This window comes from Oncorhynchus gorbuscha, linkage group LG09 (assembly GCF_021184085.1).
Source record: "Oncorhynchus gorbuscha isolate QuinsamMale2020 ecotype Even-year linkage group LG09, OgorEven_v1.0, whole genome shotgun sequence".
In the NCBI taxonomy this organism is placed as follows: Eukaryota; Metazoa; Chordata; class Actinopteri; order Salmoniformes; family Salmonidae; genus Oncorhynchus; species Oncorhynchus gorbuscha.
Window position 1 is genome coordinate 59,302,518 of NC_060181.1, and position 144,179 is coordinate 59,446,696.

Here is a 144,179-nt window from a genome sequence, read left to right on the forward strand (position 1 = left end):
AGCACATGACCTCACATGTGAATCATTAATGAGATGGGTGGGGCTAAGGCTTAATTAAGAGGGTGTGAATGTTGCTGAATGGGTGTAGGCAAAGAAGAGCTCTCCAGTAGGTGTACCAAAACATTCATTTTCTCAAACGTGGCGTTACAAGTTTTTCAACCTTCGAAGCTGAATTACTTTCCCATTGTTCCTCAACTGTAGTGTATGATATACAATTTTCTATCTCTGAGTCTCTACTTTTATCCCATGTAAAAAAAGAAAAGCACAATTTAAAATGTTTCTACATAAGACTGAATCGAGCCAGTTGGTCACATTTAGGCAAATATAATATGGCTCTGCTTAAGCCTATTGTACACAGTATGTAGGGAACAGACCAAAAAATCCATGACATTTTACAGGTAGGGCTAGTAGGCCGTTCCATGGGATCGAAAGGGTCCCGAAGGAGATGGAGGAAGAGGTTGAGCTCGGCCAGCACCTCCATCCTGACCAACCCACTGGCCTAGATCAAGGTCATGGACGGGAACGATTTCGCATCAGGTAAGAAATATTTAATTTCATCCTTGAAAGTCATGAATATTTTCAGGAAAATGCTGTCTTTTTGGACACTGTCGGACTAACACACTATGACACAAGCAAACTAGTAGTTTCAACCCACAACTGTTAGGCTATGAGCCTAACTTACCAAGGCTGCATTTAGACAGGCAGGTATTTTGACCAATCAAATCAGCTCTGGAAAAAATTGATGTGAAAAGATCTGATGTGATTGGTATTGATATTTAGTTACAAAATGTAAATGTACAGGCTTTACATACTGTATGCATTCACAAACAACCTGAGAAGGTAGGTCACTATGAGGTCAAAAACAAACAATGGCACATTTCAGACAGAGCACACAGACACTCTGCATGTAAAAATAAGGTTGTCTCTTTGAGTATATGTCAATGATTCCATTTCTGATTTGCCAATTGCTCTCATCCACAGAGGTCGAATCTGTGTGGTCACACGATTGTCGTGTGTGTGTATGGGCCATCTGTTTTTCAGATGTGCACACTTCCAGCAGCAAAGCGTTGCTCGGGGTTTTCCAGTCAAATATGCAGACACATGGAAATAAAACCAGAACATATGGAAAAGAGCAGCGCTATGAGGTTTCTGGCTTGGGAATTGCAGGTCAGACACCAAATATAGGCATAAAGTAGTATAGATTTAAGGTTGAATGGCGGGAACCCGGTTACTGAGATTTACTGCCCAAAACCACTCCCTTTTCTACGATAAATAACTGTGAGAAACCGGTAAATTATAAACAATTATTTATATGAACAACATGGTGTTAAACGGAACTCTTAAAATATGTGCTTCCTCTAAATCAGACTTCTCTACAGCCTCTGCATGATGAATAATCAATGCTCAGGATGGGGACAGACAGCCCATCTCAGTATGGAGCGCAGTTTACAATGCATGTAGACCTATCATTTCATCATGGTAACTTTTTTTTCTTGTGACGGGTAGACCTACATTTGCTGCAGCATAGCCCATGCTCCAGTAATATAAAGAGAATGCACATCTAATTTCTCCATCTCCATCTGGCTTTCAGTGCAATTAATTAACAAGGTGACCATCAGTCTTTTTTTATTGCAGCTACAAATCAAATCAAATGTATTTATATAGCCCTTCGTACATCAGCTGATATCTCAAAGTGCTGTACAGAAACCCAGCCTAAAACCCCAAACAGCAAGCAATGCAGGTGTAGAAGCACGGTGGCTAGGAAAAACTCCCTAGAAAGGCCAAAACCTAGGAAGAAACCTAGAGAGGAACCAGGCTATGTGGGGTGGCCAGTCCTCTTCTGGCTGTGCCGGGTGGAGATTATAACAGAACATGGCCAAGATGTTCAAATGTTCATAAATGAACCTTTAAATCAGCCCTTGCCTTGACAGGAAGCCAGTGTAGCTAGCACTGGAGTAATATGATCAAATGTTTTGGTTCTAGTCAGGATTCTAGCAGCCGTATTTAGCACTAACTGAAGTTTATTTAGTGCTTTATCCGGGTAGCCGAAAAGTAGAGCATTGCAGTAGTCTAACCTAGAAGTGACAAAAGCATGGATTGATTTTTCTGCATCATTTTTTGGACAGCAAGTTTCTGATTTTTGAAATGTTACGTAGATGAAAAAAAGCTTTCCTTGAAAAAGTCTTGATATGTTCTTCAAAAGAGAGATCAGGGTCCAGAGTAACGCCGAGGTCCTTTACAGTTTTATTTGAGACGACTGTACAACCATTAAAGATTAATTGTGAGATTCAACAAAAGATCTCTTTGTTTCTTGGGACCTAGAACAAGCATCTCTGTTTTTTCCGAGTTTAAAAGTAGAAAGTTTGCAGAGTACAGAGTTTTAAAACATCCTTTTACTCAAATATCTTAGCTTTAAATCCATGCAGGTGCGAGCACTCAGTCTTTCTCTCTCTCTCCATCAACGCCATTCAAATTGCATCCAAAATCGCTAATCCTGTTCTATATATAGATGTCTTAGCCTACCTCATTTCAGGTAATACATTCAATGCAGTATTGGCCTTATCTCTTGATAGAACTTATAGCCTCTGGCTCTTTCACAATACACAAGCACCTGTCCTCCACTAGCCTCTCCTGAAGAATCTTACATGTAGTTTGAAAGAAGAGCGACCGCGATGGCAGTAGGCCATAGCAGTTATTTATTCAGACGCATAACATCAAGGATGTTATTTATTCAGAGGTATAATCAAGGATGTTATTTATTCAGAGGTATAACATCAAGGATGTCATTATAATTGTAAAGATAAGGACAAGAAACGTATTTCATTTATTAACTGTTGAAAGCGAGGAAGGAATGAAGGAACAATAGAGAAAGAAAGTGGAGGTAGTCTAATAATAATTAGGGGAAAAATTATGAAAGATACACAACATGACCAAAAGTCGAACATCTTATTCCAAAATCATGGGCATTAATATGAAGTTAGTTCCCCCTTTGCTGTAATAACAGCCTCCACTCTTCTGGGAAGGCTTTCCACTAAATGTTGGAACTTTGCTGAACCTTCTTCCATTCAGCCATAAGAGTATTAGTGAGGTCGGGTGCTGATGTTGGGCGATTAGGCCTGGCTCGCAGTCAGCATTTCAATTCATCCCAAAGGTGTTCGATGGTGTTGAGGTCAGGGCTCTGTGCAGGCCAGTCAAGTTCTTCCACACCGATCTCAAGAAACCATTTCTGTATGGACCTAGTTTTGTGAATGGGGGCATTGTCATGCTGAAACAGAAAATAATCGTTACGAACGTCATTGTATGCTGTAGTGATACGATTTATCTTCACTGGAACTAAGCGGCCTAGCCCAAACCATGGAAAACAGCCCTAGACCATTATTCCTCCTCCACCAAACTTTACAGTTGGCACTATGCATTTGGGCAGGTAGAGTTTTCTTGGCAGCCACCAAACCCAGATTCGTCCATCAGACTGACAGATGGCAAGCTTTACACCACTCCAGCCGACGCTTGGCATTGCGCATGGTGACCTTAGCCTTGTGCACGGCTTCTCAGCCATGGAAACCCATTTTATGGGTTGACATTGCTTTCAGAGGCAGTTTAGAACTCGGTAGTGAGTGTTGCAACCGAGGGCAGACAATTTTTTATGGGCTACGCGATTCAGCACTCGGCGGTCCCGTTATGTGAGCTTGTGTGGCCTACCACTGCGCGGCTGAGCCGTTGCTGCTCCTATAATTGTACACTTCATACTACCAGCACTTACAGATGCCCGGGGCAGCTCTAGCAGGGCAGAAATTTGACAAACTGACTTGTTGGAAAGGTGGCATCCTATGACATTGCCACGTTGAATGTCACTGAACTCTTAATAATATAATAATAATAATAATATATGCCATTTAGCAGACGCTTTTATCCAAAGCGACTTACAGTCATGTGTGCATACATTCTACGTATGGGTGGTCCCGGGGATCGAACCCACTACCCTGGCGTTACAAGCACCATGCTCTACCAACTGAGCTACACAGGACCTCTTCAGCAAGGCAATTTTACTGACAATGTTTGTCTATGGAGATTGCATGGCTGTGTGCACGATTTTACGACTTTTGTATATATAGTGTATGTACAGTGCATTCAGAAAGTATTCAGGCCCTTTTTCCCATATTTTGTTATGTTACAGCCCCATTTTAAAATGTATTAAATAGTTTTTTTCCCCTCATCAATCTACACAAAATACCCCAGAATGACAAAGCAAAAACAGGTTTTATACATTTATACATTTTCGCAAATAAAAAACTAAATAATTACATAAGTATTCAAACCCTTTCCTCAGTTTTTAAAAACTTTTATGTAACTAGGCAAGTCAGTTAATTAAGTAAAAATACTTTCAAGTACTACTTATTTTTGACCACTTTTACTTTTACTTCACTACATTCCTAAAAACAATTATTATTTTACTCCATACATTTTCTCTGACACCCAAAAGTACTTCCTCCATTTTTAATGCTTGGCAGGACAGAAAATGGTCCAATTCAATCACTTATCAAGAGATCATCCCTGGTCTACCCTACCACCATCTGTCAGAGTCACGACACAAATGCTATGTTTGTAAATTATGTCTGAGTGTTGGAGTGTGCCCCTGGCTATCCGTCAATAAATAAAAACAAGACAAGTGTGAGCCTGGTTTGCTTAATTTAAGCAATTGCAAGTTATGTATACTTTTACTTTTGATACTTAAGTATATTTTAAACCAAATAGATTTAGACTTTTACTTAAGTAGTATTTTACTGGGTGACTTACGTTATTTTTTATTAAGGTATCTTTACTTTTACTCAAATATGACAATTAGGTACTTTTTCCACCACTAGCAATATGTTTGGAACATCAAATCAGAATAAAATCACAGTTTGAATCGCAATACATATAGAATCGTGAGAGTGGCAAAACATATCATATTGCCACCTAAGTATCGAGATAATATCAAATATTGAGGTCCATGGCAATTCCCAGACCTAACAGACACACTGGGTGCCTGGGTTTTGGCCATACATTTCTGGTAGAGAAACATCACAAATAAATGTTTTTATTATTTCATTGTTAGTATTTACAATAATGTAATTTTAGCTCACGAGACAAAGACTCAGTGACTTTGAGTGACTAAAGAATGTTTTCAAAGAAACTATGATACTTGGAAACATGTTAAAGGGAGTTCTGTTCACCACTGATACAAAGTAGCCACAAGTGTCCTCTTCTCACAGCCACCGTGCTAAACCACCACAAGCACAAGCATGCGGGTGGTTCAGTATTTTACATTTAGCTTGCTTGGTGCGCCACCTTGTGAAACATTGGTGTTAAATCTCATTTTCAACTTCCTTTACCATTTGAAAATGGCGGCGGTGGTTGTCAAGTAAACGAAAAGACGCTAACTAGTTTTTGTAAAATGGCGAAAATGTAGCTAGAATTGGTTTTATCTAGCTTTTTGATTGTTAAGGTGGCTGCGGTATTCACTGAAGACTTTTACCATCTACGTCATTACTGCTGTTTTAAGTGAAACATGGTCATGGCAGAAACAGAGGATGAAGAGTCAACTCTGGTAAATTGACGTGTTGCACCGTAGCTAATTCTCTATTCACTGATTGAGATATGTCACAAAAGTAACCGAGGTAAAACCCAGTTTCAAGTTGGATATTCGACGGATATTCGCGCTTTCAAACCACTTGAACCACAGACTTCAAATAAGATGTTGAAAAATTGCGCACACATTGCGCAGGTATTACTTTCAAGATTTGGAAATTAATTTGCTTTCCAAAACTACTAGACGTGGAAATGTGAGCAACATTTTGTATTCCGAGTTGAATTACTTAGGGAGTGTAAACAAAGTACAAACTTTTGTTTACATTCCAATGTCAATAGCTCCTTGGTCACGTGACCCACTTGACTCAAACAAGGTTCAGAATGTCCACGGACTACCCTTCTATATTGCACACACTTTGGTTTGTTCATTTTCATCTCACACGTTTTTACATGAATTTTCAAACTTTCTAATTTCAAAAGCTCCTTGGTCATGTGATCTACTGACTTCAAACAAGGTTCAGAATGTACACTCAGTGGGCTTACACATTGCGCACCCTTTAGTTTGTCCATTTTCATCTCACTCAATTTTACATACATTTTTCAAACTTGAAAATATCAATAGCTCCTTGGTCATGTCAGTTACACACCTAAGAAGCATGCAGTGGTTATACACCCATATTGCATAACCTCTAGTCATGTATCTTCTATATTGTTGTATATTCATATTAGTTTGAAAATTAGGGGGTTCAGTCCAGTGTTGTGTTAACCCTTTTCTTGAATATTTATCTATAATAATTGGTTGTTCTAAGTACTTACTTTCCCTTTTATTTTTATTTTGCCACTGTATTTAACAGCAGTACACAATAGGAGAGAGACATATAATATCTCCTTTCATCGTTAATATCAATCATAAAGGAAAAGGGCAAAGTTCGAGTGTCATGCTATTAATTGTCCAAAGCAGGGTTGGAGAGTGAGCTAGTGAGTGGGGCTGCAGTGGGTTAGCTGGTCAATACATATACTGAACATGTAACCACAGTAATGCTGGCCAGAAAATCAATGAATAAAAATTGAAATTTGACAAATTAAAAATAAATTGTAGACCTGTAATCTTTTCCAACATGTCAACAGACACTTACCTTCAAATAAGTACAAAACATTTCAGTGTTAACTTTCTCTTTATCCCTGGTTGATGTACATTTCAGAGTCTCTTCAGTGTGGATGGGGTGTAGCATACACTTTCAACAACAAAGACAGCACTTTCAGTTTGTGGTCTTCACTCTGAACTCTTGTCTTCATTCCTAGGCACAGCACTTGGGAACCCCCCCTCCCCGTTGGTATGCAAAACATTCAATCTAAAACAAAACAAAGCATAACACGTTATAAATATTATCAAATATCAATGCAGTATGACGAATTAGCCATCCATTGTGTTGTATCATAAATTGTCATACATGCCGTCACTGTTGTCAAGAGATTATAAACATAAAGTTACTAACCAAGTCAGTCTTTGGCCCACATCCAGGTTCTTTATCAGTGGTACACATGAAGCAGTTGTTGGCTTTGTTGAACTCTGAAATCAACTGAATTTATGGCTGTCCCACACAACTACATAAAAATAAAGAATTTACATTTACTTTGAATTAAATGTCATTACATACCAGCCATTTTTAGTATATTCTTCAGCCATTTATTTTCGCAGTTGCTCCATGTGTTTTTGTGAAGGTTCTATGTCAATTTGGGAGGGGATGTTGGGGAAGTTCTGTGCAACTTCCTTGGCCAAAAAAATGGACCTAATTGTCACATAACAGCTAACCATTCATTATTGAAAATATAAATATAACTATCAACCCTGCATTACAAAGACCCCACAGCTGAAGGTGTCCTATTGCATGGTTATTTCCCCTCCTTTCCACTTCATGTCCACCCAGTCATCTTTTCCATGGCAGGATCTTCTCATTTTGAAGTATCCTATTTTTTTATGTAAACAATGGAATTCTGATTAGTTATAGGCAAATTAATTCACAGGCCAAAACTGTATGCTGATTTCCTTATCACTATAATCTAGTAGAGGTCATTTCCTTTATGCCCCATTCTACACACAGCCTAAATTATAGGCACTGAACCATTTACAGGAGAATAATAAAAGTAGCATATAGGATCCAACCCTGTCAGAGTGAATAAATGTAGAGCGTTTGTTGACTTTAAGAACAAAATATTAAGTGACAGTTTCATCAGTACGTGCTTAAAGAAAGTCATATCACATAGATCACAGATGACAGTGCCCATCAAGTCTATGACAATAGAGAATGAATTGTAAGCACCAATGTGTGTTTGACAAAATAATATCTGAAAATGTCAGTTGTTGAACATAATAATTCTATTTGCAATAGCAATTTATGATATATGCAGTTGAGGAATATTCCATGTATCAACACTTACATGTAGGACGGACATAAGAAATTCCCACATACAGTATACACACAGAGGCATTTTTCAGCTATGATTTTACCACTCAGAATCCAGAATGGATATGACAATGTGGCAGCACAGGACTCAATACACCCTTACACCAATTTACTTTTTGATCTTCTTGACTTCTTATCTGGTAAACTGTTACTGTGTGTCAAGAAAATAGCCCCAATTATGGCTTAGTGTACTCCAGTAAAAAAGGTCTGGTTTAGATTCAAAACTATTGCCCTGTGTCCCCATTCATAGGGGCATGAGAGACTAGTCACTGGTAGAATTGAGTTGGCACTTTATTAGCCCAAACACCCACAGACCCACAAGGTTGAGGTTACTCATGGACAGTAATTAGTATTTTTTTTTTTTTTTTGCATTAACGCATTGTGTCTTATAACTGTCCAAGAATAGGATCTGAAGTGTCTGATCTGAATATTTGTTCCCATAAATACAAAGGAGGATGTCTCTCCTCATACCTCTGGTATTTTAGTCAGACTGCCAGACTGTGTAAAAACTTTACGATGGGGCTGGCAATGGAGTTCCCATTAACTAAGCACCACAGAGACCAATAAGGAGAGAATACATACAGGTCAAGGGTGCCAGTTGAATGTCAAGGGGTGTGTCTGTGCCTTTTGGATTACTCTCTCTTTGCAGAGAACCCCTGTGGTTCAAGTCAAGAGCTACCCTTCCCCTTTCAGTCTGCTCTGTGCATGTCTGAAAGTGGGTGTAGGCCTGCAGCCAAGAGATTTTTTCACAATATGTCATAAAACATTTTTACACTTATGAATGTATGTAAAATGCTAATATGTATTAGATCCAGTACAATGGAATAACTATAGTAGCTACCCTTATATAGTCAGTGGCCCTTTGGAACCTTGTTTGAAGTCAGTAGGTCACATGACCAAGGAGCTATTGAAATGTTAAAGTTAGAAAAATTGATGTAAACATGTGTGAGATGACAATGGACAAACTAAAGGGTGTGCAATACATAAGGGTCGTCAATGGAAATTCGGAACCTTCTTTGAGTCCAGTAGGTGACATGACCAAGAAGCTATTGAAATTTTAAAGTTGACCAATTTAATGTAAAAACATGTGAGACGAAAATGGACAAACTAAAAGGTGTGCAATATGTAGGCCCACTGAGTGTACATTCCCAACCAGATCTAACCACTGGTAAGGATGCATAAGAGAAGAAGGCTGGGAAATACTTTGACGAAGGCTTGAAAGAGAAAGCAGACATTTTTGCTCTGATGGGAAGGTACGAAGGGCACCTGCGTTGAGAATAAATGTTTCACCGCAAAATGCATGATAAAGAGGATTTTGAAACCAACAATCTCAGATTGTTCTGAAATCGTTTCTGTGTATAGTTACAGATACGATTAGCTTTCCTGAAACATTATTTTGTTGAAATACAATTTGATCTCTGAGAAATGAAGCTAATTGATCGGCCCCAAATTGTCCATTTACATTTTCAGGTTTCAGATAATATTCAATAGATATTGTATCCAACATCCATTTTGAAGCAAACTTCTTCCTGCCAATAGGTAATAACATTTTTTATTAAAAGCCACCGGAACCCCCCACACATCATGCGGCTTGGAGTATTGTTTCTCCGTACTATGTAATGTATTCCCTGTGTATCTGGTGATATTTTTTTCCCTGTTCAGAGAAATTAATCATTGAAGTTGTGTAGCCATAATGACCATCGTTGTGTTTGGAGTAAAAAGAGGGAGGCTTGCAAGCCGAAGAACACCATCCCAACCGTGAAGCATGGGGGTGGCAGCATCATTTTGTGGGGGTGCTTTGCTGCAGGAGGGTCTGGTGCACTTTACAAAATAGATGGCATCATGAGGAGAGGAAAATTATGTGGATATATTGAAGCAACATCTCAAGACATCTGTCAGGAAGTTAAAGCTTGTTTGCAAATGTTTCTTCCAAATGGACAATGACCCCAAGCATACTTCCAAAGTTGTGGTAAAATACCTTAATGATAACGAAGTCAAGTTATTGGAGTGGCCATCACAAAGCCCTGACCTCAACCCCATAGAAAATGAGTGGGTTGAACTGAAAATGCGTGTGCGAACAAGGAGGCCTACACCAGCTCTTTCAGGAGGAATGGGCCAAAATTCACCCAACTTATTGTGGGAAACTTGTGGAAGGCTTCCCGAAATGTTTGACCCAAGTTTTACAATTTTAAGGCAATGCTACATAATACTAATTGAGTGTGTAAACTTCTGACCCACTGGGAATGTGATGAAAGAAATAAAAGCTGAAATAAATTATTCTCTCTGCTATTATTCTGACATTTCACATTCTTAAAATAAAGTGGTGATCCTAACTGACCTAAGACAGGGAATCTTTACTTGGATTAAATGTCAGGAATTGTGAAAACTGAGATTAAATGTATTTGTCTAAGGTGTATGTTAACTTCAACCGTATATATCACAACATTTCCTTTGCAACTTTGGGTAGAAAACCAATATTATGAAATAAAATTGTGTGGTCGTCCTCCATGCAAGCAATTCATTTTGTCCTTCTCATAGCTACCAAATGCTTCAACCCAACTCTCCTTGTATAGTCCAACAAGTAGCTGCTCTCTGAGAGGGCATTCCCTATGCAAATGTCATTTGAAACTTTCCCCATGCCCTAAACTTTGATGGAGAAACAGTCTAGCTACTAAAATAATGAATTGCATGGCAGTCATATGTTTTTGAAAATATGTATTGTGATTAGTGACATTCAACATTAAACCCAACACAAACCAATACCATTACAATTGCAAAATATGGCACAGTGTGTGTTTGGACCTTTTACCATTGAAGACCATTAGAGACCTTAACATTTAAACCATTAGAACTGCTGTAGCCTAATGGTTTGCTTGTTCACCAGGAATGGTCTAACAGTAACTAATCCCTTTTTTGAAGCGAATAAACCATACGCAAAGGGGCCATTTCCTGGAGACAGATTAAGCATATTAGAATGACAACCTAATTTGCTTTTATGGAGGACTGGCTTGACTTGTGAGGATGACCACACAAATGATTGTCATCATGAGCAAATCTATTGTTTTTTTTACCCAAAGTTGCAAAGGAAATGTTGTGATCTGTTTAATAATTAGGGATAGCCCCTTTTTTTAAATGTTTGCCTAAAATGACATACCCAAATCTAACTGCCTGTAGATCAGGCCCTGAAGCAAGTATCTGTATGTTCTTGGTATCATTTGAAAGGAAACACTTTGAAGTTTGTGGAATGTAGGAGAATATATAACACAACAGATCTGGTAGAAGAAAATACAAAGAATAAACTAACCATTTTGTTTTTTTTCTACCACCATCTTTGAGATGCAACAGAAAGGTCCCAAATCTAGCCATCACTCTGGTTGTTTCACACTACTTCACTCAATCCGATGGTGTCCACAAGATGACAGCAGTGTATGTGCAATGTTTCAGACGGATAACTCGAAGTATGAGCAAACTACATGACTTTTAGTGTGAAGTCCCCAGGTACATTTGGGGAAATCATGAAGGAGACATTCGCATTCATATTCAATTTTTCTGCAAGAATATTATCAAATCTGTATACTTGGACTTTGATTTAGCTTTCCAAGTATTAGTAGCCATATTAAAAGTTCAACATTTGCAAAAAAATTGTACAAAAGGAAAAGGCTTGCTGTCGCACAAGGTTAGCAGCTACATTTTGTGACAGCCTATGAGCTGGGCTTTACGTATCTATCTAGCTAGCGTTGTTTGACCCCGATTGGTGCCTATTTGACAAAGTTAGTCAATCAAGTGAAGATCGCCCGCATCATCAGCGTGCCATGAAAGCGGCGCTCTCAAATATGGTGCCCTATAGGATATACTACACCCCTAATGATATGGTGAAGTCTGATTACGTTGTAGGGTCTCTGAGGAATAAGTATGAATGTGATTTGACTGGTTGAAACAACGTTTAGGGTTAGATTTTCACAGATTCCTTTCTTTGCAAATTGAACGAGTGGAAATACAAAATCAATCGTGCATGCTATATGGACCTTTTTGGGATATGAAAGGATTTTATCTAACAAAATGCCACTTCCTGTTATCTCTGAGACCCTTTGGATGATAAATCAGAATGAAAGTACACATTTCACCTTTAGAGGTGAATTTATCAAATCTATTGTGGTGAAAAAAGTGTTTTGTTGTTAGGAGCTCTCAAACAATAGCATGGAATTTTGTTTCGCAGTAATAGCTACTGTAAATTGGACAGTGGGGTTATATTAGCAAGAATTAAAGCTTTCAGCCGATATAAGACACTTATATTTAGCAACATTTGTTATTTCTCTACAATCCCGTTGATGACGCCTATCCCTAAGAGTAAACACAAGAGACCAGCAAAATGGATAGTGTGGCGTTATGGCAGAAACAGTGACATTTAGTGGTCAAACTATGGTACTCTTACACTACTTTATGGTAAATAATGCAAGCAAATTTAATTACTAATTTCTCTGAACAGGGGGGAAAAACATCACCAAATTCACAGGGAATTACATGACATAGTATGGAGATGCAATACTCCAAGTCACCGCTTCATACTACTTGTCAAACATATAGAAATTATACTGTACAGTATACTGGTTGTTGGGGTGGGATGGGTGTGGGGGATCTGTGGGTGGCTTCTTACAGTTTTGGGGGATTCCTTATGTGTTACTCATTGGTAGGAAAAAGTTTGGTCCAAATCGGATGTTGGGTACTATATTTATTCAATGTTATCTGAATCTTATAAATTTAAATTGCCAATTTGGGTTTAATCAATGAATTTCTCTGAGATAAAATGACATTTCAACAAAATAATGTTTCAGGAATGCCAATCTTACCTGTTTCTAACTACAGAAACCATTTCTCAACAATCTAGGATGGTGGGTGTCATGGCTTGCTGAAATGATATGGGACAACTCATTGGAGACATTGTTGAGTTCTCTGTCACTTCTCATAATTTCATGTGGCGCTTAGTTACTATACTTCAATGTGCTAGATTTTCTGTGTCCCACATTCTTACTAGGATGACTGAGTTTATTATTCACTAACACAATCTGTGTCTCAATTTGTACCATATCTAACCATATATTGAATGGATCATTTTGCCTTACCTGTGGTAATACAGTGAGACCTAATGCTAGCTTGCTTCCTTTTGCTCTTTTTGTAGAGTAATTGTCTGTTGAAACAGATGTACAACAATGCGTTTGACTTTCCCTCGACATGTCCATAAATGATGTGATATTTTGTCTGTTTCAGGCACATTACTATGAGTATCAACAGAATTATTCCGGAGCTTTGGAGGCAGTCAACCAAGTGACTGTTAGTTTCCCTGGGTTTCTCCCTGCCTTTATTAAGAATATGAAGCTTCTATTGACCCTGCAGGACTGTGAGAAAACTGTAGGCGCAGCACAGAGGTGAAGTACCCCATCTCATAGGTGTTTTTGCTCTAGAAATGGGGTTTTCTTGTTAACTTTAAATAATGATACGGGAAATATTAGCTGGCTTAATTTGTCGTTTATAAAGATTTGTTTGGATCAAATAAACACTTTCATTGCTGGATTTGGCCAATCAATAGCAGCCATGTAAAGAACGAGCCAGTCAGCCTTTGCAAGTGGGTCCGTATTCAAGTGCAAATGAAAATGGAGCGTGATGCCTGGAACCAGTGCATAATGACTGAACCATTGTTCCTGACTGCTCGCCCGCTGGACCCTGGCCAGAGCCAGAGAATATAAAAAGGCCTTTGAGTTGAAGCGCTAGAGCTACACGTTTCCCAGGATGCACTCCTCCAGATTCTATGAACTGCAGGAAGGAGGATCACTCAGGTGGAGCCTGTTTCTAAGGGAATTAAGCCCAAGACCAGAGCCACTGGTTTAGCCCTGCTGAGCCGTAGCTTTGTGAACAGGGATGGACACATGCAGTGCACAGTCCTGCTCTTTTTTTTCTCATTGTCTAACTCGGTGTTCTTCCTTTAGATTGTGTTCTCTACTTTTGCTCCAGCCTTGTCTGTCACATAAGCCATCATGGGAAAAACTCATATAAAACCCTGACAGCACCAAGTTTTCATTAGGATCAAACAAACAGTGTTGGTCATTAATGTGATGTTTCCTACCCCATTCCAGACTCTCGCAGAAGGATAAAATCAACCTGGAAGCCCTGAAAATGCTCACTTTTCCCTCCTTATGCAGAGAGGGAGACATCACAGAGGTAAAGTTCAAACAGTACGAGCTAACATGGGAAAGAGATTACACTATAACCCATTGCCACACAACTAATTGTGAAGGGTGACTGTTTTCATGATGTGTACGTGGTCAAACGGGATACCCTTTTTCCTTTTTGGCAGTCAGTGAACCAGCTCTCAAATCTCATCAGCAGCTTGGACACCCAAGAGCCTCACAGCCCAGAGCTTTTCTACAGGATGCCCTTCGCTTTCACATGGGTGGTAAGACGTGTTTGATGGTTTGCAATAAACATATTTTACATAAAAGACACTGGTTACACCACTGAAGAGATGTCGAACCCCTTCCCTTCACACTTGTAACATTGCAACAGTCTCTTAACCAGTACATGCCATGTGTGACATGAGGTATACACAAAGAAATACTCTAAAATTATCATTTACTAGTGTGGAAGAAATCAAATACAAATCCAATTTATTTATATAGCCCTTCGTACATCAGCTGATATCTCAAAGTGCTGTACAGAAACCCAGCCTAAAACCCCAAACAGCAAGCAATGCAGGTGTAGAAGTACGGTAGAAATAGAAATTAGACAGTGATTCAGCAGAACCACATCATGGTGGACAAAAGCCTTCTCCCAAGCCCAAGGGGATGCTTATCTGGCCACAGAGCTGCGCTACCAGTTGGTTCTGCAGGGAAGAATCAATTGGGCTATGAAGTGATACAAGACTGCCATGACTCTGGATGAAACATGTGTCTCAGCTTTGACAGGTTACGCTGATTGTTCTAGCATATGCTTTTGAGCTTTAATGCAGCAATGTATATGATCACACAGGGTAGCCTAGTGTTTAGAGCGTTGGACTAGTAACCGAAAGGTTGCGAGTTCAAATCCCCCAGCTGACAAGGTACAAATCTGTCGTTCTGCCCCTGAACAGGCAGTTAACCCACTGTTCCTAGGCCATCATTGAAAATAAGAATTTGTTCTTAACTGAGTCGCCTAGTAAAATAAATACATATATACCTATACAAAATTGGATAATATTTACTGCTTAGTTGAGAAATGAAATAAATCTATTAACTAATATTAAACCGTTTTTAAATGACTTACACATTATCTGTATTTCCAGGTATTATCAGGTGCCAGCTGATCGAGGGACACTTAGAGGATGCAGAGCAACAGCTGGAGTTTCTCATAGAGATCCAGCAGTCTATCGGGAAATCAGGGTTAAGGCTGATAGAGGAAAGATATTACTCTGTTTAATCCAGTTCAAAGGCCAAGCCAAAGTAACCCTATTACACTTTTGACATTCTTATCCACTATGTGGAAATAAAGTAAAGCCCAGTAGCCTTTTGCACAACTTTTTGTTGAGTAATTCTTGGTATTTTCTGTGTTTGTTAAGCCATTTACAGTGACATCAGCCTGAATGAGTAACCTCTGAGTAACAGCTGGTTCTGTGAGTCTTTAGTTTTATGGCCTTTATGGCTGGTCCAGAGGATACTCTCTGGTTATGTCCCAAATGCATTGCTTTTGTAGTACACTATGAAGGGAATAGGGTGCCATTTGGGATGCACATTCTGCTGTATGATTGTGGTATAAACAATACAGTTTATACCAGTAGAGCTACCCTAGTCCTACTGAGCTGAATACTGTGGAGACCCTGTGACACACTTGGCTTGCTCTTTCCTCTCTGTCAGGAGCTGCTGTACCTGCGCTGTGCTGGCTGTGAAGAAACACAGGCCACAGGATGATGTCACCAACCCGCTGAACGATGCAGTGGACACACACACTGCAGGGCCTGCCGCTGGTGGTGGAACTATTTTGAGAAGCTCGACCCTGACTTCCTGCTGGAGATTGTCACGGAGTACATAGAACTCTGTCCTGCTAAGGTCAGTCTGGAGGGGGATGTGTGTGGATACATTTGTTCAATACATAATTTCACGCTTTATTCAGACAGTGTAGAAATTGTAAGGGGATATACAGTAGATGAGGGGAGAAAGTTGGCAAAGGGGCTCTGCACATCTATGGATCCATTTATAGAGATTACTGTCCAGCCTCCTGCCACCCAGCTCCAGCATTAAAACTCTGTTTTGGACACTGTGGTCAAGATAGTACCTGGACTCCTTCAGGGTGGCTTGCCATTGGCCAAAGTCAGGTTTCAGTCAGGCGAGTTTCAACTGTATTGCATGTGACAGAATTCTGCTCTGTTTTCATGCCGAGGGGTTCTCAACATGGATGACAACAATCGGTTTGATGGCAATGCTGATGTCCTTTAGGTGACATTGACACTGCACAGAGCAGCCTCCAATATTGCCTGGACCAGTGTCCCTCCCATGCTGAGGCCTACCTGCTCATGGAACAGATCCACCTCTAACAAGGCAATTACAAGCCCTCCTCCTAGTCTCTAGTCTCTAGTCTCTAAACTCTCCTCAGCCACAACTTTGAGGTAAGAACAGTATTCCAGATGAATGTGATATTAGATCAAACGGAACTGTTATGGGAACACCCCTCCTCGAATAACTCTGTGTGCCTCTCCCTGCCAGGTCCATGATCATCCTGTGTATCACCTAATAAAGGACCAGGCACAGAATGAGAGAAACTGAAATGACTGAAATATATTATTATGCTCATACGTCTAGGTCTCCCCCAAGATATGTGCATAATTCACAACATTGCTATTGCTTAGATATACGTGAACCCAGCCTTGTGCTGACCTTTAGGCCTGGGATGTGCAGGCCAAGGTGTTGGAGCAGCCAGACGCCGTCCCCATGCAGAAGCAGCTCGCTGCACAGATCTGTGCCGAGATCGCTAAACACTACACGAGTCTTAGAGGCTATGAGAGCGCAGTGAAATTCTACAAGGAAGCTCTTGTCTATTGTGAGAGGGATAGCAAGTTCGGTGCAGCTGAATCAAGCCTTCAAGTGTGTGCTCTCTGCAGCTGTAATTGTGAATCCCTAGCATCTCTTTCTGTCTGTTATGTGCTGTTTTTTATAGTTTGCTCATTTGCTTATTACTATAGTTTATCTTATCCGCTAAACTATAATATAAATAAGTGACATTTTTGGGGGTGAATGTATGTTTCACACCCGGCCAGATATATTACTACATGTGCTCATAGGAAAGGATATTATTATTACGATGTTAGAAGATAATCGGTTTAGAAAGCTTAATTTTGAATGTTTTCATTGCTAGTAGGTGATGTTGGAGCTGGCTCGGTTGTACCTTACTCTAGAATGAATGGCTGCCAACAGCAATGCAGTGTCATTCTGAAGAGTGACCAGGTCAATGAAGTTGCAACACTGGTTAGTTCTATTTATATGCCATCTCTGTCGAGTCCCATTTGAAAATCGTGTTGTAAAACTTGATTAATCAAATCAAATTATATTTGTCACATGCGCCAAATATCACAGATGTAGACCTTACCGTAAAATGCTTACTTACAAGCCCTTAACCAACAGTGCAGTTCAAGAAATCGAGTTGAGAAAATATTTTCTAAAAGAACTAAAGTTAAGGATTCTCATCCCGCTCCACTATAGCCATGTCGATGTTAATGGGGGCCTGTTCGGCCCTCCTTTTCCACGAGTAGCTCCTTTTTCTTGCTCACATTGAGGGAGAGGTTGTTGTCCTATCTCTGACCTCCCCATAGGCTGTCTCATCATTGTCGGTCATCAGGCCTACCACTTTTGTGTCATCAGCAAACTTAATGTTGGTGTGGGAGTCATACTTGGCCACGCAGTTGTGGGTGAACAGGGATTACAGGAGGGGACTAAGCACGCACCCCTGAGGGGCCCCAGCGTTAAGGATCAGTGTGGCATATGTGTTGTTGCCTACCCGTACCACCTGGGGGCTGCCCGTCAGGAAGTCCAGGATCCAGTTGCAGAGGGAGGTGTTTAGTCCCAGGGTCCTTAACTTAGTGATGAGCTTTGTGGGCACTATGGTGTTAAATGCTGAGCTGTAGTCAATGAATAGCATTCTCACATAATGTCGGTCTTCCTTTTGTCCAGGTGGGAAAGGGCAGTGTGGAGTGCGATTGAGATTGCGTTCTCAGTGGATCTGTCGGGGTTGTTTGCGAATTGGAGTGTGTCTAGTGTTTCCGGCATTATGGTGTTGATGTGAGCCATGACCAGCCTTTCAAAGCACTTCATGGCTACCAACGTGAGTGCTACGGGGCGGTAATCATTTAGGCAGGTTACCTTCGCTTTCTTGGTCATGGGTTCTATGGTGATCTGTTTGAAAAATGTAGGTATTACAGAGTCAGTCAGGGAGAGGTTGAAAATGTCAGTGAAGACACTTGTCAGTTGGTCTCCACATCCCCTGAGTACACGTCCTGGTAATCCATCTGGCCCTGTGGCTTTGTGAATGTTGACCTGTTTAAATGTCTTGCTCACATCGGCTATGGAGAGCGTGATCATACAGTTGTCCGGAACTTCTGGTGCTCTCATGCTTGCTTCAGTGTTGCTTGCCTCGAAGCGAGCATAAAAGGCATTTAGCTCGTCTGGTAGGCTCGCGTCACTGGGAAGCTCGCGGCTGGTTTTCCCTTTGTAGTCCATAATATTTTTCAAGGCCTGCCACATCCGACAAGCATCAGAGCCGGTGTAGTAGGATTCAATCTTAGTCCTGTATTGACACTTTGCCTGTTTGATGGTTTCATCTGAGGGGATAGCAGGATTTCTTATAAGCGTCCGGATTAGTGTTCCGCTTCTTGAAAGCGGCAGTTCTAGCCTTTAGCTCAGTGCCAATGTTGCAGGTTATCCATGGCTTCAGGTTGGGAAATGTTTATACTGTCACTGTGGGGACGACATCGTAAATGCCGGTGACTGATGTGGTATACTCCTCAATGCCATTGGATGAATCCCGGAACATATTCCAGTCTGTGCTAGCAAAACAGTCCTGTAGTGTAGCATCCGAGTCATCTGACCACTTCCGTATTTAGCGAGTCACTGGTACTTCCTGCTTTAGTTTTTGCTTGTAAGCAGGAATCAGGAGGATATGGAGGGTGAGGGAGAGCTTTGTATACGTCTCTGTGTGTGGAGTAAAGGTGGTCAAGAGTTTTTTTATCCTCTGGTTGCACATGTGACATGCTGGTAGAAATTAGGTAAAACGGATTTAAATTTGCCTGCATTAAAGTCCCCGGCCACTAGGAGCGCTGCTTCTGGATGAGCATTTTCTTGTTTGCTTATGGCCTAATACAGCCCTTTGAGTGTGGTCTTAGTCCCTGCATTGGTTTGTGGTGGTAAATAGAATTGCTACGAGTAATATTGAAGAGAACTCTGCATAGATAGTGTGGTTTACAGCTTATCATGAAGTATTCTACCTCAGGGGAGCAATACCTCGAGACTTACCTCGAGAGTTATTGACAAATAGAAACACACCCCCGCCCCTCGTGTTACCAGATGTAGCTGCCCTGTCCTGCCGATGCACAGAGAAGCCAGCAAGCTCTATGTTATCCGTGTCATCCTTCAGCCACGTCTCAGTAAAACATAAGATATTACTGTTTTTAATGTCCCGTTTGTAGGATAGTCTTAATCGGAGATTGTCCAGTTTGTTTTCCAATGATTGCATATTGGCCAATAATACGGAGGGAAGTGGTGGTTTACCTACTCGTCGGCAAATTCTTACAAGGCATCCCGCCCTCCTCCCCCTTTTCCTCTGTCTTTTCTATTCGCTGATGATGGGGGATTTGGGCCTTGTCTTGACAAAGCAGTATATCCTTCGCATCGGACTCATTAAAGAAAAAGTATTTGTCCAGTTCGAGGTGAGTCATCGCAGTTCTGATGTCTATAAGCTCTTTTCGGTCATAAGAGGCGGTAGCAGCAACATTATGTACAATGAGTTACAAACAATGCGAAAAAACTGCAAAACGGCAGCCATCCCCTCCGACGCCATAGAATCCCCTCCGGCGCCATAGAACCTCTCATTCCTCGTATATGATGTCTGACCTGACTTTCAGGAAGCAGCACCATGAGCAAGTTTTTTTCTCAATTTTCAGCAGCTACAGGAGCGCAAACCAGGTGTGACAGGGCTCTGTTACTCCTGGATCTGAATACACAACTTCCCCACTGAAATAGAACTTAAATGGAGATTTGCAAATCTTTAAAATTAAACTTAAGAACCTCAATGTAAATATACACTGCTGAGTTGACCTCCCCTGGACGCAAAGTAATGTCTTTCCCATATGTTCCTGCTAGACAACTACCCAACACTGGCACATCTAATCGACCTGCTGAGGAGATCTGGGAAGTTAGAGGAAGTTCCCAGGTTTCTGGAGATGGCTGAAAAACAATCATCCAGGGCCAAGTTTGACCCTGGGTTTAACTATTGCAAAGGACTTTATCTGTGGTAAGTATATGAATAACATTTATTGAATTCATGTACATTTATTTAGAATGGTATGTTTTTAATAATGAGGTTGTATTTGGTGCCCAGGTACACAGGTGAACCCCGTGATGGGTTGCGACACTTCAACAAGGCCTGGAAAGACAACGAATGGGGTCTGTCTTAACCCAGACGACGATACTATGGGAGGAGAAGTCTTTGAGAACTGACATGGTGAGTGTCATTTTGGAGTCCCTTTTGTTGTAAATAAGAATAGAATATGTTTCTAAACACTTCTACATTAATGTGGATGCTATCATGATTATGGATAATCCTGAATGAATTGGTAATAATGATGAGTGAGAAAGTTACAGAGGAATAAATATCATAGACCCCCCCCCAAAAATGCTAACCTCACCTGTTACTGTAATGGTGAGAGGTTAGCATGTCTTGGGTGTATGATATTTATGCGTCTAACTTTCTCCAAATAATTTTTCATGATTCATTCAGGATTATCCGTAATCATGGTAGCATCCACATTAATGCAGAAGTGCTTCGAAACATATTCTGTTCTTATTTACAGTAAAAGTGACTCCAAAATGACACAATACATTGTTTATCATTCCTTTCTATTGGGCTCAAAATATTCTGAAACACAACCAAAACAAACTGCAAATGCATTCAACAAGTTTGTCGAGTGGGTGGGGGGGGGTCCTTGTGTACAAAAAGTGCTGTATTTCTCAACAGTTCACCCGATATGGATGAAAATACCCTCAAATTTAAGATGACAGTCTGCACTTTAGACTCATAGTCAATGTATCATCTCACACCCAAAGTGCTGGAGTACAGAGCCAAAACAACAACAAAATGTGTCACTGTCCCAATACTTTTGGAGCTCAATGTAAAAAAAAAAAATTTTAAACATGAGCTAAAACACATCTGTAAATGAATGTTATCCTTGCTCATTCATCTGGCTGTCAAGTTGTCATTGATGTAACTGCTCTTCATTTTCCATTTTCATCCATGCTCAGGAACTCCACTGAAAAGCAGGAGTCGGAGCAGCTTGCTGTGAGGACGGCAGAGAATCCCCTGAAGGAGTTAAAGCCCCACACAGCCAGTGGACACGTCCAACTACGGATCCTAGAGAACTACTGCTTTCTGGCCACCAAGCAGAAAACCAATGTTGAGAAAGGCCTGAATGTTTTCACAGAGATTGCGAACAATGAGGTAAGTCAACTCCAGATGGTGTACATGAGTGGGCATACACACCCTTAGAACAATGAGGTAAGTCAACTCCATTGCATACCCTTGTCTACTTAATAGAAATCAAAAGGCATGTTAGATGTGATTGACTGTAAAACAACACTCAACTAACCAGAGCTCCCTGTTTTAACTTAGAAGGATCATGTGCCTGCACTGCTAGCCATGGCGACGGCCTACATGATTCTCAAACAAACCCCTCGAGCCAGGAACCAACTCAAACGCATAGCTAGGATGAACTGGAGCATTGTTGACACTGACGAGCTTGAGAAGATCTGGCTGCTTCTGGCCAACATTTACATTCAGTCAGCGAAATATGACATGGGGGGGACCTCTTGAAAAGATGTCCCATAATAAGGTCAATGTTGGGGGGTGGGTGGGGGGGAGTAAAATGGTATTTATTACATTATCTGGCTGCATAGCGAAGAGCCATACTGTAAAACCCTTGATCAAAATGAATCAGACTGGATTTTTGTCAATCACAGTAACGGTCATTGTTCATTTTCATGCTGTAAAGCTTCTAAATACATTATGGAGAAGGAGCAGGCATTCCAGGATGCAGCACGGAACTATGAACCCCACTATAGGTATGTTTAAGGAAATGTTTTATATGCTCATGTTCTCTTTCCGTTTTTGGAGGCTCATCCCAATTATCCAAGGATGAGGAAGGACATCTTTGGACAAAGCTCTGGCAGCTTTGTGGTCTCGGCACACACACACACACACACACACACACACACACACAGAGAGAGAGAGAGAGAGAGAGAGAGAGAGAGAGAGAGAGAGAGAGAGAGAGAGAGAGAGAGAGAGAGAGAGAGAGAGAGAGAGAGAGAGAGAGAGAGAGAGAGAGAGAGAGAGAGAGAGAGAGAGAGAGAGAGAGAGAGAGAGAGAGAGAGAGAGAGAGAGAGAGAGAGAGAGAGAGAGAGAGAGAGAGAGAGAGTGTTTGATTGTTTGATCTCATTTGATGTTTTTTTGTTGACATGCATTATTATTCTTAAGTATTTGGAAGTTATTATGGAGGATATTTTTCTCATCGTGTATCAAGGGAATTTTGGAGAGATGACAAACAGTGCTTTTAATAATCATGTGACTACAATACAAAACACGTATTGTTATAGACTTATTTTTACCATGTGTTTTTCTTGCAATACAATGAAAACAATGACTCTGTTGCAACACTCAATGAAGAAAGATATATTGTTGTGCAATAAATGTCACTGAGGCCAGGCACCACTGGCTGAAATGACATTTTAGCATCTACCAATCAATTTGAGATTTGTTCCATTAATATTAGTATTTTCAAAAAAGTAAACATAAAAATGTCAGTCTTGATGGAAATTTATATTTTCTTTTAGTTTAGCATACTGACATCATAAAAATGTCAGGAATTTTAACCACTTTAAAATTGACATACAGTACATCCATAATTTCAAAGCTCACTACATTGAATTGCACCTCATTTAAAAGTAAATATTATTTAGAATTGAACAAACTGGACTATGTGTAGTAACTTACTCTGACGAGATGGTAATTGGGTCTAAGTAGGTGTTTGGCATTTGGTAGTCTAAATTCAATGTATTTGTCTTTACTGCAATTTCCCGGAAGTAAGACTCTTCCCACACACCAACTCACTTTCCCCAGCTTCAGAAGCATCTACATTCACCAAATATTGTGTGGTTATCCTTAGATATAGGGTATGTTCGTAAATTCACACTGGAGTGCCAGAGTGTGCTCTGGGCATTCTTAAATTCAGAGCACACTGGATACTTCTGGCTGAGGAGTAGGGTTGATCAGACATAATTGCAGTCAAGCACTCAAGCTAGATGGCTAAAGGTCCAGTGTTGTACCCTGAACATAAATGAGAGAACATCTCAATCTATTTCTATCGCCCTAGCAGAGCTGGTTAGGCTGTTATCTTACTGCTGGCAATAATTGAATTACGCATTTTTGCTGACGTTTACTGACACCGGCCATATTCAACGGGTGTTGAGCATTTGTAAAATTCATCAATTATTCTGCACGTGTTGAGCGTTCGTAAAATTCATCAGTTATTCTGTGCTCTGGCACATGCAGACAAGAGTGCTCTGAAATCGGAGTAAATAGCCAGAGTGAATATATGAACGCACCCATATTCTCGAGACTTGCCCAGAGGGAATTGTTGATATGTTGTCAGTTATTTATTCTAGAGAACGTTTTCTTCAGAAACATTTGCCAAAAATGCTTTTTACATACACTGTACATGTCTTTAGTATTTTACAGAAATAAAAATTGTAAAATTATTTATCCACAATCTGCTCTGATTAAGTCCCCTTCTGGAGTGTCATAACAAAATAGAACCAAAATATTAACGCTGACTTAGTGTCCTGAAAAATGTATTTGTTGGATATGCAAATAAGTGTATATTTACTGAGACTTTGCATATTTTAATTAAATATAAAAATAAGTTATATTGTTATCTACATTCAACTGATAAAAGTGTATTGTGATTTGATGAAGTCATTACATAGCAAATCAGGGCATTTGGGTTATGTCCCAAATGGCCCTGGTCAAAAGTAGTGTACTTCATTGGGAGAGTGCCATTTGGGATGGAGACATGCAGTTATTTCTAAGTTAGGAATGAGTGTGTGCATCCAACTCAGTGCCAGTCAGTTACATTAGGCATGATTTAGATTTTATGGTGTCATTCACTCTGTTGATAATGTTGTTTTGCTGTTGTTTGTTATACATGTAAGGTTGTTATTTTTAAATGAAGGGAAATACCACTCTGGGAGTGGACAGAACCCTCCCATAGGGAGGTTAAGGGTAGTATATTAAATGTTGACTCCCACTGCCAAGACACACACCCAAACTCATAAGTATTGTACCAGTAGCCTAATGACCATTGAGCTTTGTTAATGACCCATAACATCTCTTTCAAATGGTTTTCTTTCCAACAGTATTTGAAAAGTCATCTATGAAGTTTAAGTTATAAGAACAGCATGTACATTATGCCAATTACCAGTGTATTGAGAAATAATATTGAAAAGTTCACATACACACCGTAATGGGGAGTAGTGTACTACATGTAGTTCAATTAGTAATTTAATTAGCTTGGAGGTAGTTTTTTGCAAAAATAGTTGAAAAGGCAAGAGTTCTTTTGTTTTTCGCAATCAGACCTGCCTAATTTTCACATTTTTTTGTGTTTAATCGGCTAAATTACGCATTATGTAAACATCTGACCCCAGAGTGATGTGTTCTTGCAATTTGTAGTCTATGACATTTCACATTTGATAATTTTTCATGAAGTAGTTTGGATGGAGTGAACTACTTTTTTCAAAGTAACTTTAGTTCAGTAAACTATATATTTGATCATTTTTCATGAAGTAGTTTGGATGGAGTGAACTACTTTTTCAAAGTAACTTTAGTTCAGTAAACTATATATTTCTTAAGGGTAGCTTTAGTGTAGATTAGCTTCTTCCAGAGTGAAGTAATTGGTAGCTTGGTAAACTATGTCTTCAGAGCAGCTTCCCCAACACTGCATGCACACACACTAATGGAAATTGTATGCAGCAACTTCATGTTTTGTAAAGAGTTGACATTAAGAATATAGAATGAATATTCCAACAGTAACTGTTTAGTTTTTACTTTTTCAGTTATGGACATATAAGAGAATGGCTGTTCTACTATTCATATATGCCTATTTCAACTAGAAGATGTACTATAGACCATTCCTGTATTAATGCAAAAGGTCACTTCCACAACTCTGAGCTTGTGCTGTAGGCTAAGTACCAGGAAGGAGAGGAGAACAGACATGGTGAATTGTGTCACTTGTTGATCCTACTTGACAAGACTCCTAACTGGGCACCGGAGTATTCCTCCCCCGAATGGCTACCGCGTCCACGTCTTTTCTTTACCCCCTCAAGCATCGGACACTTTATGAATACCATCTGCCAGGGTGACTTGGCAAACAGGAATATGTTGGGATATGTCGCAGAGGGTCCAAAATGTTCGGCGAGTGGCACATTTTCAGTCATTCCTTTTCTTCAGGCTAAAAACTCAAGCTTGGACTTAGATTCTAGTGTAAACCGCAACGTTAAACGTAGGAACCTGTCGTGTAATGCTCTTTATTGAGCCATCTGATAAGTTATTCTGTAGCTACCGGTTTTGCTTGAATATTTGACCATTCAATATTTGACCAACAGTTCGCTCTCTTATTGTACATAACATTCACACGCTACATAATCTAGCATAGCTTAAATTGATATACAGTTTTGCTCACTTATTTCTGAAGGGTAGACCTATACCGCGTCTTATGTAGGCGACATTCTGTTGTTCTTCAAAGTAGCCTGATTGGATGCGGTGCTTATGAGAGAGGTATAGGATACGTTCCTCCGCTATTTGTAACCCAGCAACCGTCTCAATGAATGGCTGGCTGAACAAATCCTATTATTTTAAGAATTGACACCATTATTAGATCAGACCTATCCCGCAGAGTCGACTATTTCCAATATTGCCTGAGACAAAGTGACTGCAAGATAATACTTTTTTTTCTTTTTTGGGGGGGGCACACGGAGAGGTCTAGCTTTGTAGCTGGAGTAAATCAAAGTGAGTTTTGCAACTGACACAAATAGACGCATACTTTATGTGCCAAATGACAAATTCATAATTTGTTCTCAGAATGCCTGCTGCTTTGCAATGTTTCACTCATGTAATAATTGCATGGCTTTGGGGTTTGACAGAAAGATCCGTTCTACGTACACGTGCCAACTAAAAAGGGTTCCACCCTCTACCTGAAAGGAGCGCACCTGGATCCAACTAGACGGAAGTAGTTTGTAGAGATTGAGAAACGCTCCACAACTGTACCGACACTATTCTTTTGGGGCAACAATTTATCTGGAAATCCGCATATTTTGAAGAGGATTTTCTTTTAGCGATATTCTTGACATAAATTAATTGAACTTTTTTCATCAAGGGTTTGGATTGCAGGTCCCATCCGTATTATGTAATGTCCAGGTAAGTCACATTATTTTTCCCGAAAAGAATGTTAAACTGCAGTGCTATGACGAGTACATTGTAGTTTAGGAGACAGTAACACATTTCTCCAACTCTTTTAATGGACAAAGTACTAGAGCCAAACAATCACATATCTTGTTACTTTCCTGCTTTCACGTGTGGAAGTTCATAATTCAAATAGCATGTAACAGTTCATTCTGTTCACAGCTTTGAAGAAAAACGTTTTTTTTCCATGCATATGAGACTGAGTTATGAACTTGCTTATTGCCTCTGTTTATTTGGCACATTTGTCACATTTCTTTCTAATTGACTTTTTAAGGTTACCTGCTTGCAACTGACTGTGTGTTTTGGTGAAGTGCTGTGTCAAATAAATCTACCCCACCCATCTCCAGAAGAATGAGTGGTCTCCGCAGAGTTTTCCGAAGGCGATTACACCCCTTGAAACTGGTGATAGTGGCCCTTACCTTTGTCACATTTTTGTTCCTTATACAACGTGAGGTAGTAAGCCAAAGTCCCACACAAGAAGAGCCCTGGCTGAAGGAGATAGCTGTCAAGCGGGATGCCGTGCTGGGCATGGTGATGGGGGCCGTCAATAACTTCAGGGACGCCATGCCAAAGATGCAGATCAGAGCCCCAGTGCGCCAGCAGGAGACTGCAGGGGACTTTTCCTGTTTGTCAGGGACGTACACGGCTGCTGAGCTGAGGCCAGTCCTAGAGCGTCCACCTCAGGACCCCAACGACCCCGGAGCCTCTGGGAAGCCCTTTCACACAGACAAACTGAGCCCTGCTGAACAGAAGGAGAAGGATCGGGGAGAGGAGAAACACTGCTTTAACCTCTACGCCAGCGACCACATCTCTCTCAGCCGTGACCTGGGCCCTGACACCAGACCACCGGAGTATGTTATTTCTCAATAATTAACTAGACATTTTTGTGCTGTTATGGTAGCTTTCACCGTTGTTTCCATATACATGCTCTAAAATGTATTGCCGCAGTGGCATATGCTTCAGTTCAAACCAACATGGCCATGTAAAAATGTCTAGTAAATCTTGGGGTCAGTGGCCCTGTTTATTATGCAGATTCTATCATTATAGGTTCTGTTGTAAAACAATCTAATGTGAAGCGAACATCTCGAAGGAGGTTTCTCCTCATCACATAGCAGCTCCACCATGTGGTGTTCAATAGAACTATTCCTCTGTAGAGTTATTCAGTTTCCATATATTTATATGTCTTGTCTCAGTGGCTCAGTATGAAACCAAAGTCACATACTGAATGACCACAGAAGGAAGGAGAAAACAACATTATATAATGTGTCTCCAACGGACAGGATGGTTTTAACCCAAACAAGTCTTTGATATTTTCTTTTAGTTATTGAGGAAAATTTCACTCCAGAGTTTTTCTGTCTGAAACATTGTTTCAGCATGTGTGCCCAGTAACTGTGGCTGGGGGACTGTGTCTGATTTTGTTGGCATTTTCAAGGGAGTCCCATATCCCAATGACACAACTGAAACATGCATCCCTTTAAGGGAGGACTTCAGATGTTTCAGCCACAGTCCTGCACTGAAAGCCCTCCCAGGGACCATAAAAGACACCACCTAATTTTCTTTTATTTCGCAGATGTATCGAGCAAACATTCAAGCGTTGTCCACCCTTGCTGACCACCAGCGTGATCATTGTGTTTCACAACGAAGGCTGGAGTACTCTGCTGAGGACGGTGTACAGTGTCCTCCACACCTCCCCTGCCATCTTCCTCAAGGAGATCATCCTGGTGGACGATGCCAGTGTGGACGGTAAGGAACTAACCAGCCGGCCAGGCAGATGGCAGGACCACCATGTTCTCACTTTTAATTTTAGTCAGGCATCCTGCTTGGCGGCCCGCTGGTGTGCCATGAAATGTGCAGGCTGGCGCCCTGGCTTCTTGTGGAGGGGGTTATAGCAGGAAGCAGCACTGCTAGTGAATGCCTTCCTAAGAGGGGCTAGCTAGTCTGTGGAGAATTGAGTCAGAGTTTGCTCTTGTAAACATGCGTCAGGCTGAGGGAAAAAAGGCAGAGGGAAAATAGGATGGTCATTCCACCTCCAAAAAGCATAAGAAAAATTATTTTAACACCACCATCTTAGATTGTTCTGAAATTGTTTCTGTAACTAGAAACCAATAGGATTAGCGTTTATGCAACATTATTTTGTTGAAGTATAATTTTATCTTTGCGAAATTAAGCTAATTGATAACACCCAAATTTGCCATTTTAATTTATAGGATCCATATATAGTACCTAACATCCGATTTGGACCAAACTTCTTTCTAACAATGAGTTAGAAATGAAGCGGGCCTCCTGAATGAAGGCACCGCCTTGTGGCGGACCTGGCGCCTGCAAGCTGACTTCGGTTTCTGGGTTAAGCGAGCAGTGTGTCAAGAAGCAGTGCAGCTTGGCAGGGTTGTGTTTCGGAGGACACGTGGCTCTTGACCTTCGCCTCTACTGAGTCCGAGTCCCCCCCCCCCCGACACACACACACCCCATGCCAATCCCATCCCGACAACAAGTATATAGTATCACTTCTCTGTGTCTGACAAGTACTAGCTGAGCTGCAGCTCAGAGCATTGATTTTCATCCTATGTAATGTATTCTCAGTGAATTTGGTGACAGTTTCTTTCCCCTGTTTAGTGAAATTAGTAATTGAAGTTGTTTGGTTTATGTCCCATCCTACATCCTGATTTTGCCTGGTTCTGACCACTAGATGGTGCTGTTCCTGCTATTAGGTGATTCTTTTCTAAATTATTTTTGTACCTAACATCCAATTTGGTCCAAAACGTTTTGTAAAAACGAGAAAGACATGAAATGACGAATCCAAAGAAATGATATATAATTATTGAACATTATGTGAATCCTGTTCATTTAAAATGGCTAATTTGTGTGCAATCAATAAGCTAAATTCTCAGATATCAAATTCTAGTTTAATAAAATGATGTTTCCAAAATGCTTATCTTGTCTGTTCCTAACTTCAGAAATGTTTTCAGGACAATCTGAGATGGTGGGTCTCATGGCTTGCTGATATGACATGGAATGTCCCAGGATGTTTTGCTGAAGGAAATAGTCAAATGTTAGTGAACCGGGAGAGATGGGTTAGTATGGGGACAGCTGAGGGTTGTAAATAAGATTAGAGAGTACTGTATATGTGAGTGACGATAGCTGTGAATAGCAGTAGAAGGTGTATTGTTGGCAGTTAGGGGTGAAGGTTTGAAATAAAATAAAAATGGAGGGATTAGAAGTTCTGCAAACCATTATTTTGATATAACCCCAAAACTATCTGCAATATTATACCTGTGATTCCCCGCAGGCAATGCAACCCCACTGAGTGACACTCAAAACTCTGTCATTTATTGGGAATAGCCTGCTATTAGATGAAAGTCAGGCATCTCACTCACTCTTTCATTCACTCCGTTGAAGTGTAAGCTTCCACACTGGGGGGCCAAGTTGAGGTAGAGGCCTACTCCCCCGGAAACAGTCACTGCACTGAGGTAGGAATTTTAGCAGAAGATGAAATGACCTGATCATTTCATTGTATTTTGCTTATTGTTTTTTTAAATTTTTTATTTTAAAGCTTTTTTTCTGTAGGTCGCTCTAGTAAGTCCTCTCGTATTGAACCTGATTGGCAGTGTCCATTTATAGATCGGCAGTTCCACAGCTAATGCAGTTGGCTAATTTCCTTTCACAGATGCATTGAAGGAGGAGCTGGATGAGTATTTGAAGAGGCTGCACATTGTGCGCGTGGTACGTCAGCGCGAGAGAAAGGGCCTGATCACTGCTCGGCTGCTGGGAGCCTCTGTGGCCACTGGAGACATCCTCACCTTCCTCGATGCTCACTGTTAGTCCACACACGCACACACCATAGCAGTGACGTCAAAACAGCTGAGTCATCAGACTGGAACAACCAGAACAGCTCAGCCTTTTAGACATTTGTTAATCCACCTACACACTAATACTCAGAATACTAGCAAATGCTGTTTAGGGCAAGGCATTAATACCACAACATATTATTGTTATTGGACTGTAACATATCTTTTGTTTTTGCGGTGGCCACTTCCAGGTGGCCTGGTAAAATATCAAATGAGTGTTACATTTATTTATTCAGCTCACGGGTGATTTAACTTGTGGTATTTTAGGTATATTCTCAAAGTGATTGCTTTTGTACCACAGGCTTCCATGTTCTTTGTCGATAATGTGTTTCACATTTAAAATGCAATGCTATTTAGTGGTCGTATTGTTCGGCTGATGGTGAATGCGTATCCAACAGGTGAATGCTTCAATGGCTGGCTGGAGCCTCTACTGGCCAGGATAGCAGAGAATTACACTGCGGTAGTGAGTCCTGACATCACAACAATTGACCTCAACACCTTTGAGTTTATGAAGCCCTCGCCATACGGACAGAATCACAACCGTGGTAACTTTGACTGGGGCCTGTCCTTTGGCTGGGAGAGTCTACCGGACCACGAGAAACAACGGAGAAAGGATGAGACTTATCCTATCAAGTGAGAAGAACTATGTGAATGCCTACTTTCAGACATACACCTCTGTGTATTCCTTGATAGGTGGTTGTGAATGGTCTATTCCTCAGCTGAGTGTAAAAAAAAAAGAGAGGAAAAAAAAGATCTGGACCCTCTATTCAGTGGAATTCTTTTACTTCACAGGACACCAACTTTTGCTGGGGGACTCTTCTCTATCTCCAAGGACTACTTCTATCTTATCGGAAGCTATGATGAGCAAATGGAAATCTGGGGAGGGGAGAATATCGAAATGTCTTTCAGAGTAAGAAAGGGATCACTTGCTTTTCTACATAGATAGATAGATGGACAACAGCGTGTGTTAGGGTGTCATCAGTGCTATTGTAAGTGATTCATCCTGTTTTCGTATTATGCAGCAATACCGGTTACAGTATAGTCATCATGCCTAGTATTTCTAACAGTGCTGGGTGTGTTACCTCCGTCTGCCTGCCTGTCTGTAGGTGTGGCAGTGTGGGGGTCAGCTAGAAATAATCCCTTGCTCCATCGTGGGTCATGTGTTCCGCACCAAGAGTCCGCACACCTTCCCCAAGGGCACCCAGGTGATCGCACGCAACCAGGTGCGGCTGGCCGAGGTCTGGATGGATGACTACAAGGAAATCTTCTACCGACGCAACCAACAAGCTGCACAGCTGGCCAAAGACGTATGTGGTATTTCTGAGTGACATTGTTATATTTTTTGTACATTTAAACTCAGATAGGCAGGCTGATAACCCCAGAAATAGGACAGGCGTTCTAAAACCATTAATCCATCCCCTACAGCAGGGATGGGTAACTTGCGTCTGGTCCCCCTTTTGAAGGCCCCCGTGTGTGTATTTTATTTATTTACAGTATACCAAATATTAAGAATTAATATTGAGTTGCACCACCTCTGCTGTAGGGGTTGAGGTCAGGGCTCTGTGCAGGCCAGTCAACTTCTTCCACACTGATCTCGACAAACCATTTCTGTATGGACCTCGCTTGGTGCACAGGGGCATTGTCATGCTGAGACAGGAAAGGGCCTCCCCCAAACTGTTGCCACAAAGTTGAAATCACAGAAATGTCTAGAATGTCATTGTAGGCTGTACTGTTACGGGGCCTAGCCCGAACCATGGAAAACAGGCAGTTTGGAACTCGGTAGTGAGTGTTGTAACTGAGGACAAAAATGTATATGCACTTCAGCACTTGGCGGTCCCATTCTGTGAACTTGTGTGGCTTACCACTTCGCCACTGAGCCGTTGTTGCTCTTAGACGTTTCCACGTCACAAAAACAGCACTTAAAGTTGAACGGGGCAACTCTAGCAGAACAGAATTTGACATGCTGATATTTTGGAAAGGTGGCATCCTATGATTTTGTCACGTTGAAAATCACTGAGCTCTTAAGTAAGACTATTTTACTGCCAGAAACCGGTGTGGCTGAAATAGTCAAATCCACTCATTTGAAGGGGTGTCCACATACCTTTGTACATATAGTGTGTGTGAGATATATATATATATATATATATATATATTGTGTGTGTGTGTAAATGACTGAACAACTTACTATTTGGAATGGTAGAATACACAAGATGCAATTTCGAAATGTGGCATCAGCAGTTTTCATCTTGTTATATCAGTCTCTGATAGTCTGTCAATTAGTCCATGTCAACAAACATTTTGTAGATTGGAAGGTTAGTTTAGCGGGCAGCTATCTAAACTTGTTTTCATGGTCGAATTACCGGCCAGGTGGCCCCCATTGATTTTGTTAGTCCGTCTCACTCAGATATCCTATTATACACGGCTAACCTTTCTCTCCACCCTATGGGAGAATGTATAGAATTGCAGCAAACTTGCTTTAAAACAAAATATGTAGAACTGCACGAAATCATTGACATTTTTATCCCAGTTTATATTTTTGTCGTGGGCCCCACCGCCAGCAAAGTTGCCCACCCCTGCCCAAAAATGTTTTCACAGTAGCAGTTTGCTCTGGACATACTGATGTTCTCATTCTGACTGCAGATGAGTTATTATCCCACGTGTAAGGGAACATTGTTATAAGCCTTCCTCCCCTCGGCAGCCTCCTGTGCCGCACTCTGGGCCTAGGTCGTCTGTTGGTACGTCTGGACAAAGTCTGACCAGGGTCACATATGCAAACACATTCTCCAGAAGGGAACATCAATTTTGATGTCCATTGTACAGTAAGTGCAATGGACATTGTATGAGATGTGAAATAAGAAGAATTGACTAATATCCTTTGTGACTGAGAGAAATCCAATTGAGGAAAACCTTCTGTGCTCAAGGCTATTAGTAACTGAGTAATGTCTGTTCTGCACTCTTTGAAACGTTGAACGCTGGGTTGATTCCATTCATGAATTTAAATGAAGCAAAGGGAGGGAAAAGGCAGACATTTCTGGACTAGAGGGTTCATAATTTGCAATGGTATTTCAGCTGAGTTGTCTTATGTACAGATTTAGGATCTTAATTTGAGCCAGTATGCTACAGCAGGAAAATAACGAAATTCAGAAGCCTTTTAAAATACTCAAATCCACTATAAGCATTGCAGGAAAGTTCTCCTGCAACGGGAGGATCAAATTAAGATTGTACATCTGTATGTGTACAAAATATTTTTGGTGCGTGCAAATTACTTGAAACGGGATTGGGTAGACTGAAACTCTGCCATACATGGTGCTGTCTTTCGAGCCGTCACCCATCAAGTCAATAAATCAATCTAACTTTATTTTTCACATGTGCCGAGTACAACAAGTGTAGACCTTAACGTGAAATGCTTAGATACAAAGCCCTTAACCAACGGTGCAGTTCAAGAAGAGTTAAGATAATATTTACCAAATAACCTAAAGTAAAGATTTTCTTTAAATAACAATAAATAAATACATAAAATGAAATATATAAAAAATACATAGTAACACAATTACATAATAACGATGATATTTGAGGGGGTACAGGTTATTTGAGGTAATTTTTACATGTACAGTTGAAGTCGGAAGTTTACATACACTTAGGTTGGAGTCATTAAAACTAGTTTTTCAACCACTCAACCAAGTTCTTGTTAACAAACTATAGTTTTGGCAAGTCAGTTAGGACATCTACTGTGTGCATGACACAAGTAAGTTTTCAAGCAATTGTTTACAGACAGTTAATTATAAGTGAAATAATCTATCACAATTCGTGGGTCAGAAGTTTACATACACTAAGTTAACTGTGCCTTTTTAAACAGCTTGGAAAATTTCAGAAAATGTTGTCATGGCTTCAGAAGCTTCTGATAGGCTAAATGACATCATTTGAGTCAATTGGAGGTGTACCTGTGGATGTATTTCAAGGCCTACCTTCAAACTCAGTGCCTCTTTGCTTGACATCATGATGTCAAAAGAAATCAGCCAAGCCCTCAGAAAAAAATTGTATACCTCCACAAATCTGGTTCATCCTTGGAAGCGATTTCCAAATGCCTGAAGGTATCACGTTCATCTGTACAAGCAATAGCACGTGAGTATTAACACCATGGGACCATGCAGCCGTCATACCACTCAGGAAGGAGATGCGTTCTGTCTCGTAGAAATGAACTTACTTTGGTGCGAAAAGTGCAAATCAATCCCAGAACAACAGCAAAGGAACTTGTGAAGATGCTGGAGGAAACGGGTACAAAAGTATCTATATCCACAGTTAAACAAGTCCTATATCGACATAACCTGAAAGGCCGCTCAGCGAGGAAGAAGCCACTGCTCCAAAACCGCCATAAAAAAGCCAGACGACGGTTTGCAACTGCACATGGGGACAAAGATCATACTTTTTGGAGAAATGTGCTCAGGTCTGATGAAACAAAAATAGTTCTATTTGGCAGAAATTACATTGTTATGTTTGGAGGAAAAAGGGGGAGGCTTGCAAGCAGAAGAACACCATCCCAACCGTGAAGCATGGGGGTGGCAGCATCATGTTGTGGGGGTGCTTTGCTGCATGAGGGACTGGTGCACTTTATAAAATAGATGGCATCATGAGGAGAGGAAAGGTATGTTGATTTATTGAAGCAACATCTCAAGACATCAGTCAGGAAGTTAAAGCTTGGTCGCAAATGGGTCTTCCTAATGGACAATGACCTCAAACATACTTTCAAAGTTGTGGCAAAATGGCTTAAGGACAACAAATTCAAGGTAGTGGAGTGGCCATCACCAAGCCCTGACTTCAACCCCATTGAAAATCTGTTGGCAGAACTGAAAAAGCATGTACGAGCAAGGAGACCTACAAACCTGACTCAGTTACACCTGCTCTGTCAGGAGGAATAGGCCAAAATTCACGCAACTTATTGTGGGAAGCTTGTGGAAGGCTACCTGAAACGTTTGACCCAAGTTAAACAATTTAAAAAGGCAATGCTATCAAATACTAATTGAGTGTATATAAACTTCTGACCCACTGGGAATGTGATGAAAGAAAAAGCTGAAATAAATACTTCTCTCTACTATTATTCTGACATCTCACATTCAAATAAAGTGGTGATCCTAACTGACCTCAGACAGGGATTTTTTTTACTAGGATTACATTTCAGGAATTTTGAAAAACTGAGTTTAAATGTATTTGGCTAAGGTGTATGTAAGCCTCTGACTTCAACTGTAGGTAGGGGTGAAGTGACTGCATATCTAATAGAAAGCGAGCAGCAGTGTACAAACAAATGGATGGTGGGGGGGGGGGTTAAAAGTAATAGTTAAGGTGGCCATTTGATAAAATTTTCAGCGGTCTTATGGCCTGGAGGTAGAAGCTGTTAAGGAGACTTTTGGTCCTAGACTTATCGCTCCGGTACCACTTGCCATGCGGTAGCAGATAGACTCCAGTCACCCACGTCATAGACTGTTCTATGACAATTTTATGGCTTTCCTCTGACACTGCCTATTATATAGGTCTACCCTCTGTAGTGCCTTGCACTCTGATGCCGAGCAGTTGCCAAACCAGGCGGTGATGCAACCGGTCAGGATGCTCTTGATGGCACAGCTGTAGAACGTTTTGAGGATCTGGGGACCCATGCCACATATTTTCAGTCTCCTGATGGGGAAAGGTTTTGTCGTGCCTTCTTCACGACTGTTTTGGTGTGTTTGGACCATGATAGTTCCTTGGTGTTGTGGACACTAAGGAACTTAACTCTTGACCCGCTCCCCTACAGCCCCATTCATGTTAATGGGGGCCTGTTTGGCCTACCTCTTCCTGTAGTACACGATCATCTCCTTTGTCTTGCTCACATTGAGGGAGAGGTTGTTGTCCTGGCACCAATCTGCCAGGTCTCTGACCTCCTCCCTGTAGGCTGTCTCATCGTTGTCGGTGATCAGGCCTACCACTGTTGTGTCGTCAGCAAACTTCATGATGATGTTGGAGTCATGTTTGGCCATGCAGTTGTAGGTGAACAGGGAGTACAGGAGGGGACTAAGTACACACCCCTGAGGGGCCCCAGTGTTGAGGATCAGTGTGGCAGACGTGTTGTTATCTACCCTTACCATCTGGGGGTCGCCCGTCAGGAAGTCCAGGATCCAGTTGCAGAGGGAGGTGTTTATTCGCATGGTCCTTAGCTTAGTGAAGACCTTTGTGCACTATGGTGTTGAAAGCTGAGCTGTAGTCAATGAACAGCATTCTCACATGGGTGTTCCTTTTGTCTAGGTGGGAAAGGGCCATGTGGATTGAGATTGCGTCATCTGTGGATCTGTTGGGGTGGAATGCTAATTGGAGTGAGTCTAGGGTGCCTGGGAGGATGCTGTTATGAGCCATGACCAGCCTTTAAAAGCACTTCATGGCTACCGACGTGAGTTCTACGGGGAGGTTATCATTTAGGCAGGTTACCTTTCCTACCTTGGGCACAGGGACTATGGTGGTCTGCTTGAAACATGTTGCTATTACAGACTCAGTCAGGGAGAGGTTGAAAATGTCAATGAAGACACTTGCCAGTTGGTGCATGCATGCCCTGAGTACAGGTCCTGGTAATCTGGCCCTGCAGCTTTGTGAATATTCGCCTGTTTAAAGGTCTTGCTCACATTGACTACTGAGAGTGGTATCACACAGTCATCCAGAACAGCTGGTGCTTTCAGGCATGCTTCAGTGTTGCCTTTTATGCTCGCTTTGAGGCAAGCATTTAGCTCATCTGGTAGGCTCGCTTCGCTGGGGAGCTCGCTGCTGGGTTTCCAGCAATAATAGTTTTCAAGCCACACCCGATGAGCGTCAGAGCCGGTGTAGTAGGATTCAATCATAATCCTGTATTGACGCTTTGCTTGTTTGATTGTTCATCTGAGGGCATAACAGGACTTCTTTATTAGTGTCCCGCTCCTTGAAAGCGGCAGCTCTAGCCTTTAGCTCGATGTGGATGTTACCTGTATTCCATGGCTTCTGGTTGGGATATGTACGTACGGTCACTGGGGGGGGGGGGGGGGGGACGTCGTCGACGCACCCAATGACTGCGGTGGTATACTCCTCAATGCCATTGGATGAATCCCAGAACATATTCCAGTCTGTGCTACTAAAACAGTCCTGTAGCGTAGCATCCACGTCATCTGACCACTTCCGTAATTAGCGAGTCACTGGTACTTCCTGTTTTAGGTTGTAAGCAGGAAACAGGAGGATAGAATTATGGTCAGTTTTTCCAAATGTAGGGCGGGGAGAGAGCTTTGTATGCATCTCTTTGTATGGAGTAAAGGTGGTATAGAGTCTTTTTATTTTCTTCTGGTGGCATTTGACAATTTTGTAAAACTGATTTAAGTTTGCATGCTACAGTCCCCGGCCACTAGGAGCGCCGCTTCTGGATGAGCATTTTCTTGTTTGCTTATGGCCTTACAGAGTTTGTTGAGTGCGGCCTTAGTGCCAGCATCGGTCTGTGGTGGTAAGTAGACGGCTACAAATAATATAGATGAGAACTCTCTTGGTAGATAGTGTGGTCTACAGCTTGTCATAAGGTACTCTACTTCATGCGAGCAATACCGCGATACTTATTTAATATTAGACATTGCCCAGATCCCCCACCCCTAGCTTCTCTGTTCTGCCGGTGCATTGAAAATCCTGCCAGCTCTATATTATCCGTGTCGTCATTCATCCACGACTCGGTGAAACATAAGATATTACAGTTCCTAATGTCCTGTTGATAGGATAATCGTAATCATAGGTCATCAATTTTATTTTCCAATGATTGCATGTTAGCGAAGTAGGATGTATGGCAGTGGGAGTTTACTCTCTCGCCTACGGATTCTCAGTAGGCAGCCCGATCTGCGTCCCTTTTTCCTCCGTTTTTTCTTCACGCAAATGATGAGGATCTGGGCCTGTTCCCTGGAGAGCAGTATATCCTTCTCGTCGGACTCGTTAAAGGAAAAAGTATTTTTTCCAGTTTGTGGTGAGTAGCAATTCTGATGTTATATTTTTGGTCATAAGAGACTGTAGCAGCAACGTTTATATACAGAATAAGTTTAAAAATAAGTTACAAACAACGCAAATCAAACTAACAAAATAGCACAATTGGTTAGCATGTAAGACCTCAGCCATCCTCTTCGGCGCCATCTTCAACCACGGAGCTCCAGCGCTAGACGGGCTGTGGGGAAGTGGTAATGGACACTTCCCTCCCAGTTCAAATGGCTGCTGCCTGGAATTGTTTCCACAGAGGGCCTTCGGAGACGTCGCGCAGCGTGTGGACCTCCGGGAGCGGCTGCAGTGCAAGAGCTTCTCCTGGTATTTGAAGAACGTGTATCCAGAGGTCTTCATGCCCGATCTCAACCCACTCCACTTTGGCTCGGTAAGCCCCCACTTCACTATCCCCTCTACTAGGCTATTTCCTGACCACAGAGATACATTATGTCTGGCCACAGTGGGTTTCCATTTAGCAGCTCCAGAGGGCTCAGGGGAGGGCTCCAGGCCAGGGGAGTGAGCAGCTTCGCACCACTTAAGGTAGATGCAGCTGGGCTTGTTTGAACCGCTTGTGTGGCTCACTGAAATCCCTTTCCTTGTGCCTCCAGGTGAAGAATGTAGGTAAAGACTCGTGTCTGGATGCAGGGGAGAACAACGAGGGAGGGAAGCGGCTCATCTTGTATCCATGCCACGGACTCGGTGGAAACCAGGTCAGAGGGAAGGGAATAAAGTGACTGGGTTCAGTCATGAAGGAATTAAGTACTTTGTCTGTCACTTTCGAAATCAAGAGGATGACTCATCGAGCTCTTTGTGATCCCTCAGTATTTTGAGTACTCGACCCATCACGAGATCCGGCACAATATTCAGAAGGAGCTGTGTTTGCATGGGACGGAGGCAGACGTGAAGCTGGAAGACTGCCAGTATAAAGGCCGCATCACATTTGTAGGAGCAGAACAGAAGTGGGAGTTAAGGGAGGTGAGACCAAAGACGCACATCTCTACTCTAATGGGTCCTGGGGTTCATCCTTTTGACTGTGAAATAATACCAAATTGTTGGGGATGTTGATGCCTGCTTCTCTTTCATTATCTTCACCATAGACGTGGATGTTAGTTATTTTCTACTGAGGATGTTGGTGACTAATCGGTTTCTTCTCTCTGCGTAGAACCAGTTATTCTTCATCCCGGGATGGAATCTGTGTCTGAGTGCCCGTCATGAGCACCCCTCCTTGGTTGCCTGTAACCCCTCAGACAGATACCAACTGTGGCTCTTTGTGTGAGGACATGACACATGGACCTCGCCACTAGTGATGCCGTGTGCCTGGGCATTCTAGGACCTTTAGAACAAGTAGCAATTGGCGTGCATTTTTAAACATATTATCAAATTGAATGTGTATTTATTTTTAAATGTAGAAGAACTGCTGCTGGAAAGTTTGGGATTTTGAGGAGAATATGCAACCTCGGGAAGGAAGCATTCAAACTGATACTGAAGACTTAAAAAGGAATACACTTTTTTATCTTTTTTTTATCACGGTTCGGGTTAAGGGATTATTTTTCTTCTGCCATTCAAGCCAACCGCTGCTTGTGGATTGACGGCACTACCTGGGACTGAAATTAGTGACTTTGGATGGGTACTTAATGAAGAGATTTCCACTTGTCTTTTGTCTCTTCTGTTTCTGTCTTACTCCAGAGGGAAATCAACATTCCATTTGATTTTATTTAATTACAAAGGCTTGTTCTTTATTGCCTACACTGAATAATTTATTAATGCAGTAGATATGTGAAAACCAACAGCAAAATGGAATCTCAAACAATGCAATAGTGAACGTGCCTTTTGCATGAACAGAATAACTAAGATTGTATGCACCAAAGACTCTTCAAGGGTTACTTTTGTATTAAAATAAATGTTTGTATTATAGGTTATTCAATATCTGCCACTACTGCCTCTTTTTGTTATGCAAAGTAATTATATCAGGAAGGTACTAGACATGCATTCTCCCTTACCACCCCTATAGGGTCGGATTTCCCCTCTCACCCAGCTGGTTTTCCTCACAAGCCAATTGAGGATCAGAGGCGCTGCCCATACAGTGCCTCTGGTTATCTTATGTATATACTGTACTTTATGAACAGCTAATTATGATTTAAATGTAAATTCTCCAAAGTTGCATTTTAACCAAGAGGCTTGAGTTGTGTGCTACTGTTATTTGGCATCCGAAATTCATAATAATCTGGTATTTGCAAGATAAGTAATCTTTTCTTTTGCTTTTCCGTATTGCTTTGATGGGGCGTTCAGAGGTGTTTTAATCATAAGTATGTTTACCTTTCTGGGACAGGCTTTAGTAACGTAACATTTTCAAACACAATACCACAGTCACAGATGTGGTATTTGAAACAATCTGTTGTGTACAGTTTGACTGCATTACCCCCCAAAAATGTAACATTATCTCTACAAGAATAGCGGGATTTTTCTTAGGCCCCAGCCCCCAGGGAATTTAAACAAAATATTTAATAAAGTAAACTAATGTTTTAGATGTCAGGGAATAATGTAAGGTTGACACATCTTAACAAGAGGTACTTTTGGATACTTTTAGTTCTTTGTAATGTCTTCTATGCTTGACAACGCATTTAGAAAAGTATTTTTCTTTAGAATAAAATGCATTTACATGTTTTTGTATAATGTTCATGGGATCTAAAATGGGATCTGAAGAAAGGGAAACATTTTAAACTTTGTTTACAACATGGAATATATGATTGTAGTTTTGATTCAAGTCTGAGTTCCCAGTATCCCACAGACAGTGTTTTGATCCAAGGATGTGGGATAGATTTGTATAAACTGTTTGTGTCAGTGTTAACTGACAATGGAATGTTAGAATTTTGTTGAATTTAGGGATATGCCTGGTCCTAGAACCGAATGCCCTCGTGACTGAGTCTTCTATTTGGATACTTGAGGTTTTTCATTTCTTATGTTCAACAGGAGAGGGCGCTGTGCACAAAATAATTCATCCTTGACGCATCCCTGTCCATAATTTTTACTGGGCCTTCAGTTATTGCAGGTGTACCCTTTCTCTAAACACACATACAGCAGATGTTTTTTTTTACAGAAAGAGTTCAAACTAAAATCATTAAACATATGAAGAAAAGTAACACATGGTTTAATTTTATTTCCAAGCGATGTATTGTTAAAAAGCAGAAACACAACAAAAACAAAACATTTTGGCTTTATCTAACGTTAAGAAACCAAAACACATATTGAAACATTTATACCATTTTGGGCAAAAAAGATTGTTTCACAGAAGCAAACATGATAGTAACCAACATAATGAAATCAGGCATATGGAGCTGTACAATTCACAACCATCATAAAACAAGTTACATTTAAGACCAACACATGTTTTTATTCAATACAGACTGTTCAGTATACCACAAATACACATTTAAATATCATTCATAATAAGCACTTAAAATCATACACACAGCAGAATGACTCAACTGGATACAATGTCACTGTATGTTGCCTTCTCTTAAATGCTTTGGCACTGATACTAAGTCCTACTGTGACACTGATTCCCTGACAGCTGGATACACTTTACTTTGCCACTGAGGTGGAAACATTCTTATTCACCTCAGTGAGGAGTCAGGAGCAGAAACCTAAATCAAGTAGTAATCACATACAGGAGTGTATGAGCATGTTGGATGACTACTCCCACTTTAGGCTTCGAATAGGACAAGGATACATGCAGGGATTCCCACTCTTTTTTTATGGTGAGGGAATGTTGGTATTTAATTGTAACGGCTGTTTGGAGTCACTGCTGTCCCTAACATTTCAGAACAGTTAAAGCAATTACATATCTGGAGAATTTAGTTCAATGGCCTTTACTTGTAAGTTATTTGAAGGTGGTCAGTTATTTACAGATTTTTGGTTAATTATACTTTCCTACCAATCACCTGTGCTGATCAGTCATTTCTTAACTTGGTGCTGATATGAATCATTGGTGTGATTTAACCTTTGATTGTCCAACCTCATGTTTTTTTATTTATATATATTATATATTTTTTTTTACAGTAATTGAGATCTGCATTTCATGCGCAACACTGATGTGGCTCAAGACTATGACGTGTAGTGATTGTTTGAGCTGTCGTAAACACTTCCACGTGTTAAGTTTCATTTTGCATTTCATGTTCCCATTGCACCGTTCAAATAATTGCGTCACACAATGTTTGTGCGGACCCAAACATCAATCTCTTCATGTATTTACGGTCAGTTGTCATACGAGAATGGAATGTGGAGCTAAATTATGTCCTTGGAATCATCCCCCTGTCCAACTCAGCAATATAGTGTCCTCAGTTAAGAGTTACATATGTTATATTGACATGTATTTGAAATGAGGCCCCCATAAAATAGTATTTATTGATTGGATAGTTGTATATGATCTTTGAGAAATGAAGGTCAAAGTGCCGCATTAGTATATCACCTTCACAAAAGTGCAAACAGCTGTGAATCACTTAGACTTCAACGTCACCCGTGAAATAATGCTCTAATGCATTACAAGTCCAAATAAATAACTAAACGTTGTAGTCCGTTTCAAGCTTTTCCAAACAATGTAAAAGATCACAGGCGACAACACAAAGGTTTGTACAGTACATTAATACAGATTTTATAAACCCAAATTGAACATGGTCAATTTCTCATAAATGCCATTTTAAAGACCCAAAATAACATGCATTTATAAATATCAAACCATTTATAAGTATACACGTACTTCAGAACCAATAAATGAACTGGGGACAATTCATTTTTTGCACATTTGACATATAGACATAGAAAAGTTCCCATTCACAATATATCCTTAAAACATTACCTTTAAAATGACAAGATACATTGCACGGGCGTACAGCTTTCAGTTTTTGTTGACTGATTCCATCTCGCAGTTTAGAATACTAGAAATCGGGGGTTTCATTAGAAATGTTTCTCATCATGAAACCCGCAGCTAAATAATGTCAATCGAATGTATGGTCTTGTAAATGACTTGGTAAGTTGAGCTCCCATTAAAAGGCCATAATCTCCATAAATAACACTTGGTCAGCCTTGTTCATTAAGAAAAGACAACATGAAGCCTACACAGACAGGTGAGTTAGGCCCACTAAACTGGTGCGACCTGGGGAGATTCTCTGCTAATGCAGGGATCTTTGTGCTGACTGCTAAAGAAGGCCCTTCAGACAGACCATTAACGCTAGACACTTCCTTTGGCTGCTCTGCCACAAAACACTTCTTATTGTTCAGGTAGTTGTTGTGGAACTCCATCTGGCTGAGGCCCCCAGGCTGCTCAGGGAATGTTCCTTTAGACGGGACCATGTTGTTCTCCAGGTCAGGTGTGCAGCAGCCCATGGCTGTGGTTGCTGCTGTGCCATTGGTCAGGGTGAAGTGGTGATTGACGTACTGTTCCTCAGCCTGGCGGGGGTAATCTGTGTACTGCTCTGCAATGTCCACGGCCATGTTAAATGGTTCTTGTGGCACGGCACCGTTAGTAGTGCTTACTGTGTGTGGGAATGATAAGACCTCTCCATAGGGTTCACTGGGTTGGCTGGCTGTCCCGTTGGCTGAGGCAACAGCACTGGGAGTCTCCAACTGATAATAATCTGTTGGGGAGCTGAATAAATAAGAGTTTCCATTTATGTGGTCGTCAATGTGGTTGTCGTGTGGCAGAATGGCATCAGAGTAACACAACACAGAGGACAGGGGGGCAACCTCCGTGTTGGCGACAGGCGGCTTGCTGACTCCATTCTCAAAGTCCTCCGACGTGTCCTCCTCATCGCCATCCTCTTCCTCAGAGTCACTGTTCGCCAAGCTCTGAGTGCTGGAGTCAGACAGTCCACTGCATAAACTGCTGCTGTCCTCTTCATCCTCGTCATCTTCCTCATTCTCCTCATCATCCTCATCTTCGTCTTCATCATCCAGAGGCTCGTCCATGTCGTCAGCAGTCTGGAGGTGCATGATGGCAGACTGTTGGACTGTTTGGTCTGACAGAGAGTATTGGGTCTGGACCAGCGGGTTGCCATAGCCGTTGCTTTCGCCATGGTAACCGTTGGCAGGGGAGGCCTGCTGCTGCTCGCGGCTCTTCTCCAGCTCTAGCTTCATGATGGTGTGCAGGAAGTGGGTCCGCACGCGGATGGGGTTAAACTCCACCCGGCCGGCCGCGTTGCTACAGCCCTCCTTGGTACAGCCACAGGGAAAAGACATGCGGTCCACCTGTAAATTGAACCACCTTGGGTTATATGACCATATATTCTGCAGTTTGCATGTAATAGATTAATGAATGTAATACTTTGGCAATATCAGATAAGCTACTGTAGATGATACAGTACTTTTTCAATGATACAGTACTTTCATCTACAACGTCTAAAATATTTTATCGCTTAATCACCCTTCTATTGAAATGCATTTGCCTGAAGACTAGGGGCCGCATAGAAGGCTTAATTCCAGAGCGGATAGAGTGTGGCACATCTGTGTCAATATGAGAGCCTGTACAAGTATGGTCAGACTACCCAGGGATTTACCTGGCACTTGATTCCTGCTACGCTGCATGCACAGGTCTCTGGGTCACAGAACACTCTGCAGTCGCAGCCACAGTCCTCCCTGGACACCCGGATGGCCCGCAGCTCGTGCTTCTCCTCCACGTCAATCTTCTTCACCCCCGAGGTCCGCAGCAGAGCCCGGCGCTTCTTAGTGGTGAGGGGCTGTAGAAAGAAGTACTCGTCCACCTCCGTGTTTTCCAGATCAATGTCATCGTCAGAGATGTCCTCTGCCATGAGCGTGTTGGCCTCCTCCGACTCCACTGTACCGTTCTTAGTCAGCTGAAAACAAACGAGAAGGGATCACATTTAGACCGGTTTGAACCAGCTGAAACCAATGACATGCTGCTTCTCGGAAGAGTACACAGAGTGAGCAGTTGGAAACATATAACATTCTATATTTATAAAAAGGACACAATATGTCATAACTGTATTTATAAACTGGATGGTTCGAGCCCTGAATGCTGATTGGCTGGCAGCCGTGGGTTATCAGACCGTATGCCACGGGTATGACAAAACCATTTTTTACTCTTGTAATTATGATGGTAACAAGTTTATAATCGAAATAAGGCACCACGGGGGGGTTGTGGTATACGGCCAATATACCACAGCTTAGTGCTGTATCCAGGCACTCCACGTTGCGTCATGCTTAAAAACAGCACTTAGCCATGGTATATTGGCCATACATCAAACCCCCTCGGGCCTTATTGCTTAATTATTTCTTTATTTTATTTTTATTTAACCTTTATTTAACTAGGCAAGTCAGTTCAGAACAAATTCTTATTTGCAATGACGGCCTACATTGGCCAAACCCGGACGACGCTGGGCCAATTGTGCGCCGCCTCATGAGACTCCCAATCACGGCCGGTTGTGATACAGCCTGGATTCGAATCAATACCTTGAGTTTCATGGAGTTGAGTTTCTCCTCCTTCAGATGGTCTCGGAGCATGTCTCTGTGGATTCTCTCTTGCTCCAGGGCAAACTCTCCCAGGGAGTACTGCCTGACACCGCTGTGTCTGTTGGACATGCCCAGAGTACTGCCCCCCTGACTGGGCACACTGGTGAAGCCCTGGCGCCGGCTGAAGTAGTACACTGTCACATTGTCAAAATGTACCCTCCTTGTTCTCACACGCTTCTCCCTCTTCAGTATAGAATCAGCTACAGAGTCAAAAGACGAGGGGAGAAGATGGTGAAAGGAAGCTGGTGATAGCCCACTTCTTCATACATATAAATAATAGGGAAAGCAGGGTTATTGGTTCATACATGGATGAAAGATTAACCAGTTCGATGTGGTGGAAAGAATAGCCCATTTTAAATCAGGAAAGAGAATGTGAAATCACCAGTATGAGATAAAGCTAGATTAACCACATTGACAGCATACACGCACACTGTTTCAAGAGAAAGCACTTATTTAAAATCGGAATCATGTACATAGGAAAGAGTTGTATGTTGTTGCTCACCATGTGCTCTCAGTGGTGTACAGTATGTGTGTAGCCATACTATAACAAGATAAAACGCTAGTCTGCTTGCTTACGATTTGCAGGATTTGAATGCCTGCTTTTATTAGACTTTTAATGAACCTCGGGAGTCCTCTTGCTAACACTCAGACAACTCAACCCAGCTTAGTAGAGCAGTGTTTCATCATCCCAACTCTGCCAATTGGCATGTCAGTACTACGTGTGGCTTTTTAAGGACCGTTCTATGAGAGGGAGGGAAGGAGGGAGGGAAGGAGGGAGGGAGGGAGGGAGGGAGGGAGGGAGGGAGGGAGGGAGGGAGGGAGGGAGGGAGGGAGGGAGGGAGGGAGGGAGGGAGGGAGGGAGGGAGGGAGGGAGGGAGGGAAGGAGGGAGGGAAGGAGGGAGGAAAAAGAAAGCAAAGACAGAGAGCATAAATAATCCCCCTCCTGGCTCAGATCTGGCGTGGTTGAGCACAGCTTTCCCAGCGCTCACTTGATGTCAGAAAAACAGGACAAATGGGAACCATCTGGTTCCAGCAGCACTCCACCCTGTGCCATAAGGACAATGTATTCATTACAGGCATGGCAGCGCCAGTCTGGCCTTGTTGATGGGAGTTTTGCTTTATTAGCCCCCCCCCCCCAAAGGTTTATCAGACTTTGTTTAGGGTATCCATGTGGTTTTACTGAATGAGAAAGCAATTACATGCAGATGTCATTTTGAAGCTTGCAATACGTAACAGAGTTCGATATCTCTGTATTTCTTCCTATTCCTTGTTCGGCCATATTCTAGTGACTTGTGATATTAGGGTTGCTATGACCATGTAGTTCTAACAATAAATCTGCGAGAATACATAGAAGCCCTTCGTCAAAGACCTCCCGATTCAGATTCAGAAATTCCAAGGCTTTGTTTTGCTCCTCTAAAAGCAGTCACACAAGGAGAGGGGCTGGATTATTTCTCCAACACTAACGCAGCCCAAGACGGAGTTGTACTGTATTCTCCAGGCAACAATGCTACTGTACATCTCAGCACCACGCCTGACACAGTGTGACACCTCTTTAGTGAGGAGAAGCTCTGGGAGCCGTGTGCTCTGCTGCATGAACTGCTCTCTGATTCCCTTGGCTTAAAGCAACATCCTCCTGGTTGCCTTTATCTGCAGAAGCTGACCCAGAAGGATCAGGAGTCTGGGGAAACGGCACCCTTGTCCCTGATCTCCTCGCCCCCGCCCCTCATCCCCACCCCCAAACACATGCGCACGTATGGACCTACACAAACACAAGCGCATACGCGCACACCAGAGGAGGTTGGTGGGAGGCGATAAAGGAGGAGGGGCTCATTGTAATGGCTGGAATGGAATAAATGTTCGATATTGTTACATTTATTCCCTTTTCAGCCATTACAATGAGCCTGTCGTCTGGCACACACGCACATGTAAACACAACACAGGGAGGAACCCTGTCACTTACACCCACAATAAACCAGGGTAGGGTTACTGTATCCGTCTTTCCCCAACACACAACATAGATCTGTCACCTGAGGAACCAACCACTGACAATCCACACATTTTCCCCAGGCTGACTACCAATAACATATCTGCTCATAGAAAATAACAGGCCAACTAAAACACAGGTCTTTTTAAAAAAAATTATCAGTGGCACCATCAGAGGTGCCTGCCAAACTGACTGAAGCCTTTCCGATGACAGGTTTACTCAACTCATAGCTTCTCAGAGCCTGCCAGACACACCACAACGCTAGAGACTAGAGAGCATCAGCTCATTCATCAGGCTGTACTGTGCTGTACTGCGCTGCGCTGTGCTGTGCCTGCTGACGCAACACCTAATGAGAGACTGTTGTGCTGCTGCGGCGCTGCATTCATTCCCCTTTATTACAGCCCAGATACACCAGCCCAGCACAGTCCATCCAGCCGTCCTCATGGCTACTCAGCTGTCCACACAGACACCAGCCCAGCACAGTCCATCCAGCCGTCCTCATGGCTACTCAGCTGTCCACACAGACACCAGCCCAGCACAGTCCATCCAGCCGTCCTCATGGCTACTCAGCTGTCCACACAGACACCAGCACAGCACAGTCCATCCAGCCACCCTTATGGCTACTCAGCTGTCCACACAGACACCAGCCCAGCACAGTCCATCCAGCCGTCCTCATGGCTACTCAGCTGTCCACACAGACACCAGCCCAGCACAGTCCATCCAGCCGTCCTCATGGCTACTCATCTGTCCACACAGACACCAGCCCAGCACAGTCCATCCAGCCACCCTTATGGCTACTCAGCTGTCCACACAGACACCAGCCCAGCACAGTCCATCCAGCCGCCCTTATGGCTACTCAGCTGTACACACAGACACCAGCACAGCACAGTCCATCCAGCCTCCCTTATGGCTACTCAGCTGTCCACACAGACACCAGCCCAGCTCAGTCCATCCAGCCGCCCTTATGGCTACTCAGCTGTCCACACAGACAACAGCCCAGCACAGTCCATCCAGCCGTCCTCATGGCTACTCAGCTGTACACACAGACACCAGCCCAGCACAGTCCATCCAGCCGCCCTTATGGATACTCAGCTGTCCACACAGACACCAGCCCAGCACAGTCCATCCAGCCGTCCTCATGGCTACTCAGCTGTCCACACAGACACCAGCTCAGCTCGCACAATGCCATGGATTGCATCTCTTCTCCTCTTTTAAAGCACACCCATTGATGCAGCTTTTTGAATTTCCTCTTCAACCGAGTTATCTGAATGACATTTCTAACCGAGGGTTGTAATGGTACTTCAGCAAGTCATCACAATGACGTGTTATTGTCATGCTGTTTCCTAATACACTCAACGTCCATTTTAAAAGCAACAATTACGATACAGAAGTATAATCTGAATGACACATGCTTAATTCAAAAAGTCTCTTTCACTAAACTACAATATGAATAATGCATGCAGCTTTTTATCTGTTTGTGTCAGACTATATCATTATATTATATTATTATATATTAATATGAATAATGCATGCAGCTTTTTGTCTGTTTGTGTCAGACTGTATCAGTGTTGAGTATATGTATAGCGGGAGAGAGCAGTGTGTGTGTGTGTGTGTGTGTGTGTGTGTGTGTGTGTGTGTGTGTGTGTGTGTGTGTGTGTGTGTGTGTGTGTGTGTGTGTGTGTGTGTGTGTGTGTGTGTGTGTGTGTGTGTGTGTGTGTGTGTGTGTGTGCGCTCACGGGTGAAGGGGCCCGAGGCTGAAGGGTTGACACTGTCACTACTGTCTCCGCTCTCGCTGCAGGAGACCTCGTCATCAGACTCCTGCAAGGAGGAGCACGGCGAGGAGGACGCCTCCACCTCGTCAAACTTCCTCTTAAGTATCCCGCTCATGGCCCTCCTCTCCGTCTCCGCCGCTGCACCTGCAACAGCCAGCACAAGGAAGGGTACACATTATTTAATGCCCAGCTTAGGCCCCGCCGGCCTCCACAGTCCTCCTCAACACAGTCAATTAGCAGTGAGCCACAGAACACAACAACCCCTCCTGCTACCCCCCCCCAAGGAGCTCGGGGTGCGAGGCGAAGGATGCTAATTGCATGACGTGTCTACCTTGTTCACTCTGCTGTCTTTGATTGAGCGACGACACTGGGGTGAGATTTTGCTTACTTTGCCCTGCATTCATGATGGTATTTCTAAAAACACTGACTGAATATTTCTTTAGCACAAAAGGACATCATGGGGCAAAAATTCAATGAGACGTTTCCGCCCAAAGCAGGATTGTAAATATCTGCCCACGGCAGCATATGCAAACTAAAAACATAATGTGACTGTACTTAATTGCTGTTGCACCTCAAAAACACAATTGCATGCATCCAGCCGGCTACTGATTGAAAATATCCCTTGGCTTCAAAATTAATTAATTTCCATCTTATGGGAAATTTAAAAAAGGCTGACTACGGCTTTACTTATTCTGGGATAGGCAGTGAATTTAAATATGCCTGAATGTGTGTGCATGCACACGTGAATGTGTGCGCGTGTGGCCGTGCGTGCGCATGTGTGTGCATAAGTAAAATAGTGATTTTGTAAAATGTGTAATGTTGCACATTCAGTGCTCCCTAGAGGGGATCCAATCTGGGGCATGACTGAAGATAGTTTATAGTGGTTAGGAGGATATTATGACTGACATGGTTATAACCTCTATAGAAGAAAGAATGTGAAAATGTTCAAATGGACCGGGGGGAGCACCCAGAGGGATGTGCTGCTGAAGTCAGAGTGTTTAATAGCTCCCAGGTTCATAGAAACTGAGGACAGGCCCTGGCTGCATCTCAAATGGCACCCTATTCCCTATATAGCACACTACTTTTGACCAGGGCTCTGGCCAACAGTAATGCACTGCGGTGCCTTCAGAAAGTATTCATACCCCTTGACTTATTCCACATTTGGCTGTGTTACAGTCTGAATTCAAAATGGGTGAAATAATATAGTTTTCCCCCCTCATCCATCTACACACAATACCCCATAATGACAAAGTGAAAATATTTTTTGAGAAATGTTTGCAAATATATTGAAAATGAAAGACAGAAATATCAAAAAAAAAAAAAAAAAGTATTGAGTATCAATACATGTTAGAATCACCTTTGACAGCGAACTGCATCAGTGAGTCTTTCTCAAATCAAATCAAATTTATTTATATAGCCCTTCGTACATTAGCTGATATCTCAAAGTGCTGTACAGAAACCCAGCCTAAAACCCCAAACAGCAAACAATGCAGGTGTAAAAGCACAACTGGATTGTACAATATATGCACATGATTATTTTGAAAATTCTGCAATCTCTGTCAAGTTGGTTGTTGATCATTGCTAGACACCCATTTTCAAGTATTGCCATAGATTTTCAAGCCAATTTAAATAAATAAAAAACTGTAACTAGGCCACTCAGGAACATTCAATGCCGTCTTGGAAAGCAACTCCAGTATTACATTTGTCCTTGTGTTTGAGGTTATTGTCCTTCTGAAAGGTGAATTTGTCTCCCAGTGTCTGTTGGAAAGCAGACTGAACCAGGTTTTCCTCTAGGATTTTGCATGTGCTTAGCACTATTCCATTTATTTTAATACTAAAAAAATGTCCAAGTCCTCAGTGATGTGTGATACTCAGTGATGTGTTGTGTTGGATTTGCACCAAACATAACGCTTTGTATTCAGGATATTTCTTTGCAACATTTTTTGCAGTTTTACTTTAGTAAACAGGATGCATGTTTTGGAATATTTTTTCATTTAGATTAGTATTGTCATGTAACTACAATGTTGTTGATACATCCTCAGTTTTCTCCTATCACACCATTAAACTCTAACTGTTTTAAAGTCACCATTCATGGTGAAATGCCTGAGCGGTTTCCTTCCTCTCCGGCAACTGAGTTAGGAAAGAGACCTGTATCTTTGCAGTGACTGAGTCTATTGAAACACCATGCAAAGTGTAATTAATAACTTCACCATGCTCAAAGGGATATTCAATGTCAACTTTTAAAATGTTTACCCATCTACCAATAGGTGCCCTACTTTGGCATTGGAAAACCTCCCTGGTCTTTGTGGTTGAATCTGTTTTTGAAATTTACTACTCGACTGACGGACCTTACAGATAATTGTATGTGTAAGGTACAGAGATGGGGTAGTCGTGAAAAAAATTATGATAAACCCTATATTTACAGAGTGACTCCATGAAACGTATGTGACATGTTAGGCAAATATTTACTCCTGAACCTACTTAGGCTTGACATAACAAAAGGAGTTGAATACTTATTGACTCAAGACATTTCAGCTTTTCATTTTTTTAAATCAATTTGTTTTAAAAAAATATCTAAAAACATAATTCCACTTTAACATTATGGGGTATTGTGTGTAGGCCAGTGACACAGCATTTATATTGAATCCATTTTAAGGTCAGCCAGTAACACAACAAAATGTGGAAAAAAGTGTGAATACTTTCTGAAGGCACTGTATATAGGGAATAGGTTGCCATTAGGAATAGGGTGCCATTTGGGATGCACACCTTGCCGAATCACTCATCCTCCCCAATGCCACTACAGAGGCCAGTGGATAACAGCCACCAGTGACAGCCATTAAACTCTGACTGATGGTGTAATTAAACAAATCAAAACAAGACCTGGTTCATCAGTCAACTGCACAAATACTACTGTAAGTGCCAAATTAGGCTACTGTAATAAGTGTTGAATTGTAACTGTCAAACAATGGGTTGTTGGAACTTGCTGCCTTTCCTCCACAAATCATTCTCCATATTTCCATCAACATGTCTTCAGCCAGCCATTGCTTATATCAGTAATCAAGTTGCAATTATTTTTGATTATTTTTGATGCATTTGGTCTAATATGTCCTAAACACAGTTGATGTAGTGTATGTAGTGTATGTGACAACAACAGTCTGGCTTTTGGTTCTCTGGGTGTACCTATGATGAAAATTACAGGCCACTCTCATTTTTAAGTGGGAGAACTTGCACAATTGGTGGCTGACTAAATACTTTTTTGCACCACTGTGGTATATATATATATATATTTTTTTTCCTTTATTATTTTCCCCTAACCCTACCACCGCTCCCTTAATTGGAGTAAACTAATTGACAACACCTGTCATGTTTTGTCATTGGTTATCATGTCTTGTCTCTGTGCTTCCCTTCTATTCGTTTCCCTCTGCTTCCCTCTTATTAGGTTCTTTCCCTCTTTCTATCCCTCTCTTCCCCTCCCTCTCTCCCTCTCTCGCTCTCTCTCCTTATCGTTCCGTTCCTGCTCCCAGCTGTTCCTCATTTACTCTTTTCACACCTGTCCCCTATTTTGCCCTCTGATTAGAGCCACTATTTCTCCCTCTGTTTTCCGCTTCTGTCCTTGTCGGATCCTTGTATGATGTTCGCTGTTCTGTGTCCTTGTCTCGCCCTGTCGTGTTTTGTCTTCTTCAGATGCTGCGTGTGAGCAGGTGTCTTAGTCTGCTACGGTCGGTGCCTTCCCGAAGCAACCTGCAGTCTATAGTCGAGTCTCCAGTCAGTCCTCGTTACTACGAGTGGATTTAAGTTTTTCCTGTTTTGTTTTCTCCTTGATATATCCAGGATTATTACTTTTGTCATATACTGGAATAAAGACTCTGTTTTCTCGCTTTTAGGTCCTCATTCACCAGCATAACAGAAGGATCCGACCAAGAATGGACCCAGCGACTCGGATTCTCGTAACACTGCCATCGAGATCAGGGAGCAATGCTCGGCAGACACGAGCAGGAATTGTCTGCTGCTCGTCATGCCGTTGAGACCCTGGCCGCTCAGGTTTCCGACCTCTCAGGACAGTTTCAGAGTCTTCGTCTCGTGCCACCAGCTACTTCCTGGTCTTCCGAGTCTCCGGAACCTAGGGTTAATAACCCACCATGTTACTCTGGGCAGCCCACTGAGTGCCGCTCCTTTCTCACCCAGTGTGATATTGTGTTCTCTCTCCAACCCAACACATACTCAAGAGAGAGAGCTCGGATTGCTTACGACCATTTCACTCCTTAATGGTCGGGCTCGAGAGTGGGGCACAGCTATCTGGGAGGCAAGGGCTGAGTGTTCTAACAATTACCTGAACTTTAAAGAGGAGATGATACAGGTTTTTGATCGTTCAGTTTTTGGTAGGGAGGCTTCTAGGGCCCTGGCTTCCCTATGTCAAGGTGGTCGATCCATAACGGATTACTCTATAGAGTTTCGCACTCTTGCTGCCTCTAGTGACTGGAACGAGCCGGCGTTGCTCAAAGGGACTCCACGCTGAGGTTAAGGATGAGATTCTCTCCCGGGAGGTTCCTTCCAGTGTGGACTCTTTGATTGCACTCGCCATCCGCATAGAACGACGGGTAGATCTTCGTCACCGAGCTCGTGGAAGAGAGCTCGCGTTAACGGTGTTCCCCCTCTCCGCATCGCAACCATCTCCTCCCTCCGGCTCAGAGACTGAGCCCATGCAGCTGGGAGGTATTCGCATCTCGACTAAGGAGAGGGAACGGAGGATCACCAACCGCCTTTGCCTCTATTGCGGTTCTGCTGGACATTTTGTCAATTCATGTCCAGTAAAAGCCAGAGCTCATCAGTAAGCGGAGGGCTACTGGTGAGACTACTCAGGTCTCTCCATCAAGATCCTGTACTACCATGTCGGTCCATCTACGCTGGACCGGTTCGGCTGCTTCATGCAGTGCCTTGATAGACTCTGGGGCTGAGGGTTGTTTTATGGACGAAGCATGGGCTCGGAAACATGACATTCCTCTCAGACAGTTAGGGAAGCCCACGCCCATGTTCGCCTTAGATGGTAGTCTTCTCCCCAGTATCAGATATGAGACACTACCTTTAACCCTCACAGTATCTGGTAACCACAGTGAGACCATTTCCTTTTTGATTTTTCGTTCACCTTTTACACCTGTTGTTTTGGGTCATCCCTGGCTAGTATGTCATAATCCTTCTATTAATTGGTCTAGTAATACTATCCTATCCTGGAACGTTTCTTGTCATGTGAAGTGTTTAATGTCTGCTATCCCTCCTGTTTCTTCTGTCCCCTCTTCTCAGGAGGAACCTGGTGATTTGACAGGAGTGCCGGAGGAATATCATGATCTGCGCACGGTCTTCAGTCGGTCCAGAGCCAACTCCCTTCCTCCTCACCGGTCGTATGATTGTAGTATTGATCTCCTTCCGGGGACCACTCCCCCTCGGGGTAGACTATACTCTCTGTCGGCTCCCGGTAAGGCTCTCGAGGATTATTTGTCTGTTTCTCTCGACGCCGGCACCGTAGTGCCTTCTTCCTCTCCCCGCCGGAGCGGGGTTTTTTTTGTTAAGAAGAAGGACAGTACTCTGCGCCCCTGCGTGGATTATCGAGGGCTGAATGACATAACGGTTAAGAATCGTTATCCGCTTCCCTTATGTCGTCAGCCTTCGAGATTCTGCAGGGAGCCAGGTTCTTTACTTTGGACCTTCGTAACGCTTACCATCTCGTGCGCATCAGAGAGGGGGACGATTGGAAAACGAACACTCCGTTAGGGCAATTTGAGTACCGGGTTCTGCCGTTCGGTCTCGCTAATCAAATCAAATCAAATTTATTTATATAGCCCTTCGTACATCAGCTGATATCTCAAAGTGCTGTACAGAAACCCAGCCTAAAACCCCAAACAGCAAACAATGCAGGTGTAAAAGCACGGTTGGAAAAACTCCCTAGAAAGGCCAAAACCTAGGAAGAAACCTGAGAGGAACCGGGCTATGTGGGGTGGCCAGTCCTCTTCTGGCTGTGCCGGGTAGAGATTATAACAGAACATGACCAAGATGTTCAAATGTTCATAAATGACCAGCATGGTCAAATAATAATAAGGCAGAACAGTTGAAACTGGAGCAGCAGCACAGTCAGGTGGACTGGGGACAGCAAGGAGCCATCATGTCAGGTAGTCCTGGGGCACGGTCCTAGGGCTCAGGTCCTCCGAGAGAGAAGAAAGAAAGAGAGAATTACAGAGAGCATATGTGGGGTGGCCAGTCCTCTTCTGGCTGTGCCGGGTGGAGATTATAACAGAACGTGGCCAAGATGTTCAAATGTTCATAAATGACCAGCATGGTTGAATAATAGTAAGGCAGAACATGCTCCAGCTGTTTTTCAGGCATTAGTTAATGATGTACTGAGAGACATGCTGAACATCTTTGTTTTTGTCTACCTTGACGATATCCTGATATCCTGATTTTTTCACCATCACTCGAGATTCATGTTCAGCACGTTCGACGTGTACTCCAACGCCTTTTAGAGAATTGTCTCTTACGTGAAGGCTGAGAAGTGCGCCTTTCATGTCTCCTCTGTCACATTTCTCGGTTCTGTTATTTCCGCTGAAGGCATTCAGATGGATCCCGCTAAGGTCCAGGCTGTCAGTGATTGGCCCGTTCCAAGGTCACGTGTCGAGTTGCAGCGCTTTCTAGGTTTCGCTAATTTCTATCGGCGTTTCATTCGTAATTTCGGTCAAGTTGCTGCCCCTCTCACAGCTCTTACTTCTGTCAAGACGTGCTTTAAGTGGTCCGGTTCCGCCCAGGGAGCTTTTGATCTCCTCAAGAAGCGTTTTACGTCCGCTCCTATCCTTGTTACTCCTGACGTCACTAAACAATTCATTGTCGAGGTTGACGCTTCAGAGGTGGGCGTGGGAGCCATTCTATCCCAGCGCTTCCAGTCTGACGATAAGGTCCATCCTTGCGCTTATTTTTCTCATCGCCTGTCGCCATCGGAACGCAACTATGATGTGGGTAAAATGCTCCACTTAGCCCTAGGCGAATGGCGACAGTGGTTGGAGGGGCGACCGTTCCTTTTGTCGTTTGGACTGACCATAAGAACCTTGAGTACATCCGTTCTGCCAAACGACTTAATGCACGTCAAGCTCGTTGGGCGTTGTTTTTCGCTCGTTTCGAGTTCGTGATTTCTTATCGCCCGGGTAATAAGAACACCAAGCCTGATGCCTTATCCCGTCTCTTTAGTTCTTCTGTGGCTTCTACCGATCCCGAGGGGATTCTTCCTGATGGGCGTGTTGTCGGGTTGACTGTCTGGGGAATTGAGAGACAGGTTAAGCAAGCACTCACTCACACTGCAACAGTGCGCTGTCCTAAAACCTTCTTTTCGTTCCTGTTTCTACTCGTCTGGCTGTTCTTCAGTGGGCTCACTCTGCCAAAGCTGGCCACCCCGGCGTTTGACTTGCGTCTATTCGCCAGCGGTTTTGGTGGCCTACTCAGGAGCGTGACACGCGCCGTTTCGTGGCTGCTTGTACTGCGCGCAAAGTCAGGTAACTCTCCTCCTGCCGGTCGTCTCAGACCGCTTCCCATTCCTTCTCGACCATGGTCTCACATCGCCTTAGACTTCATTACCGGTCTGCCTTCGTCTGCGGGGAAGACTGTGATTCTTACGGTTGTCGATAGGTTCTCTAAGGCGGCACATTTCATTCCCCTCGCTAAGCTTCCTTCCGCTAAGGAGACGGCACAAATCATCATTGAGAATGTGTTCAGAATTCATGGCCTCCCGTTAGACTGTTTCAGACAGAGGTCCGCAATTCACGTCACAGTTTTGGAGGGAATTCTGTCGTTTGATTGGTGCTTCCGTCAGTCTCTCTTCCGGTTTTCATCCCCAGTCTAACGGTCAAGAGAAAGGGCCAATCAGACGATTGGCCTATTACGCAGCCTTTCTTTTAGAAACCCTGCGTCTTGGGCAGAACAGCTTCCCTGGGCAGAATACGCTCACAACTCGCTTCCTTCGTCTGCTACCGGGCTATCTCCGTTTCAGAGTAGTCTGGGGTACCAGCCTCCTCTGTTCTCGTCCCAGCTCGCCGAGTCCAGCGTTCCCTCCGCTCAGGCGTTTGTCCAACGTTGTGAGCGCACCTGGAGGAGGGTGAGGTCTGCACTTTGCCGTTACAGGGCGCAGACTGTGAGAGTCGCCAATAAACGTAGGATTAAGAGTCCTAGGTATTGTCGCGGCCAGAGAGTGTGGCTTTCCACTATAACCTTCCCCTTACGACAGCTTCTCGCAAGTTGACTCCGCGGTTCATTTCCGTTCCGTGTCTCCCAGGTTCAATCCTTCCCGACTACATCTTCGTCCGTCCACCCTGTCTTCCATGTCTCCTGTGTCAAGCCCTTTCTTCGCGCCCCCGTTCGTCCCCCCGTCCTTGTCGAGGGCGCACCTATTTACAAGGTACGGAAGATCATGGACATGCGTTCTCGGGGACGTGGTCACCAGTACTTAGTGGATTGGGAGGGTTACGGTCCTGAGGAGAGGAGTTGGGTTCCATCTCGGGACGTGCTGGACCGTTCGCTGATTGATGATTTCCTCCGTTGCCGCCAGGGTTCCTCCTCGAGTGCGCCAGGAGGCGCTCGGTGAGTGGGGGGGTACTGTCATGTTTTGTCATTGGTTATCATGTCTTGTCTCTGTGCTTCCCTTCTATTCGTTTCCCTCTGCTGGTCTTATTAGGTTCTTTCCCTCTTTCTATCCCTCTCTTCCCCTCCCTCTCTCCCTCTCTCGCTCTCTCTCCTTATCATTCCGTTCCTGCTCCCAGCTGTTCCTCATTTACTCTTTTCACACCTGTCCCCTATTTTGCCCTCTGATTAGAGCCACTATTTCTCCCTCTGTTTTCCGCTTCTGTCCTTGTCGGATCCTTGTATGATGTTCGCTGTTCTGTGTCCTTGTCTCGCCCTGTCGTGTTTTGTCTTCTTCAGATGCTGCGTGTGAGCAGGTGTCTTAGTCTGCTACGGTCGGTGCCTTCCCGAAGCAACCTGCAGTCTATGGTCGAGTCTCCAGTCAGTCCTCGTTACTACGAGTGGATTTAAGTTTTTCCTGTTTTGTTTTCTCCTTGATATATCCAGGATTATTACTTTTGTCATTTACTGGAATAAAGACTCTGTTTTCGTTAAGTCGCTTTTAGGTCCTCATTCACCAGCATAACAGAAGGATCCGACCAAGAATGGACCCAGCGACTACGGATTCTCGTAACACTGCCATCGAGATCCAGGGAGCAATGCTCGGCAGACACGAGCAGGAATTGTCTGCTGCTCGTCATGCCGTTGAGACCCTGGCCGCTCAGGTTTCCGACCTCTCAGGACAGTTTCAGAGTCTTCGTCTCGTGCCACCAGCTACTTCCTGGTCTTCCGAGTCTCCGGAACCTAGGGTTAATAACCCACCATGTTACTCTGGGCAGCCCACTGAGTGCCGCTCCTTTCTCACCCAGTGTGATATTGTGTTCTCTCTCCAACCCAACACATACTCAAGAGAGAGAGCTCGGATTGCTTACGTCATTTCACTCCTTAATGGTCGGGCTCGAGAGTGGGGCACTGTTTTCGTTAAGTCGCTTTTGGGTCCTCATTCACCAGCATAACAACACCACTTAGGCTTCTACTTCCAGCTTATACATACTATATTTGTTTAATGGACACAGTATATTTTACAATAGTTCTCTTTTGTTTGTTTTTAGTCCCATCCTTCAGCTACCATCAACCCCTCCCATCCATCTTTTAAACATCATCCAGTTTTGATTTATTTTTGTCATATATTTTTCAACTGTGCTGTGATGTTTCACGTCAGTTCTGAACCTTTCTATTCTCATAGTTTCTACAGATTGTAAATTAAAGATAACAATTTTGGCTAAGAGTATTATTATATTATTGATACATTGACTATGACTTTTCAGATCACCCAGCAGTGCTATTTGCAGAGTTAACTCCAGGTAAATGTTGCAATTCTTCAGCCATTCCTGAACCTGTGACCAAAAATAAACTACATATGGACAGTACCCCTCTCTTCACAGCAAAATATTCAGAGCTGGGATAATTGTACCCCCATATATAATATTATATTGGTTGCAAGAATGTTGTATGATAAATTAAATGGAAAAACTAAGTTTTGAATCCGCCTTCGTTTTGTGTATCAGATCATAAACCATGTGCCATGAAATACATTTTACATCTGAAATACATCTGAAATCTCTTCCCAACTATTTTGCAATCTGTATGGCACAGCTGTCAATGTTTTGGTCCTTAAATGTAATTGGTATACTTTTTTATTCATCACTCTCCGACTCATCTTTGACACGGAAATAAAGAAACAGTGTTCAGCTTCAGTCTCAGTCCCAGTATCAGCCTGAGCAGCTTGTGGTTGAGTTCCATTCAGAGAGACGTGCCCATTCATCTGGAGCCGCTCTCTGCTATCAACTCATTACACATGCAAATACTGCTGCTGCCTTAAGGACAGTGTATGCGCCCCTATGTAGTGCATTACCTTCACATACATCCCAAATGGCACTATAGTCCCTATATTGTGCACTACTTTTGCACTATATAGGGAATAAGGTGCCATTTGGGACGCATCCAGTGTGGTGGAACCTGGAGAGAAATCACGCCGCTGCCAAAGGACCATTGTTCCCAAGTGTCTGTGGTCGTACTGTGACATGGGTCTGCTTGCACCTGGAGGAGATCCAACGTGAACTACAGTACTTAGCGCTGTGGAATGTTCAATGTTTGGCACCGGGACACCCATTTTAATGATTGTCTGTCCCTCTGCACAGTAGACCAATCATTCAAATACACTAAAGCTAACATATGGACTTGTTTGTTTGGTTTTGAATTTTAGGACCCCTGTAGGTATTGAAAACAAATGTTAAACCATTACTACTATAGACCATAGAAACGCATTGAATAACACATTCCTAAATGGCAAAACAGACAGATAAAAAATAAATCATGAAGAATATGGATTTAACGTGTATTTCCTATATATAAGAAAGCTAATTATTTGTTTTTTGGGGAGGGAACACACATATTTAACCTTTTTTATTTTGGGGCACACTAGCTCCGCACTTCCATTAAAATGTTTCGACCGGTAACGGTGTCCAGTGAGAGCCTCATCTGTCCATAGAGTGGCCATATTAGTTTGTAGCCCAAAACGGTTCGGACGCCACAGACGTTTTTGTGAGAAGACACATTTTCGGGGTGTCTTATGTTTTGACAAACACCACTGTAGCTTGGCCAGCTTCCACGGAGGATTAAAACAAACTCGACATATTTTGAACCAAAACATATCAGCGTTTCCTGTTGGTACCGTTGATGAAATATTGAATCAGTCTAAAATGGTTACTGGCCCTCATCATTTAGCATTAAAGGTTGCACAAATAATACAGCTATCAGAGACTGCCTGAATGCAAATACATTTTTATGTAGCCTATAACCAATGGAATTACATTTTTATGTAGCCTATAACCAATGGAATTACATTTTTATGTAGCCTATAACCAATGGAATGACATTTTTATGTAGCCTATAACCAATGGAATTACATTTTTATATAGCCTATAACCAATGGAATTACATTTATGTGGCCTATAACCAATATAATTACATTTATGTGGCCTATAACCAATGGAATGACATTTTTATGTAGCCTTATAACCAATGAAATGACATTTTTATGTAGCTTATAACCAATGGAATGACATTTTTATGTAGCTTATAACCAATGAAATGACATTTTTATGTAGCCTTATAACCAATGGAATGACATTTTTATTTAGCTTATAACCAATGGAATGACATTTTTATGTAGCTTATAACCAATGGAATGACATTTTTATGTAGCTTATAACCAATGGAATTACATTTTTATTTAGCTTATAACCAATGGAATTACATTGTTATGTATCTTATAAGCAATGGAATGACATTTGTACGTAGCTTATAACCAATGGAATTACATTTTTACATGCATTAGTTACTTAGTACCTCCTTTTCTACGGTTGTCATAATTGGCAGCTGGACAATCCTCACTGTAATTCAGGAAGAATACAAAATAGTACAGACAATTTAGTTCTATTTTCCACATGGGATGGACAAAGTCTATTTTGTAATCATTTTAATTAGTTCCCCATTGTTGGAAATCCATTCGCATTCTTAGCCCTCAGCAGATGCTGCAATATGCTATGATAGCCAAAGTGGTTTCCATGGCGATGCCAACATATGAGCAGAAATAGTGATTTCATGTCTGAAAGTGATTCTGCTCCAGTCCTCATGTCTGTGAAAGATAAATATCATAGTATGACTACATCTGACAACACATTATCACAGTATAGTTTAAAGAGGAAGGTTTGAGGCACACAATTAAGACAAATTGAATAAGATGGATATAGCTACACTCAAAATCCAAATCGATGCATATCGTTTCCTGTACGAACAAGGATTACGCTTATTTCATATTGTAGCTGTCCTAAAATAGGCCGATCCAATCTGGATAGGGTATCATCTCCTTAACACAGTGAATAGGCATGGCATCAAATGCAACTCAGTGGTTCATGCGGGCAGACTTCACTTGTTCGGGGCTTAGCAGCACAAGCCAGAGAGCAGAGCTAGTTCTTACTCGACATTTCTTTGTCTCCTCCACTGTTGTGTTCCAACTAATCATGGCTAGGCTGGGCATACACCACGGTGCAAGAGAAAATGCTGGGTGGAAATAATGCAGCAAAAGTCTGCTTGCAAAAGCCCCTCCCTGTGCTGGCTTCACTAAGCGCACACACATACAAACCAACTGTATTCCTTTATGAACTGCATCCACAGCCCTACGTGACACACGCATATTCTGAATCAAAACAGATTATGTTCCCCGTAAGGTTCATCTATCACTGTACACAGAGGTGACACACAAGCCTCACGCTGCAGACCTGCCATACAGAGAGAGTCACAACGAAAGCTCTCGTTCCCAAGCAATACTAACAAGCCCCAGCATCTGTAGCAAGTCGTCACACATCAGCCCTGCAAAAAAAAAAAATAGATAACAGGGCACTTTGTGCCAGCCCTGAAAGAAACCACTGACCTGTGTCCACTGGCGTGTTCCGACTCCTCTGGCCCCCTTTCTTAACGTGACACTTGGGAGCAAAATCTAAATGAAGCACTTAGAATGAAGTGAAACATAATAAATGATAGGCTCCCATTTTGCTTTAGTCCACTGACTTGCTGCGACCCCAGTACTCTGAGGGCATGAGAACCTGATGAGAGGGAGGGAGAGGGAGACACACAGAGACTTGTAAATGTCCCAGCCCTGACGGCCACTGCCGGTACCATATGCTTTATTGTTAAATGACAATATTTAACTCTCCCTCTCCCTTCCTTTATTGTTAAACGACAATAGGTGCCTCTCTTTATAACTCTCCCTCTCCCTTCCCTCCTTCTCGCTCTTATTCACCCTAGCCACACAAAGACTCATTAGTTGCTGCCTGCTGAAAGGCTGGAGCCTGACTGGAGCAGAGGGAGGCAGCCTGTGAGATCACATGGGTGGTATGTCTGAGAGAGAGTCAGGCGTGCCTCTGCTCCTGCTGTCTGCAGATCATTTTACCAGCATGAGCCAGGGAGGGAAGAGAGAGAGAGAGAAGAGAGAGAGAGAGAAAGAGAAAGAGAGAAAGAGAGCAGAGAGAGATGCTGAAGAAGCGAGAATGGTGAAGGGGAGGGGGAGGGGGAAGAGAGTTAGAGCGAGTGAGTGAGTGAGAGAATAAAAAGGGAGAGGAAGAGAAAGATTTGATTTCAGGCACAGCACAATAACCCAGTCCGATGAATGGGCACAAGGCTTAAAACCGCAGGAGAAAACATTGTGTGGTTCACAACATCGACATTAGAAGCAAAATCTCCAAGTAGTGACAAATCCGGCATGAGAACATTCTTTGTGCTTATTTTAAAAGTCTTCTTTCCACAGAAAAAAATGATGTATGCCTCAGACAAAAGGGAATTGCCACATACAAGCTAATTAAACTTAAGTTACCATCATAGGGATCACAGTGAATGCTACAGTATATGACCCACAGCCTGTATATCTATGAAATAGTTATCCCCATTGAAGTGATTACAGTACAACCACTTCCTATCCCAGGAAGTCCTGGTGATTGTAAGGGAGGCCATGGCCAGTGAAGTGAAAGAGAAATGATATCATTCTCACACTCAATTAAAGCACTGCACTTCCTCCAATAGCTTTGGCCTAATCTACTGCTTTACAGCCAGCAGGGAAATAGAATCAACGCTGGAGCAGTGCTGTATTAAGGAGCATGGCACAATCACTAACGTGGCTGATTGCAGACAAAAGACAAACATACAGAGCCAAAGTTACAACAAAGGTCATTAAATCTACTTCATTACACGTACAAACGCATTCTATTTACTCCTCTGCTGAGGAAATGTGTATTCCAAGATGAAGACATGTAACAAATTGTGCCAGTGCCTTATACACAGTGCATAATGTACATTAAATCCACCAGTGCATCTGTCAAATGCCGATGTTTAGTGAGCAGTTTCAGTGTGACGAGCATGTTTTTTGACAGTGTGACGGGATTACATTGTTTTATTGATGAACCATTAAAACCCAACTGCCATTCCTCCCAGGTAGAGGCAGTCTGCTGCTTCACATGTGTCCTCGCTGAACCTACTGAACTTTCCCTTGACAGAGATTCTGCTGCCCTCCTCCTACCCTCTCCTCTCCTCCTCCCAGAGGACTTATCTTTCACTCTGCTGTGACAAGTAGCCTAAATCAAGTCCTGGCACAGGATGAACTCACCAACCACAAACAGACCATTACAGTATCTACAGTGAGGCATGTCACCTTTACACTTTGACCTACGGCTCTTCGACATGAACCACGATGCTTGAGTCATATAGCTATTATACAGGGACTGAAGAGGACCTCTGTTGACAGGAGGCTACAGTTGATCCCTATGTTGATTAGTCCTCTATGCCAAAACAGTTCATAATTGAAACCAGACCCTGGTCACTGTGTTGCCCTGGGTCAGGTTTTCGAGCTTATTTTTTGATCCCTTTGTGTTACAGTAGATCCCTTTGTGTTACAGTAGATCCCTTTGTGTTACAGTAGATCCCTTTGTGTTACAGTTGATCCCTTTGTGTTACAGTTGATCCCTTTGTGTTACAGTAGATCCCTTTGTGTTACAGTAGATCCCTTTGTGTTACAGTTGATCCCTTTGTGTTACAGTAGATCCCTTTGTGTTACAGTAGATCCCTTTGTGTTAACTAGCATATGTTTTCTGTAACACATCCTTTATGAGACCATATTAGTCTGAAGGAGGTTTTTATACATTGTAAAAGCAGCGAGAAGTCATTGTGGCCTTTAAGAGACGTGGTTGCTTTGGTACAAGTGATTAACATACCAGCCACAGTGCACATTGTGAACAAGCCCAACGGTTATGCATATTGATAGCGATCTGTGAGCTGCTGAGCTCTCCAACACAAGATTAGAGTAAATCAACTCAAGCTGGACCAGATGTATCACAAGACATGCAAGTTTAATGTCATTCTTTCAGCATTGCTCTAATGCTTTAATAACAGTGGATACTTCAATGACAGTAGGTTAGGCATAGTGAGTTGGTGACTTGTCAAAATAAAAAAGACATTTATGAATGATAAATAGCACACAGCATAAAAATCTAGTGAGAATATATAGTGTATTCAGAATGTATTCAGACCCCTTGACTTTTTCCACATTGTGTTACGTTATAGCCTTATTCTAAAATGCATTAAAACTAAATGTTTTCATCAATCTACACACAATACCCCATAATGAAAAGAAAAAGTGAAAATAGGTTTGAAAAATGTATAAATAAAAAATAAAAATGTATTTACATGATTATTCAGACCCTTTGCTTTGAGACTCGAAATTGAGCTCGGGTGCATCGTGTTTCCATTGATCATCCTTGAGATGTTTCTACAAATTGATTGGAGTCCACCTATGGTAAATTCAATTGATTGGACATGATTTGGTAAGATCCCACAGTTAACGGTACATGTCAGAGCAAAAAAATAAGCCACGAGGTCGAAAGGATTGTCTGTAGAGCTCCGAGACAGGATTATGTGGAGGCACTGATCAAGGGAAGGGTAACAAAACATGTCTGCAGCATTGAAGGTCCCCAAGAACAGAGGGGCCTCCATCATTCTTCAATGGAAGAAGTTTAGAACCACCAAGACTCTTCCTAGAGCTGGCGACCCGGCTGAACTGAGCAATCGGGGGAGAAGGGCCTTGGTCAGGTAGGTGACCAAGAACCCAATGGTCACTCTGACAAAACTCCAGAGTTCCTCTGTGCAGATGGGAGAACCTTCCAGGAGGACAACCGTCTCTGCAGCACTCCACCAATCAGGCATTAATGGTAGAGTGACCAGACATAAACCACTACTCAGTAAAAGGCACATGACAGCCCGTTTGGAGTTTGCCAAAAGGCACTTAAAGACTTTTAGACCATGAGAAACAAGATTATTTGGTCTGATGAAACCAAGATTGAACTCTTGGCCTGAATGCTAAGCATCATGTCTGGAGGAAACCTGGTACCATCCCTACGGTGAAGCATGGTGGCGGCAGCATCATGCTGTGCGAATGTTTTTCAGCGGCAGGGACTGGGAGACTAGTCAGGATCGAGGGAAAGATGAACGGCGCAAGGTACAGAGAGATCGTTGATGAAGTCCTGAGCACTCTGGACCAGGTTCTCAGACTGGGGCGAAGGTTCACCGTCCAACAGGACAATGACCATAAGCACAAACCCAAGACAATGCTGGAGTGGCTTGGGGACATGTCTCTGAATGTCAGGGTCTTGAGAGGGTCTTGAAACCGATCGAACATCTCTGGAGAGACATGGTAATAGCTGTACAGTGACACTCCCCATCCAACCTGAAAGTGCTTGAGAGCATCTGCAGAGAAGAATGGGAGAAACTCCCCAAATGCAGGTGTGCCAAGCTTGTAGCATCATACCCAAGAAGCCTTGATGCTATAATCGCTGCCAAAGGTGCTTCAATAAAGTACTGAGTAAAGGGTATGAATGCTTATGTAAATGTGATATTTCAGCTTTCCTTTTTTTTAAACCTATTGTGTGTAGATTGATTAAATCGTTTTTTCCCCCTATCAATTTTGGAATAAGGTTGTAATGTAACAAAAAATATCAAGGGGTCTGAATACTTTCCGAATGCACTGTACACTGAACAAAAATATAAATGCAACATGTAAAGTGTTGGTCCCATGTTTTATGCACATTTTGTTTTACATCCCTGTTAGTGAGCATTTCTCATTTGCCAAGATAAGATGTCTGTAATAAAGCCCATTTTGTGGGGAAAAACATATTCTTATTGGCTGGGCCTGGCTCCCCACTGGGTGGGCCTATGCCCTCCAAGGCCTACACCCCTGCACAGTCATGTCCAATCCATATATTAAGTCCTAATGACATTTATTTAAATTGACTGATCTCCTAATATGAAATGTATCTCAGTCAATTCTTAGTAACTGTTGCATGTTGCGTTTATATTTTTATTCAGTATACTTTTACTCTGTACTATTTTCCCCTTACTTCTTCTCTAACTTAAATATCCATCATTTTTCTAAATGGAATGCAGTACCTTATCTGTATTCTGTTGTATCCTTCTCTTATGGGTATCACATACTTTATGCAGCTACATTACATACAAATGCAAAACATAAGCTAGAGAGATGGCATTTTGTTACAAACACTACCATTGCACCACGGCTATTGACCTATATTGTCTGATTTGCAATAGGAGTTTTGATTTTGATGAAGCAAGTTTGTGACAGCAGGCATGAAAATAAACATACAAAAAAATACATTTTAATAATCTGTGCCCAAGCTGTGCTGTTGTATTGAGGTCATATGCTAATGACATGTCTGACCCAGAATGCTCAGTCAAGACATGATATTAGAAAATAGGAAATATAATTGAAGAAACATTTTGAAATAAATATATTTACTATATCTCATGCATTGGTGAATAACTAATAATACTGTCCTAGAGTCATATTTCCTCCATAAACACATACCTGTTGTTCATCATAAACACTGGGTCAAATAGGCATTTGTGTAATTATCTTAAATCTTGAAGCCGACATTGTGTGGATTGGCTGAGCTGTGACTGAGACTGTATCTGATTAATATGGGTTATCCTGCACATAGTTTTTAAAGCCGACATGCACATCTCCACCTTGAGTTTGTGCTTCTTGCTGATCGTTTTAAACTAATCAAGGGCTGAAGAAGCATTAGCAGGAGCCCACATTTCAGGTTTTACTCTATTGAAAATAATATGCACAGTCTCTCTATATCCATTTAACATTTACATTTAAGTCATTTAGCAGACGCTCTTATCCAGAGCGACTTACAAATTGGTGCATTCACCTTATGACATCCAGTGGAACAACCACTTTACAATAGTGCATCTAAATATTTTAAGGGGGGAGGGGGTGAGAAGGATTACTTTATCCTATCCTAGGTATTCCTTAAAGAGGTGGGGTTTCAGGTGTCTCCGGAAGGTGGTGATTGACTCCGCTGTCCTGGCGTCGTGAGGGAGTTTGTTCCACCATTGGGGAGCCAGAGCAGCGAACAGTTTTGACTGAGCTGAGCGGGAACTGTACTTCCTCAGTGGTAGGGAGGCGAGCAGGCCAGAGGTGGATGAACGCAGTGCCCTTATTTGGGTGTAGGGCCTGATCAGAGCCTGGAGGTACTGAGGTGCCGTTCCCCTCACAGCTCCGTAGGCAAGCACCATGGTCTTGTAGCGGATGCGAGCTTCAACTGGAAGCCAGTGGAGAGAGCGGAGGAGCGGGGTGACGTGAGAGAACTTGGGAAGGTTGAACACTAGACGGGCTGCGGCGTTCTGGATGAGTTGTAGGGGTTTAATGGCACAGGCAGGGAGCCCAGCCAACAGCGAGTTGCAGTAATCCAGACGGGAGATGACAAGTGCCTGGATTAGGACCTGCGCCGCTTCCTGTGTGAGGCAGGGTCGTACTCTGCGGATGTTGTAGAGCATGAACCTACAGGAACGGGCCACCGCCTTGATGTTAGTTGAGAACGACAGTTTGTTGTCCAGGATCACGCCAAGGTTCTTAGCGCTCTGGGAGGAGGACACAATGGAGTTGTCAACCGTGATGGCGAGATCATGGAACGGGCAGTCCTTCCCCGGGAGGAAGAGCAGCTCCGTCTTGCCGAAGTTCAGCTTGAGGTGGTGATCCGTCATCCACACTGATATGTCTGCCAGACATGCAGAGATGCGATTCGCCACCTGGTCATCAGAAGGGGGAAAGGAGAAGATTAATTGTGTGTCGTCTGCATAGCAATGATAGGAGAGACCATGTGAGGTTATGACAGAGCCAAGTGACTTGGTGTATAGCGAGAATAGGAGAGGGCCTAGAACAGAGCCCTGGGGACACCAGTGGTGAGAGCGCGTGGTGAGGAGACAGATTCTCGCCACGCCACCTGGTAGGAGCGACCTGTCAGGTAGGACGCAATCCAAGCGTGGGCCGCGCCGGAGATGCCCAACTCGGAGAGGGTGGAGAGGAGGATCTGATGGTTCACAGTATCGAAGGCAGCCGATAGGTCTAGAAGGATGAGAGCAGAGGAGAGAGAGTTAGCTTTAGCGGTGCGGAGCGCCTCCGTGATACAGAGAAGAGCAGTCTCAGTTGAATGACTAGTCTTGAAACCTGACTGATTTGGATCAAGAAGGTCATTCTGAGAGAGATAGCGGGAGAGCTGACCAAGGACGGCACGTTCAAGAGTTTTGGAGAGAAAAGAAAGATGGGATACTGGTCTGTAGTTGTTGACATCGGAGGGATCGAGTGTAGGTTTTTTCAGAAGGGGTGCAACTCTCGCTCTCTTGAAGACGGAAGGGACGTAGCCAGCGGTCAGGGATAAGTTGATGAGCGAGGTGAGGTAAGGGAGAAGGTCTCCGGAAATGGTCTGGAGAAGAGAGGAGGGGATAGGGTCGAGCGGGCAGGTTGTTGGGCGGCCGGCCGTCACAAGACGCGAGATTTCATCTGGAGAGAGAGGGAGAAAGAGGTCAGAGCACAGGGTAGGGCAGTGTGAGCAGAACCAGCGGTGTTGTTTGACTTAGCAAACGAGGATCGGATGTCGTCGATCTTCTTTTCAAAATGGTTGACGAAGTCATCTGCAGAGAGGGAGGAGGGGGGAGGGGGAGGAGGATTCAGGAGGGAGGAGAATGTGGCAAAGAGCTTCCTAGGGTTAGAGGCAGATGCTTGGAATTTAGAGTGGTAGAAAGTGGCTTTAGCAGCAGAGACAGAGGAGGAAAATGGAGAGAGGAGGGAGTGAAAGGATGCCAGGTCCGCAGGGAGGCGAGTTTTCCTCCATTTCCGCTCGGCCTTCCGGAGCCCTGTTCTGTGAGCTCGCATTGAGTCGTCAAGCCACGGAGCGGGAGGGGAGGACCGAGCCGGCCTGGAAGATAGGGGACATAGAGAGTCAAAGGATGCAGAAAGGGAGGAGAGGAGGGTTGAGGAGGCAGAATCAGGAGATAGGTTGGAGAAGGTTTGAGCAGAGGGAAGAGATGATAGGATGGAAGAGGAGAGAGTAGCGAAGATTGGGACGGCGCGATACCATCCGAGTAGGGGCAGTGTGGGAAGTGTTGGATGAGAGCGAGAGGGAAAAGGATACAAGGTAGTGGTCGGAGACTTGGCAGTGTAGTAGTGGTGATGCTGTTGCATAGGTGATTTAAATATTGACTGGCTATCATCAAGCTGCCCACTCAAGAAAAAGCTTCAAACTGGTTCAGGTTATCAGTCAACCTACCAGGCTAGTTACAAACAGCACAGGAATTAAATCATCAACATGTATGTGTCACACCCTGACTTTAGAGAGACGTTTTATTTCTCTATTTGGTGAGGTCAGGGTGTGATGTGGGGTGGGCATTCTATGTTTTGTATTTCGCCGAGTGTGGTTCCCAATCCGAGGCAGCTGTCTATCGTTGTCTCTGATTGGGAATCATGCTTAGGTAGCCTTTTTTCCCACCTATGTTGTGGGATCTTGTTTTTGTACAGCTCTTGTAGCCTACGGAACGGTACGTTCGTTTTGGTTTCACTTTGTTATTTTGTTGCTGGTTCTCATTGAAATAAATATGATGACCACAAATTACGCTGCACCTTGGTCCCCTTCAAACAACGTACGTTACAGTATCGATCAAATCTTTACTTATGCTGCAGAAATGTTCTTTAAAGCAATATCCAAAATCCATCGGATGTAGTGATCACAATATAGTAGCCATATCTATGAAAACCAAAGTTCCAAAGGCTGGACCTAATATAGTGTATAAGAGGTCATACAATACGTTTTGTAGTGATTCCTATGTTGTTGATGTAAATAATATTTTGGGGTCTGTGGTGTGTAATGAGTAGCAACCAGACGCTGCACTTCTATGAAATTGCTTATTCCAGTTACACTTAAGCATTCACCCATTAAGAAAATGACTGTAAAAATGGTTAAATCCCTGTGGATTGATGAGGAATTTAAAAGATGGTATGTATGAGAGGGATGAGGCAAAAGGAATGGCAAATAAGTCTAGCTGCACAACTGATTTGCAAGTGTACTTAAAATTGAGAATTCATGTGACTAAACTGAATAAAAAGAGAAGAAACTATACTACGAAACAAAGATAAATGATAGCAAATGATAGTAAAAAGCTTTGGAGCGCCTTAAATGAATTTTTGGGCAAACTCACTCTATCATTCATTGAATCAGATGGCTCATTCATCACAAAACCCACTAATATTGCAAATCACTTGAATTATTTTTTCATTGGCAAGATTAGCAAACTTAGTCATGACATACCAGCAACAAACACTGACACTACACATCCAAGTATAAATTAACAAATTATGAAAGACAAGCATTGTAATTTTGAATTCCGTAAAGTGAGTGTGGAAGAGGATAAAAAACGTATTGCTGTCTAACAGCAATGACAAGCCACCAGGGTCTGACAACTGGGAATATTACAGAGGATATTAGTGGACAATATTGCCACTCCAAATTTGTCATATCTTTAATCTAAGCCTACTAGAAAGTGTGTGCCCTCAGGCCTGGAGGGAAGCAAAAGTAATCCCGCTACCCAAGAATAGTAAAGCCCCTTTACCGGCTCAAATAGGCGACCAATCAGCCTGTTACCAACCCTTAGTAAACGTTTGGGAAAAACTGTGTTTGACCAGATACAATGCTATTTTACTGTAAAATAAATTGACAACAAACTTTCAGCACGCTTATAGGGAAGAATATTCAACAAGCACTTACACTAATGACCAATGATTGGCTGAGAGAAATTGTTGATAAAAAGATTGTTAGACTTCAATACGGCTGTTGACATTATCAATCACAATCTGCTGATGGAAAAACGTGTGTTGTGGCTTTACACCCCCTGCTAGATTGTGGATAAAGAGTTACCTGTCTAACAGAACACAGAGGGTGTTCTTTAATGGAAGCATCTCCAACATAATCCAGATATAATCAGGAATTCCCCAGGGCAGCTGTCTAGGCCTCTTACTTTTTAAAATATTTACTAATGACATGCCAATGGCCTTGAGTAAAGCCAGTGTCTATGTATGTGGATGACTCAATACTATAATCCCTGAAAAACTTAACAAAGAGCTGTAGTTAGTTTCAGAATGGGTGACAAGGAATAAGTTAGTCCTACATATTTCAAAAACTAAAAGCATTGTATTTAGGACAAATCATTCACTAAACCCTAAACCTCAACTAAAACTTGCAATAAATAATGTGGATAATGAGCAAATTGAGGTGACTAAACTGCTTGGAGTAGCCCTGGATTGTAAACTGTCATGGTCCAAACATGTTGATACAACAGTAGCTAACAAGCGGTGCTCTGACTTTTTAACAACACTATCAACAAGGCAAGTCCTACAGGTACTAGTTTTGTCGCAACAATTGGTTCAGAACAGGGCAGCACGGCTGGCCATTAAACGTACACAGGGGGCTAACATTAATAACGTGCATGTCAATCGCTCATGGCTCAAAGTGGAGGAGAAAATGACTTCATCACTACTTGTTTTTGTAATTGTTGACATGCTGAATGCCACGAGGTGCCTGTTTAAACTACTAGCACACAGCTCAGACACCCATGCATACCCCACAAGACATGCCACCAGAGGTCTCTTCACAATCACCAAGTTAAGAGCAGACTGAGGCGCACAGTACTACAAAGAGCCATGCTACATAACTCTATTCCACATCAGGTAACTGATGTAAGTAGTAGAATCAGATTTTAAAACAGATAAAAATACACCTTATGGAACAGCAGGGACTGTGAAGAGAAACACACAGGCACAGACACACAAACATACACGGATAAGACATGCACTCTACACACACCTACACATGGATTTTGTATTGTAGATATTGGATCGTAGAGTAGTGGCCTGAGAGAACGCAATTGATGTGTTGTGAAAATTAATGTCATGTGTAACGGATGTGAAACGGCTAGCTTAGTTAGCGGTGTGCGCTAAATAGCGTTTCAATCGGTTGCGTCACTTGCTCTGAGACCTTGGAGTAGTAGTTCCCCTTGCTCTGCATGGGCCGCGGCTTTTGTGGAGCGATGGGTAACGATGCTTTGAGGGTGACTGTTGTTGATGTGTGCAGAAGGTCCCTGGTTCGCGCCCGGGTATGGGCGAGGGGACGGACGTAAAGTGATTCTGTTACACATGTAATATTTGAAATTGTATATTACTGGCTTAATTTTGCTGGACCCCAGGAAGAGTAGCTGCTGACTTGGCAGCAGCTAATGGGGATCCCTAATAAATACAAATACAATACAATACAATACAATAGGAGCAACCTGGTCTCAGAGCATTTTGTATTATTCTGTACATAAATCCGTGACACTCAATTTAGTATGATATGTTACGTTTGGTATGGTTACATAAGCCAGATGGTTATGTAAGGTAAAAATGAAAGGAAGGTGGTTGGTTGGGTAGGCATATAACGAAAATGTCTAACAGCCCAAAGGTTGCAAGTTTGAATCTCATCACAGACAACGGTTATCATTTTAGCTAATTAGCAAATTTTCAACTACTTGCTACTTTGCAACTACTTAGCATGTTAGCTAACCCTTCCCCTAACCTTAACCATTTACCCTAACTACTAAACTTAACACTAACCCCTAGCCTCGCTAATGTTAGTGAGCTAGCTAACGTTAGCCACCTAGCTAGAATTCGTAACATATACGTTTAGCAAATTCAAAACATATTGTACGTTTAGCAAATTCGTAACATATAATACAAATTGTAATGCTAAACATATATGAAATGGGTGATGGACATCCACAAATTAATACATACGATACGAAACTCAACATGCCTCGGATTTACGTACAGAATAATATGAAATGCTCTGAGACCAGGTTGATAATGGACGTTGGTGCAGGGAGTGGGCAATGTATTTCTGATATTGTGAAGCTAGAGACAAGGGAACCGACTATAGACACCACAGCCTACATTCCAAATGACACCCTATTCCCTACATAGTGCACTACTTTTTATGAGGGCCCATAGGAAATAGGGTGTAATTTGGGACATATTCCTGTCGCTCTCTCTCTCTCTCTCTGAAGCCTGGGGAGAACTCGCCAGTCTCAGCTAACACTCAATATGGCGTCTCATTCCAAAGTGCTAGTGTTTTAATTGTCATCATACAGCACTGTGCAAACATCCACGCAACCCAGATGGCTAGGCTGATTTTTGTCTAGTGGGAGATTCAGCTATATGCCAATAGGCAGATTGTCTGGGCGACTAGGGCCATTAAAGCCATACAATGAGATTGCACAGTGAAGAAGAAGAACCCTAAACCACTAAAGATCTTCTGCCATGTTAGCAGTCCGGGGTTGGGCTTAACCTCATAAATCACTGGTGTGAGGCACGGCAATAAACAGCAACCTTTAGAGGCAGGCAGGGTCTCAGCTGGGCTCCCTGAGGAGAAGCTGTGGCCTGGATGATTATAGATCTACAGATGATGTCGATGGAGGATTCCTGCAACCGATGGCGGAGGGAACATAAACACAACGTTGATGGATTTCACATTCAATGGCACTGTTTAAAAATAAATCATACATGAAAAGGCCACAGAGGAATATGTTTGGTGAGGGGGTCAGAGGGGACTCGCTCTCTCTCTCATAATCATGGGTTCAGGAATAACAGAATGCTCAAGGCAATTTTGTCAAAATTGAGTTATTGACATAGCCTTGTTCTGTTCAATTTTGTCCTCTATATAGTACTATAAATACCCAAATTCATGTTGTTAAATTCAAAAGAATACAAGACAGAAAAATTGTTGACACCATTCAAATCAATGAGGGTTCGGAACTTTAAAAGCCAATTATCTCAGAATCATCTTTTGCAGATAGAACCTTATAGTCCCAAGCTTTCGGTATATCAATCCGCACACAAAATCGAATGACATGCATTTGCATACTTAACTATGAAATAATTAAATATGGTGGAGAGGGCATATTTATATTCAAACACTCAACGTTTCTGAGGCACCAATAACACAATAATATCATCTACATCTTACTCATCCATGATCAGATCATGGTCAAATTCAATTGAGAGGAGAACAACAAAGAGTCCAAGAGAATTGGAAAGTCACATGCACAAGGAACCATACACCAATTAAACACAAAGGAATCCATTTAAGGAAATGTAGCACATCTACAGACTTATGCAAATCAGACTTTCGAAATGCGCTCTGTACATTTGTTAACTTGCAGCTGCCTGAGGCTGTAGACTGCTCCACACACATGAAAGGAAAGGAGGGAGTCAGACCAGCCCACTGCTGTACACGGAGGGAGCTTGCCTGCCTGCTGCAGCTAGCACAGGGACCATTGATCTATCTTCCCCTCCTCACAGAACAATAGAGGAAACGCCAGTGCTGTCTTTTATCAATGCAGGTCCAGGGATAAGTGAGATAGAGGCTAATGCCAAGCATTAGGATGTTTAGGGTGATATTATATCAAACTGGGCTGCTCTGTTCCATTTCATAACATCGATAATGCATCGACATACAACTCCAAATAAGATTAGTTCAGAGTTGCTAAGGGGGATGTTGTCATTACAATTCAACGATGGGTAAATAAAATAACATTATGTTGTATGCACCCAATATGGTTGGTTATTGTTTGGTTATTTTCAAAGGCAATTTGTGTATAAAAAAAGCAGGTCATTTTATTATTTACATTTCCTCTTTTAAACATACATTTATAAAATGTTACAGTATTACTAAAAGGCAAAAGCTGATACTTTTGTGTTGATTTGATGCTTGCAAGAAGCAGCACATGAATTCATCTGACATTAGTCCGACAACATACACTGAGTATAGAAAACATTAAGAACACCTGCTTTTTCCACGACAGGTGAATCCAGGTGAAAGCCATGATCCCTCATTAATGTCACTTGTTAAATCCACTCCAATCAGTGTAGATGAAGGGGAGGAAACAGGTTAAAGAAGGATTTTTAAGCTTTGAGACAATTGAGACAGGAATTGTGTATGTGTGCCATTCAGAGGGTGAATGGGCAAGACAAAATATTGAAGTGCCAGGCGCATCGGTTTGTGTCAAGAACTGCAACGCTGCTGGGTTTTTCACACTCAAACAATTTCCTGCATGTATCAAGAATGGTCCACCACCCAAAGGACAGTTGGGAAGCATTGGAGTCAATATTTGGGGAGGGCTCAATATTAGGAAGGTGTTCACAGTATATCAATCCCTTTTGTCTGCCATAATTAGTCAAACGAATGATGCAAAAACAGCTAAACTTGTTGGTGTAATTCCAGTCATGCACTGTGGAGGCATAATCGGGTACTTTCACCCCAGTTGTCAATCACAATCCTCAGCCAAATTATTCATAAAAGCATATTTTATTTATGGATGCATTTTCCCAAGCTACCTAAAAGTTTGCATAAGCCCTAGCTCTGGCAGAGAGAGAACTGCCAAGGCACCTCACAGAGACATAGATGCTTTCATCTCTCATACAAGCAGAGGGAGCCAAGGTGGTATTGGTCCATGTTAGGCAGACATTCTTATGATTTATATATAGTATTATCTGTTGAGGTCTTCAAGCATTTTCACATGCAAAACATTAGCTCTGTTATTTGTGAAAATTCATGAAGCAGGTTATACTGTAGTTGTAGGTGGACAGTGCAAATCTAATTGTATTCATCTGAAATGAGAGAGCAAGAAATAAAGATTTCAACTTGAAGATATATTTTATTTGTACTATGATTAATCTAAATAGAGCAAATGAAAACATATCGCCTTTGTATGCTAAAAACTATATGCAGCTCTCACATTTCGGAGGCTAAATTTAACCTAATTAACTAATTTCATCCTAACGGATACGGACTCCCGCAAGCCGCCTCGGAGATAGAAAGAGAGTCATCACCACCAGACAAACTCAGTTATCCATATACAAAACATCATCATTTTACTCACATGATATTCTTTGTCACTAGAATATCTACTGTAAATGAAAATCGAATACAGTCCATGAATGCAAAAATTTGATCATATAGTTATACTCACATAAATATAATGATTGTTTTAATTATGTGGTTACATTAAATCAACCCTTGGTGATTCACACTTACTGTAAAAAAAAGAAGATATATTAATTTGACAGTATTACATTATTTCTGACTAATGATCTGACAAAATAAAAACATATACCACAATGGTAGTCAATTTACCAAAGAGTTTTTCGCCACATTAAAACTGGTTGCCATAGTGATGGCAGGCATAATGAGCAGATTAACTGCATGCTGGAAATCATTTGTTGAGAATTTATTCAGAGAAATGTGACATCCCCAAACTCGTAGAACTAGGAAAAGGGGTGCTCTTAATTTTCCATGGAATCAAAACAAATTGAGAAAAACTCACTTCCAAACGAAAACAAGTCTTGATAAGTATGCAGGCCCATTACCAATGAGAGTACATCAAATGAGATAGCATAATTATGGTTATAGTTTAAAGTTGGCATAATTATGGTACTGTATCTATCACATTCAGAGTTACTAACAGTAGTAAAATGCAGGATTTCCAGGGCAATATGTTTATGTGGGCTGGGCTCCAGCAACTAACTGTTAATGTCAGATCCTAGTCATTTATTTCCAGTGACACAAAATAAACTACAAGACATAGATAGACCGAAAGGTTGCTGGATCAAATCCCCGAGCTGACAAGGTCAAAATCTGTCGTCCTGCCCCTGAGCAAGCCAGTTAACCCACTGTTCCCCGGGCGCCGAAGACGTGGATGTCGATTAAGGCCCCCCCCCCCCCCCCCCGCAATCCTCTGATTCAGAGGGGTTGGCTTAAATGCGGAAGACACATTTCAGTTGAATACATTCAGTTGGACAACTGACTGGGTAGCCCCCTTTCCCTTTCCTTATGAATAGAACCATCACTTTAATAAAATGGAGGGGAAAAAAAAAATTCAAGTCAACCTATAATAAGCAGGAGAGAGAAAGCACTTTCCACATTGGTGTCATGGCAACATCTCATGGGAGCCAGCCAAACCCTGAACAACCTCGCTAGCCTGCACAGAGCCAGACCAAAGACCCTCGAGGACTCGTCACATCATAGACATTAAGATTAGAAACCAACATTCCTTCTGAGAGTGAGACAATTATTCTGTTTATATGAGTTGATATTTGTGCTGTTTGACTTCATTCAATACTGGAATACATATTAAGTCGATAAAATGGATTGACATGGTCTTCCATTTGCAAGAGGGGTGTTACATTTAGTTGAGACATTAAAGCCTTCAGGTGAGAAAGAAAATAAGAATATCATAAAATCATTGTTTCTCCAAGATAGATTTTTAAAAAATAGTGTAATTGTTTTTTTTGTGATTTTGTTCCCTGAACAATAAACAGACAATGTCCTGTTCAGCCTACAGACATGCTTCCTACAGGGCAGAACATTCCAACTGATAAACAAGATGTGAACCGGTGATCTAAAGCACCAAGCTACTCCCTACCCAAAACAATCTTCTAGCTTGACCTTTTTGCCCGTTTTACAAGTCACTATGAATGGAGCTGCAGGTCAACTTTAAAGCCAAGCATGAATCCCTGTCATTTCCACATAAAAGGATGCCAAATTGATTTGGCGCTGAATGTGAACCTCCGTATGAAGACTACTCACCCGCGCAGGAGTCATGCAGGGAGATTCTACTCTGTACGGTTATCTTTAAAAGCCGTGCCACCTTCCCTGTGAATCTCTAATGGACACCATTCAATGTGACAGAGCCCAAGCCATCTGTGCTACAATATGTAATAGCAACACATGGCAGATTCAATGTACCAGATTAATGATCCAGCCTAGCACCCAGTAAATACATTTAGTGAATGTTTCAATGTCCCCTAACTATGTCACATGTACTAATTCAATTATATTGCTGACCGATTGGATATACAAACAGATGGATCAGGGAGGACAAAATTCACAGCCAAGGTAAGAGAGAGAGCTCCACTCTTGCCTCACAGATATCAATCTCTTTGCTGGAATGTGTGTGTGTGTGCTGCACATTGCTGTCTCAGTGGCTCCTTCCTGTTTGACAAAATAGGATGGTTGAGGGACAACAAAGAGGGTAGTGCTGGATAATGAGGCACGTTGCCATATTCAAACCCAGTTCACTGCTTTACTGGCACAGCGTGCCTTCCCAGCTGCTGCCAATGCTGACATCCAATTACATGACCTTTGCCATCTAACCCATTTTGATAAGGCATTGAATAATCAGCCTTGCAATTATACCTCAAATCTAATGCTATTTTTAGTTTTTTTTAAACAACTAATTGACCGACGTCGATTAAAATATTGAAATTCTATTTTGCTTTTTTTCTGAGCTCAATGCACAGTTTCTCTAAAGAATAATCAGATCAAGCCTGAACAAGGCGATGTATGAGTTATAGTTTCCAACAGGCCAATATTCTACATAGTATAGTGCAGAAAACGTGGTAATTGACTACAATGCCCATAATCCATTGCGTTCCTACTTGTCCGGTCTGTGTGGCAACGGAGAGAAGAGAGAAGAACGTGAGATTGAGAGGGATAGAGAGCAATTGCTTCGTGAGGTAACTCTACCTGAAAATACATGATCTAAGTGATTGATAGTTGGTATTCAGCAGTCATAAACGTATACCTCATTTACTTTGAAGAACTACAAACATTTTGATTTTGTCAGCATAGGTAGCAGCTCTATAGAGACAAGATGATGACCTGGAATGAAATAATAGTATAATAGTCATAAAATAAAACAAATGTAATATACACAACAACTGAAATATTTTAGTAAAGTAATGTAAATAAATTATGGTTAATAAGCCAAAAAAAAGTATCACAACTGAATTTTTTTTTTTAAATATTATTTTTTAATAACGTAACCGAAACTGAACCGACCGCAAAAAGCACAGATTTTTTGGTCTTTTAAAATGGCACTCATCATACTGACGTATACTACTGCTTGGTAAAGCCTGTATTGTGTCTGTTGAAGAAAATAAAGGCACATCCACCATCAAGGACTACCTTTTCAGCCTATTATCAACAAGGCCCTATAATGTAGGCCACTGGGTGTTTCCCCACATCAAAAGCCATTGGGAAATTATTTCATGTACTGTAGATTCTGACACATTGCAGCATGTATTGAGTACCTAATGTCTTATTATAATCTCATAATGATCATGACTGAATAACAGCCAACATGCACATATCATAGATGTTACAATGTGTTTTGTATTCATTTAATATACCAGAAGCTGTGCCTTGTCTAACAATTCCTGACTACTGTATCGTTGTTTCTACTTCATAACCAGTCACTGTTGAGTAGACACTGTAACACAGTTCTCTCTCTGAATATCAAGATCAAATCTTAAGATAGCTTGTTGATATTTTGTAGCAAAACTGCAACAGCTGTGCAAAGCTTTTAATTGATTCTCAGAGCCAACGAATTCTACCAAAGGCAGGTGGCATCACATTTCTGCATTCCACTGGAACACATGACATGTTAGACAGTATAAATGAGAGATACAATATACTTAGCTAGTCTTACCTTAAATAAAAGATGTAGGTATGCTGTAGCAAATTGTTTCTATTCTGTGGAAGAAAATAAATGAATTTAGATGTAAATGAGCCTAGAGTCAACTATTATTTCCAGAGGCAATGCCACAAAAATCAGGTTGAAAGTGACTATAAAATATAACCACCATTGAACTCAAGGTGATACAGGTAACAGAGAATACGGTGCTTTACATCTTTTTTTAACTGGGAAGGTCTGTAAAGATTGACCCGTTGAAAATTGTGTTTTTCATTATTCCTTTGAATAATAGTCACAGCAACGTTAAAAATAACTACTGTAAATGAATAAATTGCTCAGTTAAAAATGGAAAATGTATCTTGTCATGCCATCAAGCTCTGTTATAGGAAAGAATATACTGAAAATGCGTGTTGATTAAAATCATGGTAGTAGCCGATTGGCAGTGCTCTTTCTGCACTCACCCTCTCAGTAAGAAGTAAGAGAGAGAGAGGGAGTAGAGTGTGCACTATGCCTGACACAGATACATGTTCTCCAGGAGGACTCTGCAAAGAGCCAGCCTCTCCCTCTCCCAAATCTCACTGCTCTGCATGGGAGCATTTTAGCTACTTGGGTTCACATGTGTATGTACAGATATTAATAACACACACAGGCATGCATTTAAACGCGCGCGCATGCACGCCCGCCCACGCACGCGCGCACACACAGCACACACACACACACACGATATTCAATTATATGCCCCAATATATACACAGATTATACTGTCAATGAAAACTGTAACCAAACACATGATTTAACTCTGCCAGATTGATAAGAATAATTGAGGTTCAAGTTGCGGCACTTACCATTCATTTCATGTTTCAGCCGTTGCAACGCCTGCTTGTTCAATGACGTCCCTCTCTCTGAGTAGCCTAATTAAGCATCTAAATTATACGTGTTTTTTTTTTTTTGAGAATGTCATTCACTCCATTCATAAAAAAGCTTTTTTAGGCGCACACTATTTAAGATTTGCCTACCTGGCACAGTCGTGTCACATCCACAGTGCACATTCATAGGCAGTTCTTCCGGTTTCTCTTGGAACAATGGTGCAGCATCGGTCTGACAGACACATCAGCAACGTGACTTCCCTTAACCAATCATTTCACATGGTTTAAGGAATCAGGAATCGTCCTCTCAAACCTTTGTACACGGTTTTGTCTACTTTAGGCAAAGCTGGGAAGACAATGTGGCAAGACATCAATGCTAGCAACTATAGCCAATGGCAATATGGCGTTTATACACTCAACTTGGATACAATTGTATATTTTATAGTCAACGGTGTCGAACTTGGCGTATGCATAACTTCGTCCCACGGAAGTGTCTGGGAATAGGATTAGTTTATAAATTACAATTTAAAATAATCACATGGTGTTGTTCTCTTACCACATTTAATTTCAATGTAAAGTATTCATAAATAACCTATGAATATAGTCACTATTATCTTCTCTGTTTTAATGCTCAATGTATTGTTATTGACAAAACATTGTAGGGGAGTGGGGTACAATGAGCTATTTTTTACATTCAGCATCATTCTGTCAAGGGAAATGTAGTATTCTTTCTAACAAAGATATGTGTATATTTCAGGATGTTGCATATCCCTGAAATAATGCAAACATTACAGGTTTGGAAACATAGCTTGTCCCCAAAAAAAGTGGTATCTTGGCACAATTTACCCCGGTATGGGGTAAGTTTAGCCACGGGACAGGGTAAGTTAAGCCACCTACACATTTCTGTACTTAATGAAATATTACCACTACCTTTTTAAAACCATGTCTATCTTTATTTCCCAAACTTAAATCTGCACTATGTAACCTTTGGGGTGACCCAACCAAATTAAAATAGAAATGTGAGTTATAGATCTGTCATTCCCATTGAAAGCAAGTCTAAGAAGCGGAAGATATGTTCTATGTGCACTATTTCTATGCTTCATGTTCTTAACTTTCCTTTTTGCTTTTACTTTCGGTTTTGTCCACCATCTTAAAACAGCTGAAAATACAATATTTTTGGTTATTGAAAATATATTTCACAGAGGTTTAGATGGTACAATGATTCTCAACACTATTTATTGCTTGTTTTGTCAAACTGAAATTAGATGAACTATTAGAATTTTAGGAAAATGGGGGAGAGATTTCTGCATATTAACACAGGCTTAACACCTAACAAACACTTTTTAAAATCACTTTTAGCATTGGCCCGGCCCTATCGTTACCTCATATCCCAGTGATAATCCCTTGCATTACCCCTGGGATGAAAACACTTCAATTTGCTATACTCGCCATTGCCTCAACTTGCCCCAAGGCAAACATTTTGACTATATTAGCCCACACAGCTACAAGGATGCACTTCCATGCAAGGTTTAGGACCTCATATTGAAGCTTTTAGAGACCCCCAACTGATGTATAGAACAATGATCTACTTTGGTTTAGATACAAGCATTATGAAACCTCTAACACAATACATTCATTTGTGTTGGTAAAACTCGTTTTTCAGACCTAACTTGCGTACCACTTTTTCTATGTGGTTTCTTCCCTCACAGACTCCATAAAATGATGGCATCTTCCTAAATATTTGGTCAAATTAATTTTGTGTATGGTTTCCTAGAAACAAAGGTGGCTCAATTTACCGGACTCTCCCCTATTAGTATACATTACATAGACCTAGAAAAAAATGTTTCTATAGTCTACACCAAAATTGTGTGTGTACACTATGTTAAGTATTTGGGAAATTATCAAAACCATAAGCCTTGTGTTTACCACCATGATTTGCCTTGACTTAAGTTTCTGACTGTTGCAGATTGCTGAAGTACACTCCCATCTAGTGGATCCTATATGAAGATACATTACTTTCTCAACAACGTGTGAGAGATGTTTACCACAGTATTGCACACCCTCTATTGATCAATTCCACCCAGGCCTATGGAAGAAGGGACTCAGAAGACCGACTTCTTTGAGATCCTAAGTCAAAGACGGTACATGTGTGCAGTAGCCTGTGCATTTCAGTGCATTGCAGTAGCCTGTGCATTACGTAGACACCCACTTTCTATATACACAATGATCTCTCTAACACCATGGCAGCTGGGTGGGGGATGTGCTTCTCTGAAAGAACAGTAGATGATGCTAGTAGTTCACTTGCAGCAGGGATGTGTAGAAATACACAATATGCTACGGTACTCATTCATTATGCAGTGATCATTATTTTTGAAATGTTTTCCTTATTTTACACATTCTCATTTACAGCAACGACCTGGGGAATAGTTACATTTTCAGTACTGTTTCCTGTACTATTGCATAAAGAGCAATTCATCTACAAGAGGCCTGAATAGAGAATACACGTATCATTCACTGTAAATTACCAATTAACATCCAATTGGTTTGGACTATTTGTGTATTATGATCTACATTATTACATTGTGTAATTCCATTGTTTCAATTGGATGAATCCTGTAGTCATAAATGGTTTAAATGAGGGGAAACCTTAAGGGAACCAGTGTCATCCCACTACTCAGATGTAATGTGTAACTCTTTGACAGAGATGAAACCGTGTCTGGGTAGTAGATTATATTGTAGAATAGTTTTGGGTTATTACTGTAACTAACATGCTATTGGCCATTTCACTGTCACTGCATTCTCCCAGCACTGTCATTGGGCTAACCCCCCCCCCCCCATCTAATCATTCAGCCTCCATATCTCATTTACATTGGCACTCAAGTGAGTCTGCGGGAATTGTTAAACATACTTTTTTTGTGATACATTGCAGTGACTACAGTATGAATTCTGTGAAGATCTACCATTATATAATAGCGTGTTTTATTAGTACTACCAGAGAAAAAAACTATTTACTCTACTACTTAGATTAATGAAGTGAACTAAATGTTTTATATTCATGTTGTGTTTTGTAATTCCCTTGTCCTTGTTTTACTCAGGGTGACTATTTGTTTTTGGCATCTCCATTAGAATGTATCTGAAGAATTTCCTCTGTAATGCTTATTAGCCCCTGGCACATTACACAATCGTATAATTATAACCAATGTGTTTATATTCTATGAGAAACAAGGTGCTCATTATTGACTTCATTAATTTCAAAGTTTGAGACAATAATGGCAGCTGTGCTATTATGACTAATGGTGAAAAGTCTGTGTTTGCCTGTTAAAGCCGTGTTTAGTAGTATCTTAATTGTCTTTGGTCTAGCTGCCTCCGGGGTGTGTAACACAAGCATTCTGAATAGATAGAGGATCCAGCTCAATGTGACACCCTGCTCTGGCCTGTCCTGAATTATGCAACCATCTCAAGTGAACTGAGGATATCTGGTGTCCTTCCACCACCGTTGTATTTTGGAGACATGTGTCATGGTCGTGTATCAGGATGAAACCTCTCTTTAGTCACAGCAAGCAATGTCTACATTTAGGGAACATTTAAAAGTTAGGGTTTTAAAGTCATGCTGCGAGTTACGGAGTGGTCAAGTTGAAACGTTAACACTGAAGTATGAAATGTGGTGTAAAAAAAAGAGTTTTGAACACAGTAGAATTTCAGTGTGTGCGTGTCTGTGTGTGTGTGTGCTCCTCAGAGGTCTTAATGTCCAAAGCCAGTCAGTTACCTCAGTCTGTTGAAAGAGACCTCTCAGGCTTCAAAGAAAGTGGAACCCTGTGGAGTGTATTGAGCTGTGTCCTCCCTCCCCATACATGTAGCCTGTGTACCTGGACCAGGCCGATACAGTTTCCCAACGGTGGAAATTCAATCAACCTGCGTATCAACCTGCATAAGTGAGAGGAGCCCCGACCACAAACGCTCTCGTCTCTCTCCAAACCACAAGTGGCCACTGCCTCTTAGTTCTAGGAATTGCCAGGGACCTCATGATACAATATTATCATGATACTTCGGTGCCGATACGATATATATTGCGATTCTCACGATTCTATATGTATTGTGATTTGATATTGTGATTTTATTGCGATCCAATATTCCAAACATATTGCTCACCATATGTTTGCTGCAGAGGCACAGGAGAGTTTGTTTTGGTGCAGGTACAGCCAACTATTGCAACTATACGAAATATTATCAAAAGTAATATCCCAAAATGTAACTGCATAGTCTCCCCCCCCCCCCCCACATCACTACTATAATACACCGGCTAAAGGGAGAACTCCAAGTCAACAAGAAGAGAAGGGAGGTTAGGTATTTCAGAGGTAAGACTGAAGAATGCACAGCAAACTGTGAGTATGTTGTTCTCTCATGTTATCAAAACACTTGTATTTTTATTTATTCCATTTATGTAGATGGAGATATGGCATTTGGATCATTTTGAAGAAAAGCTTTGTGTAACTTGAGATGCATGGATTGTATGTTTCTAGAGCAGGTCTCAATTGAAATGCACTCGTAAAATAAATAGAGACAAAGTGGAGTTCTGAATGAATTTGTCTCAATACAAGTGCACCATTTCTTTCTGTGACACCATAAACATTTACGGGAGTGTGTAATTTACATGCATAAAAGCAGCAGGCCCACTGTTACCGAGTGATAGTCCAGCTCTTTTTTTTCCTATAAACCATCATTATAGCTAACCTAACGTAGTAGGAGTAAAAGCAATGCCTGAAACTAGATCAAATCAAATTCAAATCAAATTTATTTATATAGCCCTTCGTACATCAGCTGAAACCCAGCCTAAAACCCCAAGCAGCAAGCAATGCAGGTGTTGAAGCACGTTGGCTAGGAAAAACTCCCTAGAAAGGCCAAAACCTAGGAAGAAACCTAGAGAGGAACCAGGCTATGAGGGGTGGCCAGTCCTCTTCTGGCTGTGCCAGGTGGAGATTATAACAGAACATGGCCAAGATGTTCAAATGTTCATAAATGACTAGCATGGTCAAATAATAGGTCTGGGACAGGTAGCACGTCCGGTGAACAGGTCAGGATTCCATAGCCGCAGGGAGAACAGTTGAAACTGGAGCAGCAGCACGGCCAGGTGGACTGGGGACAGCAAGGAGTCATCATGCCAGGTAGTCCTGAGGCATGGTCCTAGGGCTCAGGTCCTCCGAGAGAAAGAAAGAGAGAGAGAGAGAATTAGAGAGAGCATACTTAAATTCACACAGGACACCAGATAAGACAGGAGAAGTACTCCAGATATAACAAACTGACCCTAGCCTCCCGACACATAAACTACTGCAGCATAAATACTGGAGGCTGAGATAGGAGGGGTCAGGAGACACTGTGGCCCCATCCGATGATACCCTCGGACAGGGCCAAACAAGAAGGAAAAAACCCACCTACTTTGCAAAAGCACAGCCCCCACACCACTAGAGGGATATCTTCAATCACCAACTTGGGGGGGGCCAACCCAGACAGGAAGATCACATCAGTGACTCAACCCACTCAAGTGACGCACCCCTCCTAGGGACGGCATGAAAGAGCACCAGTAAGCCAGTGACTCAGCCCCTGTAATATGGTTAGAGGCAGAGAATCCCAGTGGAAAGAGGGGAACCGGCCAGGCAGAGACAGCAAGGGCGGTTCTTTGCTCCAGAGCCTTTCCGTTCACCTTCACACTCCTGGGCCAGACTACACTCAATCATATGACCCACTGAATAGATGAGTCTTCAGTAAAGACTTAACGGTTGAGACCGAGTTTGCTTCTCTCACATGGGTAGGCAGACCATGCCATATAAATGGAGCTCTATAGGAGAAAGCCCTGCCTCCAGCTGTTTGCTTAGAAATTCTAGGGACAATTAGGAAGCCTGCGTCTTGTGACCATAGTGTACGTGTAGGCATGTACGGCAGGACCAAATCAGAGAGATAGGTAGGAGCAAGCCCATGTAATGCTTTGTAGGTTAGCAGTAAAACCTTGAAATCAGCCCTTGCCTTGACAGGAAGCCATTGTAGGGAGGCTAGCACTGGAGTAATATGATAAAATGTTTTGGTTCTAGTCAGGATTCTAGCAGCCGTATTTAGCACTAACTGAAGTTTATTTAGTGCTTTATCCGGGTAGCCGGAAAGTAGTGCATTGCAGTAGTCTAACCTGTAAGTAACAAAAGCATGGATTCATTTTTCTGCATCATTTTTGGACAGAATGTTTCTGATTTTTGCAATGTTACGTAGATGGAAAAAATCTGTCCTTGAAACAGTCTTGATATGTTCGGCAAAAGAGAGATCAGGGTCCAGAGTAACACCGAGGTCCTACACAGTTTTATTTGAGACAACTGTACAACCATTAAGATTAATTGTCAGATTCAACAGAAGATCCCTTGTAAACTGGTCTTGACTAGAAGGGGGAAAAAACAGTCAGGGGAGGTTCTCTTCTGCACTGTTCAACCAATCCAGTGGATGTGGAGGAGGTGTTAAGATGGAGTGTATCCTTGTTTACGTCCAAAATCAGAAGTTTTCTTTCCATTTCAGCTGAAAACCGGAACATCCAGATGTTTGGGACTCGGCAGAGGATATACACCAGCAAACATGATATCCTCTTTCATGTTTCATCCATCCCACCTTTTACAATCATAAGTGCTCGACATAAAAGCACTAGGGATAGTGTCAAAAACTGAGCAAGTGATGACGTTACCTCAACAAAACATGGCCTGAGTGCCGTTTTAAGTACACGAGTAATACATTAGCGCACACAATCTTCGTTCAACATTCAAGGACTGCTGCTTCACCTTCGCATCACAAGTAGGTTTGGATAATGTTAAAAACTGAAAACAGTTTCAGTGAGTGAGGAGATAAACAGTCAAAAGCACTCCACGTCTCTGTGGGGTTTATGATGACAACTATGAGATGATCCAAGGGAATTGAGGACCCACCCGCCTAGATTTTTCGCACTCATTTATATGATTATGATTTCACTGTAGCCTATTTGTGATGGTTAGGCAACATTCTCTTGGTGTCTAACCAGTGGCAGTTTGTGTCTCTGGTTCATTGAGTTGGGTGATTTTTTCCCCCCTTCCTCGCATCCTGATATTATACCTTGTTAGAATCATGTGCTTTCTGTCATGTCAGAGGGAATTCAAGCAGTCTGAAATCCTTGGGTGCTACTCCGACGATATACACTGAACAAAAATATAAATGCAACATGTAAAGTGTTGGTCCCATGTTTCATGAGCTGAAATAAAAGATCCCAGAAATGTTATGCACAAAAAGCTTATTTCTCTAAAATGTTGTGCACGCATTTTTTTACACCTCTGTTAGTGAGTATTTATCATTTGCCAAGATAATCCATCCACCTGACAGGTGTGGCATACCAAGACTGATTTAACAGAATGATCATTACAAAGGTGCACCTTGTGCTGGGGACAATAAAAGCCCACATTAAAATGTGCAGTTTTGTCACACAACACAATGCCACAGATATCTCAAGTTTTGAGGGAGCGTGCAATTGGCTTGCTGACTGCAGGAGTGTCCACCAGGGCTGTTGCCAAAGCATTTGTTTATTTTTCTACCATAAGCCGCCTCCAACGTTATTTTAGAGAATTTGACAGCACGTCCAATCGGCCTCATAACTGCAGATCACATGTAACCACACCAGCCAAGGACCTCCACATCCAGCTTCTTCTGAGACCAGCCACCCAGAGAGCTGACACAACTGTGGGTTTGCACAACTGAATAATTTCTGCACACACTGTCAGAAACCGTCTCAGGCAAGCTCATCTGTGTGCTCACTGTCCTCACCAGGGTCTTGACCTGACTGCAGTTCGGAGTCGTAACCGACTTCAGTGGGTAAATCCTCACCTTCGATGGCCACTGGCACTCTAGAGAGGGGAGATGGCATGGCGTAGTGTGGGCAGGTGGTTTTCTGATGTCAACGTTGTGAACAGAGTGCCCGACGGTGGGGTTATGATATGGGTAGGCATAAGCTATAGACAATGAACACAATTGCATTTTATTGATGACAATTTGAATGCACAGAGATAATGTGACAAGATCCCGAGGCCCATTGTCGCACCATTCATCTGCCCCCATCACCATATGTTTCACCATGGTAATGCATGGCCCCATGTCACAATTCCTGGAAGCTGAAAATGTCCCAGTTCTTTCATGGCCTGCATACTCACCAAACATGTCACGGATTGAGCATGTTTGGGATGCTCTGGGTCTACGTGTACAACAACGGGTTCCAGTTCCCGCCAATATCGAGCAACTTCACATAGCCATTGAAGAGGAGTTGGGCCACAATCAACGGCCTGATTAACTCTATGCGAAGGAGATGTTGCACTGCATGGTGGTTACACCAGATACGGACTGGTTTTCTGATCCACAACCCTACCTTGTTTTTAAAGGTATCTGTGACAAACATATGCTTATCTGTATTCCCAGTCTGTCATGTTTTGTCTTATATTGTCTTGTCATTTTGCTTTCCCTTCTGTTCGTTTTCCCCCTGCTGGTCTTATTAGGTTCGTTCCCTTTTTTCTCTCTCCCTCCCTCTCTCTCTTCTCTCTATCGTTCCGTTCCTGCTCCCAGCTGTTCCTATTCCCCTAATCAACCATCTAATCTTTTCACACCTGTTCCGTATCTTGCCCTCTGATTAGAGTCCCTATTTCTCCCCTTGTCTTCCGTTTCTGTCCTGTCGGATCCTTGTATATTGTTCACCGTGCTGTGTCTTTGTCTCGCCCTGTCGTGTCTTGTTTCCCTCAGATGCTGCGTGTGAGCAGGTGTCTGAGTCTGCTACGGTCGGTGCCTTCCCGAGGCAACCTACAGTTTATGGTCGAGTCTCCAGTCTGTCCTCGTCACTACGAGTGGAATTAGTTTTTTATGTTTTGTTTTCTGCTCCGATTTGTCTAGGAGTATTGCCTATTTCCTTTACTGGAATAAAGACTCTGTTTTCGCCAAGTCGCTTTTGGGTCCTCATTCACCTGCATAACAGAAGGATCCGACCAAAGAATGGACCCAGCGACTACAGACGCTCGTAACACTGCCGTCGAGATCCAAGGAGCCATGCTCGGCAGACACGAGCAGGAATTGTCTGCTGCTCGTCATGCCGTGGAGAACCTGGCCGCTCAGGTTTCCGACCTCTCTGGACAGTTCCAGAGTCTTCGTCTCGTGCCACCTGTTACTTCCTGGTCTGCCGAGCCTCCGGAACCTAGGGTTAATAACCCACCTTGTTACTCCGGGCAGCCCACGGAGTGCCGCTCCTTTCTCACCCAGTGTGATATTGTGTTCTCTCTCCAACCCAACACATACTCTAGAGAGAGAGCTCGGGTTGCTTACGTCATATCACTCCTTACTGGCCGGGCTCGAGAGTGGGGCACAGCTATCTGGGAGGCAAGGGCTGATTGTTCTAACAATTACCAGAACTTTAAAGAGGAGATGATTCGGGTTTTTGACCGTTCAGTTTTTGGTAGGGAGGCTTCTAGGGCCCTGGCTTCCCTATGTCAAGGTGATCGATCCATAACGGATTACTCTATAGAGTTTCGCACTCTTGCTGCCTCTAGTGACTGGAACGAGCCGGCGCTGCTCGCTCGATTTCTGGAGGGACTCCACGCTGAGGTTAAAGATGAGATTCTCTCCCGGGAGGTTCCTTCCAGTGTGGACTCTTTGATTGCTCTCGCCATCCGCATAGAACGACGGGTAGATCTTCGTCACCAAGCTCGTGGAAGAGAGCTCGCGTTAACGGTGTTTCCCCGCTCCGTATCGCAACCATCTCCCTCCTCTGGCTCAGAGACTGAGCCCATGCAGCTGGGAGGTATTCGCATCTCGACTAAGGAGAGGGAACGGAGGATCACCAACCGCCTGTGCCTCTATTGCGGACTTGCTGGACATTTTGTCAATTCATGTCCAGTAAAAGCCAGAGCTCATCAGTAAGCGGAGGGCTACTGGTGAGCGCTACTACTCAGGTCTCTCCATCAAGATCCTGTACTACTATGTCGGTCCATCTACACTGGACCGGTTCGGGTGCTACATGCAGTGCCTTGATAGACTCTGGGGCTGAGGGTTGTTTTATGGACGAAGCATGGGCTCGGAAACATGACATTCCTTTCAGACAGTTAGAGAAGCCTACGCCCATGTTCGCCTTAGATGGTAGTCATCTCCCCAGTATCAGATATGAGACACTACCTTTAACCCTCACAGTATCTGGTAACCACAGTGAGACTATTTCCTTTTGATTTTTCGTTCACCTTTTACACCTGTTGTTTTGGGTCATCCCTGGCTAGTATGTCATAATCCTTCTATTAATTGGTCTAGTAATTCTATCCTATCCTGGAACGTTTCTTGTCATGTGAAGTGTTTAATGTCTGCTATCCCTCCCGTTTCTTCTGTCCCCACTTCTCAGGAGGAACCTGGCGATTTGACAGGAGTGCCGGAGGAATATCATGATCTGCGCACGGTCTTCAGTCGGTCCAGAGCCAACTCCCTTCCTCCTCACCGGTCGTATGATTGTAGTATTGATCTCCTTCCGGGGACCACTCCTCCTCGGGGTAGACTATACTCTCTGTCGGCTCCCCGAACGTAAGGCTCTCGAGGATTATTTGTCTGTGTCTCTTGACAACGCCGGCACCGTAGTGCCTTCTTCCTCTCCTGCCGGGGCGGGGTTTTTTTTGTTAAGAAGAAGGACGGTACTCTGCGCCCCTGCGTGGATTATCGAGGGCTGAATGACATAACGGTTAAGAATCGTTATCCGCTTCCCCTTATGTCATCAGCCTTCGAGATTCTGCAGGGAGCCAGGTTCTTTACTAAGTTGGACCTTCGTAACGCTTACCATCTCGTGCGCATCAGAGAGGGGGACGAGTGGAAAACGGCGTTTAACACTCCGTTAGGGCATTTTGTGTACCGGGTTCTGCCGTTTGGTCTCGCCAATGCGCCAGCTGTTTTTCAGGCATTAGTTAATGATGTTCTGAGAGAAATGCTGAACATCTTTGTTTTTGTCTACCTTGACGATATCCTGATTTTTTCACCGTCACTCGAGATTCATGTTCAGCACGTTCGACGTGTACTCCAGCGCCTTTTAGAGAATTGTCTCTACGTGAAGGCTGAGAAGTGCTCTTTTCATGTCTCCTCCGTTACTTTTCTCGGTTCTGTTATTTCCGCTGAAGGCATTCAGATGGATCCCGCTAAGGTCCAAGCTGTCAGTGAGTGGCCCGTTCCAAGGTCACGTGTCGAGTTGCAGCGCTTTCTAGGTTTCGCTAATTTCTATCGGCGTTTCATTCGTAATTTCGGTCAAGTTGCTGCCCCTCTCACAGCTCTTACTTCTGTCAAGACGTGTTTTAAGTGGTCCGGTTCCGCCCAGGGAGCTTTTGATCTTCTCAAAGAACGTTTTACGTCCGCTCCTATCCTCGTTACTCTGACGTCACTAGACAATTCATTGTCGAGGTTGACGCTTCAGAGGTAGGCGTGGGAGCCATTCTATCCCAGCGCTTCCAGTCTGACGATAAGGTTCATCCTTGCGCTTATTTTTCTCATCGCCTGTCGCCATCGGAACGCAACTATGATGTGGGTAACCGCGAACTGCTCGCCATCCGCTTAGCCCTAGGCGAATGGCGACAGTGGTTGGAGGGGGCGACCGTTCCTTTTGTCGTTTGGACAGACCATAAGAACCTTGAGTACATCCGTTCTGCCAAACGACTTAATGCACGTCAAGCTCGTTGGGCGTTGTTTTTCGCTCGTTTCGAGTTTGTGATTTCTTACCGTCCGGGTAGTAAGAACACCAAGCCTGATGCCTTATCCCGTCTCTTTAGTTCTTCTGTGGCTTCTACTGATCCCGAGGGGATTCTTCCTTATGGGCGTGTTGTCGGGTTGACAGTCTGAGGAATTGAAAGACAGGTTAAGCAAGCACTCACACACACTGCGTCGCCGCGCGCTTGTCCTAGTAACCTTCTTTTCGTTCCTGTTTCTACTCGTCTGGCTGTTCTTCAGTGGGCTCACTCTGCCAAGTTAGCTGGTCATCCCGGCGTTCGAGGTACTCTTGCTTCTATTCGCCAGCGCTTTTGGTGGCCTACTCAGGAGCGTGACATGCGCCGTTTCGTGGCTGCTTGTTCGGACTGCGCGCAGACTAAGTCAGGTAACTCTCCTCCTGCCAGTCGTCTCAGACCGCTTCCCATTCCTTCTCGACCATGGTCTCACATCGCCTTAGACTTCATTACCGGTCTGCCTTTGTCTGCGGGGAAGACTGTGATTCTTACAGTTGTCGATAGGTTCTCTAAGGCGGCAAATTTCTTTCCCATTGCTATGCTTTCTTCCGCTAAGGAGACGTCACAAATCATCATCGAGAATGTGTTCAGAATTCATGGCCTCCCGTTAGACGCCGTTTCAGACAGAGGCCCGCAATTCACGTCACAGTTTTGGAGGGAGTTCTGTCGTTTGATTGGTGCGTCCGTCAGTCTCTCCTCCGGGTTTCATCCCCAGTCTAACGGTCAAGCAGAAAGGGCCAATCAGACGATTGGTCGCATACTACGCAGCCTTTCTTTTAGAAACCCTGCGTCTTGGGCAGAACAGCTCCCCTGGGCAGAATACGCTCACAACTCGCTTCCTTCGTCTGCTACCGGGTTATCTCCGTTTCAGAGTAGTCTGGGTTACCAGCCTCCTCTGTTCTCATCCCAGCTTGCAGAGTCCAGCGTTCCCTCCGCTCAAGCGTTTGTCCAACGTTGTGAGCGCACCTGGAGGAGGGTGAGGTCTGCACTTTGCCGTTACAGGGCACAGACTGTGAGAGCCGCCAATAAACGTAGGATTAAGAGTCCTAGGTATTGTTGCGGCCAGAGAGTGTGGCTTTCCACTCGCAACCTTCGCCTTACGACAGCTTCTCGTAAGTTGACTCCGCGGTTCATTGGTCCGTTCCGTGTCTCCCAGGTCGTCAATCCTGTCGCTGTGCGACTGCTTCTTCCGCGACATCTTCGTCGCGTCCATCCTGTCTTCCATGTCTCCTGTGTCAAGCCCTTTCTTCGCACCCCGTTTTGTCTTCCCTCCCCCCGTCCTTGTCGAGAGCGCACCTATTTACAAGGTATGTAGGATCATGGACATGCGTTCTCGGGGACGGGCTCACCAATACTTAGTGGATTGGGAGGGTTACGGTCCTGAGGAGAGGAGTTGGGTTCCGTCTCGGGACGTGCTGGCCGGTCGCTGATTGATGATTTCCTCCGTTGCCGCCAGGATTCCTCCTTGAGTGCGCCAGGAGGCGCTCGGTGAGTGGGGGGGTACTGTCATGTTTTGTCTTATATTGTCTTGTCATTTTGCTTTCCCTTCTGTTCGTTTTCCCCTGCTGGTCTTATTAGGTTCGTTCCCTTTTTTCTCTCTCCCTCCCTCTCTCTCTTCTCTCTATCGTTCCGTTCCTGCTCCCAGCTGTTCCTATTCCCTAATCAATCATCTAATCTTTTCACACCTGTTCCGTATCTTGCCCTCTGATTAGAGTCCCTATTTCTCCCCTTGTCTTCCGTTTCTGTCCTGTCGGATCCTTGTATATTGTTCACCGTGCTGTGTCTTTGTCTCGCCCTGTCGTGTCTTGTTTCCCTCAGATGCTGCGTGTGAGCAGGTGTCTGAGTCTGCTACGGTCGGTGCCTTCCCGAGGCAACCTACAGTTTATGGTCGAGTCTCCAGTCTGTCTTCGTCACTACGAGTGGAATTAGTTTTTTATGTTTTGTTTTCTGCTCCGATTTGTCTAGGAGTATTGCCTATTTCCTTTACTGGAATAAAGACTCTGTTTTCGCCAAGTCGCTTTTGGGTCCTCATTCACCTGCATAACACAGTCATGTGAAATCCATAGATTAGGACTTAATGAATTTATTTCAATTGACTGATTTTCTTATATGAACTGTTACTCTATTGTTGCACGTTGCACTTATATTTTTGTTCATTGTAGAAATATCTGAATTATTGAATTCAAGTAACACAGCCCTGTAAATGCTGTGTATTTGCAGCCCTCGAGAACAAATACGTTTTAATGGCCTAAGATTCAAACTCAAAATACATTATTCCTGCAAGTCCAAGACATTTGATTCTGTTAAAATGTATACGAATAGGGATCTTTGGATGACTCACCGTCTTGATACAGTAATATGACCTTTTAAAAACATTAAACATGACATCCACTTTGTTCCAGATTTGGGTGACCCTTAACTCTCATTACTATTATCTGATAGCAGTGTGAAAGTTTAGATCAGGCTTTGACTACCTTTGTGGATTGTGAGCGTGTGTCTATGAGAGGACTGGACTTGTCTTGATTTGTCTAACTTTGGGATAGAAGAGCAGGATTAGGACAGACCTAACAGCGACCCTAATTGCTAGTCTAATGTTGCCATGACCAAAACGTGCACCAAGTTTTGCTCCTCTGTAGGAAAAAGCCAATCCTCGTACTGTGTGAGACGGCAAGGCTCACGGTGACCACTGATTAGAATGCCCAGTGCATTCACACACTCTCTCTATCCAGGAGTGACCTAGTTGATATGTCTGGGATGAATGTCTGTCAATTCTGTCTGTGTCTAATTTGCTTGAGTAATATATTTTGACCTTCCCTATATTATAAATAATGAGTTTTAATGACACATGCCCTCTTGTTATTTTCTTTACGGCCACCATCTTGTCCCCCTCTGTCTGTGGGGATTGTTTCATTCACTTTCATCCTGAATCAGATTATTGCTGTGGTCTCGTTTGCAACAAGGTGACCTGATATAAATAATGAGTATGTCTCACAATGGTGGTAATTATACTTGATCAAGTTGTGGCATTGGGACTGAACTCATGACATTTAATTCTGTAGATTAGGGGATTCAAAAGCCAATCAAATTGTCAGTATGTTCTTCATCACTGTCATTTGTGTACCCCCCCCCCCTGACCTAGTCACGGCTGGACTTCGTAACGTAATATAGGCTACGGCTGTTAACACAATGCAGGTTAATAGGCCTCATTGTTTTTACATTAAATACAACAAAGCCTTAGCCGAGTCAATTGGGAAATGAATTTGTCTCTATTGTTTCAGATTTAACTTTGCTTTATTGGACGGTTATGTTGTGCAAGAGACAACAAGCAGGTAGACTTACACTAATACGAATATATTTGAGTTGGAAAGGCAGTCCTATAGCAAGACATGCATGATTACTAGCTTCTTATTCTGCTAATGGAAGCCAATCTTGTTGCTTGTCAGCCCTGTGTATGGCTGATGGATCAGAGTGACAGGACATTAGTGAGTAAATGACAGCCGTGTGATCCATGACAGGCTCGCCATTGTCTAGCTAGCAGCTGTATGGCGGTGCAGGTAAAAGATTTGTGCTTGAACATGACTTTGAACGATCCCTACCATAGTTGAACACTGTAAGGTGTTGTGTGATTATGTCATGTTCGATTCATAGTTGAGAATTTTGTATAGGCTCTCTGCAATGCATTGCAGGTGTTCTTCAGTATAGTGTAATGACTTGACTCTACCATAGAGTGGCAGCCAAGAGTCTAGACACCAGCAAATCCAGTGTTCCTCAACCTTTTCTATTATATACCATGGACTGACTCTGAGGTTTGGGCCCCCTTCTTGAAAGACTGTCTAAATTGAGCTCTTGCAAATGAAGTCACAATGTGACAGACAGGTTCTGTGGCAGTTGATGTATTGGTTGTTCGTCAATAAGTTTGCCAATCTTTTGCCAATACCAAATATCTGTAAAAGAATATATATATCATTTAAAAAAATGTCGCCCTGTGTCAATATGTTTATCATAGCAGGATTTGACAGGCATTTTTATGTTACATATCAGTCTCATATTATTTCTTCTGAGATGGCCTCGTGAGTCTCTGGCTGCAGTGCACAGAGCCTTTTGGTTTTGTCAGATACAGTCAGTATCACACCCATGTCATCATGGCCTCCTGAGAAGATGTTGTTTCATGTACTGTACCTATACATAAGCAGTCATTTCAGGCAACACTCCAACGAGACACACAGCTACAGTACCAGTCAAAAGTTTGGTCACACCTACTAATTCCATTTTGTAATTATTTTTTACAACTATTTTCTACATTGTAGTGTCATGACTGTCCTGACCAGGTCAGGTTACAGGAGACCACAGCCCTACAGATTATCTCTCAACCCCAACAGAGGAGGAGAGATCTAGGGGTCTGAAGATGTGGGGGTTTATATGACCCCTTACGCCCCTGGTAAATCTCAGGCCACAGACAAATTCCTTTGTCCTGTTACTATGAAGAACCAACCTCAGAACATTAAACATGAAATAAAGGGACTTTGGAACAATGGTTTCCGTCAGCCACAATGGTGGTCATGACGATAGATGGAATATGAAAAAGTATGTCATTTTTGTTTTGTTATTAAAGGTTATTAATAGATGACGTTATTACGAAAACATTGTAATGTGAAGAGTTTTCCTAGTATATGTTTGATGTTTATACATTGTACGTTGTATGGAAAATATCCAAATCAAAGAGAATGTTTTGGGGAAGATGAAATGTTAAGTTAGTTGTCTAAAATTGGATTTGAATAAAATCTAGACCTTGCCTCATTAACTTGGTACGCCCAGAGAATTGCCCTAAAGGCGGTTACGCCCACTTCTGACCCAAGGGTATAAAACCTGTGAGTATAGAATTTACAGGAGGACTACGTGACCCAAGCTGCAGCGAGATCTAAAAAGTCAACAAACCCAGAACGCAACGCAAGTTTGAAGACAAAGAAATCCTTTTCTACCCAAGCTATGGATGAGTAGCTGTGTCTAAGCGGGTGAATTCAAGTCGAACCACCTAGCCTCCATCTCCCATCGAATCGTGGTATCTAAAGGGTTTCATTCCTATGCTGTGAGCTCTGAGTTTACAGATCTGTCTGTCCTCAGAAGACCCCTTCCAGAACAAAGGGTGAGGGAACAGACTCCTAAGCCAAAAGGACACTGACATTGGGAGGACGATCAGGGAAGTGCGTCATCGAACAGTTGAACGGTCCACGCAGAGAATCCTCGGAGGTCATCCCCACGTAATTACATCATTATATTCTGACCCATAAGAATGTCAGTTTGGGGCAAGGCTAGGGTTAGAATAGCATAGCTGTCAAATTCACCCAAATGTATATTTCTCTTGTGTACTTTCTCTTTTTCTCTCTCTCTTTTGAAATCCCCATTGTGGGTAACACGCGCCATAGTGTATTGGCCCGTTATACTAAGTTCTAATCAATAGCCTATAATGTGTTTTGTCTATGTGTATCTTTTATCATCATTTTAGCTTTTCAGTAAATAAATATTCAACTAGGATCTGTGTGGTACGAACTCATTGGTGAGACCCGGGTCTGTGAAGATTCACTGGCTATACGACATTCAGAACGAGATTGGTAGAGGCAACTGGTTAATTAGCAGCTCTTGTAGAAATCGATTTTCTGATATTCTTTGAGTTAATTTGGGAAATAGAAACTCAATAAAAACAAGTTTTCCCATGTTGCCCCAAGTTAATGAGTTAATAATTGCTTGATTCAGTTAATCACGCAATTAGAAACTTTAATCATTCGATGAACAACAGTCATCCCGTTAACTAATACAACGTCACGACAGTAGAATAATAGTGAAGACATCAAAACTATGAAATAATACACATGGAATCATGTAGTAACCATAAGAGTGTTAAATATATTTTGATTTGTTTGATATTTTTCAAAGTAGCCACCCTTTGCCTTGATGATCATAACCACCATCGATAAAAGACAGTACTGTGCAGCCGTCTTCATCGACCTGGCCAAAGCTTTCGACTCTGTCAATCACCATATTCTTATTGCAGACTCAGTAGCCTTGGTTTTTCTAATGACTGCCTTTCCTGGTTCACCAACTACTTTGCAGACAGAGTTCAGTGTGTCAAATCGGAGGGCATGTTGTCCGGTCTCTGGCAGTCTCTATGGGGGTACCACAGGGTTCAATTCTCAGGCCGACTCTTTTCTCTGTATATATCAATGATGTTGCTCTTGCTGCGGGCGATTCCCTGATCCACCTCTATGCAGACGACACCATTCTGTATACATCTGGCCCTTCCTTGGACACCAAACGAGCTTCAATGCCATACAACACTCCTTCCGTGGCCTCCAATGCATGCTTTTCAACTGTTCGCTGCCTGCAACCGCACGCCGGACTAGCATCACCACCCTGGATGGTTCCGACCTAGAATATGTGGACATCTATAAGTACCTAGGTGTCTGGCTAGACTGCAAACTCTCCTTCCAGACTCATATCAAACATCTCCAATCCAAAATCAAATCTAGAGTCGGCTTTCTATTTTGTAACAAAGCCTCCTTCACTCACGCCGCAAAACTTACCCTAGTAAAACTGACTATTGACTTTGGGCGATGTCATCTACAAAATAGCTTCCAATACTCTACTCAGCAAACTGGATGCAGTTTATCACATTGCCATCCGTTTTGTTACTAAAGCACCTTATACCACCCACCACTGCGACCTGTATGCTCTAGTTGGCTGGCCACCGCTACATGTTCGTCACCAGACCCACTGGCTCCAGGTCATCTACAAGTCTATGCAAGGTAAAGCACCGCCTTATCTCAGTTCACTGGTCACGATGGCAACACCCACCCGTAGCACGCGCTCCAGCAGTGTATCTCACTGATCATCCCTAAAGCCAAAACCTCATTTGGCCGCCTTTCCTTCCAGTTCTCTGCTGCCTGCGACAGGAACGAATTGCAAAAATCGCTGAAGTTGGAGACTTTTATCTTCCTCACCAACTTTAAACATCTGCTATCTGAGCAGCTAACCGATCGCTGCAGCTGTACATAGTCCATCGGTAAATAGCCCACCCAATTTACCTACCTCATCCCCATACTGTTTTTATTTATTTACTTTTCTGCTCTTTTGCACACCAGTATCTCTACCTGCACATGTTCATCTGATCATTTATCCCTCCAGTGTTAATCTGCTAAATTGTAATTATTCGCTCCTATGGTCTATTTATTGCCTAACTCCTCATGCCTTTTGCACACAATGTATACAGATCATTTTTTTCCTACTATGTTCTTGACTTGTTTATTGTTTACTCCATGTGTAACTCTGTGTTGTTGTCTGTTCACACTGCTATGCTTTATCTGGGCCAGGTCGCAGATGCAAATGAGAACTTGTTCTCAACTAGCCTACCTGGTTAAATAAAGCTTTGCACACATTCCCATGGGTAAAATATGTTTTCACGGATGAACGGATGATCTCCACTTGTGTCATGGCTCTTTTATCACTTGAGACAGTTATTTTTAGATCATTTCTTTGAGTTTCCGTCGTGGCTTTGAGGGTCTGGGATTGGGTGTCAGGCTCAGGCTTGACTGTGTGTCATAGGACAAGCACAGGCTAAATATATGTTCTGTTACTATCAACGTGGACCTTGTGCTCATCCTAACATGTGTTGCTGACCACTTGACAGCCACTGTGTTTGCTGTGTATTTCACACCTTAAGATATGTTTGGTCACAGGTCTTTGAAGCCGAGTTGGGTACATGGTTACGTTGTACGATATGTGTCATGTCTTAGCCCAGACGTCACTTGTTTTCTCTGTGTGAATGCATCCTTTTTTAGGTGTCCCGTTTAGCTGGATTTGACACATTTGTCTGTTATGGTCTTGTTCGTAGCCTCACCATTATCTTTATACTGCTCCTCAGGGCAGCTGGGCCTCATGTTGTGGTAAAGTTAAGAGATGGACAAAACTTCTGGTAGATGAGGGTGAAGTCACGGGGGATTCTTTTACAGAGACCTGAGGGTGTAAGTCACGGACAGCTGTGCATGTATGTGTGTGGGTAGGCAGAACAGGCATATATGTCTGCCTTGTTTCTGTTCAACATAACGATTTGTGGGGAAGGCCATACCTGACATTACATTTGAATGATGTGCCTGCTCAGGTAGAATATCTACCCAAATAGTTTATCAACCTCTGTGCAGTCTTCTCATTACAAGTCATGTCAGACATCGAGCAAAAGAAGTGATACTAATTCACAAAATATTTTTTTAATGGCTCTATATCTCTTGTGGTGTGACGGAGTAAAGTAAGAGGGTAAACCATTTGAATCACAATATGTGAGTCAGATTGGAATATTAGATGTGTCATTTTAATCATACTCCCAAGTAGTAATCCTCCTCCCACAAGTCTGCCAATATAATTTTTGAATTACATATCAAAACTTGGCCACGGATCTAATTGAGGTGAGGAAAGCTCTCTGACTGGTCTAGAGCTCTCTCACATGTGCTGAATCCCTCCTATTTGTGTTTGTATTTATTATGGATCCCCATTAGAAGCTACTCTTCCTGGGGCCCAGCAAAATTAAGGCAGTTATACATTTTAAAACATTACAATACATTCATAACAGATTTCACAACATATTAACTGTGTGTCTTCAGGCCCCTACTCTACTACCACATATCTATAACACTAAATACATGGGTACGTGTGTGTATAGTGTTATCATGTGTTTTTATTCATGTGTCTATGTTTTGTGTTGCTTCACAGTCCCTGATGTTCCATAAGGTATATTTTTATCTGTTTTTTAAATCTAATTTTACTGCTTGCATGAGTTACTTACGTGGAATATAGTATCATGTAGTCATGGCTCTATGTAGTGCTGTGCGCCTCCCATCGTCTGTTCTGGACTTGGGGACTGTGAAGAAACCTCTGGTGGCATGTCTTGTGGGGTATGCATGGGTGTACCTCTCACAAATACAAGTAGTGATGAAGTAGATCTCTCCTTCACTTTGAGCCAGTAAAGACTGACATGCTTATTATTCATTTTAGCTCTCTGTTTACATCCAAGGGCCAGCCGTGCTGCCCTGTTCTGAGCCAATTTATATTTTCCTAAATCCCTCTTTGTGGCACCTGACCATAAGACTGAACAGTAGTCTTGGTGCGACAAAACTAGGGCCTGTAGTGTGGTGTAGTGACCATGAAGAACACAGGTAGACCAAGCTAATGCTATACTCCAGGCCTTCAGCACTGACCCTTCAGCACCCAGCCTTACATCTCTACTCTTTCCTTCAATACTGACCCTCCAGCACCCAGCCTTACGTCTCTCCTCTGTCCTTCAGCACTGACCCTCCAGCACCCAGCCTTACATATCTACTCTTTCCTTCAATACTGACCCTCCAGCACCCAGCCTTACGTCTCTACTCTGTCCTTCAGCACTGACCCTCCAGCACCCAGCCTTACATCTCTACTCTTTCCTTCAATACTGACCCTCCAGCACCCAGCCTTACGTCTCTACTCTGTCCTTCAGCACTGACCCTCCAGCACCCAGCCTTACATCTCTACTCTTTCCTTCAATACTGACCCTCCAGCACCCAGCCTTACGTCTCTACTCTGTCCTTCAGCACTGACCCTCCAGCACCCAGCCTTACATCTCTACTCTTTCCTTCAATACTGACCCTCCAGCACCCAGCCTTACGTCTCTACTCTGTCCTTCAGCACTGACCCTCCAGCACCCAGCCTTACGTCTCTACTCTGTCCTTCAGCACTGACCCTCCAGCACCCAGCCTTACATCTCTACTCTTTCCTTCAATACTGACCCTCCAGCACCCAGCCTTACGTCTCTACTCTGTCCTTCAGCACTGACCCTCCAGCACCCAGCCTTACATCTCTACTCTTTCCTTCAATACTGACCCTCCAGCACCCAGCCTTACATCTCTACTCTTTCCTTCAATACTGACCCTCCAGCACCCAGCCTTACGTCTCCACTCTGTTCTTCAACACTGACCCTCCAGCACCCATCCTCACGTCTCTACTCTGTCCTTCAGCACTGACCCTCCAGCATCCAGCCTCACGTCTCTACTCTGTCCTTCAGCACTGACCCTCCAGCACCCAGCCTCACGTCTTTACTCTGTCCTTCAGCACTGACCCTCCAGCACCCAGCCTTACGTCTCTCCTCTGTCCTTCAGCACTGACCCTCCAGCATCCAGCCTTACATATCTACTCTTTCCTTCAATACTGACCCTCCAGCACCCAGCCTTACGTCTCTACTCTGTCCTTCAGCACTGACCCTCCAGCACCCAGCCTTACATCTCTACTCTTTCCTTCAATACTGACCCTCCAGCACCCAGCCTTACGTCTCTACTCTGTCCTTCAGCACTGACCCTCCAGCACCCAGCCTTACATCTCTACTCTTTCCTTCAACACTGACCCTCCAGCACCCATCCTCACGTCTCTACTCTGTCCTTCAGCACTGACCCTCCAGCATCCAGCCTCACGTCTCTACTCTGTCCTTCAGCACTGACCCTCCAACACCCAGCCTTACGTCTCTACTCTGTGCTTCAGCACTGACCCTCCAGCACACAGCCTTACGTCTCTACTCTGTCCTTCAGCACTGACCCTCCAGCACCCAACCTTACGTCTCTACTCTATCCTTCAGCACTGACCCTCCAGCACCCAGCCTCACGTCTTTACTCTGTCCTTCAGCACTGACCCTCCAGCACCCAGCCTTACGTCTCTACTCTGTCCTTCAGCACTGACCCTCCAGCATCCAGCCTTACGTCTCTACTCTGTCCTTCAGCACTGACCCTGCAGAACCCATCCTCACGTCTCTACTCTGTCCTTCAGCACTGACCCTGCAGAACCCATCCTCACGTCTCTACTCTGTCCTTCAGCACTGACCCTCCAGCACCCAGCCTTATGTCTCTACTCTGAATTAAACATCCAGCCCATCCATCCAGCCTTTTCCCATTCTGCCTGCCTGCCTGCATGAATCCAAACGGGTCATTCCTCACATTGTCAAACTGCCATTTGGTTCTTTCCAGTGAGGAGTTTTCTGTGCTGCCACTAAGCTTCACACAAATTAGAATTTTTAATCCACCCACATCCTCGTGAGACCCAGACATCCTTGGTGAGAGGAAGCAATATGCTCTCTGCCTCAGCATGAATTATTCCAACAAAAAGTGTTATCTTCAGGCACACCCTGTCGCAGACCACCACAATACAGCTTCTTAGCCAAATACAGTCAGGGGTTTTAATACAGTATATGGTGCATTGTTTTCTTTGTGGAACACATTGTAATAAAGCTCACTAGAAAACCAGAGAGGTGGGGCAAGTACTGGATTGAGCAGAGTAGCGAGATGCTGCCACCACATTCGTTTGACCGGTATGGTCAGCGTCAGAGGGTAGAACACCAAAACTCAACACAGATATAGCAAACAGTGATCTTTATTAACGACACAATTTCACAAGACGGCGTGCATGAAGTGCTAGGCGACCTACCTAATTCCTGCAGTCTCTGTAACCCAATCAGAAGTGCAGCAATGACCTGAAGAAGTTGTAAGAAACACGTGCTGTTAAGTGTGATAACGTGCTAAAGAGTGACACTAGTGAGGTATGCAGTTAAAGAGAACTGAACATCCAAGGTTCTGCTACTACCTCACTGCAAACCGGGCCTAGCCCAATGAAACGCAATCGAACAACCATTTCAAATTCACTGCACACAGAGGCATAATAACCTACACACGGTCCAGACACACGATAATAAAGTCTTAGCTACGTAGACTGCACTCCCCGTTCTCTTCGGCCTACATAACCCATGCTGTATTTTTTTTTAAACACCCTGAAAACATTTAAACACTTAGTTCTCCCAGTTGGCGGGACCCCACAGCCTTACGTCCTCTGTCCTTCAGCACTGACCCTCCAGCACCCAGCCCCTCCCCCTCCCCCATGGGGTTTGGCGTTTGCACCAACCGTTGGGCCGGTGTGGCTAATGGCAATACGGCAGTGGTGTCCATGGTGAACTGAATGAGTCATAACATGGATCATTTTGCTATTTGATTTGGAATTTTATGTATCAAAAAAATAGTTAATTTGGCCTTTACTACTTTAGCCCATAGAAACACACATAATAAGGGGTTAAATATTATTTAACCTCTTTTTTTGTTGGCACAAAACTACCATACTTCCATTTGTTTGTATTGTTTGTATGGGTTACCTTCAGACGAGTCCTGTGACACTTGTTCATGAGAGTCTCCCCTTTCCATAGGGTGGGCATATTCATTTGTAGGCCAAACCGATCAGACGTTTTCGTTTTCGTCTCATGGTCTGACAAACACCACTGTAGCTCGGCCACCTTCTAACTTCCAGATGCGGACGACCGACATAGGAGGATGCTGTGGATTGAGACGCAGCCCATGATGCAGCCCATGATGCAGCCCATGATGCAGCCCATGATGCAGCCCATGATGCAGCCCATGATGCAGCCCATGCTTAAACTAACGGATCTTGATGGTGATTTTTTTTTTATTGTGTTAAGAAAATTGACGCAGGGGTGGTTTTAGCCTGATTAATTACATAGAATAGAGGAGAACACTACACGCACGCTCTGTTTGCAAACACTGATCAAGCTTAGCTAATGAATTTGCATGTCAAAGAACATGCTACACACGTAACAGGTGTCTTGCTTTATCAAAGATCAGCTAGTATACCCCACCACATGCTCCAATCCTCCCTCCTCTTGGGAGAGTACAGCTCCTATACCTTCTTTGCTAGCATCATTAACTAAGATAAACGTATTGTGAGGGTCTGGGTAGGACCAGACTGGTGCCGTAGTGAGGTTAACTTTCAACTGCGTGAATGACCGCTGGCAGTTTCCCCCTTGTTGAAACCGTCTTCCTTTTTCAGTAAACTGGTGCAAAGGGCTGGGCTATTTCAGCTAACCTTTTCACAGACCACCTATAACAAGATGCCAGCCCCACAAACCTTTTTACTTCAGTCTGGTTCTTAGGTATGCAGTTTCTACCTTGGCTGGATCTGCCATCACCTTTCGGCTGACATTTGGCCCAGATACTGTACTTGAGAGACAAAGAGATTGCACTTGGAGGGCTTGACCTTGAGATGAACCTGGCACAGCTTGGATAAAACTTCATACAAATGGAGGAGATTTTCTTGAAAAGTACAACCGAACACGATAACATCATCCAAATGTGAATCTGCTAGGACTACGTCCATCAACCTCTGGAAGGTTCTTGGTGCATTGCATAAACCAAAACTTCAAATGAATTTAAACAATATATCGTTTTTGGTCTGTCTTTAGGGTCCACCTCAACCTGCTTGTGGTCACTGGCCAGGTTGAGGGTGGAGAACCAGCGAGCCTTGCTCAAACTGTCAAAAGCATTGTTAATTCTCAGGAGTGGGTAAGCATCTTCCTCAGTGACATCATTGAGTCTCCAATGTGGTCCTTCTGTAGCTCAGTTGGTAGAGCATGGCGCTTGTAACGCCAGGGTAGTGGGTTCGATCCCTGGGACCACCCATACGTAGAATGTATGCACACATCACTGTAAGTCGCTTTGGATAAAAGCGTCTGCTAAATGGCATAAATTATATTATTATATTATTATTATTATTATTATTATTATTATTATTAATATTATTATCAGCACAGAAGCGTACCGGGCTGCCTACAAGATGGCAGGAGGATGCCAGGAACATCTGCTCAATGTGGTCTATGGCTTCCTATTTCAGTTGAAGGGTGATTCTGAGCGGGGCCATCTGCCTTACTGGTATCTAACTGATCCATCGTAAGGCAAGTTCGCCCTAGATCTGTATCTACTGAACACAGAAGTGTGTCGATGGAGCAGTTCACAAATGGAAGGAAGTTCGCCGGGTTTGAAACCTATCTTCCAAACCAAATTGTACCACAAGGGTGTTTACAGACCAGGGCGGCGTGACGCCCTCTTCATTCCACTTTTCGGAGTCTCCTGCTTCATTGTGTACCTCCACCTGAGTGAACGGTGTGCCAATTTTCATGCCCAGTTTTAGAGTTTCGGCCTCATCAGTCACATTAATTACAGTTGAAGTCGGAAGTTTACATACACCGAAGCCAAATACATTTAAACTCAGTTTTCACAATTCCTGACATTTAATCCTAGTTAAAATTCCCTGTCTTACATGCTGACCAGACCGGACACGTCACATGCGTTAGCGTCGCAAAATACATTTAGAAATCCATGTTATTCAATTATTGCACCCACACTGCTCGCGCGCGCCAACGAGCGTCTACAACGCCAAGGGATAAAATAGAACTCATTCCTGTTTCTGACGCAGATCACACTGCAAGTCCTGCCTCTCCCATCTCCTCATTGGTTTATAGAAGCAGGTACCCACGTGCCATCTCCTCATTGGTTATACCCACGTGGGTGATTGAAAGACAAACTGTTTTGCTGGTAGTCGTGGTAATACAATGACAGTTGTATTACCACGATCACCATATAAATTAAACGATCACCATATAAATTAAACAATTAAAAAGCCTGGAAGGAGAAGAGATGACTAGAAACGATTTGGTTGGCTGTTTTATGTGTGGATTAATTGTCGGAGTAGAGGTCCTTGTGCATTTCAGGAAAAATAACAACTAAATGTTTTATCCCAGGACAAATTAGCTAGCAACAGCAAGCTAGCTAAATAGGACAAATTAACGTTAGCTAGCAAGTGCAAGCTAACTAGCTAAATTGCCATACATGTTTAATGCTTTTTGACCTGTCCCCAAATGAATGTCATTGGTTCAGAGTTTGTTTTGATATTTTAATCTGCATGTGGTGATTGCGTTTGGTGTGGGGAGGAGGCAAAATCAATGTATGCACGATAGCGCACGATAGCGCACGCGCGCAGCCAGTTTGGGTTCCGTGTTAGGTCAGTAAGGATCACCACTTTATTTTAAGAATGTGAAATGTCAAAATAATGGTAGAGAGAATTATTTATTTCAGCTTTTATTTATTTCATCACATTCCCATTGGGTCAAAAGTTTATATACACTCAATTAGTATCTGGTAGCATGGCCTTTAAATTGTTTAACTTGGGTCAAACGTTTCGGGTAGCCTTCCACAAGCTTCCCACAATAAGTTGGGTGAATTTTGGCCCATTCCTCCTGACAGAGCTGGTGGAACTGAGTCACATTTGTAGGCCTCCTTGCTCGCACAAGCTTTTTCAATTCTGCCCACAAATTGTCTATAGGATTGAGGTCAGGGCTTTGTGATGGCCACTCCAATACCTTGACTTTGTTGTCCTTAAACCATTTTGCCACAACATTGGAAGTATGCTTGGGGTCATTGTCCATTTGGAAGACCAATTTGCGACCAAGCTTTAACATCCTGACTGATGTCTTGAGATGTTGCTTCAATATATCTACATCATTTCCCTCCTTGTGATGCCATCTATTTTGGGAAGTGCACCAGTCACATGACAACATATGACTGTTACATACAAATTCGCAGCACACCTCACCCCGGCCTCTGTTCCCTTGGTCAAAAGCAAGCCCACTTTATCCCAGAGCGTCGTACGCTTGTCCCGTGTACCGGGTCGGCTGGTCTATTGGAGGGAGGGGCTTGGCCCCTTTTTACCTCTGCATGCAAGCCTTTTACCTCTTGTCGAAATCGTTCTACTACACCGAGAAAAACCTCCATTTGAGCATCACTAGTTGACACGACCCGAACCCTGGCATCAGGTTTATGTGACTATGTTCCAAACCTCTGATGACTTCCATATCGGAAGCAGTACTTATGGCCTGCTCCAGCGTAGCAGGCCTAGCAGACCGGAGACTGACTCACGAGTCCCCACTACATACATATGCAATAAAACGATCACGTGTAAACAAATCCAGAGTTGTGGCCTCTGCAATTGGGTACGCTTTCTCCATTGACCAACATAGAGCATTGCCAAATTCACGGGCTGTTTCGTTATGCAGCCTCCCCCTAGCCAGTAAGTAAGTTAGCACGGTTCCCATTGCGACTGTCACAAGGGCCTAAACATTTCCCCATTGCATTTTTCAACTGTATTTAGTCACTTCTATCCTCAACGGAGAGGAGGAGACAAGTTAATGGAGGATTTTTAAGCCTTGAGATAATTGAGACATGGTGAACATCAAATCAAATTTTATTAGTCACATACACGTGTTTAGCAGATGTTATTGCGGGTGTAGAGAAATGCTTGTGTTTCTAGCCCCAACAGTGCAGGATTAGCTAACAAGTAATATCTAACAATTTCACAACACATACCCAATACACACCAATCTTAGTAAATGAATGGAATTAAGAATATATAAATATATGGACGAGCAATGTCAGAGCGGCATAGACTAAGATACAGTAGAATAGAATACAGTATATGCATATGAGATGAGTAATGCCAAATATGTAAACATTATTAAAGTGACTAGTGTTCCATTTATTAAAGTGGCCAGTGATTTTAATGTCTATGTATATAAGCAGCAGCCTCTAACATGCTAGTGATTACTATTTAACAGTCTGATGGCCTTGAGATAGAAGCTGTTTTTCAGTCTCTTGTTCCCAGCGTTGATGCACCTGTACTGACCTCACCTTCTGGATGATAGTGGGGTGAACAGGCAGTGGCTCGGTTGGTTGTTGTCCCTGATGATCTTTTTGGCCTTCTTGTGACATCGGGTGCTGTAAGTGTCCTGGAGGGCATGTAGTTTGCCCCTGGTGATGCATTGGGCAGACCGCATCACACTCTGGAGAGCCCTATGGTTGTGGGCGGTGCAATTACCATACCAGGTGGTGATACAGCACAACAGGATGCTCTCAACTGTGCACCTGTAAAAGTTGGTGAGGGATTTAGGTGCAAAGCCAAATTTATTCAGCCTCCTGAGATTGAAGATGCACTGCTGTGACTTCTTCACCACACTCTGTGTGGGTGGACCATTTCAGTATGTCAGTGATGTGTACGTCGAGGAACTTGAAGGTTTCCACCTTCTCCACTGCGGTCCCGTCGATGTGGATAGGGAGGTGCTCCCTCTGCTGCTTCCTGAAGTCCACGATCATCTCGTTTGTTTTGGTGATGTTGAGTGAGAGGTTATTTTTCTGGCAGCACACTCCCAGAGCCCTCACCTCCTCCCTGTAGGCTGTCTCGTCATTGTTGGTAATCAAGCCTACTACTGTTGTGCCATCTGCAAACTTGATGATTGAGTTGGCCATGCAGTCATGGGTGAACAGGGAGTACAGGAGGGGGCTGAGCACGTACCCTTGCGGGGCTCCAGTGTTGAGGATCAAGTGGAGGTGTTGTTTCCTACCTTCACCACCTGGGGGCGGCCCATCAGGAAGTCCAGGACCCAGTTGCACAGGGTCAAACTATTTAAGTGCCTTTGAACAGGGTATGATTGTAGATGCCAGGAGCACCTGTTTGTGTCAAGAACTGCAATGCTGCTGGGTTTTTCACGCCACCAAAAGAACATCATGCCAACTTATTCTGGAACTAACTCGTTTTAGTAATAAGAGCTAAGACACTACAATGGCGAAGGAGGATGATTACCTGCAGTGTGCATCACGAATGCAGATGGAGCTCGTAGGAAGAGAGGAAGATTTTGACCCTGTAGCAGAACAGCTAGCAAGCAGTGATGACGATGGGAGAGCTGACGAGAACGAGGCGGCAGATCAAAGACCCGTGGAGCCGGAGGTAAAGAGAATGGCTAGCATCAGGAAAAGAGATGTGTTTGAAGACATGCAATAAAACTGGGCAACTTACATTGAACGACTGGAACAGTACTTCATTGCAAACGGCATTGCTGATAATAAGAGAGTACCAGCGTTGTTGAGTTTAATTGACCCAAAAACGTACAGTTTGCTAAGAGACCTCACTGCCCTTCTGAAGCCCTCAAATAAAACATTCACAGAGATTGAGGAGATATTGCAAAATCACCTATCACTCCTCATCGCGGAACGTTTTCATTTCCACAAGCGAGATCAGAATGAGGGGGAAGGTGTTACATATGTGGCAGAGTTGAAGAAACTGTCTGAACATTGCCAGTTTGGAGGGAACATAAATGACACATTAAGGGATAGATTTGTTTGTGGACTGAAACATGAATACATTCAAAATGTTTGCTCACAGAATCAAATCTCACGTTTGCAAAGGCTGTTGAAATTGCTGTGGCTATGGAAATCGGGACTAAAGATGCATTTGAGTTGCAAAATAAAAGAAGTACTGACCTGTCACAAACTTCCCTGCACAAGTTTTCACGCAGCCAACAGCGCCCCCGTGTGGTCAAAAAATGCAACAGGTGTGATAGAGATGGTCACAGAGACCGCCGTTTCAAAGACGAACTTTGTCACAAATGCAGTAGAAGGGGGCACATTCAAAGAGCATGCAGAGCAAAATTCAGTCACAACAGGAAAACTGAGAAAATGAAAGGGTCTGTGAATGCACTAGCAGAGAACAGTGGCAGTGATTCAGATGAACGATTAATTGGTACAATGAAGTTAAACACAGTGACTTCTCCCAGCAGTAGCATTATATGGGTGACACCAGATATCGACGGCAAACCCCTCAAAATGGAGCTGGACAACTGATCTGCAGTGTCTATAATTTCCACTACTGTCTACAATGAGCTATCTATCAAGCTGAAAATGTCATGTTTTGTCATTGATTATCATGTCTTGTCCCTGTGCTTCCCTTCTATTCGTTTCCCTCTGCTGGTCTTATTAGGTTCTTTCCCTCTTTCTATCCCTCTCTCTCCCCCTCCCTCTCTCCCTCTCTCGCTCTCTCTCTCTATCGTTCCGTTCCTGCTCCCAGCTGTTCCTCATTCTCCTAACTACCTCATTTACTCTTTCACACCTGTCCCCTATTTTGCCCTCTGATTAGAGTCCCTATTTCTCCCTCTGTTTTCCGCTTCTGTCCTTGTCGGATCCTTGTTTGATGTTTGCTGTTCTGTGTCCTTGTTCCGCCCTGTCGTGTTTTTGCCTTCTTCAGATGCTGCGTGTGAGCAGGTGTCTATGTCAGCTACGGCCTGTGCCTTCCCGAAGCGACCTGCAGTCTGTGGTCGCGTCTCCAGTCGTTCCTCTCTACTGACGAGAAGATTTCAGTTTTCCTGTTTTGTATTTACCTAAGATAATATCCAGGATTATCGTTTTTGTTTAAGACTGGAATAAAGACTCTGTTTCTGTTAACCGGTTAAGACTCTAGGGGCAGTATTTCATTTTTGGATAAAAAGACGTGCCCGTTTTTAGCGCAATATTTTGTCACGAAAAGATGCTCGACTATGCTTGGAATTGATAGTTTTGGAAAGAAGACACTCTGACGTTTCCAGAACTGCAAAGATTTTCACTGTGAGTGCCTTAGAACAAAACCTACAGGCAAAACCAAGATGTTTGAGCGACCAGGAAATCAACAGGATTTCTGATGGCACGTTTTCCATGATCGCCTTATATGGCTGTGAATGCGACAGGAATGAACGGACACTTCCTATCGTTTCCCCAAGGTGTCTGCAGCATTGTGACGTATTTGTAGGCATATCATTGGAAGATTGACCATAAGAGACTACATTTACCAGGGGTCCCGCACGGTGTCTGTGTGGAAATTGGTGCGCAAAAGTCAGGTACCAGTATTTTTCCATCCGAATCTGAGAACAATGCAGGCTTCCAGGAATGGCATTTCAATGAAGAGATATATGACAAAACACCTTGAGGATGGATTCAAACAACGTTTTCCATGTTTCAGTCGATATTATGGAGTTAATTCGGAAAAAGTTTGACGTGTAGGTGACTGAATTTTCGGTTAGTTTCAGTAGCCAAATGCATAGTAACAAAACGGAACGTTGTGTCCTACACAAGCATCTTTCAGGAAAAACTGGACATCTGCTATGTAACTGAGAGTCTCCTCATTGAAACATCTGAAGTTCTTCAAAGGTAAATTATTTTATTTGATCCCTTTGCTGGTTTTTGTGAATATGTTGCGTGCTAAATGCTAACGCTAAATGCTAAGCTAGCTATCACCACTCTTACACAAATTATTGATTTTCTCTGGTTCTAAAGCATATTTTGAAAATCTGAGACGACAGGATTGTTAAGAAAAGGATAAGCTTGAGGATAGGCATATTTATTTCATTTCATTTGCGATTTTTAGAAATCGCTAACGTTGCGTTATGGTAATGAGCTTGAGGCTATGATTACGCTACCGAATACGGTGTGGGTAGGACTAACAGGTTAAGTTGCTTTTGGGTCCTCATTCACCAGCATAACAGAAGGATCCGACCAAGAATGGACCCAGCGACTACGGATTCTCGCAACACTGCCGTCGAGATCCAGGGAGCAATGCTCGGCAGACACGAGCAGGAATTGTCTGCTGCTCGTCATGCCGTTGAGACCCTGGCCGCTCAGGTCTCCGACCTCTCAGGACAGTTTCAGAGTCTTCGTCTCGTGCCACCAGCTACTTCCTGGTCTTCCGAGTCTCCGGAACCTAGGGTTAATAACTCACCATGTTACTCTGGGCAGCCCACTGAGTGCCGCTCCTTTCTCACCCAGTGTGATATTGTGTTCTCTCTCCAGCCCAACACATACTCAAGAGAGAGAGCTCGGATCGCCTACGTCATATCACTCCTTACTGGTCGGGCTCGGGAGTGGGGCACAGCTATCTGGGAGGCAAGGGCTGAGTGTACTAACGATTATCAGAACTTTAAAGAGGAGATGATACGGGTTTTTGATCGTTCAGTTTTTGGGAAGGAGGCTTCCAGGGCCCTGGCTTCCCTATGTCAAGGTGATCGATCCATAACGGATTACTCTATAGAGTTTCGCACTCTTGCTGCCTCCAGTGACTGGAACGAGCCGGCGTTGCTCGCTCGTTTTCTGGAGGGACTCCACGCTGAGGTTAAAGATGAGATTCTCTCCCGGAGGTTCCTTCCAGCGTGGACTCTTTGATTGCACTCGCCATCCGCATAGAACGACGGGTAGATCTTCGTCACCGAGCTCGTGGAAGAGAGCTCGCGTTAACGGTGTTCACCCTCTCCGCATCTCAACCATCTCCTCCCACCGGCTCAGAGACTGAGCCCATGCAGCTGGGAGGTATTCGCATCTCGACTAAGGAGAGGGAACGGAGAATCACCAACCGCCTTTGCCTCTATTGCGGTTCTGCTGGACATTTTGTCATTTCATGTCCAGTAAAAGCCAGAGCTCATCAATAAGCGGAGGGCTACTGGTGAGCGCTACTACTCAGGTCTCTCCATCAAGATCCTGTACTACCTTGTCGGTCCATCTACGCTGGACCGGTTCGGCTGCTTCCTGCAGTGCCTTGATAGACTCTGGGGCTGAGGGTTGTTTTATGGACGAAGCATGGGCTCGGAAACATGACATTCCTCTCAGACAGTTAGGGGAGCCCACGCCCATGTTCGCCTTAGATGGTAGTCTTCTCCCCAGTATCAGATGTGAGACACTACCTTTAACCCTCACAGTATCTGGTAACCACAGTGAGACCATTTCCTTTTTGATTTTTCGTTCACCTTTTACACCTGTTGTTTTGGGTCATCCCTGGCTAGTATGTCATAATCCTTCTATTAATTGGTCTAGTAATTCTATCCTGGAACGTTTCTTGTCATTTGAAGTGTTTAATGTCTGCTATCCCTCCTGTTTCTTCTGTCCCCTCTTCTCAGGAGGAACCTGGTGATTTGACAGGAGTGCCGGAGGAATATCATGATCTGTGCACGGTCTTCAGTCGGTCCAGAGCCAACTCCCTTCCTCCTCACCGGTCGTATGATTGTTGTATTGATCTCCTTCCAGGGACCACTCCCCCTCGGGGTAGACTATACTCTCTGTCGGCTCCCGAACGTAAGGCTCTTGAGGATTATCTGTCTGTTTCTCTCGACGCCGGTACCGTGGTGCCTTCTTCCTCTCCCGCCGGAGCGGGGTTTTTTTTTGTTAAGAAGAAGGACGGTACTCTGCGCCCCTGCGTGGATTATCGAGGGCTGAATGACATAACGGTTAAGAATCGTTATCCGCTTCCCCTTATGTCGTCAGCCTTCGAGATTCTGCAGGGAGCCAGTTTCTTTACTAAGTTGGACCTTCGTAACGCTTACCATCTCGTGCGCATCAGAGAGGGGGACGAGTGGAAAACGGCGTTTAACACTCCGTTAGGGCATTTTGAATACCGGGTTCTGCCGTTCGGTCTCGCTAATGCTCCAGCTGTATTTCAGGCATTAGTTAATGATGTACTGAGAGACATGCTGAACATCTTTGTTTTCGTTTACCTTGACGATATCCTGATTTTTTCACCGTCACTCGAGATTCATGTTCAGCACGTTCGACGTGTACTCCAGCGCCTTTTAGAGAATTGTCTCTACGTGAAGGCTGAGAAGTGCGCCTTTCATGTCTCCTCTGTCACATTTCTCGGTTCTGTTATTTCCGCTGAAGGCATTCAGATGGATCCCGCTAAGGTCCAGGCTGTCAGCGATTGGCCCGTTCCTATGTCACGTGTCGAGTTGCAGCACTTTCTCGGTTTCGCTAATTTCTATCGGCGTTTCATTCGTAATTTCGGTCAAGTGGCTGCCCCTCTCACAGCTCTTACTTCTGTCAAGACGTGCTTTAAGTGGTCCGGTTCCGCCCAGGGAGCTTTTGATCTCCTCAAGAAGCGTTTTACATCCGCTCCTATCCTTGTTACTCCTGACGTCACTAAACAATTCATTGTCGAGGTTGACGCTTCAGAGGTGGGCGTGGGAGCCATTCTGTCCCAGCGCTTCCATTCTGACGATAAGGTCCATCCTTGCGCTTATTTTTCTCATCGCCTGTTGCCATCGGAACGCAACTATGATGTGGGTAACCGTGAACTGCTCACCATCCGCTTAGCCCTAGGCGAATGGCGACAGTGGTTGGAGGGGGCGACCATCCCTTTTGTCGTTTGGACTGACCATAAGAACCTTGAGTACATCCGTTCTGCCAAACGACTTAATGCACGTCAAGCTCGTTGGGCGTTGTTTTTCGCTCGTTTCGAGTTCGTGATTTCTTATCGCCCGGGAAATAAGAACACCAAGCCTGATGCCTTATCCCGTCTCTTTAGTTCTTCTGTGGCTTCTACCGACCCCGAGGGGATTCTCCCTGAAGGGCGTGTTGTCGGGTTGACTCTCTGGGGAATTGAGAGACAGGTAAAGCAAGCACTCACTCACACTGCGTCGCCGCGCGCTTGTCCTAGTAACCTTCTTTTCATTCCTGTCTCTACTCGTCTGGCTGTTCTTCAGTGGGCTCACTCTGCCAAGTTAGCTGGCCACCCCGGCGTTCGGGGTACGCTTGCTTCTATTCGCCAGCGGTTTTGGTGGCCTACTCAGGAGCGTGACACGCGCCGTTTCGTGGCTGCTTGTTCGGACTGCGCGCAGACTAAGTCAGGTAACTCTCCTCCTGCCGGTCGTCTCAGACCGCTTCCCATTCCTTCTCGACCATGGTCTCACATCGCCTTAGACTTTATTACCGGTCTGCCTTCGTCTGCGGGGAAGACTGTGATTCTTACGGTTGTCGATAGGTTCTCTAAGGCGGCACATTTCATTCCCCTCGCTAAGCTTCCTTCCGCTAAGGAGACGGCACAAATCATCATTGAGAATGTGTTCAGAATTCATGGCCTCCCGTTAGACGCCGTTTCAGACAGTGGCCCGCAATTCACGTCACAGTTTTGGAGGGAGTTCTGTCGTTTGATTGGTGCTTCCGTCAGTCTCTCTTCCGGTTTTCATCCCCAGTCTAACGGTCAAGCAGAAAGGGCCAATCAGACGATTGGTCGCATATTACGCAGCCTTTCTTTTCGAAACCCTGCGTCTTGGGCAGAACAGCTCCCCTGGGCAGAATACGCTCACAACTCGCTTCCTTCGTCTGCTACCGGGCTATCTCCGTTTCAGAGTAGTCTTGGGTACCAGCCTCCTCTGTTCTCGTCCCAGCTCGCCGAGTCCAGCGTTCCCTCCGCTCAGGCTTTTGTCCAACGTTGTGAGCGCACCTGGAGGAGGGTCAGGTCTGCACTTTGCCGTTACAGGGCGCAGACTGTGAGAGCCGCCAATAAACGTAGGATTAAGAGTCCTAGGTATTGTCGCGGTCAGAGAGTGTGGCTTTCCACTCGTAACCTTCCCCTTACGACAGCTTCTCGCAAGTTGACTCCGCGGTTCATTGGTCCGTTCCGTGTCTCCCAGGTCGTCAATCCTGTCGCTGTGCGACTGCTTCTTCCGCGACATCTTCGTCGCGTCCACCCTGTCTTCCATGTCTCCTGTGTCAAGCCTTTTCTTCGCGCCCCCGTTCGTCTCCCCCCGTCCTTGTCGAGGGCGCACCTATTTACAAGGTACGGAAGATCATGGACATGCGTTCTCGGGGACGTGGTCACCTGTACTTAGTGGATTGGGAGGGTTACGGTCCTGAGGAGAGGAGTTGGGTTCCTTCTCGGGACGTGCTGGACCGTTCGTTGATTGATGATTTCCTCCGTTGCCGCCAGGGTTCCTCCTCGAGTGCGCCAGGAGGCGCTCGGTGAGTGGGGGGGTACTGTCATGTTTTGTCATTGATTATCATGTCTTGTCCCTGTGCTTCCCTTCTATTCGTTTCCCTCTGCTGGTCTTATTAGGTTCTTTCCCTCTTTCTATCCCTCTCTCTCCCCCTCCCTCTCTCCCTCTCTCGCTCTCTCTCTCTCTATCGTTCCGTTCCTGCTCCCAGCTGTTCCTCATTCTCCTAACTACCTCATTTACTCTTTCACACCTGTCCCCTATTTTGCCCTCTGATTAGAGTCCCTATTTCTCCTTCTGTTTTCCGCTTCTGTCCTTGTTGGATCCTTGTTTGATGTTTGCTGTTCTGTGTCCTTGTTCCACCCTGTCGTGTTTTTGCCTTCTTCAGATGCTGCGTGTGAGCAGGTGTCTATGTCAGCTACGGCCTGTGCCTTCCCGAAGCGACCTGCAGTCTGTGGTCGCGTCTCCAGTCGTTCCTCTCTACTGACGAGAGGATTTCAGTTTTCCTGTTTTCTATTTACCTAAGATAATATCCAGGATTATCGTTTTTGTTTAAGACTGGAATAAAGACTCTGTTTCTGTTAAGTCGCTTTTGGGTCCTCATTCACCAGCATAACAGAAAATACACAAGTGTGTTGTTGAAGACCTACTCAGGAGAGAGATTGAGCCCAATGGGGGGCATTGCAGGCCAGAGTGCGTTATGGGGGGCAAACACAGCAGTTACTACAGCTGTATGTGGTGCCTGGAACTGGCCCCCCATTATTTGGCAGGGAAAGGCTTTCAAAAATAAAGCTGAACTGGTGTGACTTGAAAATGCTCCACACGTTCCAGTCCAAAGAGAAAGTCACAGACCAAACACTGGAACACTTGCGGAAGAAATACGACACAGTTTTCAGTGATCAGATGGGAACAGTAAAAGGCTTCACGGGAAAACTCGTACTAAAAGATGACGCAACCCCAAAACCCTGCAAAGCCAGATCTGTTCCATACTCCCCAAGACCAAAGCTGGAAGCGGAAATCGATCGCTTGCAGGATACAGGGATCTGACGAAAGTGGACAGAAGCGAATGGGCCACACCCATAGTTCCTATTGTGAAGAAAGACGGGTCTGTTGGAATGTGTGGGGACTTCAAGGTAACTGTGAATTCAATGTTGCATGTGGACCAATATGCCCTGCCATGTCTGGATGACATCTTTGCTGCACTAGCTGGTGGGAAACATTTCAGTAAAATCGATCTGAAACAGGCTTACCTGCAGCTACCGGTTGAAGAGAGTTCCAAACAGTACTTGACAATAAACACACACAAAAGTCTATACATGTATAACCGCCTGGTCTTTGGCATTGCATCAGCCCCAGCCATTTGGCAACGAACTATTGACCAAATTTTGCAAGGAATCCCAGGAACCCAATGTATCCTGGATGACATGATCATAACAGGACGCACCGATAAAGAGCACCTGGCTAACCTGGAAGAGGTCCTAAAAAGACTGAAAGAGTATGGTCTACAGGCAAACTTACAGAAGTGTGAGTTATTCAAAGACAAGATTGTCTTCTGTGGACATGAAATCGACCACAATGGATTGCACAAAACACAGGTCAAAATCGAAGCAGTGGTACAGGCACCACGACCACAAAATATCACAGAAGTGAGATATTTTACGGGACTGATCAATTACTACAGAAGATTCCTCCCAAACCTTTCAGCAGTACTCCAGCCTCTAAATCAGCTCCTTGGAAAGAATAGGACATGGCAGTGGACAGAACAGTGTGAAAATGCATTTCTTGAGTCATAATGGCTCATCACATCTGAACAGGTCCTGATGCATTATGACCCTGAACTGCCAGTGAAGTTGGCTTGTGATGCGTCCCCTTATGGCTTAGGGCCGTCATTTCACACACACTGAACGATGGGCCAGAAAGGCCAGTTGCATTTGTGTCACGAACATTGAATGATGCAGAGAAAAACTACTCACAAATCGACAAAGAAGCACTGGCTCTAGTGTGGGGCGTCAAGAAATTCCACGCATACCTATATGGCAAGCGTTTCACACTGGTTACAGATCACCAGCCGTTGCTTTCCACTCTCAGTCCAAAGAAAGGCATTCCGGCAATGACAGCAGCCAGGTTACAGCGATATGCCCTGTTCCTTGCCAGTCATATGTATGACATTGAGTTTAAGCCGTCGTCCCTCCACACAAATGCAGATGGATTATCCCGACTGCCGTGTACAAGAGAAAGACAAAGGAGGGTGGATGCAGTGGACATGTTCCATACCGCTCAGCTCGAGGCACTACCGGTCACAAGCACAGTTATCAAACAGGAGACCAGGAAAGATGTGACCTTGTCAAAAGTGTACACATACACCATGTCAGGATGGCCAGCTACTGGCAGAAAGGAGCTGACTCCGTATTTCCAGCGGAGAAGCGAAATTACAACGTACCAAGGATGTTTGATGTGGGGAATGTGAGTCATGATACCCCAGAAATGCCAACATCAGGTTTTGCAGCAACTACATGAAGGTCATGTTGGAATTGTCAAAATGAAGCGGCTCGCAAGGAGCCACTTCTGGTGGCCAGGTCTGGATCAACAGATAGAAAATATGGCGAAGAACTGTAGCGAATGTTTGGAAACCCTTCACATGCCTGCTCCTGTCCCAGTCCACCCAGGGGAATGGCCCGCAGAGCCATGGCAGAGAATTCATGTGGACTACGCTGGTCCATTTGAAAAGCACATGTTTCTGGTTATACAGTAGTTGATGCCCATTCCAAATGGCCAGAGGTGTTTTGCACCGACTCCTCCACCTCAGCTCAGACGATAGAGTGTCTCAGATCAACGTTTGCACGCTTCGGATTGCCGCTGCAGCTGGTAAGTGACAACGCACAAGCTTTTGTAAGTGACGAGTTTACAAGATTCATGACAGTAAATGGAATCAAACACTCAACCTCAGACCCGTACCACCCTGCCACCAATGGGCTGGCAGAACACTTTGTGCAAACCCTAAAGCAAGGACTCCATGCAGCAAAACGAGAGGAAGGGACTTTGCTATCAGAACTGGCCAAGTTCCTGGCCTCCTACCGAAACACCACACATGCCACGACAAATGAAAGCCCAGCCACACTGATGTTCGGGAGGCCTCTCCGCACACAGCTGGACATCATGAAGCCAAACAGGCGTAATAAAGTGCTGAACAAACAAGCCATCTCCAAACAGGACAGGAAGTGATGGTGCGAGACTACAGAAGAGGAGGGAAATGGACAAGAGGGACCGTACACACACAAACGGGACCCAGAACTTACCAGGTTCAAGTGAGCCCAGACATAATGTGGCGGTGTCACATTAATCAAATGCATTCCACGGAAAACAGCACAACAATTGAGAGAGAACAGGCACAGAGAGATCCTGAGAGTGACACACGAGGAACTGTAGAGGACGGTGGGGCAGTAGAGAGACCCCAGGCTGAAAGAAGGGAACGTGTTGATGAAGGTGCTGCTATAGCAGAAGCTATAATGGAACAAGCACACACTGAGGATGTTCAGGAGCCTCCAGACAATCCGAGGCACTGCCCAGAACGATGGCACCGTCCACCAGACAGACTGGACTTATAAACAAACAAACAGAAACGAACTGTTCAAGTTCAAATTAAAAGATGCAAAATAACTACAAAAAGTTCTGGGAAATATTTCCATTGTAGTTTGGTACAAAATAACTCTGATTGTATAAGAGAAGGAATGTTATGTTCTGGTAATTATTGATGTCCCCTTTAAGAATGGAGCACCCTTGGTCAAGTGCAGTGTTGTTCTATGTTATTCTGGTACGAACTCGTTTTAGTACATGTGAAGCTCCAGTTCAATTTATTGTATTCAGATTCTTTCTTATTATATAAATAACTAATAAGAGCTAAGACACTACAGTGCTCTTAATGTTTTGTACACTCAGTGTACATGAATACATCTAAGAAACAAAAGACATTTAACAATAAATGCAATATCTGAATTGCCATCAAAATCACTGAACAAGAGTAAAATGTTGTATGCGCTAAATTTAAGTCAATATCTGCTGTTTTATAAAAATGCAAAACGTTTTGAGTATCTTCATCTATTGTCCAACTGTTGCATTTATTAGAATTGTTTTTAAAACCTTTTAACAATTTCGATGACCATTGCTAGTTGTATAGCACACATATTCCCTCTTAGGTGTCATCAACTACATAATGTACTGGCCCTGATATAGCAACAAACACATTATCTTTATATACTGTATGTACTGTAGCACTAAAGGCCCCAAACAGTCCTCGGACATCCACTCAGACAATCCCATAAGCCAGGTTAGTCTACCCTCTCCCATGCTTGAACAGTGGTAAACCCCTAGAAGCCAGTTCAGTGCGGAGTTCAGCACTCTGTTGTGTCTGAGACAGTGGCAGAGCTGTGTCTGCTGGTTGGTGCACGGCTGTTGCATGTAGGAAAATACATCTTGATAAAGCCTACAGTGTTGGCTACACATTTATCCAGTCATCAGGGCGGACGGACAGTGCACTTGGTCTCCAATTACCATCTCACAAACACACACACACACACACACACACACACACACACACACACACACACACACACACACACACACACACACACACACACACACACACACACACACACACACACACACACACACACACACACACACACACACACACACACACACACACACACACACACACACACACACACACACTGTGCCTGGTAAGGAAGCAGGTCTGCGGTCCACTGCTCATCCACGGTCCCCTGCCATTGCACTTGTCCTCTCACAACAGAAACAAAGAATTGCTGCCTCGGTGCAGTGGATAATCACATTACAGGCATAGAGCATCATAACAATTTGATTTGATTTGATATTGGGGCTGTGTTGTGAACACACAGGCTAATGTATTCTTCCAGTGTAAATGCTTATGTAGATGCAAAAAAGAGACTTATGTACATTGACAGTTTTAGCTCTGAATCAATATGGACAACACTTGAGGCGGTAAATCACATGAAATATATGTACTTGAAGCTTAATGTCCTCAGCTTTGATATTCATAAGACATTATTTTTCTGTCTGTGTTTTATTGTTACCAACTGATCGTGTAATAGGCCTGTTGAATATGTCCACCTTCTTAGGCAGAAAGTTGACTCTAATCAGCAGCAAAGACTTGACAGAGATTGCAACAGAAAACGTCCCAATCCAGAAAACGATCATGCAAGGCAGTTATGCACAAAATGATGAGCCTGGGAGAAAGAGAGAGCGAGAGAAAGATCTGGAATTTGAATTGAACACTCTTCCTGAACAGTCACACATGAGCTGCCTCTGTCCGTCAGCTTTTTCAAATTAGGCATCCCCAAAAGAACGGCTTTGCCAAGCTGGGAGGGAGAGATAGAGCTGCTTTTCACACAAATCCCTGGTCTTCCTATCATCGGTGGTGCTCAACAGTCTACAGCAGCACAGGTTACATCTCAATCTGTCTCGCTGATCTGGGTAATCACAATTGGAAATCAGTTGGCACACCCGAAAAACTGACAGACAGATCCACACTGTTTGATGCGTGGTGGTGGCCGGGAATGCTTTCCCCCATAACTGATTGGCAGGGTTGGGTGAATGAAACCATAGTGGCTGCACCACGAGTGTAGAATGATGAATTGTGCTGCTGATAGCTCAGATGTTTACGTGTATTGTCTGTGTACAGTATATTTCAACAGAATCCTGTATTCGAGCTATTTGAGGACAAACTGGATTTAGTGCCAAATGGAATGTTGTTGCAATTACTGCAAATGACATTGCTATTTACTTTTAGAAGTATAGATGTTTTCCTTTTTAAGCACAGACAGATTCGGTGTTAGTCAGTTACTTTCTACAGTAATCCAACACCGTCTGGGACCTAAATGTGTCTGAGACAAACATAGATATGGATATGTTCCCGAAACCCGGACTCTGAACTCCCGTTTAAATCCGTCACGCTTAATCCTGCCCTCAAACGCAGCGCGTCTATATGTATCAGCGTTGATATGTCAGTAAGAAGAATTTTAAAAAAAAAAAAACGTTTTTTTGCTCAACATAAATATTTTATTTACCTCGCCGCAAGACAACAGAATGCATTATAGTGGGGAACAGTCTGTGTTATGTGCTATGAGCTGCAGTGTGGGGTACAAAAGATCACAGTGTATTTTTGAGATATGTTGAAGAGGGAAAGCAGACGTTCTGAGGAAACTAAGGAATGCAATCATTTGATCCAGGGGGAGGCTTTCAATTATTTTTTTCTTCTCTCCTCTGACTGTTTAGCATTACTGATCTTCCCGGGCTTGGGATTACAGGCAGGCATCACACAAAGCTTTAAAAGTGAGGTTTGAGTTACTTGTGCTTTGCTGGTTGTTAGAGAGGTTTGGCTCTATCTACCTCCCCCTTCCCTACCTAATCCCCCAGAGAGCCTTTTGGGAAGCATAGTCAGGGGCGTATTTTGATTTGCAAACAATTCTGAAAACAAAAGAGAGGTATTTCTGTGCCCTGTAGGGCTGATTAGCAGCTAGGAATATATACTCACAGCTTTAGCTTCTCGCTCCCCTAAGAGCTTTTATACAAAACACAAGAAGTAAGCATATTTTGTGTGTGATGTCACTTACCTTCTCCTCCGTGGCAATTAGGATACAGCTGCCATGGATCTGTTGCAGTGAAATGTTTCTATCCTGTTTCAGACAGTGAGGACGGCATACCGCACAAAACTCACTGCAAATTATGTATGGAATGTGTGGGGAATTTATATGAGTACAAAAAAGACCCATCTTGCAGTGGGATTTGGATTATTTTTAGGGTATGCTGTTAAGACAGGGAGCATGAATAGCACTGTCATCATTACTCCTTGGTTGTCCTCGCCCCAATCTCTCTCTGGGACAGAAATGTCTGCCAGTACATCAGACAGCACATCACAGACATCTCTCTGGGGAGACGTGCCTGGATGGTCTATCTAGGAGAACTGTAGGTCAGAGGAACAGACCACCAGTGTGACAGAGAAGTGTTTCCCAAATGGCACCCTATACCCTTCATAGTGCACTACTTTTGTTCCAAAGTACTGAACTAAATAGGAAATAGGATGCCACCACTTTTTAGCCAGTATTTCTGAAAGTAGTGCTCAGTAGACAAAAGTGTTCCGGGAAAATATGTACAGATACAGTATGTGCACCACGTCATTGCTCTCTCTCTCGCTCTGCTGTGTGTGCTTCTTGCTAGTTGTCACTCAAATGGCGAGGGGCTGAATCTTATTGGCTTAAATCCGAATTGCTAGGGGGCTGGCCCAAAAATTTGGGAAAATGGCATAGCACAACTTCTAGGAAACAGTCACTTTAAAACTAGGGATTTTGTGGATAATTTAGGTAAGACAGTAATTATGCTCATAGATTACGCATGTATGAACTACACATTGACACATTCAGCCCAAAGTGGGAGGTTTAAAAAACACCAACGTTAAAGAGCATGTCTTCAGTTGACCACAATATCAACATTTTGCAACGGTCTCCGGACTTGAAACCCATTGAAAACCTGTGGTTTCAATTGAAAAGGGCAGTCTATAAGCGCAGACAAAGGATATCAAGGATCTGGAAGGATTCTGTATGGAGGAATGGTCTGTGTTCTAAAACTTTTTAGAAAAAGGCAAAGTGAGGTATTGAAAACAGAGGTGTCAATCATTTTCAAATGTTTATTACAGATAGTGCACTGTCAATCACAGTCGTATTATCGGATGATAAAAGAGTGTGATAAAATCCAAGACGTCTTGTAATTTATTGTTCCATATCTAATAGCATGTCACCTCATTCGGATGCACCCCACCGTGGTATCTATCTGCCTTTCAATGAGCTCAGGAGTAACGCCAACGACAGTAAGGCTCTCTCACTTCTAGAGCCAGAATCAAAAGCAGTTCTATTGCAGCAGTGCTGTACTTTACTGTACAGATGCTGTGAGGAGTCTAGTAAAATAGCACTATGTGACAACCAGTCTGGGAGAGAGGCCAAGGCTGGACACGGACAGTGACATTTGTCTCTGAAGTGCCTGCTTTAGGCACTTAGTGACGGGCATGCTGATTCCTGACATGAGGGTCAGTTGTAGACCAGCAGATGGTGTTATCGCTGAAACCCTGGAATGACTAATTCCCTGCAGTGTGCAGGATCATCACTCACTTCACATAAACCAGAGAATGGAAAGAGGTGACATTCAGGTAACAGTAATTGCACTTGGTTATTACACTACAGTTAGAATTGGTGACGGTACAGTCATTTCAGTTGATGTGTCTGACAGCTGGGCTATTTAATTAACACTGGCAACATTCTGCGTGATTCTCCAATGATTAAACTTTTGTATTAAAAGCACAGCAGGGAAAAGGTAGATTACATTTCTCATTGTAATTTTAGAATGTCGGGAGAACATTAGCATTCAATAGGAAAAAATAACTATTTGTAGACAAACATTAAACAAACAAATGGGTTTTTAATTAGCTGGAATATGATGATGTTTCTCAGCCATAACATGACCATTACATAGGAAGAAATGCTGCTCAATGCACATTTTCTTGCATTCATAATTTGGTCTGCATCTAACTGTAAGCCTACTGTACAACAATAAGAATAAAAAGCCAATAATACAATTCCCTGCTGAGTTAAATCGTGTACGGATTGAAACACACTATTTGATGACTCAAAGGAGGACTTACAATACATTTAAAGATTTTCATTACAAAAGGAAAGGTGATAAAGTGCTTCTCTCAGGCAATGGAGATTGTGCCAGAAATACATCAGACAACGATATTTGATGGCTTTTGTGACTTAACTCTGTCTGAACTCTCTTAAACCTGCTCAGTAGAGGAGAACATGTTGTGCTTTCACCGAGTGTCTGTTTATATAAATATAGCTTGAAGACATGTTTCACTAGTCTCTCTTGAAAGGTACAGGATGTGTACTGTAGATCTTGGTCCTGGACCTTTCTTGTCTCCCTTGCATGTGCATTCCAGTGAGCCGCGTCATTTGGCTCTGTTGACATATTGGCTCCCAAATGGCTCTTCATTTAAAATGCTTGAAAATCGACCTACTGTAGGACCATGTAAAACGTGCAAATCTCTCATGTAAAGCCCAAAATGTAGGCTCGCATTATGTCAGATGGTGATATGCACCTTCAAATACATTTTTTAGCTGGCCTTCAAAATATGTACAGTGCATTCGGAAAATATTCAGAGCCCTTGACTTTTTCCACATGTTGTTACGTTACAGCCTTATTCTAAAATGTATTAAATAGTTTTTTCACCTCATCAAAAAATATTTTTTCGCTTTGTCATTATGGGGTATTGTGTGTAGATTGCTGAGGAACAAAAATTATTTAATACATTTTAGAAGGCTGTAACATAACAAACTGTGGAAAAAGTCCTCACAGTTCCTCAACTGGCAGCTTCATTAAATAGTATCCGCAAAACACCAATCTCAAAGTCAACTCTGAAGAGATGACCCCGGGATGCTGGCCTTCTAGACAGAGTTCCTCTGTCCAGTGTCTGTGTTCTTTTTATCTGAATCTTTTCTTTGAGATATGGCTTTTTCTTTGCAACTCTGCCTAGAAGGCCAGCATCCCGGAGTCGCCTGTTTTGTGGGTACTATTTAATGAAGCTGCCAGTTGAGGACTTGTGAGGCATCTGTTTCTCAAACTAGACACTCTAATGTACTTGTCCTCTTGCTCAATTGTGCACCGGGCCTCCCACTCCTCTTTCTATTCTGGTTAGAGCCAGTTTGCCCTGTTCTGTGAAGGGACTAGTACACAGTGTTGTATGAGATCTTCAGTTTCTTGGCATTTTCTCGCATGGAATAGCCTTCATTTCTCAGAACAAGAATAGACTGACGAGTTTCAGAAGAAAGTTCTTTGTTTCTAGATATTTTGGGCCTGTAATCGAACCCACAAATGCTTATGCTCCAGATACTCAACTAGTCTAAAGAAGGCCAGTTTTATTGCTTCTTTAATCAGGACAACATTTTTCAGCTGTGCTAACATAATTTAAAAAGGGTTTTCTAATGATCAATTAGCCTTTCAAAATGATAAACTTGGATTAGCTAACACAACGTACCGTTGGAACACAGGAGTGACGGTTGCTGATAATGGTCCTCTGTACGCCTATGTAGATATTCCATTTAAAAAATCTGCCTTTTCAAGATAGAATAGTCATTTACAATATTAACAATGTCTACACTGTATTTCTTATCAATTTGATGCTATTCTAATGGACAAAAAAAATTGCTTGTCTTTCGAAAACAAGGACATTTCATACACTTTTGAACAGTAGTGCAAAAATGAGTGTGGACCAGAATGACGTGCTCTCCCCACTATTTATTGTATCTGCAGTGACGATTCACCGTCTTCAGATAATTCTTTTTTTTTAAACATTTTGCAGATAATCTTTGTTTGAAGCTCAAAAAGCAGTAGCAGTATGCAAATCAAGGAGCCAAATGAACGTCTCTTTCTGCGATGCAATCCCCAACGCTCAGCAAAAAGAGCCGTTCAAGAAGAGAAAATGTCCCTTTATGAAAGATGTAAATGCATTTTGATACTGTACATTGTGTTTTCAGCAGTAGGCAGTGACAAATATATGAATTTCAACATTTCCCTTTATGGGAAACATTGTCTGTTGATTTAAGTACAGGGCAATGAATGAGCTCACACTGCAGTTTCTCTTGAGACCAGTTTAGATTGTTTGCTGAGTTTTCATATGTAAGATATTATGCATAGTGTGCTTGTCTGTCCTTACCGGTAGGCTAATATAAACATACTGTACGATTACATAATCCCAGACTGTATTGTTACCTACAGTATGTATAGGGTTCTGACCTACTGTATTCTAAAGCTGTCTGTAGAGAAACAGTAACTCATAGTAGCATGTATAGGGCCCAGAATGAAAGACAGCATGGCGCTTCTCCCATGGACCAGAGGTAGTGAAAGATACTGTCCCTGAAACAGTTAGCGCATTTATTCCTTTCCTGGCATGCTTGACATCTGTTCAGTGATATGCAAAGGTTCTAAAGCCTTGTTCACACTGCGTGTCTTAATGCTCAAATCAGTTTTGTTTTTCAAATCCGTTTTGGATTATTGACTGTCCAAACAGCAAGTTACATGTGACCAAATCGGATTTGTGTGTGTTCTGACAGCAGTCATTTGCTGACATGGCTATGCTAGTTGTCATAGTAATGATGGGCATGTGAGCAGTGGTGAAGGCTTATTGGTGGTGGTGCTCGTGCTTCCTATCACTCAAAAGTTGTGCAGCAAGCTAACGTAACAACAATGACTGCCATGGATGTTTCCCAGTTGATTTGAATGTTCAAAATCATAGTGTAAGAACACTTTTAAAGCCTCAAAGGAAAAAATTATCCAACTTTTAAAATGAGTCCTTTTTGGCTATCCACACAAGTCAACTAGCTAGCTAGCCACACCAGTCAACTAGCTAGCCAGGTAACGTTAGCTGTTTAGCTCTCTAGCACATTCACTAATGTGTTTGCAAACAATTAACACCTAGTTATCTACCACATGTTCTTGTCAAACTGTCAACAGAGTAGCTAGTGAGCAACACGATATGCCAAATAACAGTCTAAAAACCACACGAAGGCAAATAAATCAGATTTGACTGTTCAGACATGTCACATGGCCAGGAATCAGATTTGTATCTGTGGCTTGAAATATCCAATTCCATGTGCTTTTTTGGCTGTTCAGGATATGCAAAGAAATAGGATTTGAGTCACTTCAAACCAATTTGAACAAGGCTTTAGTGTCTGATGGAAGTCACTTCTTATCTCCAGTGAGGGGCTGGGTATGGGAATGGGTCCACCTGACAGACTCTGCTAGTGGAGAGGCTGCTGCTGCCTCCTCTCCACCACTCTGCATGACTTACCCCTCTGTTATGGATCAGAGAACTAACTCCAAGCAGAATAAAAAAAGCCGCTATGAAAATAAGATGAGGCTCAATAAATTCCCTGAAAGTTGGCTGATTGTATTCACATTGACAGTTTCTTTCACTCACTGAGATTGAATGGATAACTAACTTCGGCACCTCCCTACCCTTTAAGAGTAATGTGACTTATTGTTTGGACATTTACTCAAGCCAAAAGAAGCGTCCTGTGTCAAATGAATTGAGGCTGTCTCCATGATCAAGATTCATTGGAGAGTGTTGTGTTCGAAAGATCTAGAGAGGCGGGTGTGGGTTACACATGGGGTAGACGGGCCCTGCGGTGATGCATGGCTGCCACGTCTGGCCTCCACACATCCCCGGCCTTCAGGGCATAGCAGAGTCAGCCTAGCATCACTGCTCTCCAGCTGGGCTAAAGAGGACGAATGAGAGGAGTGAGAGGAGCGAGAGCTCTCCGAACCTCAGGTGACTCTTGCAATGTCTGCCTTTGGCATTACATCACCGCTGACCCCATTCCAAACCCCTGGATGAGTCATCACATGGGTCCGATTTCTCTCCAACTGTAACTGTTATCATTCAAATGAGCAGCACTTTCCTGGGATCGAGCAGCTCACGCTGCGAGGGGTAATTTAAGACTGTAGAACGGTAGAGATACCTAAAGCATTAGATATATGACTGAATGTGTATGTTTTTGGCATGTATAAATAGGTCATGATGACAGCTGTAGTTGCAGAGTGGATAGTGAGCTATGATGGAATCTGTGATGATGAAACTGCAGTGGTCGGATTTATTAGTAGAGTAGGCTGTAAAAGAGGGTGGCCTAGGAAGTATTCACATGTAGATTCCCCGGACTCAACATGCAAGGCACCAAGGCCTCACCCTCTAAAAAAAGCACCTCTGGCCCATCTTACGGGGGGGGGGGGGTCTAAAATAAAATCAGCTGTCACTGTCTGCTCGTTGGACAGAGGTGATCACGTACTGCTGGAGCTGGACTCCAACGCCAAAAGGGATTTGACTTGTGGCAAGGAAAGACGCCCTGCGGGCCAGGGGTTTCAGTGGCCTTCCTGTGGGATCCTATCGACTGAGTTGCATTTTTCTATTTTTCACAGACCTGGTAGGTGGAGAAGCTTCTTGGAGCAACTTTGTCTGTGTTGGTTGGGTGTTCTTTGACTTCTGCATAGCTAATGTTGTTGTTCATAAGCCATTCAAAAGTGATTCATTGATGCATGCATAAATGGCTCCATTTGCTACTTTTGAACATCATAGGCTTTCTGAGTCATGTAGTATTCATTGATTTCAGTCATTAATATGATGTTAGGAAGCAGAACAGTTGAATTAATATTCGCAGTGGAGAAATAAAAATGTGCTTTAGTTCTCCTTTCCCATGTTTTCATTATGTGTCAGTATTCGATTATGTTATTTAATGCATGGACATAACTAGTAGTTAGAAGGAGAGCTGAGGGGCAAGGTTTTGTTCGTGTGCTGTTTGAAAGCCTTATTATTTTCCTCACAGACCAGACATTGTCTTTGAGGTCCTTTCTTGTGAAGTAACAGGCAAATCAGAACTTCCCAAGGGCCAGTAGAACTGTAATTAAATATTTTGGGATTCGGACAGTAAGCTAACCTTGAGTAATGTGAACTGCATTTTTATCTGGAAAATACTGGATTCGCCTCTGTAGCCTCTGTAGACTGTCATTCCTTGTCTCATAATCGCAGATAGTAGAAGTGCTGATGTCATAGACCACAGCTGAGTTCAATATAGCTTTTGAGCTCTGCATACCAAAAGCAAGGCTCCTGTCTGTCTGAAAACAGTTCCTCAGAAGGTTCTTACTGCCATAGACTACTGAGAGTTTTAAATGGAAAATACAATTCAACTCACTTGATGTATGGAGGTAAGAACATTGTAGGTGTGACCTCAGACACACAAAAAAAATGTGATTTACATATAACAGGACAGTGTCACGATTCTGGAAATGGGTCTTCCAAGCTTCAAAAATCTTGTCCTCCCAGTTTGTCACTGAGAAATACGACTCTGCAGGACTCCAAAGTTTAAAATAGGGTGGATTTATTTTTGCAGGTAGTTGGCGCCTAGATTACTTCACTTTCCTGTTATGTGAGCTCTCAACTGAACATAACATGTCACAAGATATCCAAAGATTGTTGACACATTTCTGGGCCTTAAAGTTTCCAAAATCCTTAATTAACATTATAGCTGCATGGCCTCCAGTTGCCAAAGGCAATGGTAGAGATCGAACTTTCTCCTATATCTGATATAAGAAAACATTTCCTATGGCGCCAGGTATGTTGAAGCTACCTGGATTTATGGTTTTGGACCAGGGCGAAACGTATCTTATTTTGGGAGGTGGCTATGCTTGTCCCGCTCCCATCCCTCTTGACAGGCTGATAGGTTTACACTAGCATGCTGATCATGCCTCTAGGCTAAAATAGATGGACAGTTACAGCTTTGCCCCAACACTGTCTTGTCTACACAATCCTATGATACTGTACTTATCAACAGCATCAATCCCCAGCAGGACTATGTATGCCTATCATTAGGTTTTCATTGTCCTCCTGGGTGATCAAACGTGTATAGTCTCAAATACGTTTATAGAATGTTTAGAGCACAAATAGATAAGTGTAACAGTGACTAGCCTATTTGTGGCTTCAAGGCAGTAGGCATATCCTTCAGATAAAAAAAAAACATATTATTCACAGCATTTAAAGCTATGAAATACAGTTTGATTTGAAGTGATTCAATCTGTAATTTCCTGTCATAATTCATATTATGTAAGTGAAATATCATCTCCAGTCTATTTTTTGCTGACGGTAATTCTTCATTTTTCATTCAGTTTGAGAAAGCAACCATTTGTGGCTGTTCAGAGATCCAACTTTGTGTAATGCACGTTGAATCTGTTTTTAATTTGATTAATGCTGATTAGGCTTCATACAGCCTGCCAATAAAAAAAAAAAATGAAATTCTCATGAATTAGGACTTTCCTCTTAATGAGTGTCCCTTACGTGATTCCAAAGTGATGCTTTTACGGTGCTGTATGTTCCACAAACCCCAAATTATCTTTAGTGCCTCTGTAGTGCAACGTGAAACTGTGCATCCATGCTTCCCTAAAACCAGACCACCAGAGCTGAAGTATGCCCCCATCACATGTCATGAGGTGTCCATGCTGGCTCAGCACCAAGGCTAATGTGCACTCTGTGTGGGTTATAAACAGTTTGGGGTGTCAGGGAAACATTACCATAACCATGTTTTACAGCACACCGACAAACATAAATCTTTATTCTCCCACTGTTTAATTGACCATCCACTGGGAAGGCTGTAATTGATTTGAATGATGCTCCTGTGTTGGAGAGGGACTGTCTCATTCACTAGAGCACCTGTGCACCCTCATGGGAAACACTGTGAATTCCCTTTCTGCTGGATGTGTATGGTCGCTGTATAAGAAACGGTTACAACAAAGAATGACTTCACCCACTCTCCATGTCACGATGTTGATGACAGAACCAAACATTATAGTCTACTGTCAATGTTAGATTTTAAAGATTGAAAGCCTTTTCAAAGCTCAGTTGCCAGTCATTCATGTGGATGTTTGTGTATGTACCCTTCCTTTAAAATAATGCCAAATGGCAGAATGGCACATAAAGCGAATTGTCGCCAGTTTGCACTCATTTAATGTATGTTAACAGTCGAAAGCATGCTATGTGATTGCACTGTTCCCTTTATAAATGTACTGTGATGCTACAAAATAGATCTCCTTCTCTTAAATCTGTGTCCCCTATTTGAACTGGTGAGGGAGGTGTTGATATTGTAGCTCTGCAAAGCCGCCTGATCTCACGCGCTTTGCGAAGCGAATATCCATGTAAACCCGCGAGATCAGACAGCTTGTGGGGCAATTGATATTCTGCAACTCCATGTAATGCACCTCTTTCAAAAGCAAGCTTATTATCGCCCCCATGGCAACGCAAGGCTGGTCACAGGACAACACATTGCCCTAAATGCTCTACTAGTGAAATAGTCCTACCATGTGATTGTGTATAGCATAGACTGTTGGTTAAATGTTATAATTAATGACGGTTGTTCCCTTAGCTGCTGGCAGCGCAGGTGTAACTACCAGGTTAGGACTTCCTGAGGAAGCTGTGAACTCAGAGGAACAGGATTCACTCTGAAGACTCAGATCCCATTGACAGGAACCAACTGACAAGACCTCCTGACACCAGGATCCACTGACACCAGGATATATTGACCACCGGTACCCACTGACACCAGTAGCCACTGACACCAGGATCCATTGACACCAGGATCCACTGACACCAGTAGCCACTGACACCAGTAGCCACTGACACCAGGATCCACTGACACCAGTAGCCACTGACACCAGGATCCACTGACACCAGGATCCACTGACACCAGGATCCACTGACACCAGGATCCACTGACCGTACCCATGGCCATGTACCAGCAGGCAGCTGACTCCAAGCAGCATGACAACATCTTCTCCAGCGGGGTAGGCAGACACACACAATACATTATAAAGAGATGGTCATACATTTATGGATGTATTCTTCAATGACCAGTTTTAGGTCGTACTACCTGACTTACTGACATACCTAACCATAGAAGCCTCTAGCAATGTAGGTGATAAGATTTTTTTAAATATATATTTTTAGTGTCCATTGTAATGAGCCAACTACATCATTTTTAGATTAATTGTATGTTTCGTCATGCCCACCCTGGTAACCCTGCCATGTTTAGTGTGACTGTAAGGACTTGGAACGTTAGATTTTGTAGTCTAGAAGTAATTTATTCCACATTTTGAACGAGGTTGCATAATTCTGGTATTCACAGTAGATAATTCCGAGCATGTTCTAAAGCAGTTGCAGTCATGCAAAGAAAGAGTCAACGTGTTGTGATTGTTGTGAAAGCCACTCATGGCTTTGTGGTGCTATGTTAGTGGAAAGTGATGACAGCTGACCAGTGGGAGAGTTCAGTGGCCCTGCAGACCCACGGAAACATGAAACCTCTCATGGGTCTCAGAGTGGAAACAAGGGCAGACAGGCAACACAATGGGCAATCTGTGCCCCCTGCAGGATCCCATTAGTCATGTTTTAGACCTCAAACGCTGTCAACTCCACTCTGCAGGGTGGGCAAAACAACTATCTGCCTGGACAACATGCTGTGACGCACCACCCCCAAAAAGCAAGCAACTAGAAAGATTGCTCTGCCATTGTGTAAACATAATGCCACATGGTGTCAGGAGGCCTACATTGAAATGGGCATGTGTGTGTGTGTGTGTGTGTGTGTGTGTGTGTGTGTGTGTGTGTGTGTGTGTGTGTGTGTGTGTGTGTGTGTGTGTGTGTGTGTGTGTGTGTGTGTGTGTGTGTGTGTGTGTGTGTGTGTGTAAACAGTCTCAGTACTGGCTGCTCCAGTATTTTCTATGAATTTGCAGAAGTCTGCAATGAAACCCAAGTTCAATAGGCCTATCAGGCATAAGTCTGATCCCAGGCCATGTAGACATGCAGGCAGCTAATGATGTTTCACCGCTTCATTAGGTCATGGAGGAGTCGGAGGTCTGCTCCGTGCCTGGGGGGCTCGCCGGCATCAGGGCACAATTCGAGACCCAGGAAACTGCCACATCGCACAACGTCACCCAGTTCCTCTTCCGCCACAGAGAGGTGCAGGTACTGTAATTAATGCAGGCTAATCTCAGGCATGCGGTGCATGGGGGGAACGCGCAGATGTGGTATGACCTACGCTGGTTAAATCCCAGCCTACAATCTAGCTATCCATCCATCCGCACCACTGTGTCCTTGCCCGCATTACGTCCCCTGCCGAGTGGAAGTCACTCACTCAGGGAGCGACCACAAATCTGGGCGAATAGTCAATTATTGAAAATGCTGGCGAGGTGCCTGCTGCTGCATTATTTTTCTTCAAAGGCTTAAAGTACAGATGTTAGATTTCATTTGATGCACTGCTAGACAGTGCTGGCCAACTTGGCAATGGAGAAGAATACAGATCCTTGTGTCTGTCAAAACCCCTGGATTTCACACTCACATTGCTACTGCTTTAATTGCCACTATGTGTATAGCTTGGAATCATCAGCTGAAGTGACACAATGGGGCATGAAACAAATGAAGCATTCTTTGTCCCTGTATTCATTGTGATAGCTACCGTGTTTGATTAAGGTGAAGCTACTGTGTTTGATTAAGGTGAACCATCCATGGAATCGTCCCTTCTCATCTGTCATCCTCGCTTTGTCTGTGATTAGTGTAATTTAACTGCAGTAAGCCATCTAATGATCAAGCTTCTATCCCATATTGTTCTCAGTGATGCACACTCTATCTGCTACTGTTTGAGCATTAATTAAACTCACTGCCGCTGCTGCTTGTGCTGGGCTGTCAATGAGTGTGAGCCATTCCCTGCTGTGTGTGTGTGTGTGTCTGAGCGTGTGCGCGTGCCTGTGTGCGCGTGCCTGTGTGCGTGTGCGCGTGCGTGTGCGCGTGTGCGCGTGCGTGTGTGCCTTTATGTGATAGCCAATGTCTTCGATCTCACAGGAAGTGGAATTGAACTCTGAGTTGACAATGATGAGCAGCTCCAGGGAAGTCATCCCAGCCTCTCAGCAGGCTATTTCCCATCAGGATGAAAAGGTACATGTAGACCTTCTGGATACCTCTGAGTCATCACACAACAGTGAAGCTGGGCTGAAAACCCAGACCTTAATGTCTTATATGTGTTAACGATTGTAAAAACTTTTTCATTAGAGAAAAGATCTTTACTGACCACGGTCAGTATGCTGACAACAAGAGACCTAGTAGAGGGTGGATTAACTCTAAACAGCTTGATCAATTCAGTTAATGGTCATTATATAACACAGATTCGCTTTACATGTGGAAATTGTCCTAATAGGCTGCCATTCTGATACAGGTCACACATGAAGAAAACTTGGCCTCCAGTTATGAAAACAACCATAACAATGAAGCAGGTAGGATGTTACTACAGTTTATGTTTGTCATATTTTACAGTAGGCACATCATTAAGATAAATAACACTGTTAAAATGATTTTTAATTAAATCATATGAGTTTGATGGATGAATCTTGCATTCAGAAAGTATTCAGACCCCTTCCGTTTGTCCACATTTTGTTACGTTACAGCCTTATTCTAAAATGGATTTTAAAAATGTTTTCCTCATCAATCTACACACAATACCCCACAATGACAAAGTCAAAACAGGTTCATAGAAATGATTGCAAATGTATTAAAAACAAAAAACAGAAATATCTTATTTACATAAGTTTTCAGACCCTTTGCTATGAGATTTCGAAATTGAGCTCAGGCGCATCCTGTTTCCATTGACCATCCTTGAGATGTTTCTATAACTTGATTGGAGTCCATCTGTGGTAAATTCAATTGATTGGACATGATTTGGAAAGGCACACACCTGTCTATATAAGGTCCCACAGTTGATAGTGCATGTCAGAGCAAAAACCAAGCTATGAGGTCGAAGGAATTGTCCGTAGAGCCCGAGACAGGATTGTGTCGAGGCACAGATCTGGGGAAGGGTACTAAAAACTGTCGGCAGCATTGAAGGTCCCCAAGAACACAGTGGCCTCCATCATTCTTACATGGAAGAAGTTTGTAACCACCAAGACTCTTCCTAGAGCTGGCAATCGGGGGAGAAGGGCCTTGGTCAGGGAGGTGACCAAGAAACAAATGGTCACTCTGACAGAGCTCCAGAATTAATCTGTGGAGATGGGAGAAACATCCAGAAGGACAACCACCTCTGCAGCACTCCACCAATCAGGCCTTTATGGTAGAGTGGCCAGACGGAAGGCACTCCTCATTAAAAGGCACATGACGGCCCACTTGGAGTTTGCCAAAAGGCACCTAAAGGATTCTCAGACCAGGAGAAACAAGATTCCCTGGTCTGATGAAACCAAAATTGAACTATTTGGCCTAAATGCCAAGAGTCACGTCTGGAGGAAACCTGACACCATCCCAACAGTTAAGCATGGTGGTGCCAGCATCATACTGTGGGGAAGTTTTTCAGTGGAAAGGACTGGGGGGCAAGTCAGGATTGAGTGAAAGATGAACGGAGCCCAGTACAGAGGAAAACCTGCTCCAGACTACTCAGGTCCTCAGACTTGAGCAAAGGTTCACCTTCCAACAGGACAACGACCCTAAGCAAACAGCCAAGACAACGCACGAGTGGCTTCGGGACAAGTCTCTGAATGTCCTTGAGTGGCCCAGCCAGAACCCAGACTTGAACCTGATCTAACATCTCTGGAGAGACCTGAAAATAGTTGTGCAGCGACACTTCCCATCCAACCTGACAGAGCTTGAGAGGATCTGCAAAGAAAAATGGGAGAAACTCCCCAAATACAAGTGTGCCAAGCTTGTAGTGTCACACACATTTGCAAAAATGTCTAAAACCTGTTTATGGGGTATTGTGTGTAGATTGATGAGGGGGAAAAACAATGTAATACATTTTAGAATAAGGCTGAGACGTAACAAAACGTGAGAAAAATCAAGGGGTCTGAATACTTTCTGAATGCACTGTATGTTGCTTTGTCCTCTTGACATTGTTAAGAGGAGGAAGGTCCTAGACTTACAACCAAGGAATTGAGAGATCATTTTGAGAGAACCATCGAGGAAGCTGCCCCAAGCAAGCCAATGAAGGTAATTGGACATGCTTGTCTTAAACCCGTTTTACTTAAGTGGACAGAAACTGCATCATTTTGGCTTAGGTTACACACAAACCCTGAAATTTGTTGCAGTGTAGCTAATATGTAAATACAGCTTGTTTAATAACACTATAAGACGTTTTTTCTTAGCTTGTTTTAAAAATGATCAAGATTCTTCTATTAAACCATGTCAGGCACCAATCCCTCAGTTAATAACAATGAGACTGGATATTGACAATTAGTGACAAACAAACAGTTGGCATGCTATATATACACATGTAATGTTTGCATTCAATTTTGTTTCTGAAAACATGTCAGGGACCTCTAATGACCCCAATCATTATTTTCTTCCCAAAAAGATTGGCCGAGCTGACATCAATAGGTCTCAGTGGGCCTCAAATGTATCACAAAAACAAGTCTCAACAAGTGAGATACACAATTCATCATCAAGTAATATACAGAATTTCTCACCAAGTGAGATACATAATGTTTCATCAAGTGAGATATGGGAAGATTCTGCCTCTGAAGCAATAGAGGACACATCTGCTGTTGCTGTTGACTACGAGAATACAGAATATTTCCCTCCGCCACCTCCAGAAGACTTAGAGTACCTCCCACCTCCACCCCCAGACTTACTGCAGGTCCCATCAGAAAGTCCAGATATGCCAGTAGAGTGCTACTACTCACCTGAGCCTCCGGAATCAGCTTACCCCTCTAAACGTCCACTCAGTAGACAGGAATACTCCAGGCAGAGAAACCAGTATGAGTTGAAGCGCCTTTACAAGCATATCCATCCGGAGGTTCGTAAAAACATAGAGATGTGTAGTGATGCGGCTGAGTATGAGAACACCCGACAGGGGAGTCAGGAGGAGTTCACGGGGGAGACCAGGTATATATACGAGGATAACGGTAGCAGTCCCAACGACTGCATTAGCCCAGAAGAGGAGTACCTGGAATGGGATGAGATCCTCAGAGGGGAGGTGCAGTCAATGCGCTGGATGTTTGAGAACAAACCTCTGGATGCCATCAAAGACGACGCCTCAAATGAGGGTGACGACCAAAACATGGAACAGGAGATGATTGTTGGGAGTGATGTAAAAAGCAAAGCATGGATGTTTGAGACCAAGCCCATGGACACGTTGGGATCAGACAACATTGCTTCAACTAAATATAGAAACAGATTCAATAAGTTGGACAAAGGAGATGTCCGTGCTGCAGCCTGGTTGTTTGAAAACCAGCCTATGGAGACCCTGAACAAAATGCATGGCGATGAAGAGCTAACCAAAGAGATAGTGTTTACCCAGGAAGATGGCAGCTCTACCATATACATGCTTGAATATCAGTACATGGAAACTTTAGGTCACACTGAGACCATTGATGACAGTCACCTCCTGAGTCTGAGGTCAGCGCTTGAGGATATAAAGGGAGACGTGAAGACGATCACAAGCACATTTGAGACTCAGTTTATATGCGTCCTCATGGGACAGTCGGGCCAGATGTTGGAGATAACATCTATACGCAAAGTGGAGACTGAGAAGGGGGACACTAGAACATCAACCTGGCTTTTTGATACTCAAGCCCTGGACATGACTAATAGACTCCCTGTCCCAGTGAAACTTGTGTGTAGCCTGTCCATGGAAGACAACTACAAAGGAGATGTTTACAGGGGTAGATGGTTGTTTGAGACAAAGACCTTAGACTCCATTAACAAAGATGAATGGGAAAGCTCGATGCTGCAAAAGGAAGAGATAATCGGAGCCGATGTCCGAAAACATTGCTTAGCGTTTGAAACTCAGCCAATGGATTCTCTGAAAGATGATTCAAATGCGAGACCCCCGACTATCGAAGACGTTATTGGCGGTAATGTTAGATCTGCAAGACACTTCTTTGAGACTAGTCCCAAGGCAGCTTTGAAGGATATCAATGAGGTAGGGAGGCTCAAAAAGGTAGTGGCAGCTGAAGAAGAGAAGGGTGATGTAAGGCACCAAAAATGGATGTTTGAGAATGAACGACTAGAGAACATAAGAGATGAGAAGAAGGAGACTATTCGTACTGTGAACTTTGAAAATCTGACTGAAGAGGAAGGTACAAGCTACAATGCAGATGTCCGTAAGAATTGCATGGTATTTGAGACTCAGCCAATGGACACTTTGAAAGATGATTCAAATGTTAGAGCCTTTTCAAAGACGGAAATTGTCAGAGGCAACGTCAGATCAGCTAAACATTACTTTGAAACTGCTCCAGCTGACAATTTAAAAGACCTTGCTGAGGTTGGGAAACTACAGAAAATGGTGAGACTTGATGAAGAGAAGGGGGATGTGAGACACCAGAAGTGGGTTTTCGAAAGTCAACCCCTGGAGCACATTAAAGAGGAAAAGAAGGAAGTCGTTCGAACCATTAACCTGGAGGAAATCGATAAAGTGGATGTCTCAAACTACAAGCAAATATTTGAAACCACAGACTTAACCAGATGGGATGAATCTCAAAAGATACTCGTGGAGGGTGTAACATGTGGCTCTGTGAAATCTAACAAACATCTGTTTGAGTCTACACCAATGTACGCCATGCAAGACAGCTCTGGCCATTACCATGAAGTGAAAACAGTGCATCGGGAAGAGGTTGTCAAGGGAGACGTAACAAGCTGCAAATGGATGTTTGAAACACGCCCCATTGACCAGTTTGATGAAAGTATCACTAATTACCAAATTATTAAAGGAATATCCAAAGAAGTTGAGTCTGGTGACGTTAAAACTGCCAAGTGGCTGTTTGAAACACAGCCTCTTGATGCAATTAAATACTTCAGCAATATTGAAGATGAGGAAACTACAACCAAGGAAAGTGTTGAGATTGTAAAAGGTGATGTTAAAACCGGTAAGTGGTTATTTGAGACTAAACTAATGAATGTCCCATACGAGAAGGAGGAGTTGAAGAGTGAAAATGAGAGTGAGGAGGTACACAAAGGAGATGTAAAAACCTGCACGTGGTTGTTCGAGACAAAGGCACTGGACACTATCCGAGATGAAACCGAAACTGTTCTACAAACATGCACAGTAAATCAAGAAGATGTCCAGGGCAAAGATGTACGAATGGCTCGTTTTCTATTTGAGACAGAAAAACTTGAGAATATCACAGGGGAGGATGAAAGTTTTAAGAGGGTTACTGATATAGACATTCAGTCAGGAGATGTGAATAGAATAAAGTATATCTTTGAGAACCAGTCCTCTGATATCATGACCTCAACATCCGAGGAGGTTATGCAAATGCTCAAAACTACACAATCAGAGGACATCCAGAAAGGAAATGTGGGGAACTGCAAATGGCTCTTTGAGAACCAGTCGATAGATGCCATACATGATACCCAAGAAGAGGCTCTGGAGACCCGCACTGTGATGGATGTACAAGGAGGTAATGTGGACAAAGGCCGTTTCATTTTTGAGACCTACTCCTTGGACAAAATCCAGGAGGTGTCCTCAGAGACAGAGACCGATATCACAAAGTTGCAGAAAATCACCCGTGAAGAGGAAGAGAAAGGGGATGTAAGGAACTACACCATGATGTTTGAAACTCAGCCTCTTTATGCCATTCAAGACAAACAGGGTCATTATCATGAGGTCACCACTGTCACAAGCGAGGAGATATTGAAGGGTGATGTGATTGGGTCCCGGTGGTTGTTTGAAACTAAGCCTCTTGATTCTATCAGGGATACAGATGAGGTCTATATAATCAAATCTGTCACACAGGAGGATGTTCAGAAAGGAGATGTTACTTCAGCCAAGTGGAGATTTGAAACACAACCTCTTGATAAGATTGCAGAGGACATAAAAATGTCAGTTAAAACCGTTGAAGATATTCAAGGAGGAGATGTCAGAATGAATAAGCAACGGTTTGAATCTGATGAGCTGTCACGGAAGTCTGTGCGAACGGTTCATGTGAGTGACATCCAAAAGGGTGATGTCAGGACAGCCAAATGGATGTTCGAAACTCAGACAATGGATACAATACGTAGCCAGAGCGAAGAGAATTTAATAGAAACCGTCATGAAAGAGGAGGTCCTGAAGGGAGATGTTAGACAATCAGTGTGGCTCTTTGAACAGAATCCCCTTGACCATATAAAGGAGGTAGATGAGGACAGTACAGTAGTTGTTCAAGTGGAGATCCCCAAAGCCGATGTAAAGACAACAACATGGCTGTTTGAAACAACTCCATTCCATGTCTTTAATGAGAACAGTGTTGAGAAGTCAGAAATCCTAGGTAAAAGTATCAAAGGAACCCTTGAGGAACTTTATAGCCAGAAAATGGTTAATTCAAAAGGAGTACTCATTGAAGCAGATGAAATTGGGGACGTTAGAATGGCAAAATACCAGCTAATGAATAAGGATTCTCCAGAGATCCAAAGAGAGGAAATTATCAGCGGTGATCTGAACAGCATTATGATGAATCTTTTGAACCGCCGGGAAACAATTGAGAGGGGAGTAGTGGTAGAGTCAGAGGAGAAGGGTAATATCAGCACAACTGTGCATCGATTGTTCAACCAAGAGAGGGGCATCAATGTGGAAAAGGAGGAAATATTAAGAGGTGACATCCAGGAAGCTGTGAACAATCTTCTCAAGGAGGGAGGATCTGCTAAACGTGGTATACTCCTTCAAGAGGATGAGAAGGGAGATGTGCGAATGACGATATATTCTCTTCTAAATAAACAAGAGGACATCAGTGTTGACAAAGAGGATATAATCAAAGGCAATATAAGAAATGCTCTCCAAAGACTATCCAACCCAGAAAACCAAGAGCAGATGAGGATAAAGGTGGATGAGACAGAAAGGGGAAACGTAAACTTTTACTCCACATGCATTGAATCTGGGGCGCTTGACTATCTCAAACAACTCCAGGTAGAGCCAGATGAGACTCCACCTGAAAAGATAGAGAAAGAGGAGATCATTAGAGGAGATATAAAGGGGACAAAGCTCATTCTTGGCAGTAGTCGAGCACAAATTGAGCGCACGGTAGTTGAAGAGGACATAGTGTGTGGAGATGTTCGCAAATCCGTCCAGGTTTTCATGAGCGAACCCACACACTCACTGGATGGCCTACAAAAAGAGCAAATTGTGAGGGGTGATTTGAAAGCAGCTATGAACTCACTGTCTCAGTCTGTAAATCAGACAGTGGTTGTAGAGAAAGAGGAGGTGGTGAGAGGTAACATACACGAAACCAGAAGACACCTTGAGTGTGCCCATAGACGGCCCAAAGAGGTGGAAAAGACAGAGATTGTCCACGGCAACATCAAAGGGGCACTGAAGTCCCTAGAGAAATCGTCAACCTCCAAAGTTGAAGTTGTCATCGAAGATTTAGTTCCTGGAGACATCAAAGGTACATTAAAATCTCTGGAGCAGGCGAAGCAAACA

The 144,179-nt window shown here is 43.2% G+C and overlaps 3 protein-coding genes and 1 pseudogene across 9 annotated transcripts in view; 3 read left to right on the plus strand and 1 right to left on the minus strand.

Annotated features, from left to right (window-relative positions):
- Positions 1–5,379: 5,379 nt before the first annotated feature.
- LOC124044409 lies at positions 5,380–22,455 on the plus strand (annotated as a pseudogene).
- Positions 22,456–24,828: 2,373 nt separating this feature from the next.
- Positions 24,829–41,808, plus strand: LOC124043842 (polypeptide N-acetylgalactosaminyltransferase 3-like). 2 transcript variants are annotated; one of them, XM_046362891.1, is made up of 12 exons: positions 24,829–26,375; positions 26,510–26,783; positions 27,103–27,679; positions 28,399–28,571; positions 30,493–30,642; positions 31,072–31,306; positions 31,466–31,583; positions 31,780–31,980; positions 38,925–39,056; positions 39,277–39,378; positions 39,491–39,643; positions 39,831–41,808. In XM_046362891.1, exons 3-12 carry the CDS (start codon positions 27,180–27,182, stop codon positions 39,942–39,944), a joined length of 1,878 nt encoding a protein of 625 aa, XP_046218847.1. In that variant the 5' UTR covers positions 24,829–26,375; positions 26,510–26,783; positions 27,103–27,179; the 3' UTR covers positions 39,945–41,808. The 2 variants fall into 2 exon arrangements, with proteins under 2 accessions (XP_046218847.1, XP_046218848.1); XM_046362892.1 differs by having other exon boundaries at positions 24,832–26,783; positions 27,286–27,679.
- LOC124043841 (cysteine/serine-rich nuclear protein 3-like) lies at positions 41,806–82,151 on the minus strand. 6 transcript variants are annotated; one of them, XM_046362888.1, is made up of 7 exons: positions 82,078–82,135; positions 81,907–81,972; positions 81,077–81,120; positions 49,913–50,092; positions 46,133–46,392; positions 45,220–45,516; positions 41,806–44,911 (listed from the first exon to the last, which is right to left on the minus strand). In XM_046362888.1, exons 4-7 carry the CDS (start codon positions 50,061–50,063, stop codon positions 43,745–43,747), a joined length of 1,875 nt encoding a protein of 624 aa, XP_046218844.1. In that variant the 5' UTR covers positions 50,064–50,092; positions 81,077–81,120; positions 81,907–81,972; positions 82,078–82,135; the 3' UTR covers positions 41,806–43,744. The 6 variants fall into 6 exon arrangements, with proteins under 6 accessions (XP_046218844.1, XP_046218843.1, XP_046218845.1 ...); XM_046362887.1 differs by having other exon boundaries at positions 81,907–81,984; positions 82,078–82,111; XM_046362889.1 differs by lacking the exon at positions 81,907–81,972 and having other exon boundaries at positions 82,078–82,133.
- Positions 82,152–131,062: 48,911 nt separating this feature from the next.
- The window catches only part of LOC124043843 (xin actin-binding repeat-containing protein 2-like), a 21,376-nt gene continuing 8,259 nt past the window's right edge, over positions 131,063–144,179 (plus strand). The window contains exons 1-7 of the mRNA XM_046362893.1: positions 131,063–131,201; positions 134,187–134,604; positions 135,650–135,778; positions 136,652–136,744; positions 137,022–137,079; positions 138,687–138,775; positions 139,140–144,179. The exon at positions 139,140–144,179 is cut by the window's right edge and continues 4,897 nt beyond it. Coding sequence (XP_046218849.1) covers positions 134,545–134,604; positions 135,650–135,778; positions 136,652–136,744; positions 137,022–137,079; positions 138,687–138,775; positions 139,140–144,179 — 5,469 coding nt within the window. The 5' untranslated portion in view covers positions 131,063–131,201; positions 134,187–134,544. The remainder of the gene's footprint in view (positions 131,202–134,186; positions 134,605–135,649; positions 135,779–136,651; positions 136,745–137,021; positions 137,080–138,686; positions 138,776–139,139) is intronic.

Bases quoted from the DNA above. Each gene is read 5' to 3' on its own strand.
- LOC124043842 (XM_046362891.1), top strand. From the start codon at position 27,180: ATGAGTGGTCTCCGCAGAGTTTTCCGAAGGCGATTACACCCCTTGAAA. The intron at 27,680-28,398 runs GTATGTTATTTC...TTTATTTCGCAG, and splicing joins CCTGACACCAGACCACCGGA to ATGTATCGAGCAAACATTCA. The intron at 30,643-31,071 runs GTTAGTCCACAC...CGTATCCAACAG, and splicing joins CACCTTCCTCGATGCTCACT to GTGAATGCTTCAATGGCTGG.
- LOC124043841 (XM_046362884.1), bottom strand. From the start codon at position 82,114: ATGAATGTGCACTGTGGATGTGACACGACTGTGCCAG. The intron at 46,393-49,912 runs GTGAGCGCACAC...TTGACTCTGTAG, and splicing joins AGCCTCGGGCCCCTTCACCC to CTGATTCTATACTGAAGAGG. The intron at 45,517-46,132 runs GTATTGATTCGA...GTTTGTTTTCAG, and splicing joins TCAACTCCATGAAACTCAAG to CTGACTAAGAACGGTACAGT.